Genomic DNA, 144,179 nt, shown 5'->3' on the forward strand with positions numbered 1-144,179 from the left:
CACACTGTAAAGCGCTTTGGGAAGTCATTGACTTGAAAAGCGCTATATAAATGCAGATAATTTCATTTTATTTCATGTTAGCGTGCTCTGTTTAGTTTTGCCTGGCCATGTTCCTCGGGAAGGAAATTAGCAGGTAAAACGAAAAGGAGATTCTTCTGGTTCTAATCTTGGTAGAAAATATTTAAAATTAGCCAAATTTTCTACCATATCAGATAACTTTGCTCAATGTACGTTTTTTATTCTATTACAAAATGAAGATAAATTGCCTTAAAACAATAATTAAAAAAATGACTTCAAAGAGTGAAACAATTTTTTTTTTTTTTTTTTGACAACAGATAAGGACACTTGTGAGAAACAACACCCTTTCACCAAAAAAATATTTAATTAAAAACGATTCACAATTTAAAATCATCTTTCCCCAAAAAGTGACAGGTAGTTTTTGAAAAAGCAGTCGGTATAAATATAAAAACTTCCTGCAGCTGTAAACATTAGATAACTGAGGCCAAAAGGCTTACAAAGGATCACTCGCGTTACAAATAAAAACAAATTGTAAACAATTACGTTGAACGCATACAAACTATTGCATAGATATTTTTTTATCAATACAAGGTAAACATCGTTTTCCTGCAGCAGAAGACATAGAAGCTTCCCTTGTCAAAATGTCGCGGCACGAATAAATTAGTATTTCTTTGGTAGTAAAACTGTATTGAGTAACCGAAAAGTGACTTTAACATGCAAAACTAAGAAAGTAATAACATAGCAGCAGAAACATAAAAGGCAAACTCCTACCCGTATGCAAGGCGTGTTCAGTGCATGCAGACCTTAAGATCTCGAAGTCAACCTCACAGAGATACAATTATTTTTTTCTATCATGTGCAAAAAAATAAATTTTAGATTAGTGAGGCTTTCTTTGGCTTATTTGGTCATCATGTATCAAGCATGCAGCTCACCATGAAAGTAATAGTCTACCCAATGAGCGTCTTCATGAAGGCGGGTTTACTGAAAGGCCAGTTGTACTGATTAGGGACAGGTCCGTTGACGTTGCACTCGAAGAAGGAGAACATGGGAAACCAAATTCGAGCTCTGCGGCTCTGCTGATAGGCGCGGGTGTTAGCCAAGGTGTGGTAATAAAGAAAAAGGCGAGTGGTGATGTAGAAGGCGATGAAAACGTCAATGGAGTAGTGCTCGTGCGCCGCCAGGATGAAAAAAATCCCAAAGAGGTTCAACACCCAGGAGATGGTGTGAATTAAATTCCAAGTTCGTGGAGTGTCTGCCAAAGGGGGAGAGGAGAAAAGGCGAGGAGATTATCACAAAGTTTTAAACATCTCAATGTTTTTACAGCCACGGTGAAAATGGGTATTTTCAAAGCCTTGCTTCGTGTGAATATTATCGTACGTGAGGGAAAACTTTTAGCGCAATGTTTTGAGTCAGTCCCAAATGCGCAATCTGGCTGAATGTAAACAGTCACTGTCACACAACATATGTTATTCTAACACTGCAAATAGTCTCCCCCTCCCCAATCCTATTGATATTGATTGGATGTTTCAATCCAGGCCGTATGGAGTCTTCTCTGTTTGTTGATTTACCATGGTATGATAAATTGCACCAAAGCAAAAAAATGTTACAAAAAAAGAATCAATTCTAGAGCGGAGTCACCAAGTATGTGCTCACGGGCACCAGGCAGCCCCTGACTACCGAGTAGCTTAAGGACCGGTTCTAAAACTAGCTCCCTGGTCATAGTGATTTTCTAAGATTTGTAACTGGCAAGAGAAATCATGGACATGATCAGTTCCTTTCATCCATCCATCCATCCATTATGTGGACCGCTTATCCCCAGTAGGGTGGCAGGGGTGCTGGAGCCCATCCCAGCCATTTTCGGGCAGTAGGCAAGGGACACCCTGAACTGGTTGCCAGCCAGTCGCAGGGCACACAGGGACAGACGACTCACTCGCTCATTCACACCTCGGGACAATTTGGACCGGCCAATTAACCTGACATGCATGTTTTTGGGAATGTGGGAGGAAACTGGATTGCCCGGAGGAAACCCACACAAGCAGGGGGAGGACATGCAAACTCCACACAGGAGGTTCGATCTCATGACCTCAGAACTGTGCCGCACACGCGCCAACCGCTGCGTCACCGTGCTGCCCTTGATTTTCCATAGTATGGTAAATTGCACCATAGCAATAAAATGTTACAAAAAAGAAAACATTCTAGAGCGGAGTCACCAAGTGTGTGCTTGCGAACCAGTTCTAAAAATAGCTCCCTGGTCATAAGTCATAGTGATTTTCTAGGCAATCAGATTTGTAACTGGCAAGAGAAATCATGGACATGATCAGATCCTTTCAATACATTGTGAATTCTTACAAAGTGCATTTTAAAATTAGCCTGAAATTTATGTATGTGCCGGATAAATCGAAAATAATGTGCATTTTTTTATATACAGGAGCTTCGAGCCCGGGACATGGCATTGAGAGCTCCGAAATCATAACTATTAAACAACCATTGATATAGATGACATACAATAAAGCATTCAATTACCTGCATTATCACCCCATTTTTACTCACAGTACCAGAGACAAATGTTAGAAAGTAAAGAAAACAGAAAGTTGTCCAGAAAGATACAAATAAATGCAAAAAATCACAACAAGGGAAACGACTCATTGGTGTATCTGATTTTATGTTGGTATTATGTTCATAGTTTACGTTGTCAATAAATAATTTTAAACAGTGCCACACTTTTTAAACAACTTTTGTCACACACAGTGCTGAGTTTTATACATTTTATACCAATTGTTAATCAAAATTTAGGGGTGCGGATCATACACGAGTTTGTTATATACAATAAATAACTCAAAGTCCTTATGCAAATCAGCTGTTTTAGTAGTTGGCTGAGCTTACTTAAGCCTTCTTCTAATAATAATAATAATAATTTCCTTTGTATTGTCATTCTTTGTAACAACGTACACAGAACGAAATGATTACAACCTAGCAATAACAGAGTAAATGTCACGGTTGCCATGGCGCCCAATTGGCCCTGCCCGTGTGGCGCCAGCTGCGGCTCATTAACAGATTAAGCTCAGCGCTCTAGTTTGTCCTTTGTCAGTCCGTCAACGAACCTCTGCCCCGCAAGACGTGGGTTCTGACTCGGTCCGGTTTTCCTGTTGATATTTCCTGTCCGGTATTGTTCCTGTTTATTTTGTCCTGTTGAATATCGGTTTCCTGTTTTGTTCCCTTCTCTTTTTGTCCTGTTTATTATTCTCTCCAGTTTTCGTTCCCGTCTAGTTTGTCCTGTTTATTTCGATATCCTGTTTCATTATCAATCCCGTCTATCCCGTCCTGTCCGGTATCGACACCTTCTGTCCGATATCTGCTCAGGCAATTAGAATCGATCTCGTTCGGTCTCTGGCTTCCTGTCTTTCCACGCCAGACCGCTGCCTAACATGCAGGACTCCCCATTTCCCGCAAAATAAAAGGCTTGTGTGAACGTCACGCGTGTGGGTCCTAATCCTTTTCTGGTTCTTGACAGTAAAAAAAATGATGTTATGTTTAGAATGCATATCCATTTGGTATCCTTATATGCTAGAAATTAACAAGAAAGTAGCTTTCAGCTTCGATAAAGTTGGCGAACCCTGTTCTAAATGATGTTACTAAAGTCCCTAAATAAATTTAAATACAGATGCTTGGAATAACAAGCTCATGGGCAGTGATTTTGACACCAATTAAGCGGGTTGAATATATTTTCACAAGTTGCCGGCTGGCCGGCCTTTAATTGCCGATCATCTACTACTCTTTAAAAATTCAAAGAGACAGTTATTAAAGATTCATGTCTTGCGAGCAAATAATTTCCAGATGGACTAACACAAGCGTGTCACGTAATAACATACACATGCTAGTTTTCATGAATTCAATTGCTTTAATAAATACTGATTTGATCTCTTTCATATTAACTAGAGTCAAACTATTCATTCTTCAAGTCTGTCTTAAACCAAACACTAACAGAAATAAACAAAACCAGACTTCCTGGTGGAATGAAATATAATGAAATGACCAAATTCTTGTCTTGAACCACGACACACATTTTTTATAAAGTAGAGCTTCAAAATGTGGACATCTAATAATTATTCTGTTATGTTTCTCATCGTATTTGCTGATTACCTTTGCACTTTATATAAGAAAGTGGTTTTAACAGTTCCCACAATTCAGCTTTTGCAATAAAAGATCCTGGTCTGCTCCAGCAACACAAGGACAAGTCAGGGCAATAATGATGAAACACATCCTGTCAAAAGTCAAGCCTTGAAAATAACTAAATGTCAGTACAACAACAATTTCCTCACACTTTTTCCTGCCTATTTTGTGCCGTGAATCACATACCTGTAAATTGAAGTTTGGGTCCATTCAGGGACATTGTGTATTATTTGACCACTAGATGTCGCTATATTGAGTCCTGCAACTGAAAATGGGTTCCTCTAGGTCAGGCTTGTTTTTTGTAAAATAAAAACAAAGTTTTCAGTTTACGAGTATTTTAAAAAATTGCACACTTATATGGTAGATAATTTACTCATGCTTATTATCCAAATCAATACTGTTTTTAATGAAGTTATTAACCAGTAGGACGCGCTAGATAATACACACTTTCCCTTTGAAGACCACAAATGCTACAGAGACTTTTTTTTATTTAAAAAAAAAAAAAGAAAAAAAAGAATGTCTGGGTTGAAATAAAGCAGGATAAAGAAAAAATGGTTTAAAAACAGGAAAAAAATTAAAATAAATAAGTTATAAGATAAGTACAGAAAAAAAAATATGTTTCACTAACAGATTATTTCACCCATTTAGATTATTTTTCTTATTTTATCACATTGTCAACATGTCTTTGTAGTAAAATGAGAACAAATTATGGAAGATTGCAGATAATTTAGCTCATTTTACACTTTCTTTTCATATTTTGCTTAAAATAGTTGATACAATCTCATTATATATATATATATATATATATAATATATATATATATATATATATATATATATATACACACACACCGGAGCCATATCCCCCTAGTGCACAGGTGTGAAACAGGCGGCCCGCGGGCCAGATCAGGCCCGCTAAGGGATTGAATCCGGCCCATGAGAGAACACTCAGAGAAGCGCAAGAGAAAAACAAGCTGCAGGTTGAAATATGTAAACTTGATGTTGCCAAAGCCAGGTGCCTCTCACAAAGACACTGTACTTGTATTTCTCTCTCTCTCTCTCTCTCTCTCTCTCTCTCTTTCTTAACCTCTTTTGCTCTAACTTCCTTTTTTCCTTTTCTCTTTCTCTCTTCATACCCTTCACGCTTTCTTTTCTCTCTTCTGTCTTTCTATTTCTCTTTGGATTTCTTTCTTCCTCTCCCTTTCTTTTCCCCCTCTCTCACGACTTGTTATCTTTTGTTTCTCACGCTCTTTTTTTTCTTTCTTTGTCCCGCCCTCCCTCCTTTTCCCTCCTTCCTTCTTTATATCTCTTTTTCTTTCTCTTTAATCTACTAGTCCGGCCCCTGACAGAATGTTTGTTCTATCGTGTGGCCCCCCGAGTTAAAATGAGTTTGACACCCCTGACCTAGTGGGAGGTGGCTAGAGTCAAGAACACATTCACATTTTTGACTCTTGCTGGGAGATTGATACAGGGGAGGGGATTCCCAGCCCCCTCACTTAACCCAACTGATGTGTTACAATATCTCATTGGTAGTCATTAGGTTACCGAACCCCCCTATTCCAAGCCTTATGCTGAACGATAAGCAGGGAGGCAATAGGTACCAATTTTTTGTAAGTCTTAAATATAACCCAGCCGAGGCTCGAACCAGCAGCCTTCCAGTCTCGGGGCGGGTGCCCTACCTTCAAAATTATTCAAAATAAGAAACATTATTTTCTTGTTGATATAATTTGACTCAAAAAATGATCGAGTAAATCATTCTACTAGATATTTCCCTTAATTTTCTAACTGGACTTTTTGCAGTCTAGCTCGTTTAAAATGACATAAATGAAAATCTTAAATCAACTTTATTTTGCGTTAATTGCACTGTCATTCAAAAATCAAAAGTCAGCTTTATTGTCAATTCTAGAGCAAAAACAGAATTTAAATTGCGTTTCTCTCAGCCCTCAGTATCTAGAAGATTAAAAAAAACACTATGCTAGGACACACTACACTAAGACACACAAGTAGACAGTAGGACAGATAAATAGACAGTGCACACATAAGTCATAAAGTGCATAGTGGTACCTTGTAAACAAAAAGTTCTGAGTTGTGTCAGAGTTATGTGGAAGAAAAAAAAGAAAACTAACATGCTCCTACTAAACTCTTGCTCGGTTTCCCCTATTTATAAAACAGGATTCTACTGTGCACTCAATGCACACTGTCAAGTCTGGAAAGGAATGCACTGATGCAATTTTCGGGAAAAGCAAGAAACCTATGAGCAGTTTGACAGTTTACTGTCCTGACTTGACGTCAAGAAACAGCCTCAATGTAGAAAAAAAAAAAGAAAAACACCCCCTGCTTTCTCTCTCACTCAGTCTTACATAAATTTCAATATTTAGTTAGCATTGCCTCATATGGTTACAAAAACTCCCCCCACGGAAAACGCCTCTCAATCCACAGCGGAGTAAATAAAAACCTGCAGCCATATTTGCTTAATCAGTGCAAATACCCAGAATTTCCCATACCATAGGAAGATTCTGGTGGGCCATTACGGTTTAATTGGTCCCAGAGTCTCAGAAACTGATTTAGTTAAAAAAAATATTATAATTTTTTAGATACCATATTTAATGGCGTGAATGAGCACCCTTGTATGAGCGCAGTTTTTTTCAATTAGAAATCAGTAGAAAATAATGTCCTTGTTTTCCTAAGCTTTGCTGTTGGATGCAACAAGAATTGAACCCCGGTCGCCCAAGTGAGAGCACTTGGCCCTAACCACCATTGGTATGGATGAACGATGAAAAGGAAGTCAATTTTATCTTATTATCATGCTATTTTCAGTCACAGTTTTACATGTTCCAATAAAAATGGATTTTCCACTTACAATGATTAGAATAGAATAGTAGGATAAATTAGAAGGGCACACATTGACCATGGATGAAGCTTTTTGATTTTGCTCTTCACCAGATGAATAAGTTTGAAATTAAAAAGTACAAAATTTTCTTCCGAATGACAATGCTCCCGGACCCTCCTAGACAGTCCACCCACCAGGGTCTCACAACTTTTTTAATGTGAAACACTGAATACCCTAAATATTAGGGCTTCAAAATTAACTGAACTCTAATCGATATTGCGATGTGATTTAGTGCGATTGTGTGATCACAAGACACTGTGTTTTTTAATTCCATATTTGTGGATTGTTTGGCCAGCCAAGATTGTCACAGTTCAGGTTTAAAAGGCTCCGGACAATTAGAGGCAAGTTTTAACGAAACCAACCCCAATAAAGGTGAGGCAAGGTTTGCAAGCAGTGTGTGTAGTGTTGCGACTCTTGTATTTTTATCATCGCAGAGACCTTGCTGAAGTTTTCGTGACACAATGCTAGCGTGCAGCTAGGCAGCCTCTCTTTAAATCGCTTTCGTACTCTGAAAGGAGAAGCCCTCTAATGTCGTCATACTTTTGTATATTGACAATAAAGACAATTTATTCAACTCATATTCTATTTTTTTTTGTAAATCTCTTGTTATTTTGTCTCTCGAGGTAAGTTTGCATGTCAATACTGTAGAGATACTCAACGACGAGCTACAGAAACCCCCCTTTTTCTTCCTGCTACAGGAACTTCTCCCCCTTTGCATTCCATCTGCAGACTCAAGTGCCACACCCCACTCCTACACGACAACTCTTTTGTTTCAACTGGTTGGTTCACCATCTTGTTGATTGGATAACTGGAGCTGACTAACGTAGTTTTCCATTGAAATGAGAATAATCTGTGTGTTTTTGTGTCATGATAGGCCAATGTTTGATAGTTCATGGTTATAAAATGTTTAGTTTAGCATGTTTATCGCCGGGCGTACCCATGCACTTTTCTTTAGAATTCGCATCAAAATTGCAATACAGGTCTGAAAAATCTTGATTACTTTTTTTTCTTCAAAAATTGTCCAGCCCCACTAAATTTATTCCACTCACATTCGGTCACAAAAAAGTTGAGCAATGTAATGACGACCGTGTGTCCGCTGAACATGTAATCACCGCACGTTTGGACTCCGGTCAGGGTCATGCCGAATCCAACCCAGATTGTCAGCGCCCTTTGGATTTTTTCCACGGAGTCGCCGTACATCTGGTGGGGGAAAAAAGAAAAGCATGGTAAGCGGTGACTCACAGCAGAAATAGCAATTATTGATAAAACAGCACACAAGCTTCCTAATTTGAGCTGACAGGATGGGCGAAGATAATTCTCACCTTGCTAGAGCACTTGAGGTGATGACCCGGTACTGAGAGCGAGGTGACAAACATTGTGCAGCAGCGGAGCAAAAACACAGTTCCCATTAGGGAACACAGCCGCCTAATGAGAATGGACCTAAATAGAACAAAAAAAAATTGGGTGGAAAGGAGAAAACAGATTGTTTAATTTTAGCTCTGCAAAGCAATGATTGTATAGTACATTTTGTTTTGAAGCAAAATGAAGTGAGAACAAGAGATGTGTTGAAGATGAATTTTCTTTTTAGTTTTGCCCCGTTCCCAATGTATACGGAACCCATTTTCTCTAGAGTTATGTATTCATATTTACCAAAAAACATATATATTTGTTATAGCAGGGGTCTCCAACATGGTGACCTTCGCCCCCAAAAGAAAACCTGAGTAGTCTGCAGACTGGTTCAGAAAATATATCATGGATCATTGTGATTTTTTTAGGGACATTTTTAGGACGCCCAAATGTAATATCACCCAGAGTGACTCAGTCAAAAATTTAGATGTCATATTTGACCCCGATCAGTCCTTTCAAACACACGTTAAGAATATTACTAGAACAGCTTTCTTCCATCTTCGCAACATTGCTAAAATTCTCCCTATGCTGTCTCAGTCGGATGCGGGGATTATAATTCACGCGTTTGTTACTTCCCGTCTCGATTACTGTAATGCACTACTCTCCGGTCTCCCAAAGTCCAAAATCAAGAGCCTTCAGCTGGTACAAAATGCTGCAGCGAGGCTTTTAACTAAGACAAGAAAGTTTGATCACATTACCCCGATTTTAGCTGACCTGCAATTGGCTCCCTGTTAGCTTAAGATGTGATTTTAAGGTTCTGTTGGTAGTATACAAAATCATGCATGGACTTGCTCCCTCATATCTTTCAGATTTAATTTCCCCCTATGTTCCGGTCCGGAGCCTTCGCTCTGAAAATGCTGGTCTACTACAGCCAAGAAGAGAACCGCAGGTTCGAGAGCGTTCTCCATTCGGACCCCGGTGCTGTCTTCCCCCTGAGATTTGATCTGCAACCTCAGTGGAAATGTTTAAATCTAAACATAAAACACACTTCTATTCTATAGCATATGAATAACCTATATATTATGTTGACAATATCTGTGTATTATTTGCCCTCATGTAAGTTTTAGATCAGGGGATGGTGTCATAATAGTCTGTGGTTTGCAAAAATCTGTGGTCTGTGCAGCCCTTTGAGACTCTTTGTGATTCAGGGCTATACAAATAAACATGACTTGACTTGACATTTGACATCTAGATGGCATGATGTTTTGTGGTTGAATTAGCCCTATTTTAACATTTAACAATTACAACCCGGTAATAGCAAAATATTAACATACAATCAACATAGTAGTAAGATGTAATTTAAGAAATGCTTATTCAACTCTTCCCACCAGTCTGTGTTGTAGAAATTATACCACAGGGATTCTATTGATCCTACTATCATTATGAATTGAAACGCTCAGGTATTATTTTTGTCTTTCTGTCCTTCAACACTGCAGTCTATAATCCTTAGTCTGTAAGGCTTAAAGGCAAACATGGTGTGTTAGAATAGTCCCCAAAGGAAAAAAACAAAAAAAGAGAAAACCATTTTGAATATTCAATTTTTCTTGTCTACACAGAAGTCCATATTTTGACTTTTGAAGCGTACAGCCACAGATTTGTTTGGATTATAGCTCTAATCTGATTTATAAAAAAGGATTATGTCACAAAAATTGAGGGAACGCTCTGTACAATAAATCTGATAGTGTTTATTGCGTTACAGATTAATTTCCTGCTTGTGTTTTTCCTGAAAATACAAGGGAAGAGAACGTATGAATAGTTTTAATGACACTATTTTAAAGATATTTTTTTCTAGATTGCTAAACAAAAATTGACTGATTAACTAATAATGTCTTGCTTTTGTGATTGCGGTGTAGCATTAACTTTTTCTTATTTTCTGCAATCTTGGGACAGAGGCGTTAAATTCCACCCTCACATCTTACGCCTTGTTTAAAGATTTAAAGAATGTGTGACCGCCCCCCCTAAAAACAATTTCAGATCAGCACTGGCAACATCAGGAAGCACTGTTGCACAGAGGAGGCAATATCTTGCTTGGCTAGGTTTTGTGTATGAGGTGGAAGCCAAAAGATGCTTCTTGGTGGCTCCGGCGTGCCAACTTTGCGGAGCTTTTGTGGTGAGGATGTAGGCATTCGATTTCTAAATCCAGATAAGACATTAGCCTGTTTGGTCTCAAAAGAAGCATTCCCCACACATCCTAGGAAGCCCATCACTCAAATTCTAGTGTTTTGTCCTTCAATCGATGACAGACTGATATCTAACAAACAAATACAAATGGGCCGCCCCATCAATTTCCCACGTGTTAGAACAATGCTTATTTTTCAGTCGAAATAAAGGATTATGAAGGTCACAAAATCCATATGGGAGCAGTACTGTTGTCACTCTATATAATCCAACAGTGTGTAATTATTCATGCTATCCAATTGTTTCTGTTGATTTATTGATCTAATTTTTGGGAGCAGTGCAGCAGTGGTTCTCAACTAGTTTGACTTCAGGATCCACCAACGCACCCTAATTACAACCCGCAACCCAAAACAAGAAAACAGTTCGACCTTCAAATGCATTGGATGAATCAATGGGGCAGTTAAAGCCAGAGAAAGTAGAAGATATTCACATACCTTTTTTTTTAAAAGACCAGAAAAAACAAAATGACTTCAAGTAATAATATGCACTTGAAATTCAAAATGCTTCACTTCTATGTCTTCAATATAATAGGATCCATATCTCATATATTCTCAGCTGAATCTGTGTTTGGCCATGCCCAACATGCATAAACAATATTCATCTGTCTTTTTTGGTGGTGTGAAATGTGTGGATGTCAACCTTTTGCAGAGATTTATCGCCTTTTACTGCTAAGGTGTTTAAATGACACTAAGTTATTTGCTTCTTTACTTAACATTCTTTTGCCTAAGCAAAGGTCATATTTTAATATGGAAAGACAAAATTAAAAAACAAACAAATAAAAAGCAGCATGTATTTGTCTTTGATGAATAAATCTGCTTTATAAGTCAAGACAAAAGCCTTTACATTGGCTCAGATTTAAAATTGGCCCGATCCTGTTTTGTCTTTCTTGCTAATAGGTTAAATCGTTGTTTTACAGCACAAAATGATTGAATTACATGTGTTTTTAGCACGACAGGAATGACGATTTTCTATGGTTTCATAATCTAATCACTGGGAGCCTTAAGGGGCTTACCAAAATATTAAAAACTGATAACATTTCAAATGAATATAGCAAAGTGGTACCTGTGTTTATGAAGAAGCAGAATCAATGCTAGCATGTAGCACAGGATAAGGCCACAGGCTTCAGCCATTGCAAAAGCCCAAGGGATTCTTGGAACACTGTCGAGTGAAAATATACCACAGTCAGCATGCCGATTAGATAAGGACAAGGTGTACTTGAACTATAGCTGGAATTTTGATACCTGTCTAAAAATATGTCAGGAAGTGGTGGATAAGTCCTCATATCAGGCACGCGTTCATGTACGATGACCATGACAAAGGAAGTAAAGCCAAACACTAAAAAGACATAAATGATGCTCAAGATGGTCTTCCACACTTCTGGGTCCAGTCTTCTGGCCATCTGCTGCTGACATCTTTCGTTGAAGTGTATGTGACAAGGCAATACTTCAGATCCCCATTCGGATTGGGTGCCATTTCTCTGTCGGAGCTCAGTCCCATTCCCGGAAAAGTACCCCCCGTTGCAGCGCCTGTCACCTCGTTCGCAGTTCCACTCAGCTGCCGAAGGAAGTCCCATCGGGAGGTTGTCTCCAGCTTGGAAGCCGAGCTCCTTCAGGTAGGTTTGGTTTTGCCTCTGGAGTTGACGGAGGGATATGGCAAGTCGTTTTATGTCCCCCAGCACCCTGAGGCTCAGAGGAGGTCCTCGTAGGTCGGCCTCAGTCAGAGCAAGAAGACTGGGTCCGTCCAGGCGGTGATCAGCACAAAGGAGATCCACATAGTCCGGGAATCCTTCTGCCTGCAGCCACTGCGCCACTTCCTTGCAGCTCCAAGAACTCACATTGCTCTCTGATGCCATGCCCCTGCATAGACACGGCCATTTAACAACATAACAATGGCTAGGACTAGGACTGCAAAAATTAGTCGACCAAAAAACGATAATAGAAGTAGTCAACAATGAATTTAATTGTTGACTTATGTCACCAAACACATTTTTCTAACAGGGAAAGGCATCTTACATGGACATAATCTGCTGAGTGTCACTTATGCGCTATAGCGTCTATGTCTCGAGTGGTAACATACAAAAAATGACAGCGTCAACATCAAGTATGTGTATCAAAACTTCTCAAGTTAGGGAGTATTTTACCCTGGATACGGCAAATAAAAAGACTTGCGTATCATGGCAGTATCTCAGTGATGCAGCAACATCAAAGAGAAAGCACTTCTGACAGGTGAACAAAACAGAGTCTCACTCGCCTCGCTGGGTAAGATTCAACTAAAATTTGAGAAAATATGGTTTGTAAGACATGCATTGTATATTTTTACTCATATATTTCACTATGAAAGAGAGTTTGAGCCTTGTGCCTGACTAATAAACCTGACTAAACGTCAGTTGTTCAAACCGTTTGATTTTGACTCTTGAGAATTGTTTGTTTTGTTCTAGACTTTGCAGTTGAACACTGAATGTTCTGCTAATGAACCGTTCTTGGTTTACAAGGATAAATCAATAAATAAATGGAAATGTATCTGAAATTATATAGCGCTTTTCAAGTCAATGAAGACCTCCCAAAGCGCTTTACAATGTGTTTCACACTTTTCCCTTTTACACACTAACTAACCGATAGTAGCATCAGCCATGCAAGGCACAGTGTCTTGTCGATTGACACTTCGACATATAACACTGAGGAGCCGGGAACTGAACCTACGACCTCTTGATCCCATGAAGAGCGCTCCACCTGCTGAGCTAATGTTGACGGGATTTTAATTTATTATTTATTTGCCTGTATCTAAAAATTGGAGGTTTGTTCATGGATTTATATCTCTACTGACGAGCACTGCCTAAGTGTTTTTTTTGTGCGATTCCGCAATATGTTCAATAAAAGATGTATCTTTCAATTGGAACTGTTTTCTTGAGTTTATCACCATTTGCCACATAGTTAGATCAATTTCATATAAGAAATACATAAGAAAAAAATACTGTAGTCGTTAGTTGCAGCCCTAGTTTCAACAGAAACTTTCATGGCAGGAGGGAGGCTACACTGGCAGATCAAAGCTTCCTGTAGCATTCTTGCATCATTGTCTCTTGAAAGAAATGACAAGTTTATTATATCAATGAAATGAACTGAACTGACTGAGCAGATACTCAGTGGTACTAAATGATGCAAATTATTTAAGGTCAAGATGTCTTAAGGAATAAGCATCATTACTAAATGCTACAGCCATCTGCAGTATTCTGATGACTATGTGATACTTAAGTTTATAGATCTAAAGCTCTTATTTTTTGTACAACCCAGAAAAACAAGCAAACCCGACTTCATTAATACTGCAGTAAGATGTTTCCTTTTTTTCCTAGTGATATGTACGAATCTAAAAAATAAACTGTCCTTGGCCTTTAACCTACAGATTAGATGACAAAATCCAACCCGTTGAGCTCCTCCCTTCAACTCAAAGGTCAACAAGACCTGATCTCTGCATGCTGACGGGCAGCGGTGTACAAAAAGTCAATACACTTAACAGTATACTTTGTCATGCTCTTTAAGTGTTTGCATGTGAGATAGATTCATTTTTTTTTAAAGTAATTTTTTTTCTGTCTTTCATCAGAGAACAGAAAAAAAGAAAAAAGACCCAGTCCACTTTAATACATTGCATTGGTACCTCTACCTACAAATGTCTATACATACAAAATTGCATCTCGTTACAAAGGCGTTTCAGGATACAAAGTCAAAAATACAATACAGTACGTGGTGCCATTCTTCGCTCCAGTATTACATGACAACTCGGTGCGTATTCATGAATCCCAACATGCTCTTTGTGTCCCCTTCCCGCTCTGAAAATACTACCGTATGGTACTGCTACAAAGCGCTACCATTCACAATGGAACCCACGAAAGACATGCAGAAAACTGGACAAGAAGAAAGGAAGAGGAAAATAATTTTCTGGCCATCGAAACAGAGAGACAGGGTTGGGTAGGGTTACTTTAACTTGATTACTTTCAATTACTTTTGGATTACTCCAATACCAAATATGCTAATAAAAGACAAAAGAAACTAAATATGAATACAATTATGACTCACAACACGTGGTAAGCTTTCTCTCCTGGCTTTGATCTCTTTGATCTCCGGCAAAACTAACATATTATGTTATTCCATCAGCCCAAATTAAAGACATTTTGGCAGTTTCAGAATTTGTGGAAAGGAATCACCCAGAAAAAGTGTTGACTGGTCAGGCTATCACTCATCAACAATTTGTCAAAAGCCAGACAAAGCAGACGTCATTGGATCAGATCATTGGAAATAAAAAAATAAAAAATTAAATTAAAAAAAACACAAGGCAAAAAACACTGATGAGTACCCGTAAACAAAGAGGCCTTGGAAAAAAGTAAATTAATACTTTTTATTATTTCCTTTATTCTGTTTTTGTTCTTACATTACGTGCTTCTCGTTTTATGTTTACTGTGCGGTAATTTAAATCTGGCTCAGGAGGTAGAGTGCTCGTCTTGGGATCAAGAGATCTCAGTTCGAATCCCGGCTCCTCCGTGTTACATGTCGAAGTGTCCTTGGGTAAGACACTGAACCCCTAATACCCCCAATATGCAGGTTAGCGCCTTACATGGCTGCACGGCCGCTATTGGGAAATGTGAAGCACACTGTAAAGCGCTTTGGGAAGTCTTGACTTGAAAAGCGCTATATAAATGCAGATCATTTCATTTCATATTTAATTCATGTTCTGATACACTCTTATGAAATATCATACTTTTGGGGCTTGGAACGGATTTACAATCAAAAGGTGTCCCTACTTACGATTGTTTTTGGTTACAAAGCAGTGTCTGAAACTCATGACAAACAGTTAACGGACACCAGGGCAGACAACTTTAAAAAGCTGCCTGCCCAGCCATAAAGTTGCCTGCCCCATTTTTCACAACTTAAAACACAATAAGACGACTCATCGCAAAAAAAAAAAAAAAACATTGTTGCAAAGTATGAAGGATTGATAACAAGAATATATAACAGAACAACACTTGTGCGGCACAGTTCTAAGGTCTCGGGAACCTCCTGTGTGGGTTGAAATCCAGCTACCGGACTTCCTGTGCAGAGTTTGTATGTTCTCCCCGTGCTTGCGTGGGTTTCCTCCGGGCACTCCGGTTTCCTCCCACATTCCAAAGACATGCATTTCAGGTGGATTTGCCGGTCCAAATGGTCCCTAGGTGTGAATGAGCGGGCGAGTTGTCTGTCCCTGTGTGCCCTGCGATTGGCTGGCAACCAGTTCAGGGTGTCCCCTGCCCACTGCCTGATGATTGCTGGGATGGGCTCCAGCACCCCCGTGACCCTACTGAGGATAAGCGGTGCAGCTAATGAGAGGAGATGAGATGTTTTTATGTATAATATATATATAAATAAAATGGAAAAACAGTCTTAATTTTTAAATGAAATTCAGTTGGAAAGATAATGATCACGAAAAGAAAAATCAGGTGTTTTACAATTATTTTGACACTAATTCTGGATTTTCAAGACGTCTGTCTTTCAATTTCTTGAAGATAAAAATCTGCATCAGGAGTTATGTCACATGAAGCAATCAGCTGAAAAGCAACAGCCGCCAACAGGAACTCCCAAAAGACTGGATTGATTAAATGGATTAGAAATAATTAAAGAGTGGTCAATTTGAATTTCTAATAAACAAGAACTGAAAACTCGTTTGATACAGCTTCTATCTAATTAAATAGATTGACCCACACGATTCTGTACTAAATACCGCCTAGACATAATTTTTATTTGATTTAATTCATCGAATTTGTTCCAATGCACCTCCCCAAAGTCGTCATTTCATCATCTTTAAAAAAAACGTTTGACTTTTCAACCAAAAGAAGACATCTTATGGATGAAACTGACTTTTTATATATATTTTTATTGTATTTTCAACCAGTTTTTGCTGGGCAGGTAAAACTTAAAAGTTCTAGCTTTCACGTAGAAACCTCGTAATACAGCGACCCCGCTTTATGAGATGTACACTTTACAATATGGAAGGTTTTTGAGCCCTCTTTACGGTATTTTCCTTACAATATAATATCAACCACGACGAAAGAAAACATAAAAATTCAAACTTTGTGGTGTCCGTGCATATGTAGAGTTACGTCTCTAAGACGCATGTCTGCCATTGGTCGATGTTAGATGAAAGGCTAGCCTGTTATTGGTTTGCATCACGCTGTCATGAAAATGACGATATTATATTAACTGAATTACCTCCCACCATGTCTTTCTTCATTCAGTTCAGAATCTTATGTGCGTCTTATAGACTTTGCGAGTCGTCGATACAATACTGTACTTCTGTACTGTATTTGTAAACTATGGGTCGAAAGCTTCCAGCAGTAGCGCTAAGGAAGAAGCAAAAACATGATAACCGTGGAAACGAAGCTTGCGATGCTCAAGGAAAACAAAGAAAGCACATGAATTACTACGCTAATCCACACGTTCGAGAGCATTCTCTTATTATCTATACAGTATTTCATGTTGAGGATGTCTGTACAGCCCTATGAGACTTCTTGTGATTAAGGGCTATACAAAAAAGCTGACTTGACATGCTAAATAGCATGGCAGTAACCAATCAACGATCAGGACTTTTATTTAATATAAGGAGGCGTTTAAAGCAAATAAATCTTCTTTGGGCATGACAAACCGTGCAAGCGGTAGTTTTAAAATCAGTTTCATTAAAATCCTCCCACCTCTGCATCCACCCGCAACTCCACTCGACCAGCTTAAGTCACGTGACAGCAAGAGTAAATAAAATATCACGTTCCTTCCACATGTATATTTCAGTTATTTGATATACACGTTTTATAACACATAAGTAGTACTTGCTATGCACAGTTTCGTTATTTTATTATCTGGGGTACCCGGGTTTTAGAACGCAATAGCTCCGGTTCGATCCCCGTAACACGATAACTTATTTTTGCGATCCTCACCTTTAACGGATTGTCGTACCCCGGGGATGTACTGTAGTTAAAAACACTGTTTTCTTAAGCAAAATGCAGACGTCCCCAATTGAACTTAACGGTTTAACTTAGTGTGAACAGGAAAGCCTCAAAAATGTCTGCGGAGACACTTAGCTGCCCTGAGGGATGGGCTGCTTGCTTGCGTCAAGTCAGCTTGTTGACTCACACAAGACATGGTGAGACTCATTTGCACAATAAGACCCTTTCACATTGTAAAACAATTATACACAGAAAATATATTAAATTGAAAGAAGCCTGAGGACGTACAAATAAATAGAGGGAAACCCAGGACAGAGTTCAGTGATATAGTAACAAGCACAGTGTGTGAAACTACACGAAAGAAGACGTCAGGTTGAATTTATAGAAATGAAAATAAAATATATTATGTATTTTTTAGTAAAACAATGCAATGGTATTTTCATTTCTTACCAAAAAGCTGATGTCAGAGCGGGCAGAAGGTGGAATGGGTGAGGAGTCTTCCTCTCGCATTGCAAGAGTGTTTCATGCTTTCACAGGCAACTACAAAACAGGAAGTGAAATTAATCAACGACAGTGGACAAGAGCGGCCACAAGACCTTTTTGAAGATCGAATTCTGAGCGCACTGCCACCTTTTGGCTGAAGGTAGGAAATGGAATTCCTCTATCAATCGTATAAAATATTTTTTAAGTTAAATTATTATAGTCCCATATATGATGACCCAAAATAAATAAAACAAACGAGTGAGAAAACAGACAAATAAATTTATACTGACAAGTTATTAAATGAATAGTTTTACGGTTCACGGATCGATTAACTGCCTGGCTGGACCGCTTTCTCCACTGTTGATGGTTTCTGGTCTTTTTTTGGGTCGTGGCAAATTTGGCTCCAGTCCATTCCTCAGACCTGTTTCCTGTTGGTATTTCCTGTCCAGTATTGTTCCAGTTTATTTTGTCCTGTTTAATATCGGTTTCCAGTTCCGTTCCCGTCTATTTTTGTCCTGTTAATTATTCTCTCAAGTTTTCGTTCCCATCTAGTTTGACCTGTTTAATTTCGATATCCTGTTTCAATATCAATCCTGTCTGTCCCGTCCTGTCCGGAATCGACCCCATCTGTCCAATATCTTGGCGGACGATTAGTATCGATCTCTGGCTTCCTGTCTTTCCACGCCAGACCGCTGCCTAACGTGCATGACTCCCCATTTCCCGTAAAATAAAGGCTTGTGTGAGAAACGGCAGGCGATTGGGTCCTGATCCTGTTCCGGTTCCTGACATATTCAAACACTTCCAAAAAGACTTAATCAGTCTCGACATACACAGTTTCTGGATTTATATGCACAAAATTAAATCAGCTTTACATTTTGGCAAAAGGAAACTGTAGATGAAAATCAAGTGCAACTGTGCAAATAGGAATTAATTTTCACTATGTATAACTATGACATCAATTAAATTACACAGTGCCTCAAATCATAATGATACCAACCATCTGTTTGTCATCATCTATGAAAACCGAAACAGCCTGCTTACTAACAAACATATGGACAACCAAACAAATATAACTCTCACAAATTTGTCCTACTTAATCAAACTTTTCCATCTGGATTAAAATGAACTTTTCAAAGCGTTCTCAGTCCTGCTTAAAAAGAGCGGTCATTAAAGTGACTGAGAAACAGTCTTCCCTCTGCCAACATCCCCATCTGCCTTCATCAGTGAAATTGTGTGAAAGTGTGTTCTTCCTTGTAAAAATGTCTCTGTTGTTATGAGCAATAAAATGCAACAACAAAGACTCCCAAAAGGATAACGTGAGAACAGTTGGCACAGAGGTTGATCACCTGACCACACAAGACTCTGGAGGAGCTGGCAGAATATTTAGATGCAGCTTCTTGCTTCCGTCGCCATGGAGACAAAGTGTGGCTCAACTTGTACCCAGGAGACATGCAAGTACGTTAATAACACTGGATGAAGAATAACTCAATATGGCTCAAGTGTGGACTGATCTGTTACTTGTTTAATTCAATTTGTGAGCTGCCTGGGTTGTTGTGCATAAATAACTCCGGAATTTGTTTAAAAACACATATAGAATGTTGCTCGTTTTTATAAACCCGAAAAAAAAAAAATCCAGTACATTTTATCCACCCATCCATCCATCTATCCATTATCTGCACCGCTTATCCTCAGTAGGGTCGCGGGGGGTGCTGGAGCCCATCCCAGCTATCTTCGGGCAGTGGGCATGGGACACCCTGAACTGGTTGCCAGCCAGTCACAGGGACAGACAATTCGCTTGCTCATTCACACCTAGGGACAATTTGGACCGGCCAATTAACCTGACATGCATGCTTTTGGCAAAACCCACACAAGCACGGGGAGAACATGCAAACTCCACACAGGAAGGTTTGATCTCATGACCTCAGAACTGTGTCGCACACGCGCTAACCACTGCGCCGCCATGCTGCCCCAGTTTATTTTACTTACCTCCAAAATGTTGTTGTATTGATCAAAATGACTCCAAGGCGTGGTCATGCGCCCACGATCCGGGTGCTCGCTGGACGCGGGAAGCAAGTCGCTCTTGCAATCAGATTGTGATCCGAATAAGGAAGTGGATCTTCCGTAGCGGGCGATGGCGGTGTCAGGGACGGAAACACAGGTCTATAGCCGGGACAGGAGAGCAAAACGTGGTCAGAGTCAGAGCAGGGAGAGCAGATGTGGTCGGGAACAAAAAAACAGATCGTAGCCGGAGACAGATAGGGAGATCAGGAACAGACAGGTGGAAAACGGGAGCAACAACGGGACAGGCGGGAGTCAGGGTCAAAAAAGGCTTACCTTGTATCAACAGAGCTTAGCAGACAGACTGACAACAGAAGAGTGAAAGGACTGGGATTAAATAGGAATTGGGAGCCAATCAGAATGCCCGCAGCGGCTGGCGCCAAATGAGCAGGCACAGGTGTTTCAAATCGGTAATCATGACAAATGAAATTGGTTTCTTGAAGAAAATAAACAAAATGTTCTGCTTTTGTTTTGAACCTAAAAAATAACGTATAAAAATTGCGTTGTATTGTACAAAACAGCTCCCGAAAACTTGGTCATTTCGTCATTAGCACCACAAAATGAGGGGGATTGGGTCATTTATTTTCTCTTTCCAGAAGTCAATCAATGATTGTGCACACTAATAATGGTGCATTAAAATGAATCACGACTGGCGTTGCACAAGTTTATGTTAGGGTCTAATTTAAACACACAGTGAATATCTGTGAATTATTCTTTACAGATTTAATTGGCTCACAAATGTGTCAATTATTACTTGACTTGGTTACCAATGGCTAAAGATATTCGAAGCCGAAGTAGGTCCCGACATTGTTTTCAACACAGGCCCTCATAGGTTTTCACAGGCTGCAAGGACTGCAAGAAAAAGCTAACAATTGGCCGAGAGTGGTGTCAACCAGAAGGTCAGAGGCTAACGGCCGTATTGGAAATCATCAGACGAGGCTGTTAATTTTCAAGTTGGAGTGATGGAGCGGAACGAACGGATTACAACAAGTAAATGTTTTACACGGTTGGATTCACTGGACGGTGCTGAATGTACCGACTCCATATTTGCGAGGAATTATATAAACAGCTGACTACAAGCGCACTTTTTGTGTTTCGGGTTAGGGTTAACCCTAACCCTTTATAGTTTTCGGGTATCTTGTTTCAGACTGATCGTGATGTTTTTGTGATGAGTACCGTAAATTCCGGATTATAAGCCGCTACTTTTTTCCCAACCGTTCAACCCTGCGGCTTATTCAGTGATGTGGCCAATTTAAATAATCTTTCTAACAGCCGCCAGCGGCGCTCGAGTACAAAAGGTAAAATTTAGACCGGTGGAATATATGCGCCAAGGAAGACTGCAACTTCTTAGCTTGTGCACAAATTAAATTAGTGTAGAAATATCCTCACCATGCAAATTGCAAAAGGAAAGGCACATGACGCAGCTTTCAAGCTTAATGCAAACGAGCAGTCCGATAAAGAAGGAAACAGTGCTACTGCACGTAAACTTTACTTTGCTAACGTGTTGCTAGAGTGTTTTTAAATAAGGGAGCGTGGGACAACGTCTATATGACATAGTCTCTTTCCCATACTGGGGAAGACGACTCTGATGACTTTAGTTATAAGGAGGAAGATGAGGACGGTTTACCGTGATTACTACATGTACGGTATGGTTTTTTAATAGAGCCGTTTACCGTGTTGCAAGCGTGTTGCTAGTCGTGTTTTGCTACCCTTCACAGGCTTTGGGCTGAAAGTTAGAATATTATTATTAAAGCTTTGAAAACTCTCTCGGTGTACCGTCTTTCTTTGTAAATATGTGTAACCATGTATAATATGTATTTGCAACTGTATATTTTTGTAATGTATTTATTTTAGAGACTTATTCTAATATGTTTTCCTCGGGCGAAAACAACGGGGGCTGACGGGAAGTGGAGTAAAGGGAGACGTGTTTGTGGATGCAGCGGACAATAGTGGATATATATTTTTCCCACCCTTACCTTTGGAAATATACTTTTTTTTTCCTTGGATTATTTTTAACGGGACCCGGACTCTGCAGGTCTGCATCAAACCTTAAGTACCGGTATCATTTTGCCGGCTGTGGTTTTTGGACTGTGTACTTTATATTTAGTTACAATTGTGGGACTCAGAGTCGGGTTTGGGTTAAATTTGTGATTGTGTTACATGCTTTAATGTGGGCGCATGCGGCTTATATACAGGTGCGCCTTGTGTAAGTACAAAAGCGGTTATCCTCTTAATATGTGGTGGGTGCGGCTTATAATCAGGTGTGCTCTATAGTCCGGTACATTTTAAAGTGATCTTCACATCTTGAATCCCAAGAGTTTAAGCTTTCCAATGATATGTGGCGTTTCACTCGTGACATAGTGTGTTTTAAGGATTAATGGAAAACAATATATTACACCATTAAAAAAACAATTCTGTATCGGGATATATTACTTTATTTAATAGTAGACAGGAACTTGCACAATTGAGTTGACCTCAGCGTGCCCAAGTTATCCTTTGAGCGTCACGCTACATCAAATAGCAACAGAGAGTCAGTGAGACAGCAGTGAGCTAATTTTGGACGTCCATCATGCAAGCAGCTGCTGGTGTCCTTCAGCAAGCACCGAACAGCTTTTGGCAGTGACAAGACACTCCACTTTCTCTCTCTCACACACATACATTAAGTAACACCGTGTTGCCGTCCTCGTGCCTGCAGGGAGATAATGTCAGGGCACAAGGAGCAACAGAACCTGGCACTCATTAAACAACTGGAAGTCATTCTGGATTCCTGCACATTGGAGCTCACTGCAGTGGATGAAGTCTGGCCAAACTTGTACATAGGAAACATGTGAGTGAGGATGCAGTTGTGCTGTTTTGTTCTGGTCGAGCGGCTATTTGAAACATTTGTATGATTCAGCTATGTAGGTGCTGCTGTTTTCATTAGCATAGGCTCTGGCCCAGTTCTTTAGTCCTAAATGCTCACTTTACTAGAAATAAGGACCAGGAGACTGCATATTCTCTGTTTACCATTTACTGAATGCCAGAAAAATTGAATACACAGCTGTGGAACCATTGTCAGCATGTTACAGAAGAAGTCTCTCTTATCTAAGATCGTTCCTAGTCTTATACCGTTCTACCTGCCCACCAACCTAAGGAGACAACTCAGCCTCACCACTGTGCCAATGTAAAACCCAACTGACTTTATTGGTTCAAACTCGATAATGTGTGCAAGAGTACTTTTAGCTAGTAAAACGCCAAGCAAGGACAGTCACAGAAACCGTAGTAGATCAGCTCAAATCTTCTTTATAATATTTGAAAGGCCTAATTGAGGAGATTCTTTAACAATATTACGGTGTATGATCCCTTACTAGTCTGAGCAGGATATTTTAAAAATAATTTTTATTGTTATTTTAGTATGAGTTGAGATGCAAAATCCATCTTTTTATCCATCCATGGGGCAACCATTTTAAAAATGCTCTCTAGTAATGATGACATCGATGTTGCCTAGAGATAAGCTGACAAGCAATCCAGATGTCAGAACCAGAACAGATGGTAGACCCAAACGTGTAACGTTTTACAACAAACTTTATTGCGGAAGCTGAGAAATCAGGTAAGGGAAAGCAAGCGCCAACAATACGGCGATCGCTGGGTAGGAGGTGCAGGAAGCTCACAGGATCGTAGCATGGTCGGAAGGCGGTAATGAGTTGAGTAGCGGGGACGGGTGATCGTAGCTTGTTCGATGGGCATAAACGAGTCGAATGGGCAAACACTGGTCGATTAACCGGGCGTGATTTTGGAGCGTGGTCGAAGGGAGGAAATTCAGGAAGCCGGAGACGATCGGGAATCCAGGGACAGACGAGCAGGACATAGGTAAGGACTGGACAGACGGGAGCCAGAGTCAAATAGTGCTTGCCTTGCATGTGCGGAGGTTCGCTGACGGACTGACAAGGACTGAATGGAAGCGTTGAGTTTAAATAGCAGGGGAACCAATCAGGCAACGAGCAACAGCTGCCGCCATACGAGCGGGCACAGGTGAGGGCAATGGGTAATCATGACACAAGGTTCACTTGCTTTCTGAAACAGAACCATAATTTTTTTTAAGTTCATATTTACATTCACATACATATTCACAGCAAGGGCTGCGTTATCATGTTAACGCACGAACCAAAAACATGAGAAAATGATTTACTGTTTAAGTTAACATTTAAAGGCAATCAAAGTGATTTTCCTACTCGTGGATTTGCACTTGTGAATATAAAATTTTGTTTTAATGATAATAAGATTGAAAATAAAAGTTTTTATTTATTGATATTTTTCAGAGTCATAAGTTCCAAGCAATATATCCTTCCAAAGTAGTTCTAATCTATTGTCAATCTTAGCTGTAAAATTACAGATTTTACAACAGAATATTTGAGCATAGGGCACAAAGTAAAGATGTTACAGTTTCATGATCCACCAAGGAAAAGGAACATATTTTTCTCGCACTTTCTTAACAAGTAGCAGCATGATGGGTTATTAGCTGCAGCCTTAGCAACTGTGATGTCATCATTACTCGACAACATTTTCAAAATGGCCACCCCCGGGAAAGGATTAGAAACCCACAGATTTGGCTTCTTAATACTTATTCAATTTACGGAATATCAATAACCATGCTGTGTTTAGAACAGTGGTTAGCACATAAAACATCTATCTGATAAAAAGTCCTTTGAGTTTATATTTGTTAGACTTATTCGGTTACCTAATTTTTGAGTCGTTGTCGATACCAATTGCACATACGGATGCCATTATTACATACATTTTCCTTCCTTCTGCAAAAAATGACTGATATTTCCAAAGATACAGCATCAAATCCCAACATAACTTATTTTTAGACATTATCGAGGCACAGTTTTCTCATATTCCTTGGAGTATCGTTAATATTCAAACCTTGCATAATAAAATACATTGACACGATCCATTATTTGATGAAATATTCCGTCAGCTACACTGACTTTGATTAGAAATGAACAAACAGAGGCGTGTTATATCTGAGAGCTTTTGGTTCACTGAAAGGGCAAGAAAAATCCATGCTACAGTATTTTTGTTGATCTAGGGATTTTCAATACCAGTTTTTTTCACAATAATACGGGTACAATTACTGATACTTAAGTATTGCGTTGTCACGGACAGATAGCAATGAAACAAGTACATTCACTGACTCACCTTTCAGCCTGAGTCTCAAATTCTTATTTTGTAGCTTTTAGCAAAAGGGCTACCAGAAGGTGACCTTTAACGCTATTATCGACCATTAGATTTTAAATAATAATTGCATATTTACTTATAGAAGGGGGCACCAACCTTCTGGCAGCAGAGAGCTCCTTTATGTTACTGGTTAGCACGAAGGGATACCAGTTTGTTTTTTTAAAGCAAGAATTCATAATGTTATTACTATTTTTTACGATCATATTATGTTGTAACTACGTTGTAATCGAACATAACATCATTGCCCTCTTTATGTATTTATTTCTGTATCTATTGTATTTTTATTTTTGAGAGTGTGTGCAACTGCACTTCAATATATATCTGTATTTTAGTGTTGATTCTCATTTACAACTAGTTAGAAGTGCTTCAAAGTGTTGTCAATATATTTCTTTCCCTTCTCTTTTTTTTAGGTCTCATTATTCAATATTATATTGAAATTATTGACAAAGATAAATAAAAAATAAACTAAAAAGATGAATAAAAGACACATGAAGTAGGACCCCGACAACCCAAGCGTTTAAGGTAGCCTTGACTGCAAATTATTAAAAGTGGGGTTATAATAGGCTCAGTAAACCACTAAAACATCACGCCAATTAGAATGCAAATTTCCTAAAAAGTTACAATGATTCATCCCTGGTAAGGTAATTTCAGAAATAGTCTCCAGGCTACTCATTGTCATTGTCAACTTTATTGTCAAATATGCTATATGCATAATATACAGCACAGATTAAATTACTTCCTATCACCCTGCGTGCAAACATACAATTAATAAGAAACAAATACAAATAACAACCAGCTAAAAAAAATATGCATATAAAAAAAGAAATGTATACAAAGTTTAGAATAGAAAGTGTACCACCGGTATGTATGTAAGTACAAGCCGGAGTCTAAATAGAGCAGTTGTGAATTGATTTGACAGAAGGCAGAGGATCTGAGAGTCATTTAGAGTCCTGACAGCCTGATGCAAGAAACTGTCCTTGAGCCTGCTGGTACTGGCTGAGAGACTCTTCAGTCTTTCCCCCTAAAAGCAGGTTAAAAGGAAATGTTCTTAGGGGGCTACCACTTTGGTGACCCCTGAATTAGAGAGTTAATAATCTCCTGTAATTAAAAAAAAATATATTTTTTTTCTAGAGCCGTAGCCCAAAATAAAAAGACCTTATCCAAGCTGGGCATCACTCACATCCTTAACGCAGCTCACGGGAAGCAAGGAAGCATCGGGGACCAACGTTTCTACGGCAACACCTGCGTTTACTTCGGCATCTCTGCTGAAGACTCAGACCACTTTGACCTCAGCGATTATTTTAAACCTGCAGCCGACTTCATCCATAAAGGCTTGAAGAACAATAAAGGTACCGTTATCTTGTTGGGTGTGTTACAGAAAAAGTAGTTAGTTACTGTTACTAGATAGTTCATTTTAAAAGTAATTCTGTTTCCCCCAGATTACTGACACCCAAAAGTAGCGTGTTACTCTGAGAGTAAATAGCTAGTTACAAACTTAAGTATACACTCGCATTTAAGCTGACGGCCTAAAACTGCTTCAAAATTGCCATATATCAAAAGAAATACAAGAAAACGTGTACGTCAACATGTGAAAGCGGAAAATACTTCGTATTTCTTGGCTTGTGCAATCTTGACAGCTTGCAAAACAAACACTTAGCAAAGACACTGTCAGGGCCAGAACAGACGGTAGATCAAAATGCGTTACATTTCACACCAAGCTTTATTGCGGGAGCGGAGAACTCAGGCGCGGGAAAACAAACGCCCGCGATTCGGTGATCGCTGGTCAGGAGAAGCAGGATACGGGAGATCGAGCGTGGTAGTTGGGCAGAAAAAAGTCGGGCAGCCGGGACGGGAGATCAGAGCGTGGTCAGTGGACAGAAACAAGTCGGGCAGCCGGGATGGGAGATCTTAGCGTGGTCGGAGGAAGGAATCAAGTCAGGTAGCCGGAGACGATCGGGAAACCAGGGGCAGACGAGTAGGATACAGGATAGGATGGGACCGGTGGGAGCCAGAGTTAAAAAGTGCTTGCCATGCATGTGCAGAGGTTTGCTGACGGACTGACAAAGAGTGAATGAGAGTGTTGAGTTTAAATAGGAGGGGAACCAATCAGGAAGGGCAATGGGCAATTCATGACAGAAACTCCATCTCCATTTTGTCTTTGGGCTTCAAACCACTTGAAGGTTTGCTCCTTCATTGCTGAGTTTGGCCCAAGTGTATTTAAAAATAATTTTACAAATAAAAAGTACCAATTACTTGAGGTTGAAATTTGTGAACTTTTCTTAGTAAGCAGTGGAGTACCATATCCAGGGTTGGGTAGGGTTACTTTAACTTGATTACTTTCATTTACTTTTGGATTACTCCAATACCAAATATGCTAATAAAAGACAAAAGAAACTAAATATGAATAAAATGATGACTCACAACACGTGGTAAGCTTTCTCTCCTGGCTTTGATCTCTTTGATCTCCGGCAAAACTAACAAAAAATGCGACAGAAACAAAATGAAAATAAATCCAAACAGCTTGCCGACATCATTTTTGCCGTTCCATGTATTCCGTTACTCCCCAAGCCTGCACAAAATTTAGTAATTTTATTCATATTTAGTTTCTTTTGTCTTTTATTAGCATATTTGGTATTGGAGTAATCCAAAAGTAAATGAAAGTAATCCAGTTAAAGTAACCCTACCCAACCCTGACCATATTGTAACAGCGTTTGAGGTACAAATTTTTATCAATAATGTGTTCCAACACTTGTTACCGAGACAAGTAATTTCATTCCAGGAACACTGGTTGTCTGTATTTATCTTGATTTTCTGACTTTGACTTTTCAGGAAAGGTTCTGGTGCATTGCATTATGGGTGTGAGCCGCTCAGCCACTCTGACTCTGGCCTATCTGATGCTGCGTCAGAGATTTTCACTCCACGACGCTCTGAGACACGTGGTCCAAAAACGGGCAATTTATCCCAATCGGAACTTCCTGATGCTCCTTCAGCAGTTGAGCGAACAGTTGACATTGAAAAGGAGGTTCTGTCCCATTCTGTGAAGGAATTCCTCTTTTTTTCTGCAAACAAACATGTATGGACAATACTTCCTGTTTTCCATATTTGTCTATCATTAAGTATAAACTTTTCTACATCATTATTATTTAACGTTTTATAAAGTTTTTTTTTTTACTAAATTAATGTATAATGAACACTGTGGTTTTTGTGTTTGTATTAATTACACACACAATCCTTACAAGTGCATTTTAACCGTATAAAAAATAGTCAAGTCATGTTTATTTGTATAGCCCTTAATCACAAATCTCAAAGGTCTGTGCAGACTACACACTATTATGACACTATCGCCTGATCTCAAACCTACATGAGGGCAAGGAAAAACTCAAAACCCTCAGCATGAGGAAATAAAGAAACATTGACAAGGGGCCGCACACAAGGAAATCCCCATTCCAGTATGACCGGGCTGCAATGGATGTTGCAAGGGCATCAAAAATAAATTCACAGACATAATCAACGTGAAATATATGTCATAGAATATCAGTGTGTTTTAAGCCTAGATTTAAACAGTTTCACTGAGGTTGCAGATCAAATCTCAGAGGGCAGAGCATTCCACGGCACTGGGGCTCGAATAGAGAACGCTCTTGAACTTAAGGATTTTTTCTTGGCTCTTGGGATCACTAGTAGACCAGCATTTTTCAAGCAAAGGCTTCAAGCAGGGGAATTATAAAGAGAAAAAATAACAATGACATTTGTACGGTTCATTTATAAATCATCTCCCAAGACATGGAAAAATAATTTCCTAATTACATTCAAGTGCTATACACATTTTATTAATACTTTATTTGTGGAGCATAAATGAAGCACTAAAATCAAACAGTTTTTAACTATATAAGGGAGAGACCATTTTGACAAGTTTTTCCACTTATATCAAACAGATGTGATATTTAGCTGAAAATTAACAGAGGTACGGGCTAAGATTGGTCCTAAAAAACCCAGCACAATCCTAACGGGGCCCGCAGGTATTAAAGCCCGAAACCAGCCATAGAATGACCGATTAACTTGATTTGACGGATCGAGTGCCGAGCATACCTGAGTTTTCATATTTTATTTGTGAGGACTGGAGTGGAGGAGGGATTACCTCTCAACTTTTTGATTTTTGAATTATCCACTCGTCAGTTTTCTTAGTTTCTTTTTCCTTTGTGGAGGATCCACGTGGCGCGTGCGCCAAAGTGGAATCCATTGCGCGGTTCCTCCACAAAGAAGAAGAAACAGATAAAAAAAATGAGAGCGAAGCCAGGACAGGCCTAGACCTGAACATGTCAAGAGACCGGACCAGATCGGAGGCGGGAGGCAGGAAGGGTGAACTCATTCGCGTTAACGATCAGTTACTTTTATTAAGGAAATAAAAGTCGTCCAACACTCAGGGACAAAAACCAAAACAGGCTTACAGGCAAACAGGAACTCAGACTAGGAATACTCACAAAACAGGCTTTTACTCAGAACGGGCAAGTACAGGTTTCCTCAAGTCAAACAGAACAGAATACTGCAAAGTAATGCAATGAACCTGCAACCGGCAAACCCCAAAACCCGCGCTTAAGAAGCACACACGCAAATTAGAAAATCTGCTACAGCCGGTGCCAAGGGGGCGGGGCCAGGCAGTCGCCACGGCGACCATGCTGGACATGACATCTTAGGCCCGAACTGACCCGAATATTGGGTCGGGCTCGGGCTTAAGAGCTTATCTTTAGCAAAGACAGCCAAAATTTGATCGTAATTATTAATTTTGGGGGTTGAGGTTCTGTTTAAAATAGTTGATTGTAAGATTGATCATATATTATAATATTATCATATATATATTTTTTAATGTATATAAACATTATTATACAATGTAATATCCTGGATTATAATAATAAAGTCAAAAACAATTATTATTTCAAATAATATTAATTGAAATAATTCAGTTCCGAGGTCGTGACATAAAACCTCCTGTGTCGAGTTTGCATGTTCTCCCCGTGCTTGCGTGGGTTTTCTCCGGGCTCTCCGGTTTCCTCCCACATTCCAAAAAACATGCATGTCAGGTTAATTGGCCGGTCCAAATTGTCCCTAGGTGTGAATGGGCGAGCGGGTTATCTGTCTCTGTGTGCTCTGCGATTGGCTGGCAACCAGTTCGGGGTGTGCCCTGCCCACTGCCCGAGGGTGGCTGGGATGGGCTCCAGCGCCCCCGCGACCCTGCTGACGATAAGCGGTGCAGATAATGGATGGATGGATGGCTTTCAGTGGATCAATATAATATAAATATTGTCCTCTATAGAAGTGTTTCCTGATTGATTCCCCGTCCTACTTAAATTCCGTCCTTTCACTTGCCTGGGTCAGTCCGTCAGCGAACCTTTGCTTCTACAAAGCAATCACTTCGACTCTGACTACCGTCGGTCCCACTTTTTGTACCCGTTTTCACCCGTCTGTTCCTGATTTCCCCATTTGTCTCCCGCCACGACCTATTTTTTGACCCCGACCAAGTTTTGCTCCCCCGTCCCGGCTTACGACTCGTTTTCTATCCCGATCCCGAACTACGCTACCATCTCCCACTCCGGAAGATCCACTTCTGCATTCAGAACACGCTCTGATCCCGTGAGCGGCGTGCTTCCCGCATCCAGCGAGCACCGGATTGCTGGCACTGCCTTTCCCATATATTTCAATAAACTTGTAAGTAAACGTTACGCGATTGGGTCTACCATTTGTGCTGGTTCTGACAAGTACTGGCAGGCCGTGTTAAAAATTAAAAGTTAATTCTGAACATTTCATAACTATCAATTTTACTTCAGGTCATATTTTGTCAAAATCATGTAGACGTTTTTGGAAAAATAATAATACGTAAAATGTTTTTATTTTCCTTAAGCATGTGGAGAAGACGAACTCTTGGTGCTTTTGTGGGTCCAGAACATTTTGTTGACATAAAGGCTTTTAGAGAAATTCAACAATGAGAAATTATATTCACGTAGGTTGGTAAAGCTTTTTATGTACGTGTGCAACATTATTGACACACAGGCAGACACAAGCAGGAAAGGGGTGGTGTGAATGTTTGTCCAATCAGAATGTAGAACATAATGCATGCTAAAAATCCGCAAAATATTGAAACCGCAAAAATTGAACCACGATACAGCGACGGATTACCGTAACTAGATTTAAAGAGTATCTTCTTAGAAAAAAATCAAAGCCCTACACTGAGCCAATTCTCAGATGTCTTTATATCCAGACACTGCACTGGCACACAGTGATTGCTAAAGTAAAGGTTGTGCCTCACATGATTGACATGCCCAGTGGGTCGTCTGGCTTTTAGCTGTAGCTCCCGGAGCTCTGTCACAGTGGGGGGGTGTTCATCTGCTGGATTCCTCAGAGATCGTCTCACCCAGAACACTCACATGCATGGAAATAAGACTATGCAGAAGCCTAGTTGTGCCTTAGTGATAAAACAGTAAAATATCATCCTAACAATACAGCAGTATGAAAAAGTGTGTGAACCTTTTGGAATTGTTCATATTTCTGCATTTTATGACCAAATGCGATCTGATCTAAGGTTTCTCTGCCTGCGACAGAGAAATAGATAAAGATAACGTCGCACTTGTGCTGTTAGGCACAGGCAAGAAAAGCTACTAGATTAGTTCTAAGTTTGATAAGTGGTGAAATGAATGGAGTAAACACCAGAGTCAATATTCATTTGAACCAAAGCCGGAAATTTGAGGAACGATGTACAAGACAATAAACAATGTTTAACATAAAGTACAGGAAAAGAACAGTCTCATTTGGTTTAAGGTGTTTGATTAGAAGTCATACGTTTGGTTAATCTTGGTTTATTAACACTTATTTCTATTTTAGACCAATTAATGTCGATAACCTATTATTAGTCACAAAATGTACATTCATGCACACTGATTTGGTTCTAGAATCCACCTAAATTTATTCAGTGTCAAAATTTAAAGTCACGCAATCATACACTTTGAATTTAAACAACAATTCAAATGAATGCAAAAATGTTCATCAAATAAGCACAGAAAGACAAGAAAATTCATGAAATAAGCAAAGAAAACCCAATTCTGGTGTTTTCCAATTCACTGATGTGCATGAGTCCAAAGTGAAGTTCAAAGGAATATTCCAATTCCTGCTGCAACTTTAATGCAACGCTCTTTGATGAATCAGAGCCAGGAGCCAAGAAGAGATCTGCAGGTTCGAGAGCATTCTCCATTCAGGCCATTGTGCTATGGAATGCTCTGCCCCCTGAGATTCGATCTGCAACCTCAGTGGAACTGTTAAAATCTAGACTTAAAAACACACTTATATTCTCAAGTTTATGAATGACCTATATTTCATGTTGACGATATATGTGTATTATTTGTTATTGCAACATCCGTTGCAGCCTGGTCATCCTGGAAGAAGGATTATCTCTTGTGTCCCTTCTCAAGGTTTCTTCGTTTTCCTCATGTTGAGGTTTTGAGGTTTTCCTTGCCCCCGTGTAGGTTCTAGAACAGGGATGGTGTAACAATAGTCTGTGGTTTGCAATAATCTGTGGTCAGTGCAGCCCTTTTAGACTCCTTGTGTATTAGGGCTATTCATAAAAACATGACATGACTTGACTTGACTATTGCCCAGGCATGTATACGACAGAGAAAATGTGAAAGATAGGAAAATGGTAAAAAAAAAAATTACCAAAAGAGCTAGAGCATAAACACAATGAGAGAAGGGGGAGGAAAAAGTAACTGAACCCTCTACCTAGGGAGACTCAAAGAGCAACTGAAACCAATTTTCACCAAACATTTTAATTCAAATGTGTGCTACTTTATGCAGAAACCTGACGAATCCCAAAAAGTTTAGATATTTTTTCATACAGTTAGTTCACAACACAAGATTCTCAATAACCAGTGGTGGGCTGCCAGGGCCTGCAAGGTCTTCTCTGCTCGCCAAAAAAATATCTGAATTATGAAATGAAATGAAATGAAATGATCTGCATTTATCTAGCGCTTTTCAAGTCAATGACTTCCCAAAGCGCTTTACAATGTGCTCCACATTTCCCAATAGCGGCCTTGCAGCCATGTAAGGCGCTAACCTGCTTATTGGGGGTATTAGGGGTTCAGTGTCTTACCCAAGGACACTTCAACATGTAACACGGACGAGCCGGGATTCGAACTGGGATCCCCTTGATCTCAAGACGAGCGCTCTACTTCCTGAGCTACTGCCACCCCGCCCCATCATTATGTGATGTTAAGTTTATTTTGTCCCTGGATACTTATCAAATAATTCCAAATTGTCTGTCAGCTTCTTTTTTTTATTATTTTTCCCCTAGTTGCACTGCTTCCAGGTGTGTACTTTCATAATTTCACATCAAATTTCACAAACTATCATTGGCTAGGCGTGATGATCCACCAAAGCGATTGCGCCAACAGCCATTAAAGTTGAAGAGACCGAGCTGATCAAGGATATATAATATTGAGTAATTTAGCGAAAGGTCGGGCAACTCCAAAGCGAGCAAACCTTTTGTAAGCAGGTAAAGGTTTTGTTCGCCACTTTCAGCCAAGAGGTAAGATCTTAAGCCCGAGCCTGACTCAATCGGAATCCCTGGGCTGGGTCGGGCCTAAAATGTCAATCATCAAGTTCAGGTCGGGCGGAGCTTGTCTCTCGATGACTATTTTTAATAATACACCCGTCATTTTTCTTCTATGTCTGTTTATACAGCCTTGTTTAACTTAGATTTTGTTAAAAGAGAAGTGGCGCGGGGCCCTTCACGGGTCCCCCCTCGTGTATTCTGCATGGCAGGCTCCCAAGCTGCGGACAGCAATTTCGGAGCCAGAGAACCGGGCGTGCGGCGTACATTACAATTACATCTCCTCCACCACAGTCCTCACAAATAAAATGGGAAATTTCACTTCCAAGAGCCATCACTATGTCACGGTTGCCATGGCGCCCGAGTGGCCCGGCCTGTGTGGCGCCAGCAGCTCGCTGACAGATTGGCTTCCTTTCTAATTAAGCTCAGTGCTCTCACTCACCCTTTGTCAGTCCGTCAACGAATCTCTGCACCCGCAAGACGTGGGTTTTGACTCTGGTTTCCTGCTTGTGATTCCTGTCCGATATTGTCCCCCGTCTATTTTGTCCTGTTTAATATCGATCTCCAGTTTTGTTTCCGTCTAGTTTGTCCTGTTTAATTTCGATATCTAGTTTTGATATCAATCCTGTCTGTCCCGTCCTGTCTGGTATCGACCCCATCTGTCCAATATCTGCTCGTGCAATTGGTATCAATCTCATCGGCCTCTGGCTTCCTGTCATTCCACGCCAGTGTCACGAACCAGGGCAGGAAACAGGAATAAGAACCCAATAGCGTAACATACTCACAGTTTATTAGGGAGAAGAGGAATGCCCGCACACTCGATCCCGGGATCAATGGTCGCGGAAGTGGATTGAAATCCGAACAAAAGAGTGGTCAAAATCAAACAGATCAGGCACAGGCAAATTTACAGAACTAGGCATTTCACACAGAGTTTAACAGGAGTTTCGCGGACGCTCTGACAACTAACGGCTCAAAGGACAGCGTTTAAGTACTCCCAGGAGGCAATCTATCAACGCGTTTCAGCCGGTGTCCATGGGCGGACCCAATTGGGCGCCGTGGCAACCGTGACAGAACCTGGCGCTACACAGCTGGGACCAATTGGGCGCCATGGCAACCGTGACAGCCAGACTGCTGCCTTACGTCTTCCGCCCGAATCACTGGCGTTTGGGTTAGCGTGCATGACTGCCCCATTTCCCGTCAAATAAAAGCTTGTGTAAGAAACGTCACGCATTTGGGTTCTCCTCCTGTTCCAGTTGACACACGAATTCAGACCGGAGCTGAGTGTCTATCATTAACAATGTCCTTGTGGAAATTGAGTTCAAAAGCATTGTGAATCCTTTTTTATCTTTCTGTGGGGGCGGACGTTTCATCAGTCGCTGTCCACCGGAGTTGATACCCAATTACTATGACAACAGTGTCCAAGTGTCATCGCTTTCCCTGAAATGTGTTAATGTCACACTAAAATCAGACAATAACCAGATTCTAGAAGACTGGCCTAATCCAGTGTGACAAGCTGCCTCAAGGGGAGAACAATGTGACATTATCCGACGAACTGATGAACTTTAACATTTGCTGACTCACTAAAGGTGCACAAGTGAGCTTTGTGATTACGTAAAGAATTTCATTGGGGAGCAGTGCTGTTCTCCGCACAGACAGACTGACATTTACCAGTAATGTAAATACAGTTTTTATGATCAAATAATGTGTGTTGGGTTTCGTATTTCATCTTTTTTATATTGACATCTGATATTTGATATAAGTGTTTGTTAAATGCGGGTTCAAGACTTTGAAAGGGCTACCTGTGTCACGACCAGAACGGAAATAGGACCCAGATGCGTAACGTTAATCACGAGTTTGTTGAGATATAAAGGAAAGGCAGCGCCCGCGATCCGGTGCTCGCAGGAAGCAAGCCGCTCACAGAATCGGAACGTGTTCCGAATGCGGAAGTGTATCTTCCAGAGCGGGAGATCGTAGTGTAGTAGATGGAAAAACAGGTCGTTAGCCGGGACGGGAGATCAGAACGTGGTCGGAGTCAAAAAACAGGTTGTAGCCGGAGACAAACGGGGAAATCAGAAACAGACGGGTGGAAAGCGGGTGAAAAACGGGACCGACGGGAGTCAGAGTCAAAAATGCTTGCCTTGTGAAAACAGAGGTTCGCTGACGGACTGACAAAGTGAGTCAGTGAGTGAAAGGACTGAGCTTAAGTAGGACGGGGAACCAATCAGGTAGTCAGCAGCAGCTGGCGCCAAACGAGTGGGCACAGGTGAAAGTAATCAGTCATAATGACAACCTGAGATTTAAAAATGTCTAACCATCCCAGCCATCTTTGGGGAGTGGGCAGGTTGCAGGGCACACAGAGACATACAACCATTCACATGCTCCTAGGGACAACTAGGACCTGCCAATTAACCTGTACTTTTTTATGTTTCTTATTTAAAATATGACAACAAATATCTAGAATACACTTGTATTTTAAAATATTTAGCATCAAATGTTTGCAGCGGGTACAAAATGCTGCAGCCAGGCATTTAACTAGAACAAGAAAGTTTGATTGTCGTGATTACCTAACTGGAGCCACCTGAGGTAATCAGCTGGCGTGCTGGATTGCGCTTACTGATTGGTGGAAGCTTTCTACTTAAGCTGTCAGCGTCCAGAGATGGACGTTTGAGTGTACTCCTCGTTTCCATGAGTGAGTCTCCAACATTCAAGGTACCCACGATCCCTTTGTCTATTCCAAGCCTGCTTCTCGTTGCCTGACCCTTTTCTGTTACAAGTTTACAATCTACTCTCCTGTCCCGGCCACCGACTTACCTGCTATGTTGCTCGTCACGCGTTTCACCACGGAGCTGCCATTCCGTCCAAAGAGGCTTTCTGCCACCAAGAGCCGACGTCTCAAGCTTGCTCCACCGACCCTTGTCCAAATAAACTATAAAACTGACGCTAATGGATCCGAGTGCTTGTTCTGGTCTCTGACATTGATCATGATTTTAGCTGCCCTTGACTGGTTTCCTGTCAGTATAAGATGTGATTTTGGTATTGTACAAAGGTTTGCATATCTATCACATTTAAGTACCCACAAGCCACCCCAAAAAAGTTCCTGCTTGGAGCTTCTGCTGGTCTAACATACTTTGATACTGATCTAACAGTGATTCCAAGAGCCAAGAAGAAATCCACAGGTTTGAGAGCATTCTCCATTAGGGCCCCTGTAATGTGGAATGCTCTGCCCACTGAGATTCGATCTGTAACCTCAGTGGAAGACTTTAAATCTATGCTTAAGACACACTCACAACCAATAGCTTATGAGTGAACGTTGCGCTCACAGTCTTATCTTCTTGTCTTTGATGTAGAAGGATGAGCTTGATTTTTGCACCTTGCATGCACTTTGAGCCATCGTACCAGCAGTTGGACCTGATGTATGCTAACATCGAGAACTCGTTGCATTGGTCAAGGTTGTGGGACAGAAAGCTGTCAACTGGAAATTATGTTATTACCAATAAAGTATTCAATGTCAATGGTGTCTGTGTATTGTCTGTTGATGCCCTTGCAACATCCATTGCAGCCTGGTCACTTGTGGCCCCTTCTCAAGTTTTCACCATTTTCCCCATCCTGAGGTTTTTTACTTTTTCCTTGCCTTGATGTAGGAGTCAGATCAGGGGATGTGGTCTGTGCAGCCCTTTGAGACTCTTTGTGATTAAGGGCTATACAAATAAACATGACTCGACTTGACTTGACGTTAATTAATAACATTCTGTCTGTATATGCAGCACTACAGTAGGTTAAGTGTGGGTTACTTCCGCAAATAGGTCCGAGTATCCCGGACTGTGACCTTTGTATATCGTCATTGTGTAAAAGTATATCAATGTGTGTCACCAACTTTTCAACCGGCAAACATTTGCGTGTCAAGATCATGTGGTGCCAAAGCAGGCAACAGCCTAAAAATATCACGTGAAACCAAAAGGAGCAGTTAGCGTATGTCCTCATGTCAAATGCAAAGGAATACAAGTCCTTCACACAATGACATGACTGGTAAGTTATCCATCTCGTCAATATTCTTCATGAACATTTAAAAGTTTGATATTTTTGGTGTTTTTAAATCGTTTTGTGTGTTCAGAATTGTATAGCATGGAGTAGGAGGCGTTCACAAGACACATAAGACTCGGAAATTGTAAATTCCCAATGATAATCAGGATAATACTATTACTGTTAAAAAATTATCATCTAATATGATTTAAATATACATAATTTCTTATGTGATGAATTTATTGATACGAGTCTTCCTCATGATAATAGTCTGTCGTGTTTGAATTTTATGGTGGTATGCGGTGTGAGCGTCATGTTATTAGATGTATTTTAGCGCTGTCAAAATTTAAAGCTTTAAAACTATTTTAACTCTTGAGTTAAAGCGTTGAAGCCTTTTGATTGTATGAGTGAAGGTGTTAAAAGCTGTGTAATTCTTTAAATATAAATATAAAACCTTTAATTTCCAAAGCTTTAGGATCAATGGAAGGTTTTAAGTCTAGAGTAAAATCTTTGAAGCTGCTTTAATTTATGGGTTATAACGTCAAAAATGTAAACAAAATGTAAACAAAAATTTCTCAATTAAAGCTTTAAAACGGCCCTCGTTTTTTATTAAAGGTTTAAAGGCTGCTTTAATAGTGTAAAACCTGCCAGATTTAAAATATCCCCAATACTTGCCAACTTTAAAACTTTATCTCCAAGGTTAAAAAGTTTAACTCTTAATTTAAAGCTTAAAAACTGCTATAATTTAAGAGTTAATGCGACACAGGCTGGGTAATACTTAAAAACACAATATACCTGTAGTTGAATATTTACTTCCTGAGTTAAAGCTTTAAAACTGCTTTAATTTCTGAGTTAAAGTCTTAAAAATCCGGTAGATTCAGATGTTTACTCCTGAGTTTTGTAATGACAAGAGTTAAAGCTCTCAAGCCCTAAAGCTTTAACTTTTGACCACCCTCTTTTTCATCGATGATCATACAGTAGGTGAACCATGTCATCGGGTGCGGTAAAATCAAGAGGAAAGAACCCCTACACGGCTGTTAAAGTGGACCCAGACAGCGACTACATTACCCCGGGTACTCTAGACCTGGAAAAGCTTTTCTGGTCTGGAACCAGCGTTCAATATGCACATGTTAACCAAGTCTGGCCCAATATCTTCATCGGGGATGAGTAAGTGAAAAGGGTGGGGGAATTGAAACTACCGTATTTTCCGCACCATAGGGCGCACCGGGTTATAGGGCGCACCCCCAAAAATAGTTTTTGGTCCTATATCTTCCATACATAAGGCGCACCGGATTATAGGGCGCTACAATGGGAACGTCGACAAAACAGTCAGATAGTTCAGTCAAACTTATTACCCCCTTAACATTCCGAAACCTTGCAAAGAAGAAAATACGTGTCGTAGACACGTGCGGATGCGGTGTCCGTACGATGTCACTCAAATGAATCGTTCCAAATATCATTTGGAAGGTTAAAGTCTTGGGATTCAAGAAATGCCAACCATTCCTTAGTTTCTATTTTCTTTTTCGCTCACAACTTTACTGTGCATATGACAATAAACATTTGGAATTGAGTTAATTTTAAAAAAAGACCCATCACAGAAACATCGATATCACTCTGAAACAAGATACTGGGAAAATATATAGCCGGAGTAGCTCACCGAAGTCGTTGTGTTCAATAATAATGTGCAACCATGGTCCTCTCATATCCGTGAGTGTAGTAAATCCAGGAGAGTAAAATATTTACAAATACAGAATGGTAAAACGTTTCCTCTATGCCGTAGACAACCAGACTTGCTGTTCACATTCATCTTTTTCGGCCAATTGCAGGCTTTGTTTTGCCCCTTTAGCCTATGCGAGCCTGTAAATGATAAAAAGGATCCGCCCCCTTTACCTCAGAATAACTTTAGCCAATAGTGATCGATTCAAATGATGATTGACACATTGGTTAGCCAATGAAACGCCGGTATATAAATCCCAGCATACACCGCGGACTACTTCGCGTTCGGGGGAAAATCTAGTCGGCGGTGTCTTGCATTAGTTGCAAGACTTTGCGACTTAATATTGATCCATATATAAGGCGCACTGTATTATAAGACACATGGTCAGCTTTTGAAAAAAATTAAGACTTTTAGGTGCGCCTTATAGTGCGGAAAATACGGTACTTTGTGTAGCGAATGTAGGGGTCAGTAAAATTTTACAGTGAATAATCGATTGACAATGGAACAAAATTGGGTGGTCAATAAATTATTTTAACCAAAACTTTATTGAGCAATTAAATTAAAGAGCCAAGTTTATTTCTTTCTAAACTCGTCTTGCCTTTTGGGAGCACCACATTTGTTTTTCAGAACGTTATATCAGTCTCATAATTTGAAGGATTGGCTACATAGCAATTTTTAAGAGAATTTTTTTTATTGTTTTTGACAGTTCAATATACTTTGATTAAGACACACACACTCTCGGCTTAATGGAGTTTTCTTTCACTAACCTACAGAATAAACTTGAATACCACACAAAGGAAGAGAACTAAATGAAACAGAACGATAGGATTAGGGATCTTGGCAGGGACTCAAAAACATATTACATTATCGATTTTGCAGTCCATGAGAATGATCGATTGCTCAGTCCAAAGGAAAAATGTATAGGTACACAGATGAACTATCAACTTATTTAGAGGACTTAAATTTTTCATAGCATGTCAGAAATTAAATATTACTTGCCTCTGCGCTGAAAACGGTTTGTTGAGATATTTTTCTTGGTTCACCTTTGAGGATAAAAAAGCACCTCGGCCTGCTCTGGTTTGTGGCTGCAAGAAGTCTCTAAACCGTCTGAAACTGGCATTCACCTTACAATTTCTCTTTCTGTTCGTTAAGTTTCTTTGATAACTTGGACAAGTTTGAGGCAGGTGGATAAGGTGACACAACGTTATAGTTACCATCCTGTCCAAAACTAGCATTCATCTTACAATCCCCATTTTTGTCCGTTAAGCATGCATATTGGAGACATGGCCCATGTACAACTTGGAAAAATTTCGGCAGGTGGATAAGGCGAGACAACATTATATTTACCGTCCGTGACTGACGTTCGTCCAACTGGAAGCTGTGGAAATGACCTTCATCTTACATTTGTGTTGACAACGGACAGGAAGACGGCCTTGGAGCGACCCGGCCTGAAGGAACTCGGCATAACGCATGTGTTGAATGCTGCGGAGGGAAAATTCAACAACGTGCTGACTGGCGCTGATTACTATAAAGACGTAGACATCCGATATTTTGGGGTAGAGGCCGATGACAAACCCACGTTCAACATCTCTCAGTTTTTCTGCCCGGCGACACAGTTCATCAGAGAGGCCCTGAAAGAAGCACAAAGTAAGTCGCCTGAGCAAAATCTAGACTCTGCCTTCTGTCCTTGATTCTCTTCATGGTCCAATTCCTTCCAGGTAGGGTGTTGGTGCACTGTGTGATGGGTCGCAGCAGGTCAGCCTCACTGGTCCTGGCCTACCTGATGATGGAGCAAGGCTTGACGGTGGTGGACGCCATTGAGCACGTGCGGCAGCGGCGTTGCGTCCTACCCAACCACGGCTTTCTTAAGCAGCTCAGAGCTCTTGACATCACGCTACAAGAGGAGAAGTTGAGGCTAAAACAGCAAAAGACACAAAAACAGTAGTCTAGATTGGGATCGTGTCTCGAAAGGGTTGGGGCGAATATTTGGTCTTTGTCTACAACCAACATTCTTGCACCAATTTCCAAGCTTACATCCAGATATTCTGCAATTTGATAACAAAACTACAGTAAAAACACAGAAACTCGAGAAAGAGTAATAGGCGGTAACATTTGAGTCAAGTTTAAGCAGTCCATATGCAAAGGCTGCCCTGCAAAGGGCAAATATTGTACTGTACCCCCAAATTAGATGTGTTTTTTTAAGTTAAGGGACCCCTGAATGCGTCCACTCTAGGAAATGAAGACGATGACTTTTTGTTAAACATCCAGGTTGCGAGACTACACTGGAATTAGGCAGTTCCGTTGAGGTTCTTACTCAGAAGATCATGGGCATAAATGAGGTACAGACAAAGTTGTTTGATTTACACGTGCAGTCAAAGTGGCTGACAATCACTTTTATACTACGAAGGAGGGCTATGACAAAAAAAACTTTAGAGGTAGCAGAAAAATCCTTATTTCACTCAAGGCCTTCTACTAACTGGAAATTAAAATACAATTTAGAACCCTGTAGAGACTGAATGACAACTGAATGGATATATCCATCCAATATCTGCACCGCTTATCTTCAGTAGGGTTGCAGGGGTGCTGGAGCCCATCCCAGCTGTTAACAGCATTAATTCTGCCTAAAAAAGTAAATGAGTTCTAAATGACTGAAAAACAAATAATAAAATAATGACTATAAAAATAAATCCAAGATCCTTACCCTGTTTTAAAATGTTTACATTAAGTTTAATGTTTTCTGCGATAATTAACACAATAAAACATGAAAACGCAAATTGAAATGACCAAAATATGCAGTTAAAATGTGAGATGTGTCATGACCACAACGGAATCAGGACCCAAATGCGTAACGGTAAACACAAGTTTATTGATAGAAAGAGAAGGGCAGCGCCCGCGATCCAATGCTCGCTGGACGCGGGAAGCAAGCCGCTCACACAATCGGTTCGTGTTCCGAATACGGAAGTGGATCTTCCGGAGCGGGAAATGGCGGTGTCGAGGATGGAAAAAAACGCTATAGCTGGGGCAAGAGCACAAAAACGTGGTCAGAATCAAAAACGGGTCGTTAAGCTTAGTCGGGCTCAAAAAACAGGTTGTAGATCAGGTACGGACGGGTGGAAAAAATGGGTACAAAAAGCGGGACCGACGGGAGTCAGAGTCAAAGTGCTTGCATTGTAGAAACAGAGGTTCGCTGATGGACTGACAAAAGGCGTGTGAAAGCAGTGGGCTTAAAAAGGACAGGGAACCAATCAGGTAGCCTGCAGCGGATGGCGCCAAACAAGCTGGAACAGGTGATCCTAATCACTCATCATGACAAGATGAGTACCAAATGCAGTGAATTGTCACAATAACGAGCCAATAGTCCTAAAATGTATCTTAAATCCATCCATCCATCCATTATCTGCACCGCTTATCCTCAGTAGGGTTGCGGGGGTGCTGGAGCCCATCCCAGCTATCTTCGGGCAGTGGACACCCTGAACTGGTTGCCAGCCAGTCGCAGGGCACACAGGGACAGACAATTTGCTCGCTTATTCATGCAAGAGGAAACCAGAATGCCCGGAGGAAACCCACGCAAGCACGGGGAGAACATGCAAACTCCACACAAGAGGTTCAATCTCAGAACTGTGCTGCACACGCGCTAACCACTGTGTCACCGTGCTGCCGTTTCTTGAATCTAATATTTGTATTCCATTATTAGAAAATATATTTTAAAAGATTTAACAGAGAAAAAAAAAACACTTCCAATTTTTGGATTCCATTTTATTTGTCCACATTAGACAAAATAGGACAGCAACTGGACAAAACGGTCATTTGAGGCTTCTTGTGAGAGTACACTTTGAGAAATCGGACTGAAAAGGATTGTAAAAGAAAAAAAAATCAAAAACAATAGTTACAAAATTAAAATAAAACACACGTTGTGCTTCATTCACAACAATTTGCCAGAATTGTATTCAAGTATTCAACAAAATCAAACACTGTCAAGTTAGCATAAAATCTTTTGTGGTTTTAATTGTGCTTTGACGTAAGGAAATTTGTGCAGGGGAAATAAACCATGACTGGCTATTCACACAATGCCTTTACCTTTTTTGCCATTCATTTGCACATTGATGAATAAAACAGTTCGAGTCTTTGGCAAAAGGCACTCATAATATGCACAATGTTGAACGGGCACATTCCCTTTGATGCTTATTTCGCACAATTTAAATTGCTTACAAAGTCATTTACCGAAATCAAATTACAATCAAATCCATTCAAGTCAAGTAGAACATATTAAAGAAAAGAAATCGAGAGAAAATTCACAACGTTGACATTGATGTTCTCAGTGTATTCATTACGAAATATGGACTAGTAGTCGCATATCTGCATTCCCTCTGAAATATTCATTACCAAATATGCTGAGTTTGCATTTTACAATTCTTTATAAACAGTTCCTGCAACCCAAGCAAAAGAAAGACACTCTGAAAACAATCTGGTAAAAAATGGGACCAACCCAACACGAGTGATTTGAACAGTTTTTCTGAGTCGTTTAACATAAAACGACCCACATTTTTGGGGTTGTTTACAAGACAAAAGTACAAGATGGACCAAATAGGGGGCGGTATAGGATCTGAGACCATTTGTCAGGCATAATTTCTTTTGTGTGTCCGTGTTTGTGCTTTTCAGTATAAAACTTAATGGGCCTTTGGCCATTTCTGTGTATTTTGGACTCCTAACTGACTCAAGTAGTCAGGAAACCAAAGAATATGTGTAACCAACAAAATACTTGGGTCAGTCTGGATCATTTTTGGGTCGACCAGAACAACAGGTCAATTTTTTTAAGTTGCCCATTTTGTGGTTTAGTATAAAATAAACCAATTTTACACAAAAATACTTTTTAGCAGATTTCTATTGTACAAAAAAAAACTATAACATTACGCAATTTCTGATAAACATCACAAGAAATCTGATTAAATCAACATAAGTATTGGGTCGGTCCAATTTCGACCCATATCTGGTTTACATTCGACCCAACTGTTTTCAGGGTGCATTTTCACCACATGGTAGCATAAAACTGACGGTTAAACCCCCCCCAAAAAAATCCCAATTGGAAGACAAAATACGGATAAAAAACTTCCGGCTGATTTCTCTTTTCATGAAATGAACCCCAACGACATCAAACAAAATCAGGCTTTTCAGGGAACGTGCATCCCGATCTCTTGATGACGACATTGGCTGCGTAGTGCGCAGCTCTCACGCATTGCTCCAGTGTTTTTCCTTGGACCAGCCCAGACAGGAAACCTGTAAGATGGAGATTGATCAGTATTAAAACCGGCATCAACACCAAGGATCGACCGATATGGGTTTTTCAGGGCCGATACGGATTATTAGTATTGAGGGGAGGCTGATATTTATTTGCTCTCACAGCCTAAAATTGTCGTAAGATATTTTTGATAATAAAAAAGGAAACAAAGAATACTTCTTAAAAATTCGAACAAAACTTTAATGGCTCTCTGAAGCCTTTCATAGTACATACATTAAAATTTAAACACAACCAACATGACATAAATAACATTAAAATAAAAAGTGCGTCGAAATTTTAACGGAGCTCATAAATTGAAAAGAGTGGACACTACTGTTTTAGAACCTGATTGATCAACTAATGTTATGGTAACAGCTAATCACTCAGCCTTCCACTTTAGAGGGCGTTTTATGCTCTCTCTCTCAATCACAAACACTTGCTTGGCAAACTAATGTTATGATAAGAGCTAATATATCAGTCTCTACCTGAACATGCTTCCCTAAACAGGTTTACTACACTTTCTCTTGATCACACACACACTTTTCAACCACGGACTTTTAAAAATCCCAATAGAGCCCCCTAGCTACTCTGTCAGTGTTCTCGTTTGCCCGCGTCCCTGCGTCCTAGACGCATCATTTTTGCTGGGGACGCATAGTGTCAAATCAACGTGCCTCCCTGGGACGCAACTTTTTTTGACACAAAATTGTCATTATTCCCCGATTACTTTTTTTATTAACAAAGATTTACCGCACTCCAAACTTTTCGTCAGGCAGATCCGCCATTGTTGTTATGGTCTTGCGCCGATCTCGGCAAACGAGATCTCGCTGCTTCGAGATTACGTCATTGTTGTGGCGGTTGTCGAGTGAAAGAGAAGTATGCCTCCGGAAAAACAGTTGGTATTAGGTGCAAATCAACAAAAAATTGGTAATTTCTTCAGTGTCACTAATAAGTCGAAACATAATACAGAAAGTGGTAACAACGGCAATAATTCTGGCACGAAAAAACGGCGGAGAAATTCTTCAGAAGATCGCGCAGGCAAGGGAAAACGTGTGTTGAAGCGAACTATTCGACGAAAGAAAATAAACAAAAGAATACTCCCATCAAGAAAAGGACTTTTCTGCAAAAATGGACTCAATTATCTTCCTGGTTACGCTATGAGGACCATGATAATGGAGGATACATGTTCTGTGACGCGTGCACCCAGCAACACAACAACACCAGCTTATTAAGGTGCATCTTACCAAACAATTGGACCTTGAGAAAGCATTACAACTGAGGTGGGACAGCAAACCACGAAGAATATATGAAATGAAAAAAGTGATGAAGTGATTAAAACTGCATGAATATATAGACTAATATTTCAGCAATATTATTTTGTATAATGTACAATATTTTTGAGAACTGAAAAACCTGAAGTGATAACTGCTTTGTAGAACCAATTAAGTGTGATGATTAAAATTGAATGAAAATAGATTTATATTATATATATTTGTTGCCGATTTACAATTTCAACCTCGATAACACTAAATTTTGGGGACCCATAGATCTCTGTCGGGACCCATAGATGTTTGGGCATGCGAGTGCCCGGGACCCATCACTTTTCAGAGGTAAAATGAACACTGCTCTGTGCTTCGTTATCGCTGGTTCACTCCTTCGCGGATTTTTAATTGAATCGTCCTTACGGTCATTGATATCGATGTATCGAGCATCGAATAGACAGCGACTGCGCAGAACAGATTAGGGAGGGCGCCCTGAGATAGGTGGCTGTGACAGTCACTGTGGGTGACTGTGATAGGCTGCTGCACGCTGTCAGTCAAAGAGCCGGGGCATACTCAATCCACATCTCCAAATAAAAATAAGTAATAAAAATAATATTAATAATAATACAATAATATACCAGCCGCTAGCTTTTACATTAAAAAGCAATTTGTCAATTGAATCGGACTCTAAGGAAAGTCAAAAGAACACAAAGAAATGCTGATCACCATCGAGTGCTGCGTGGATTGTTATTGTGTCTGTGAATCGTATAAGGCGTCTTCGGAAGGCAAGCAATACCCAGGCTGCAGGTCCGGTCTACTAATATGGCTATACTAAGTTCAGACACCAGTTTAGCGTGCAACCAGTCAGCCTCTCTGTGCTGTACCCACACAGGCGGTATGGTGAGTCCAAGTATTCTGGTTTTCGCGTAGGGATCAGGAGGTAACGAAGACCGGATCACACAGTGGTGGATAGATAGTGTGTGTCAAATAAAGTGGGGGCTCTTAGCTCATACCTCAAGCTGTGCGTACTTTTGTCAAATGTCCTCCATTTTTATTTTTATTTGGTATAATGACAATGAAATCTTTCATTTAACGGGACATTTCTTGAGTAAATATTGTGTAATTTATAACCTTATCTTCTTTGTTCCTTTATATTGTGTAAATAATAACCTTATCTTCTTTGTTCCTTTATCTTCTGTTTTCTTTTATCCTCACTGTTAAATGTGATACCGGAGTGCAACGCCCAATTTCGTTGTCACAATATGTTCAACCCATTTTGAAACAATGACAATAAAAGTATATTCTATTTTATTCTATTCTAAATATTTATTGTGTGTTATTATTTGTTGATCTAAAGTTGTTGGTTTGCTACAGTCGTAAAACTCTCAGTCGGTAATGATGTCATCTCAAGGTAAGTTTGCCCCTTGGAAGGCTTTATGAAAGTGACGCTACTTTGCGGATTTTGACTTTTCGCGGGTGGTCCTGGTCCCCATTAAACAGGAAAACAGAGGGATCTGTGTGTTATCATTGGCCTTGATTCACAGTCAGAGGTGCCACCGTTTACTCCGCTCTAACGTTCATCTTCCTGCTTCAGTGGCTCCGCCCATGGTCGCTTATCCAATCAGAAGGTGGGTAGCGTCCAACACAGAGAGAGGGAAGAGAGGCTCGGCTGAATCTGAGCCAAGATAGTCGACGCGTATAATAAATAAAATGCTGATACCCACATTAGTCAAATCACCAAATATCGGTGCCGATAATTAGTCTGCCTCTAGTAAACTGTCACAGTCTTGTACCACGGACGGACTGAAGAGATCTTTTCCTTCTCATGCCATGAGGCTCTTTAACTCCACCCGGCGGAGTAAAGGCCCACATTAAACCACACCCCCCACATTGAATATTATCGTATTTTTATTGCAGTGTGTATTCAGTGTAGCACTATCTAGATACTCTACATAACACGCTACATTGGGTATTTGTGTATTATTGTTTTGTTCTTCAGCGCAGGGATGCTGCTGGAAGTGTGAATTTCCCTGCGGGGATGAATAAAGTATCTATCTATCTATCTATCTATCTAAACACGCTGAAAAAAGAGAGGTCCACTTAAAAGGGTCCTCACCTCCGACAAAGGCGTCGCCAGCCCCATTCGTATCCACGAGGTCTTTGGGATCAATAGCAATCACCGGGAAGGTCTCAATTTTGTCACCTGCACAAAGACCGACACCTCAAACAAGATCTTGTCTTTATTTGAGGAAAAAGTAATTGAAATCTTACTGAGAGCCATCACGGTTTCCTCCTTCCCCTGAGTCAAGACGACAATCCTTTTTCTCTTGGTGTTGACTTTGGGCAGCGCTTGCACTTTCTTGGCAATTTCCTTAATGTCTTTGGTCTGCAAAACGGGACACGTTTTGAACAAAATGCAGGAAAGTGAAGCAGGGCTAACACAACAGGCGTGAGTTCACCTCAAATTCTTGCGTTTTAGCGAATGCAGTCGCCTCCTGTGGGACAGAATATACAAGCATCCAAATGAGTGAATCTTTGTTTTCGATCAGATTTAAAAAAAAAAGAAGGTGAAGCTCAAAAACATCTCGTTCAGGGAATTAATCTATTAATTTTCAATGAGTTAGAACACTTTACCATATTTTAAGTGCCTTGGATTATCTCCGAAATACAATTAAACAAATATTTGTGACCGTTTTAGAGGGCTAACAGTGTTATCCTTTAATTCTCACTCCACTTGTAGGCTAAGCAGCAAAAATGCTGCCAAAAAATACATTTAAAATAAATAATAATAATAGTTAACTACCAGCAGATCATTTTGATCATTTTAAGAATTATTTGTGAGATTTGGCTTCGTTTTCAACCTTTCCTAATATATATATCATATTTTTATTTTCCATAGCAAAATAAAAGAATTAAATATTAAAAGAATAGTCCCAATTTATTGCTTTTTAAACTTGGTTCTTCATGTAAAATAGGGGAAAACAAAAAACAAAATGAGCACAGTGTTGTCTTTACACCAACCGTTTTCCTTAAATGAATAAGTTACTGTGTTTAAAATGTAATATGAGGCTAAAACAAAGGTCATTGAGGAGTGCTCGACATGGATCGTTTGTGTTTATTTAAGCTTTAAGTTCAAAACTACAGCGAAATAATACTACTTCTGGGTTTTCTGCATCACTTCTGGTTGTGCAATCTGGTTGTTATCAGTAGTCTCCAAGGGTGGGTAGTAATGGAGTTCATTTACTTAGTTATATTTACTTGAGTAAGTTTAGGGAAAATTTGTACCTTTAGCAGTATTTTCAAATCCCTATACTTTTACTTTAGTGAAGAAAAAAACTGTACTTTTACTCCGTTACATTAAAGTCGTTACTTAATAGATCCCTCCATGTAAGTACGTGTCTGTCTGTCTCCGCTAAGGCGCATTTATTTTGAAGCAGAACTCTGCCAGGCGCCACCATCTTTAACCAATCAAACGTAGTGGCCTTGTCCTGGACCTTATTCAACTTCAGTAGGGGGAAAAGTCGTTTACGGATGCGATTGAAAATGTCGCTTAGCAATACAGACTATAAAAACACGGAAGAGGAAGAGCACCCCTGGCCACACATCAGAAGCATGATTCCCTTAAAAACGGTGCCAAACACCAGCTACAATATGCAATGTCTTCTTGGAGTTCATGGGCTAGCTTGTTGTTAATTTATTGATAATATTTGTATTTTATGGTTTATTTAAGCACTTGAATTTATGTTGATTATTTTAAAATACTTTTAAATTAAATGTATTTTTGTGTTGATTGGGTGGACTTTGAGAATTTGATAATATGGTTGGTTGTATTTGGATGACTAGTTTTACTTCTACTTGAGTAATATTATTCTGAAGTAACAGTACTTTTACTCGAGTAACATTTTTGGCTACTCTACCAACCTCTGGTAGTCTCACACAATGGCCAACAGGACATGCATGTCCAATCCATCACCATCCATGTTAAAGGATTAACAAGGCAATGCCATACGTATTGTGTCAGAATGAAAGCAAGTGGAGAAAAAATAAACGGTAAAAATCTAAATCTGGTTTCTTTAAATCGTAGGAGATCGCTAACACAGTGGAAGACATCTCATAATATCAAGAGAGTAAAGAGCTTAGATTGTTGGTTCCTATTTCATTTCTACATAAAAAAAAACAATTTTAAGATCCTGTTCTTTAGTTTCTTTACCGTCTCATTGCCGAAAAGTACGTCTACATATGGCAACATCTGCGCCAGTTGGTCCTTGAAGAACTGACAGATAAATGGCGCCGACAGGTTGAGGCAGAAGAGCTTGTTATTTTCTGAAGCATGCTTGGCCACTTTCAGCATCGACTCCACAGACACTGTCAGAAAGAAACCCTACAAAACCACAGTCAACATCAACTTCAATGCTTGTGAAAATATAACACAGCTATATTTTAAAAACAAGCAAGGACAAAATAATAATTACAAACAATGGATTGTTCATTATTATTCATCATCATATAATTATACATATTACACTCATTATAAATCTAATAAAAACGTTTTTTTGCACTAGCGCAAGCCCATTATCAGCCATTCTTATTTCAAAACCAAATTTAAAATATATGAAAAAAATCTACAGGCTATTTTAAGTCAGTGTGCATACATTTTTGGGACACTCTGTATATTAATCCATATATTATACAAATATATAAAACAGAAAAGTATGTGTAATTCAATAGCAATGAATTTGTCTCCGTTTACTGAAAAATGTATTTACTTGGTTCCAATTAACTATGCACTTGCGTAAAAGCAGTTACTGGTTTTATTCCTTTAATGGCAACATTGTTTATAATGTGATGACACGTTATATGTTAAACTCCTGCCATCTAATGGTAGATCATTCATTTTCTATTTAGAGGTTAAATAAATGGCAAAGTTTCTCATAAAAAAATCCCAAGTGAATCTGTCAAACTATGTTAGAATTAACTATTAATGGGGCACACTCTCCCTCTAGTGGTCATTAAGTATAACTGCGCAAATTCACAAAAATAATAGCGTTATTAATTATTATTGCACGTTATTTTTTATCAATTGTCTGTCTGGGCGTACCCTAATGTAAGTCATTACAGTTGCACAAAAAAAGGATGTTTTTAAGAGATACTTTAAGTAAAAAATGGGGAGATCATTGCTTTAATAATATCATTAATAACAAGCAGGCACATTAACTGTAATTTTTTAAAAATATATTTTAGGTCAGTTTTTTGGTGTTAAATCTTATACACACTATAAGTTCTCTAAATTGCATCTGAAAACGTTCAAGGCTCCCCTGGAAATAATAAATCAGTACTCACAGCAATATAATATACTTCAGCGCTTTCCACCAGCTTCCAGTTTTTTCCAAGATCCAAATGTTCTTCCTTCTTATAACAGTTTGCAGCGGCCAGGTTAGCTACCAGAGACCTTGAAAAGGAAAAACCTAGGTATATTATAAATATTTTGAGTGAAGAAAAATAGCTAGTGTGTGTTTAGACCTAACCGATTGACTCCAGTGATGCAGGCGGCGCACGAGCCGGTAGGCTCCTTGTCTTGCTCGTAATAATGAGCGTCAATGTGAGCTTCCTCGGCTTTCTTCTTGAGGATCTCACCAAACTTGTCTTTGCCAATGCATCCGAAGAAGGTCCCCACCTTGTGAGGCTCCTGGATCAGCCACTGCGCGATTTTTATAGAGTTCTGGGTGGCTCCACCGGCGTGGTACTCCGCTTTGAACTTGTTTACTAGCTCACCGAACCTGCATGCAGACATAAATAAGATCTTTAGGGGGTTCCTAAAAATTGTGTTTTAAGGGCTCACAATAGACTAGATCAGAGGGTACCAGGTAACCCCCAAAGAACAGCCGAGAAGGCCGCGACCAGATTCTAAAAAGAACTCAAAAGAATAGGTAAGATCGGGCTTAGAAAAATCCAGCCCCACCCAACCCAGGCCCACAAATATTAAATCCAGCCTGAGCCTAACCAATGACGAGATTTGCAGGACCGAGCTCGAAACAAGTTCAAAATTTCATATTTTATCTGTGAGGACTTGGGAGGAGAGGGTATTTATGAAAACAAATTGAGGGGTGTTTTTTGTTACAAAATTCAAATCAAAAGGGACTGTGTATGTCAGGACCAGAACGGAAACAGGACCCAATTGCGTTATGTTTCTCAGAAGTTTCATTAAAGGAAAGAGGAAGGGCTGCGCCCACGATCCGGTGTTCACTAGGCGCAGGGAGCGAGTCACTTTCGTACTCGGATTGTGATCTGAACACGGAAGTGGATCTTCCGTTGCGAGCGATGGTGGTGTCATAGTGTTAGGAAATATATAAGAAAACAGCACAACTGGCAAACTTATTCAATTAATTGACTGTTTTTTTAGAATCCCATTCAAATTCATAATCTCCTAAAACGTATTTTGTACTTAAATATGGATTCCATGTGTTTATAAAAACATGAGGTAATGGATCATCTCTTCAAACTTTCATTGAGAATAAAGTTTAAATTTTACCCTGCGTCAACTGCTTGTTTTTAAGAAGACAATGAACTCCAGTGACATAAAATCTGCATTACAACACAACACGTGTAGTGTAATGTATAAACTGCAATATCTCCCTGTTTTTTAACAATAAAAACATGACTAAAATTAACTTAAAACAAAAAGTGCATCGAAATTCAATCACAAAACACACACGCTTGATTGATCAACAAGTGTTACGATAAGAGCAAACATCAGTCTCCACCTGAACATGCTTCCATAAAACAAGTCAACTAAGCTTTTTACGCCATTTATCTATCACTCACAGGCTTTTCTACCACGGACTTAATATACTCCAAAATCTCGATATTATCAGCGGTCTAGATTCACAAGAATGTCGGGACTCGGGAGTTAGCAGAGCTGACATTGTTTACTCCGCTCTAACGTTATTCCTCTTACTTCAATGGCCCCGCCCCTGGTCGCTTATCCAATCGGAAAGTGCGAGGTGGGTAGCGTACCAGAAAGAGGGAGGTAAGAGAGGGGGAGATTAGCTCAGCTGTATCTGAGCCTAAATAATTGGCGTGTCGAATACATAAAAATTTCAATACCGATATCCGGCAAATTCTAAACATTATGCCGATAATCGGCCCTGTTAAATGGCTATTTCTTACAGTTGTTGTTCTGCAAAGGTTCAATAGAACTATGAGCAAGACTGCTATTACAATTTTCTGAGACAGAGCCAGATGTTGCAGCATGGAGCACTCTCTACTTGCTCAGCATGAAAAAAAAAGATAAAGTTACAGCTCAAGGGCAATCATTTACATACATCGATAGAGATTACTTAAGGCTCAGCCAAAAATCAAATATTTGCCAGGAATTCAAAGTCACGCCTTAACGTCTGGAAAAACGTTGGTCAGAAAGGCAACTTTACAATGAAATGCTTCTACACAAGTAAACCATTAATAATAATTAAAAAAAAAAAAAAAAAGGTAATTTAGTTATGAAACCTTACATTTATGTGTTAAGATTATGTGTTTCATTTTCTGATTTTAATTTAAAGCAATCTTTCTGTAGTTGTATTTTACAATATTATAATATTTTGAGGGTGAGCCTTATAGTCAAGTGCGCCTTACAGTCCGGAAAATACAGTAGTTATAGATTCTTTTGATGGTTTGAAATTGCTCCAATTCAATAATAGCGAACAACCACTACTTTTAAGTCTCTGTTGTATGGACATAAATATAAAAAGAGTAGAAACTTCCAGAGTGCAGCATTAAAGGGACAGTGTGTATTATGTGATCATAGATGTCGCTGTATTATGTTGTGCAACTGGAAACGAGTGCTAAAAAACACCAAGTGACCGAACCACCATTTTTTTCCGGAATATCTTTCTTCCTTTTGAAGATTTATGGTTTATGGGGGTACCAGTAGCAGCAAGATGGTGGACATTGATGTCAAGCTTCCTCAACTTTCAACTGTATCAACCTATTGAGTATTTTCTGAAAGAAGAGATCTGCAGGTTTGAGAGTATTCTCCATTCGGGCTCCAGGGCTGTAGAATGCTCTCCCCTCTGAGATTCGATCTGGAACTTCAGTGGAACTGTTTAAATCTAGGCTTAAAACACACTTCTATTCTATATCCTATGAATAACCTATATATTTAATGTTGACAATATCTGTGTATTATTTGTTATTGCAACATCCATTGCAGCCTGGTCATCCTAGAAGAAGGATTACCTCATGTGCGGTCCCTTCTCAAGGTTTCCCCATTTCCCTCATGTTGAGCTTTTTGAGTTGTTCCTTGCCCTCATGTAGGTTTTGGATCGGGGGATGGTGCCATAATAGACTGTAGTTTGCAATAATCTGTGGTCTATGCAGCCCTTTGAAATTCTTTATGATTAAGGGCTATACAAATAAACATAATTTGACTTAAGATTTTCTTTCATGAAAATATTATGTATCAATAAAAATCTACCCTGTTTTGGAGAATTTAAAACACAATGAAAATTCTTTAACCACGGATAGAAAAGATATAGATAGAGATCGATAGATAGATACTTTATTCATCCCCGTAGGGAAATTCACAATTTCAGCAGTATCCTTGTGTTGAAAAATAAAATAATAAAATAAAAGATATAGAATACAAAAATACCCAATATAACGGTTGATATAAAGTATTTGAATAATGCTACGGAAAATACGCACTGTAATAAGAATAGGGTATTATGCAAATGTAGGGGTGGGGTTTAATGTGGGCTTTTACTCCCCCGGGTGCAGTTAAAGAGCCTCATGGCATGAGGAAGAAATATTTGGGGTAGTATTAAACAAAATAAAGCTTTTTTAGTTTTTTGAGGTTCTAAATAATACACACAGTCCCGTCCCTTTAAAAAAGTGGGACAGTGTCGTTTTAAGCAGGTGAATCCTGCAAAACATTCACATAACATGTAATGCTGTTGTGTTGAAAATAGTTACCGTGACTTGAAAGGCATACAAGGTACTAATGACACCACATTGAAGGTTATTGACGCAGCACTTTTTTCTAATGCTAAAAATAACAGTTCTTGAATTCTGCGACATTTCCCAACAAATGTGACTGCACAGCAAAAAACTCCCTGACCCTTTTTTTTCCGACTCATCTCACAATGTTCAAAAACTCCATATATGGATATTTACAAATCATTATAATGTGCTTGGTAGATGATCATGTGAGTGAATCCCTCCTAACTAGTTTGAGTGCAAAACTTGAATCCCCTGCCTCTTGCCTTGTGGTTTTTGTCTCACAGGAACTGGGAGGTGAAAAGTCCAGCTCTGCTATTGGCTGTGCACCATCTGCCAGCCCTACTATTGCTGTTCTATAACTGAACTTAGTACAACGCTAGACTGTTTTGACCAAAGGAGGAGCAGTCCGAATGTTGATGTAACAGAGAGAGGCGAGCATGTGACGTGAAATAGTCAATGTTCTACAAGGGGGGGTTTAAGTGGGAGATACTCACATGGCTTTGTGCTTTTCCTCGGCTAGGATCTGGTCATTTGGTTTCAGTGCGTATCTGATGATTTAAAAAGCACAAAAATAGGCATGTTATGACCATTCGGTCGAAATAAATATGTTACAGTCCCCTCGCACAAGCAACAACAGCTATCATTTCTGGAAAATTGAATTAGATGCGAGTGCTCTGCTGTCCTCAATCTAATCCAGACGTTTACGCAAGGCTTTCCTTGCAAACTGGACTCTGAACTGGAAACCGTATGAGCCCTTTGTCCTGGTCACCCTATTGCAGTTTGGACACTGTTGGGTTGAAAAACTGCACAAATAGGTAAATAGAATATCTCTTGGTGCCAGTCAGTCCTTTGGAAATCGACGTTTATTCGGGCTATGATAAAATGTTATGACGGAAATAGATACAGAAATGACTCAAGTACCCTAGATTCTCAGAAAATATTGTGATCAAGTGCTTTGTAATTATAATTTTAACTTGTTTTTTAGCAAAATGACAAAATGGTGCATTTTGGTCACCGTAGTTTGTAATCTTCCTTGTGCTTTGTGACACTTGTTTTCGGCTGCATATATCCATATATCTAGAGGTCAAATATTGCAGTTTCCATTTAAGAACAATAATCCTTAAATACATAATAAAATCAATGAACATTTAAATTAAAAAAGTTATCATTTTACCCCCCAGAACCTTTTTTCCCCTTGTTTTACTACTTACAAAAGTAAAAATACATTAAATTAAGAGGACAAGTACTTAAAATTAGCACAATTATTTGGCTACTTTAATTTTCAGGTGCCCTGTTATCGGTAAACAATTGCAAATTCAGTCAAATTAAAAACAAACGTTAAAACGAGCTAAATTATCTGCTATTTTTCTGGTACAGTTTTGGTCAGGGTTTTCCCGTAATCGGATCAGGTCACACAGACACAAGAGATTAATAACTGAAACATTGAAAGTATATATTATACATGTATTTATGCTGTTTATGACAAAAGCTTCTGAAAATATGAGAATAATATGTTCCCAGATCAAACTAAGGCCTAGGTTTTAGAAGTTCATGTATTCCGAACATTTCTTCCCCTGTTAGCCTCCAAGAATCATCTAAGTAAACCACAGATTTCAAATAGGCGGCCAAATCAGGCCCGCTAAGGGATTGAATCCGGCCCGCGAGACAACACTCAGAGAAGCGCAAGAGAAAAACAAGGTGGAGGTTGAAATATGTCAACTTGATGTTGCCAAAGCCAGGTGCCTCTCACAAAGACACTGTACTTGTATTTATTTATTTCTCTCTTTCTCTCTTTCTTTTCCACCCCTTTTCTCCTACTCTGTCTCAGTCTCTTTCACTCTGTGTCTCACTTTTTCTCTTCCTTTGATGCTCTTTGTCTCTTTCTCTCTCTGTGTCTTTTAACCTCTTTTGCTCTAACTTCCTTTTTTCCTTTTCTCTCTTTCTCTCTTCATACCCTTCGCGCTTTCTTTTCTCTTTTCTCTCCTTCTGTCTTTCTATTTCTCTTTGGATTTTTTTCTTCCTCTCCCTTTCTTTCCCCCCCTCTCACGACTTTTTATCTTTTGTTTCTCACGATCTCTCCCTCTCTCTCTTTTTCTTTCTTTGTCCCGCCCTCTCTCCTTTTTCTTACTCTCTTATTTCTTTATCTTTCTTTTTCTTTCCCTTTAATCTACTAGTCTGGCCCCCGACAGAATGTTTGTTCTATCGTGTGGCCCCCGGGTTAAATGAGTTTGACACCCCTGAAGTAAACCCTAAATACTTATTCCTGATCATTTAAAATGCATTCAAAGAGTAGTTGAACATAAAAATACAGTAATAAGATAATAAAATGCAATTAAAGCCCTGCACTGGACTAGTAGGCCATAATCGGCAATATATGAAAATAAATGGCTTGCAATATTTCAGTTGATTTGTTCTAAATCCATAACGTATAATTACTTGTATTGCAGAAATTAAAGCCCTATAGGAAGATAAGCCAATTTTAATGTAATTTGTAGACCAACAAAAACACATTATTGACTGTTATTGAACTTACTTATCCAAGAAGTCTTTGTCCACGACAGCACAAATGTCCAGCAAGGGATTCCCCATCCCAAAGAGTAAATTAGATCTGCAACATAGGTGCAAAAAGAGGATTTACGTCACAAACAATATGGCAAAGTCGAGGCCCTATGGCCACATCCGGCCCCAGAGAAGGTTTACTTCAGCCCCTCCAATTATCCTGTTTCAATATAGGATCATACACCAGGAATTGCATTGTATGTCATTTATCCTTGCACTTTATTTTATAGTAAAGTAGTTTAGTCAATAATAAAAGAAGTGATTGCAGTCAAATTTCGCTTTAATATAGGCTATTAACTGTGCCTGAATAATACCGGCTTCTTTCATTCATCCATCTATTATCTTCCTGTAATCCGGGGTCGGGTTGCGGGGGAAGCAGCCTCAGTAAGGAAGCCAAGACCTCCCTATCCCCAACCACTCCATCGAGCTCATCTGACAGGATCCCGAGGCATTCCCAGGCCAGCCTAAGGAGGTAGTCTCTCCAGCGTTTGCTGGGTCATCCCCGGGCCTTCTGCCAGTGGGACATGCTTGAAACACCTCCCTAAGGAGGCGTCCAGGAGACATCCTCCTTAGATGTCCAAACCACCTCAACTGGCTTCTCTCGGATGACCGAGCTGCACACCCCATCTCTAAGGGAGAGCCCAGCCACCATGCAGGGGAAACTCATTTTGGGACGCTTGTATATGGGATATTGCTCTTTCGGTCATGACCCACAGTTGGTGAGGGTAGGAAAGTAGATTGACCAGGAAATGGAGAGCTTTGCCTTTCGGCTCAGCTCCTTCTTTACCACAGTGGACCCTTACGGGGTCTGCATGACAGCAGATGCTGCACCTATCAGTCTGTCGATCTCCCGTTCCATCCTTCTCTCTCTTTCATTTCATGTTCAAATAATGGAGATTTTTATAATGAAGTAAATTTGTCTTTTGTGCCTGTCAAAAAATTTAAGATTACAGACCGAGGCAAAAGAAAAAAGAAAATATAGCTTTTTTTTATCTAATCATATTGGAATATATGTTTTACCTTTACAGTAGGTTCAATTCGGGTCACAAGACTGTATGCGTCATTTTAAATGTTTCAACATTTGATCAGTCTGGCCCTCGGCTAGCTTTTTTAATTTTATTTTTTATTTGGCCTTTCCATCTGTTTAACTTTGACACCCCTATTTTAAGTCAACAAGAAGCTCTTCATTCTTAATTTTGCACAATGTTGATACTAATGTCATTAAACTATTGTTTAAAGAACATACAAATCAGGTCAGTCTACAAACACTACCTTGTTAATATTACCCATAATATATATATATATATATATATATATATATATATATATATATATATAAAATTGTATGTTACTTTTTTCTTTCAAGTCTTTTATTACATGTTTATCCTGGAGTACCACATTTAAACTTGTTCTAAACAATACACAATATTTTGTAATAAATGACGATAAAGACAATTCTATTATATACTATTGATAAATCATCAATTGGGTCAGATATACTGGAATTATTTCTCTTCCTATGACCACAACCAGGACTAAGAAAAAATGCAGGGGAAAAGAAGAGATTGTGCAGGCACTGTGCCGTAATTACCATAAAGAGGAAATGCTTTCAACCATGTGCATGATTGCATTAAGGCAGCACTACCAGGCTTGTTGTTCATTTCTCCAGGGCAATGCTGCAGTTGCATTTCATAAAAAAAGCAGACACGCAAAAAGAAAAATCAAAAGACCTCAGGCCATACTCTCACTTTTTTGTTATGCAAACCAGGAAAGGCTACAAATCCCTTGAAACCAGGATAAACATGTGAATGACCGTTTTTTCCTCAGGGCCAGCAGCACCCTTAACAAGAACGCAAGACAATGAAAAAAGATTTTACCCGTCAAATGTATATTAATATTTTATACATCGACTCTTACATTTTTCAAAATGTTGCTGCAATTGTGATTGCACTATTTTCTGATGCACTAACCAGCTTACAACTGTCTACCAGCACTGTGCTGTCAATATCTCCAATCGAACTATCCTTGATGTCAATTTTTTCATTAATGGTTTTTATTACAGGATTATCCTGCAGTGATGAATCTAATCTTGTAAACAATGCTCACTGCATTGTTATCAATGACAATAAAAAGAATTCTAATTCTAGCACCCCCTCCCAACAAACTTGGAAGAGGTTTTGTTAAAATATTTCTTCTGTCCAGTCCTTTGATACATTGTGATTAAGGGCTATACAAATAAATGTGACTTGACTTGAAAAGACTCATTAGTATAATTTGATGACCATGAATGTTTAAATCTAAGCTTAAAACACACTTCTATTACATAGCATATTAATAACCTTTATTTTATGTTGACAATATCTGTGTATTAGTTGCCCTCATGTAGGTTTTAGAACTGGGGATGCTGTCATAATAGTCTGTAGTTTGCAATAGTCTTTGCAGCCTTTTGAGACTCTTTGTGATAAAGGGCTATACAAATAAACATGACTTGACCTCAGAAATGTCACTAATTTATATCAATTTTAAATATTATATACTATGTGGATTCTTGATACACTAAAGATGATTAATATATATAATTAATTTCTTTGGGTATTGCATGTTATAGGAGACACAAGTGGTATAAATTGCAGGAGTAAACTGTCTCCCCCCCACTTTTGTGGGGTAGAGTTCTTTTTTTATTGTTTTGATCCCAAATATGCCTTTCCTGCAAGAAAAAAGGGGATAGGAAATTAAAAGCTTAATCCCTTTGGGCACATGTTTATGTATTAAATCATTTTATTTACACTCAGTCACACCTAGATGTACACATACAACAAGAGAATATATGAGCATAGTCTTGTCCTTTTTGTAACTACACCTTTGATTGTATCCTAGTTTTAAACTAATTTTTCAGCATTGTACACTAATGTTGCAACATGAATGTCATTGGCGTTTATATAAATGGCATTTCAATGCAATAAGTGTATCCATCTTCAGACTTTACAGATACTGCATTACCTTCCAAATTTTCCCTTTATATAAAACGACCTTCCAAAGACTGCATCATATTGCTTTTTAAGACCCCTGCATAAAGAGAAGTCATGCGGCTCCTTTGTACAAAAGCACACAGATAATAACCCGCACATAGGCAGTTTTTAGACTCTCAGGTCACTGCACAACATCCACAAGCACGGAAAACCTGACACACGAGCAATTTTATGATTTTCCAATAACAAAAACCTATAATTTCAAAGAAAACACACCAAATTGCACACCTCGTTTTGGTAATTTGAGCAATTTTTCAAAACAATGGAGATTAAAGCATGCTTGTTTATTACACACTCTCACTAGTTTGCCACATAACACATCTCCACTCTGCAAGTCAGATGTCATCTGAGCAGCCAATTACTCGGGCATTAAAATAATCCTCTTACTTACCTTAATGCAGACATCTCTCCCTCTCTGTCTTTTGCCTTTTCTGCCTCGATGGGTGCTAGACACCTGTTGTGCAAGCTAAAGGAGCAAAAATGTCCCAAACAACTCAATTTCTGCAACAAATTTTTGCAGATCTATGAGCTCCTCCGCCCTCTCTTTCTAACTGGTGGGCATCCAAAGGAGGGAGGGCCACAACCGTAGCATTCCCTCAAGCTATTGGCTCAATGGTCTGTTGCAAAAGACACTTAAATCGTAGTGATGTGCATGCAGATAAGAGCTTCAAAGAAACTGGATTAGGCATGAAAAATCGCGGTGCGTTCAAGTGCAAGCGAGGGAACCAGGTTTGCAAAACAGTGCTTTAGCAAGGCAAAGCCATGTGGTTAAGGTGCCAAGGGTTAGCCAGTCCAGATGTCCCCTGCACAAACCTGGCCCCAAGACAACAATTCATTGACGCTATGTGAAGTATTTATTTCTTCATAATGACATTCACCTTGCTCTGGCAAAGGAATAGCAGAGAACAATTTGAAATAACCTTTCGTACAGACGATTGTGTTTTGATTTTAGTACATTGTAAAGATTGCATTGAACAATTGAATTAAAGTTGCACACAAATGTGACCCATTTCCCCCTCGTGCACATTCAAGTTTTACAATTTCCGACGGCAAGCGAAGCCCACGTATTGTTAGTTTAAACACATTTATAAACCGAAATCTCCCCCACGCCACAGAGATTACAGTCACCTTAATTTCACGGGAGATTTTGTGGCAACAGAGTCCGAGTTCTCTTGCGAGGACATTTTAAGTTTCTTCGCTTTAGGTTCTTCGGAGGAGGCCATCGTTGCTCAAGCAATGCACGTTTCGTTCACTTTAATGCGGCCGTGATAATTTGCGCGGCGGGGTTAAGAAATGTTATGTACCCTTCATGTAGACTCGCAGGTAAGTGAGGCGGATACGATAGCGCCAATCCCAACTTTCCAAACTAGAACAGTTTATAAAGTAATAATAACACATAAAGAATAATAATACCATTAACAGGGTTGGGTAGGGTTACTTTAACTGTATTGCTTTCAATGACTTTTGGATTACTCCAAATTCCAAATATGCTAATAAAAGACAAAAGAAACTAAATATGAATAAAATTACTACATTTTGTGAAGGCTTGGGGAGTAATAGAATACATGGAACGGCAAAAATGATGTTGGCAAGCTGTTTGGATTTGTTTTCATTTTGTTTCTGTCGCATTTTATGTTAGTTTTGCCGGAGATCAAAGAGATCAAAGACAGGAGAGAAAGCCTATCACGTGTTGTGAGTCATCATTTTATTCATATTTAGTTTCTTTTGTCTTTTATTAGCATATTTGGTATTGGAGTAATCCAAAATTAATTGAAAGTAACCCAGTTAAAGTAACCCTACCCAACACTGACCATTAATAATAATGATGCAAATCATTATGATAATAATAATCACGGATCACTGATGCCTTAATTGCCTGGGTTGTTAGAGCACCACCAAGGACGCAACTCTGGACAGTTTGAGATTCTTTGAATGAAAACAAATGTATTCTGGTTAAATGTATGTTTTATTTATTTCACAGGAGTATCAGTAATGTTATTTACAAAAACAACAACAATCTTAATATTAATGATAACCGGACAATTTTTCTAAAATTAACTTCTTCTCAACAAACATTGTTGTGTTTCTATGTCATAAAGAGAAAGTCAAATTAAAACTCATGAATTTATATGTAAACGTTGCATAGTTTTTAACACTATTTTATAGAACAATGCATCATTAATAACAAACTTGACACAAAACAGTCAAACAACAATACAAAATTAACACATTTCAAGGGAGCAGAAAGAATGATCTGCAGAAACACAGAGGGAAATAACAAAAAAATAAAGAAATATTCAAGTCATGTTTATTCGTATAGCACTTAATCACAAAGAGTGTCAAAGGACTGCACAGACCACAGATTATTGCAAACTACAGACTAGTATTACACCATCCCCTGATCTAAAACCTAAATGAGGGCAAGGAAAAACTCAAAAACTCAACATGAGGAAAATGAAGAAACCTTGAGAAGGGACCGCACATGAGGTAACCCCCCTTCCAGGATGACCAAAGGATGTTGCAATAACAAATAAAACACAGATTTTGTCAACATAAAATATAGGTTATTCATATACTATAGAATAGAAGTGTGTTTTAAGCTTAGATTTAAACATTTACACTGAGGTTGCAGATCGAATCTCAGAGGGGAAGCGCATTCCACAGCACTGGGGCCCGAATGGATCCTTAGTCATAGTATATATTACTAGCATGTAGGAGAATGTTTAGCAAAATAAAAATACAAATATTAAATTAAACACTCCAAAGTAAAAACAGGGAAATTGCCCAAACTCCTTAAGACGTGATTTACTTCTTTTTGACCTTGTTTCAACATTTACATTTTTTTGAATTGCCCAAACTGATAATCTACCCCAAAATTATGTAATAACTGTATTTGGCCAAATAATTTGAGTTTTCTCACACATAGTCTACGTGACGAAAATCCTGCAAGACTAAAGTGAGGGTATAATATTTTCTTGGCAACAAAAGAACAGCAGACTTTAAAAGTGCCTGAAAAAAATATTCAAACACAAGCCACAAACACACTCATAATTACTGATATTAATATTGGTTTGAATTAAAAAAAAAGGTATCTATAATAATATTTATTTTAATCCATTCTAAATGTATAAATTAAAACTGCCTGTTCGTTTCTTTTGATCAGGCACCTCTTCGGTGTTTCTTGTGTGGTGGCAACATTCTCACAGCTTGTCGACCCAAACTACAGTCAGCAGGTAAAAGTTGAACTATTACTATCGAACTATTTCACTAAAAACGATCAAAATTTTCAATTTGTGTATTTAATGGTGGAAAACGTTGCACGTTGTTGCTTATCTTGTATATGCATTCCTGAAGAAAAAAAACATAAGTAGCGAATTCGGGAACTGATAGGAGGAAACTCGGTTGAGTGCAGAGTGAGCTTTTCAGATTTGACATTTTCAGACGTCATTGATTTAAATAAACACGGGAAATAAAAATAATTATTTTGCATGAAGAGTAACGGCGTGCATGGTTGTTCTCCTACTATATTGAGAATAACGGTTTCCTTATTGTTTCAGCTGAAATGATCCACAGTTTGTTCCTCATCAATTTCACTGGAGACATCTTCCTGGAGAAACACTGGAAGAGTGTTATCCACCGCAGCGTGTGCGATTACTTTTTTGAAGCCAAGGAGAAAGCTCTAGAACCCGAGAATGTCCCACCCATCCTGCAGACCCCGCACCATTATCTCATAAATATCTACAGAGGGAAGCTGTTTTTCCTCGCTGTCATCCAAACTGAAGTGCCTCCACTCTTTGTCATTGAATTCCTGCACAGGGTTGCAGACACACTGCAGGTAAGTCACTAAAGGACTGTTTTAAAAATGAGAATATTGAGATAAATGTATTTATTCTTTGCAGTGCTATTTGAAAAAGAACAAAAATATCATACATCCCTGATTCATTAGAAATCAGCTGAAATATTTGACGTCTTTTATTGTTTTAGTAATGCTGATTTTGGCAAACACTTAAATATCCCATCTCAAAATATTGTAATATCATATTAAATTTATAAAAGGCTTGCAATGTTATAGTTGATTTGTGATAAATACATTTTTTTTCTCTTTATTGCGTGACAGAAATGCATCACAATATTCAAATTTTCCAAGACAGTCCTGTATACAAATAGCACTTTCACTTTTATGATTTCCAATTTCTGATTGGGTCCGTTTTGACCAAAATATCCTGTTTGTTGACATTTTTTTTATCTGTTCATCCAGAAGCAAGGTTACACTTGACTCGAAATCCCCAACTTCACTAAAGCATTGGAATAAAAACAGAAAAATAAATTAGAATTGTCTTTATTGATAACAATGTAGTGAACACTACGACAAGATTAGACGTGGCACTCTAGGTTAAACATTTAATAAGATACATAGAAAATAAAAAGTAAAGTAAAAATAATATTACCGTATTTTCCTCACTATAAGGCGCGCCTAAAAGCCTTTATTTTTTTCAAAAACTGACCATGCGCCTTATAATACAGTGCGCCTTATTTATGGATCAATATTAAGTCGCAAGGTCTCGCAACAAAGGCAAGCAGCCGCCGACTAGATTTTTCCTCGTAGGCGATGTGGTCCGCGGTGTATGCTGGGATACATATGCCGGCGTTTCATTTCCCAGCCAATGTGTAAATCATCATTTGAATCGATCACTATTGGCTAAAGTTATTCGGAGGTAAAGGGGGCGGATCCTTTTTATAATTTACAGGCTCGCATAGGCTAAAGGGGCGAAACAAAGCCTGCAATTGGCCGAAAAAGATGAATGTGAATAGCAAGTTTGGTTGTCTACGGCATAGAGGAAACATGTTTTACCATTCTGTATTTGTAAATATTTTACTCTCCTGGATTTACTACACTCACGGATATAAGAGGACCATGGTTGCACATTATTATTGAATGCAACGACTTCGGCGAGCTACTCCGGCTATATATTTTCCCAGTATCTTGTTTCAGAGTGATCTAGATGTTTCTGTGATGGGTCTTTTTTTAAATTAAACTCAATTCCAAGTGTTTATTGTCATATGCACAGTAAAGTTGCGAGCGAAAAAGAAAATAGAAACTAAGGAATGGTTGGCATTTCTTGAATCCCAACACTTTAACCTTCCAAATGATATTTGGAACGATGCATTTGAGTGACATCGTACGGACACCGCATCCGCACGTGTCTACGACACATATTTGCTTCTTTGCAAGCTTTGGGAATGTTAAGGGGGTAATAAGTTTGACTGAATTATCTGACTGTTTTGTCGACGTTCCCATTGTAGCGCCTTATAATCCGGTGCGCCTTATGTATGGAAGATATAGGACCAAAAACTATTTTTTGGGGGTGCTCCCTATAACCCGGTGCGCCCTATAGTGCGGAAAATACGGTAGCTTTAATCAGCAAATGTTTACAAGATGGTGCTTAGCTTAAGTTGTAAGTGCATCAGAAAAAAAGCACAATGAAAAATAGTGCAATGTCATAAGCAGCAACATTTTTCTAAAATAAGAGTGGAGAAATAAATTATAAATACATACTTTTCTATTTATTGGCAAGACATTTTTTTTTCCTGGAAAAGAGGGCTTATCTTTGTCCCAATACCTCAACTATTTAATATTTTTCACATTAGTGTATTCAAGAAACAAAATAATAATAATTTTTGAAAATGAAACATTTATTGGAATAACTTCAAGTCATTCACAAGGGATATTAATGTAACAACATAAAGCTTGATATAAAATCAAATGTATAAACTGCAGTTTCTCATCATACTATATGATACAACAAAATACTTAGAGAAGTCTATTTGGATATATGAATACAACACAATTTTTTAATTTTTCGTCTCTTTTTTGCAACCCAAAGAATTAATAAGCAAAACAAGACATTATCTGCATCTGAATGAATGGAGAGGTGTTGTATAAGGAAAATTGTTATGTTTAGACTTGTTCTAAGGGTTGGGCTGGGCACCTGTATGATGCGGCAAGGGTAAACCAGTAAAAGCTGTCGGGTCTGCTGTTGAACAAAAGAGTGTGTTGTGTCACCCTGACACGAGTGACATGGCCGCTTTCTTGTGTCCCATTTCATCTGGAGAGACGAAAAGCATGACCAACATGGGTGCCGAGGTGCTTGACTTGTTTGGGTGTTTGGGCATTTGGGTTGGCCATGGTCCAAACATTTTTGTGTGTGTTTTTTGCTACCCTTTACCTTTTTTATTTTCTTTGTTTTTGTATCTGTTTGTCTTGCTGTCGATCACCCCTTTCAAGGGATATGACCAGGGTATGTAGATAGATAGATATATAGATAGATAGATTAAAGCTGCCAGTGTAGCTAAACTTTTTTGTCCTTTTTGCCTTCAAAAGCTTCGATCCTGATGATGATCGTAGGCGTCCTCAAAAGGGGTTAGCCAACTTAGCATCTCTGCCTTGGAGTAGAATTTCCACAGCTCTCTACTTAGCTCCTCCGCCGGACCGCCATTTTTCTCAGCCATCGCATCGAAATCCACATTCCCATGCTGACAAGTACTACTCCAATGAGCGTGAATCAATAGCTGATAGACATCCTCTGTGTCCTTGACATGCCAGACACAAACCAGGCCAGGAATTTCAACAGTCTAATACTTATCCTGACAATGCAACAGGATTATTTTGGAGAATGTTCCGAAGCGGTGATCAAAGACAACCTGGTGACGGTGTACGAGATCCTGGAAGAGATGCTGGACAATGGATTTCCGTTGGCGACCGAATCCAACGTCCTCAAGGAAATGATCAGGCCTCCTACCATCCTCCGATCTGTCGTCAATACTCTCACAGGTAAACAGACGATAATTTGTAGGTTTTAGATCAGGGAATGGTGTAACGGTAGTCCGTAAAAGGCTTTGAGACTTCTTGAGATTAAGAGCAATATAAAAACACATGACTTAACTGACTTGATATGTTTATTTACCTAGATATGCATTTCACAATGTATAAGGTGTGGTTATGTCCTTAGGGGGGAGCAATCTTGGAGACACGCTCCCTACGGGTCAGTTGTCCAGCATCCCGTGGAGGCGGGCTGGTGTTAAATACACCAATAATGAAGCCTACTTTGATGTCATTGAGGAAATAGATGCCATTTTGGACAAATCAGGTTTGACACCTATTATTCTCATCTGAATTCAATGATATGAAATTAGTGTAGTGGGTAAATAATTAGGAATCTATTTATAAAATATAAATAATTTCGTTTTTTAGTATGCAATTATTTTTAGGGTCATTTACAGTACTCTGAAATGTTATAATTAGCCTAATACTGTAATAATATTTGCTATGTACCCAATTAAGAAATGCAACAAAAGCAGATTTTGAGTATTGGTTCAACAAAGTAATGTCATTAAAAAAAATCTAGCACTTGTGGGGATTTTTCTCACTGATGACTAGCCCTTTTTTTTCCTGAAGACTGATTCTTTAAATCCTTTCAAAAACATTTTTTCTCAGCAAAATCATTCTACATTTGTGCACTGTTGTAAGCTACATTTTGATTCAATTGCATACCTTAAATTAAAGGTCTTATATTTGTTGCATCTCATGATCAGGTTCTACAGTGTTTGCGGAGATTCAAGGCGTGATTGAAGCCTGCGTCAGGCTCACCGGGATGCCTGACCTCACGCTGTCCTTCATGGTGAGCTTTTAGGTTGTACAAGTTATAGAACAACAGCATTTAGTACTATTTGTTTTTAATTTAAAAGGAATAGTGGGTAATAATATACAGTATGCCCTTGAAGTCCTATCTTTTGTCAGTTTATTCATGAGACACAATAGAGTGGGGTCAAATTGGTCTGTCTGCACATGTTGCTGCAGCATGCATGTTTTCATTCCATACTTCGATGTTTTTTCAAGAATCCCCGCCTCCTGGACGACGTCAGCTTTCACCCGTGTGTACGCTTCAAGCGCTGGGAATCAGAACGGGTCCTCTCTTTCATCCCGCCAGATGGCAATTTTACCCTCATGACCTATCATGTCAGCTCCCAAAAGTAAGCGCAGACGACAGTGCTGTCAGTGGTACCTCTACGTACGAGACTAATTCATTCCAGGATCTCAAATTGCTTGTGTGAAAATCAAGTCGAGTAATGTTTATTTGTATAGCCATTAATCACAAAGAGTCTCAAATGGTTGCACAGACCATAGATTATTGCAAACCACAGGCTATTATTACACCATCCCCTGATCTAAACCCTAAATGAGGGCAAGGAAAAACTCAAAAACCTCAATTTGAGGAAAATGAAGAAACCTTGAGAAGGGGCCGCACATGAGGTAATCCAACTTCCAGAATGACCAGGTAGCAATGGATGTTGCATTAACAAATAATACACGGATATTTTTAACATAAAATATAGGTTTTTCATATTCTATAGAATAGAAGTGTGTTTTAAGCCTAGATTTAAACAGTTCCACTAAGGCTGCATATCAAATCTCGGCAGGAAGAGCATTCCACAGCAACGGGGCCCGGATGGAGAACGCTCTCGAACCTGCAGATCTCTTCTTGGCTCTTGGGATCACTAGTAGACCAGCATTTTCTGATACTGAAGAATCAAAAACTAATTACAGTAAAATTCTTCTCAAGCTTTCAACCCTGCGGCTTATGCAATGATGCGGCTAATTTATGCCTTTTTCTTCTAAAGACTGCCAGGGGCACCCGAGCAGTAAAACGGACAGACCCTTATCATTGAAAACGTGTCAGTCCAAAGGGGGAGGGCTAACTACCATTTTGGGAATAATTTACGAGTCTCTTTACATGTAAATGGAAATAATGTGGCAAAATGAACTGATTACAAGAAGCAATTTCCAATGAAGCAGGCATGTTTAAGGCAGATTCATATTTATCTGTCGGTATTATCGTGTGATTTGGGGTAAATATTTTACACGGTTGGATTCTATGGATTGTCCTTGATGTAACAAAGCCATTTTCGCAAACATTCAAAGAAGTTAAAGACAGCCAGGGGGCCTAATGGTGAGTTACGTAGGCTTTATAGTTTTTTCAGACTGATCGTAACGTTTCTCTGACGGGTATATTTTGAAATTGATTTTGAATTCCAAGAGTTTAAGCTTAAAGTTTAAATACAAGCACTTATTTGTTTATCAAAAGTCTGGCACCCATCTACGGGCCGTCGGAACGTTTAGGGGTTAAGGTACCATATAACATCAAAACTCTTCCTGTGTACTGTCTTTCTTTGTGAATATCTCATGTTTAATGTGGGCACATGCGGTAAATAGTCAGGTGCTGCTTATGTGTGTACAAAATGTTTTTTCCTTTAAAAATGTACTGGATGCGGCTTATCATCAGATGCGCCTTATAGTCTGAATTCTACGGTAATCTGTTTCAGCTTCCCAAAAGCATCCAAATGAACCCTAAATAGCTATAAAACACAATTTCCTGATCACTTAAAACACATTCAAAGCGTAATTGGACATGGAAATACATAACTTGGATTTTCTCTCATATGTTAAGCAGGATTTCTCTTCCGAATACATCTTGATTATCAAAATTCTAGTGTTTAGAGGTGCTCTTACATCGAGGTATGAACGACCATTTTTTTTTCTGCAGTATGGTGGCCATCCCGGTGTACGTGAAGCAGAACATCAGCTTCATGGAGACGGGCTCCTGCGGCCGTCTGGACATCACCATCGGGCCCAAGCAGACCATGGGCAAGACTGTGGAGGGCCTGCTGGTCACCATCCACATGCCAAAAACCATTCTCAGCGCCAATCTCACCGCCACACAAGGCAATTACACGTACGACCTTGCCACCAAGGTGGGTGCAGTCATGGAATTTTAGTTCTCGCGAGTAATCTAGGATTGAGGAGAACACGTGTGTTACGTAGGTTTTGGTTTGGGATGTGGGCAAGCTGAACCCACAGAAGCTCCCCAACCTGCGAGGCAGCCTGATTGTGCAGTCGGGGGTTCCAAAACCTGAAGATAACCCGTCGCTCAACATCGACATGAAGATTCAGCAGCTGGCCATATCAGGTCATAATTCCATTTCATTGTATTTCAAATTGAACATTAAGTAAATAGTGAAAGTATAAATTTGAATTACTTAAAGCTAGTAGTGATTATCACACAATACCTATTAACTAGTTGATGATGGCATTTACCTCATTCACTGCCATCCCAGTCAACTACCAAGCTAACTACCTAGGTGGAAAATAGAAGATTGACGTCAAAATCTGTCAATGGCACCGAATTTTAAATGTGTCTTTGACGTCTGTAACATTTCTGAAATAGTAAAATGGAGGGTAGGGATCCAAACTATAAATTTGAATTATGTAAAGATTTAGCTACCAATAGCTACTATCTAGTTGATTTTGGCATTTATCTTATTCACTACCAGCCTAGTAACCTAACAAGTTAACTGGAAAATAGAAGATTGGTCTTCTAAATCAGTCCATGGCACTGATTTTTACATTCATCTTTGACATCTGTAACAATTCCTGATTATTGTAATTGAGATTAAAAATTTAATTGAATTACTACAACCTACCGATTATCAAACAATAGCTACGAACAAGTTCATTATGGTATTCAATTCATCCAGTGACTGCCCAGTTATCCACCAAGTTAACTATTTAAGTGAAACAAGGAGGATCGACTTGTAATTCCGTTAATGGCACTGAATTTAAAATGAATCCTTGATTTCTGTCAACGTCATTTGTATTGAAAGAGTTAATGAAGTTAGTTACACACTAACAAGTCCATTGTGGCATTTAACTCATTCACTGCCGACCCAGTTGAGTAATCGCCAGGCTACTTAAGTGGAATGTAGCGGAATGACGTCTAATTCTGTCAATGACACTAATTTCAAATATAATTTTTGATGTATGTAACTTGTATTGGTAGTGAATGACTGATGGAATATAGTTACAAGCTAACTAGTTCATTGTGTTATTTAACTCATTCACGGCCTGGCCATATAACTCATTGCAGGCCTACTTAAGTGAAAAATGGACGTTTGATGATTAAATTTGTCTATGGGCTTGAATTTAAAATAGATCTTAAATATCTGTAACCATCTTTGGTAGTGAGTGAGTTAAGGAAGTTGGTTACAAGCCAACAAATCAATTGTTGTAACTTTCTCAACCCTAGCTAGCTCAGTTAATTAATCTGTCAGTGGCACAAAAATTAATCTCTGATGTCTGCAACATTTCGTGAATAGTGAAATCAAGGGTAGGAATTTAGAAGATACATTTGAATTATTAGATGCTATTACTGATTTTCATTAGCTCTTTACTAGTACATTGTTGCTGGAAGTTAGTTACAAGCTAGTTCTTTATGGGATATAACTCATTCACTACCTATTTATGTGGAAAATAGGGGTTTGATGTCGAAATCCTTTAATGGCTCTGAATTTAAAATGGATTTTCGATGTCTGTAGTAAATCACTTATTAAAATAAGTTGCAAGCTAACTAATGTAGTCCATTGTGCTATTTAACTCATTTACTGCCATACCAGTTAACTCATTGGTAGACTAGTTAAGCAGAAAATACAGGATTGACACCTTAATACGTCAATGGCACTGAATTTAAAATCTGTAGTGAATCTCTTATTTAATTTAGTTACAAGCTAACTAGTTCATTGTATTATTTAACTAATGTACTGCCATCCCAGTTAACTCATTGCTAGCCTGGTTAAGTAGAAAATACAGGATTGACGTTTAAGTTGATCTTTGACGTCTACAACTGTCATTCGTTGTGAATGAGTTAGTTCCAAGCTAGTAGGATTCTTCTCAGGAAATACAAATATTTGCTTAAAACTGATTTAAAACAAGTTATTCTAGCTTCAAAGATGCACAATTTCTTTAAACAAATGTGTGTTGGGTGAGTTTGATGATTTTATGTTTTCCTGGCAGGCCTGAAGGTGAACCGCTTGGACATGTACGGTGAGAAGTACAAACCCTTCAAAGGAGTAAAATATCTTACTAAAGCTGGGAAGTTCCAAGTGAGGACCTAAATCGATAGTTACTCCACAATCACGCTCTAAATCGGTCCAAACCTCAGCGGTATTAACAAATGAATTTGCGTTCCAACCGTTATTTATTAAATCTGTTTTATGGCATTAGAGGCTCTGTATATATCAAGCGGCGAATGTGTCGCCTCGTAAGGGAAGGCTTCAAATTGATAATCACCAGTTTTGTTTTGGTAAAGGGAATATATTGCTTTAAAAACGGGTATTCGGCCCATACAATCATTATGAAAATATAGCTCACATGTTGCCTTTGTGCGTGTCAGTTTTTTGATACTTTTATGGTACACAATGTTTTTGCACACCTGTAATGTGGCCTTCTAATGTGTTGACTTCAGGTCTTAAAAACAATCTCTTTCTTAGATATGGTATAGTGCCGGAAGATAATTGTATTATCGGTGATAGGCTGTGTGGAACATCTACTTGGAAACATGCACAACTCTTTATGTGTCCTTGAACGCAACTTTCTTTCGTAGCCTCGCATTTGCACAACGAGCATTTCTATATGTCAAAAAAGTGACACTGTGAGTCTTAAGTGCACAAAATATCTTATAATAAACTTTTGAGAGTATAAAATGAATCCAGCTTGTTTTTGTCTTCTTTCACGCTAGACCAACTTGTTTTTTTTTTTTTCAGAATCTAAATTGTGAAAACTAAACCAGAATTATACACATTTTTTTGACTTTCAGAGCTCTTAAAGAGGAAAGTACACAAATATTGCGAGCAGCTCTGTCAAGTATGCTCTGATACTACCAGAAATGGGAAAAGACGATTTCAGAATATGATATTTGCAAATTCTCTAATTTGCAACACCAGTAAAAAAATCCTCAATTAAGATTAATGGAGTAACGTGTTCTTTTTGAAAGGAAACAGCAATAAAGAGAAAATACAAATTTATTATGTTGTGTGCGCTGATATGCCAAGAAGCATTACTTTCTCAACAAGAAAGGTAAAAATTCTCAACGTACCACGAATACATTTGTGGCATGAGTAAATGCCCCAGTTAACGCAAGATGAATGCAATACAAACGCTCACCTACTTACGACCATTTGAAAAGCGGTAGATCCGAAGGCTTTTTTCAGGATGTCGAAAAATATCCGGACATTGCTGTAAGTTAGATTTTGTATTGTGTGCACCTTCATCTGAGTAAAGGACATTACTGTAGTGCTTCTTTCCGGCGTGTGGTGGCGCTGTCAGTGCGCACCCAGCATCTACCCCGAAGAAGAATCCAGCTTCCTCTTCCTGGTTCGGGTTTACGATATTGTATCTTCAGCGCACCAAAAACTTTGACATTTTTATTGTTTAATATCTCGTGCATCCATTCAATTTGGTTGGTGTGAAGTGTAAAGAAGAGGCGAGCCGTTTCATTTGAAATGAAAGTGGAATAAGAAAGCTTGATGCGGTTGAGAATGAAATGGTCGGATTGCTTTTTTTCGGCCACTTTGTACCACAAAGGAGGAAGTCTCTTAACTCTTGAAGCCCATCTTCCAAGTTAAACTTACCTTTATTAATCTTTGTTGAGCATATTATTTTATGAAACGTTTATTTTTTTAGCACAATCAATACAGGTTACTTATACAAGCATTTAACATACTTATATACACCTTAAACATACAAAATATAGCACTGAAGCAATTTACTAACAAATTCAACTTAGGAATGATCGTTCGTTCGTAGGTCAGTGTCTGTAATGTGTCCATTTAAAAATAAGAGGACTCATCACAAATATTGTACGATTATTGCAAGTATCTTGAAATATGGCGTATTTAAAAATATAGAAGTCTTAATTGTCATTGATTACAACATAGTGGACACAGTTTATAACAAAATTAGACGTGACACTAATGTAAACTTCAAATATAAAAAGAAAAAAATAACCTTTAAATAGGATAGGTAATATTTGCAGGGTAGTGTTTATAGACTGGGGTATTTTATTTGTGCACTAATGTAAAAAGGATTTCATTTGACGATTGAAGATGTCCACTTTTGGGAATAATTCCAAACCTAATAGTTAAATAAGTATTACAATTACCGCTTTGTTAATAATTTCATGTCACAGAGTGAAAGCAAAAAAGGACAAATTGCAAGTATGTTGTCTTTTCATTCATAATCAGGGTCTTTATTCTTTCAAGGCACAAACAGCGCATTTGTTTGCATGGCCATTAACTATCAGGATACATTCAGGGTGCGTGGGACATATGATGCACGTACATTTCCATGACGTCACGTACGCTCACCCTGTCGTTCCTAGCTAGCGGCTGCTACATGCTCACTACATTCTGTCTCTTTAATGGCGTGCTTGTTTTCTGTTCACACACACAGTGATTCTCCATTTCAAAGTTACATTTGCCCAGCAATCATACAAAACACAGTGAAAAAACAAAGTTAACGGCAAAACAAGCTTAAAAGAAATCGAGAGTGGCGCTAGTCGCATGTATTTTTGCCACTACTTCAAATACATGTCGACCCTAAAACAGTTCAACTGTTAAGGAAAATCAAATTACAAGAAAAGACTTGGAAAAAAACAAATTAAAGCATTGTGTTTGTGTATAAGTGTTGTTTAACTGTAATCCCTCGTTTTTCGCGGTTAACAAGGACCTGAAAACCCCGCAATATGCCAAAATCCTCAAAGTAGCTACTCCTCATTTTGAACTAAGCTCTTCAGCCCTCGCTCACAGCAATAGTCGACTGAGCATAATGGATTGTGGCCGCCTGGGTGCTGTTCATTTTAGGCGGAAAGAACCAAAAAGAGCCCTCATGCATGACGTAAATTTGCTCTCTCAGCTATAATAGACTGAGGATGATAGATCACGCCTAAACTAGTGCAGTTCATTTTAGGCAAGGCCCAGTGGCATGCTTCTGTGGACCAAACCGAATAAATAATGTGCCGGCCCTTGCTCTCAGCAATAGATGTATTTTATTTTATATAGATGGCCAGTGCAGCACACCTCCCGACAAATGTGCCTTCTCCCTGCAGCGATATAGAATGGGGGATAATGGATCACAACCACACGGGTGCTATTTATTTTAAAAGGAACTATAATAACAGCAAAAAAAACAAAACAAAAAAACGTCAGGTTCTACAAAGTGTGTTCTGCCGGTCCCTGGTTGCAGCAATATGGGATTGGGGATAATGGATCGCGGCCACATGAGTTCTGTTCACTTTTTGGACAGGATGGCAAGAAAGAGCTGCTTGGCCCGACAAAAACGCCTTCCTCCGCCCTTGGAATGCAGCCGATCAATGTTCCCTGTAAGCTTCCACGGGTCTGAGCAATCACTCAAAGTTGTGAGAATCAACAGTGAGCCACATCAATCCCAAGTGTTGCAACAGAATCAGTATCAAACATGTCCTAAGATCAAATCAAGTTACATTTTGCTGAATTTCCGGGAAAAATAGTTAGTTTTTCAAATTTTTAATGAATTGGCAAATTTAATATTGGAAATGGTTGCACGGCCCAACCACATCAGCTTTTTTTGAAACAACTATTACATAATCCTAACATTTTGTGGATTTATTTATTTGGATAAACAATACAGAACTGTATTAAATCACGCTTTTTTGTGGAAGTACAACGTTCACTTTATGTATTGTACTTGCAAATTATTTGAATGTAACACAAAAGCGATCAAAGAGACCCCAAAAATCCTGAATTTTTCCGCTTTTTTCTTCTTACCCTTAATTCTTCAATTCTTCTTTTGTTTCTTTTTCCCTCTGTTTTCCATCTTTTGATATCTAATTTCCTTTTTATTTTATTTGTTACTTCCCTGTTTTTTCTTTTCTTTTTTCTTTTTTATTTATGCATCTATGTCTTTTTTTTGCTTTACTTTTCCTGTTTTAAGTCCTTTTTTTTCTCCATAACGTTACATGATAATTGGTGATATATAGATGGAGAAAACAAAAACAATCTGAAGAGCCGTTTGGGAGTCAGAGCGGCTCATTTAGAGAGCTGAGCCGAAAGAGCCACTTCTCTAAAAAAGACTGAAACTCACGTAGGTAAGAAAGGTCGCTTAGCTTTTAGTCTACCTGTGCAGGCGACAGTTAAAGTATGCCAGAATTGTCTCTATATTTTTATGCCTTGGTGATAAAAAATGAATGAATACAATAATAGCATTTTTTTAAAAAAGCAGTCTCCTTCATTCCCCCCTGTCGCCTCTTTAGTCTCCCCTCACTATTGGCGCAAGAACTTGAGCTCACATGCATGGTTTCTTTCATTTACTCCATCTCGTGCTGACATTGATGGATTAGATTAGATAAATTTTCTTGTCGGCTGAGAAAGTCTAGCCAGTGCGCAATTGCTCATGCCCGCAGGTTAGAGGATAAATTGTATGTGTTTGAAGATAATGTGTCACAGCCGTACGAGTGCAGTTCACTTTTTGGTGGACAGGACAGCCCAAAAAAATGCTGTCAGGCCCGTCAAAAATGCGATTTGCTGGCCCTCTTTCGCAGAAATATGCGATCTAGGATAATGGATCACGGCCGTACGAGAGCAGTTCAATTTTTGGTTGACAGAACAGCAAAAATGAGCCAGCAGACTCGACAAATATTTACTTTGCTGACCCACTTTCGCAGCAATATGAGATCTAGGATTATGGATTTGGCTGTACGAGTGCATTTCACTTTTTGGTGGACAGAACGGATAAAATGAACTGCTGGGCCCGTCAAATATACGCTTTGCTGGCCCACTATTGTAGCAATAAAAGATCTAGGATTATGGATTTGGCCGTACGAGTGCATTTCACTTTTTGGTGGACAGAACGGATAAAATGAACTGCTGTGCCTGACAAATATGCCCTTTGCTGGCCCACTATCCCAGCAATATGAGATCTAGGATTATGGATCCTGGCCGTACGAGTGCAGTTCACTGTTTGGTGGACATAACGGCAAAAATGAGCCAAGACGCTCGACAAACATGCGCTTTGCTCACCCAGTTTCTCAGACATGGGCAATCAAGGATTATGGAACGCGGCGGTATGAGTACAGTTCACTTTTTGGTGGACAGAAATGCAAAACTGAGCCACCAGGCCCGACTAAAATGCAAAGTAGCGGGGGATTATAGCATATAGTAGTAATGGAAAATGCAAAGTAGCGGGGGATTACAGCATATAGTAGTAATGGAAAATGTAGCTTCTGGTTTTGAAATAAAATAAAAACAAAATAAGCAGCCAAAATAACTTCACATTTAAATAGGGATGGACATTCCGATTCCATTTTAATTTGAAATATGTTAGCAAAGTAATAAAGACCGAACCAATGACTAACAACTAGGGACGCACGATAATTCTCGGGCAGATAGTTACCGGCACGACATCGGCAAAATATTGCAAAAATAAAATGAGAATTAATCACTTGCATTAATCGCAAATTTAATTATGATTGACAGCTCTTAGAGCATTGGATTAAGGTTGACAGTTGACAGATGCAGATACTATCCAAAAGAATCTTTTAAGTTATTACTTTTATGATGCCAAAAATATGTACATATAGTGTAATTTTTATAGGGTTTGCCATCACTGGTATCATTTATATGTAATAGGAATTGATTCATTAAGTCAAGCGCTAGTATCGCAAACTCTAGATTTTGGAGACATGTTTACTAGAGCTGTACAATATCATTGTAATTGTAAACAAAAATAACACATTCAATATTTTTATGTGTTTTTATTATTTTTTTATTTGTTAATAAAGCATCAACCGATTTTTTGGTATCAGTCTGTCGAGGCAGGATTTGATCCCTTATCTGTATGAGTTGGAAAAAGAGTGACAGAAAAAGATATCAGTATCTTGGTAGCGCTCTATAGAGGCAGGATTTTATCGATTGTTGTCAGAAAAGAAACAGTTATTGCACATTCCTGCTTAAAACCAAAAACAGAATACACGATTGAAAATCGAATTTTTAAAAAAAAAATATTTTTTTATTATCAATTATCGGTATCGGTCCATAGATAAGGGCTTTTATTGGTTCTCAGTGGGAAAAAATAGTCATCGTGCATCCCTGCTTAAACCCAAAAAATATTCTACAGTTAAAAAAACTCAAACAAAAAGTTACCGGATTTCAGTATCGCTCGGTTATCGGTATCAGTTGGTTGAGGCATGATTTTATCTGTATCGGTAGGAAAAACAGATATCATGCATCCCTGCTTAAAACCAATGAAATGTTCCACAATTAAAAAAGTGAAAGAAAAGGTTACCGGATTTCGGTATTGCTCGGTTATCTGTATCATTTTTTTTGAGGCAGAAATATGATCGGTATCAGTAGGAAAAAACAGATATTATGCATCCCTGCTTAAAACCAACAAAATGTTCCACAATTAAAAAAGTGAAACAAGAAGTTACCGGATTTCGCTATCGCTCTGTTATCGGTATCAGTTCTTTGAGGCAGAATTTAATCGGTATTAGTAGGAAAAAAAACAGATATCATGCATCCCTGCTTAAAACCAAACAAATATCCCATGATTAAAAAAAGTGAAACAAAGAGTTACCGGATTTCAGTATCGCTCAGTGTTCGGTATCAGTTTTCTGAGGCAGGATTATATTGGTATCCGTAGGAAAAAACAGATATCATGCATCCCTGCTTAAAACCAACAAAATATTCCACAATTAAAAATCGGAAATAAAACGTTACCGGATTTCGGTACAGCTCGGTTATTGGTATCAGTTTTTTGAGGCATGATTTGATCGGTATCCGTAGGAAAAAACAGATATCATGCATCCCTGCTTAAAACCAACGAATGTTCCACAATTAAAAAAGTGAAAGAAAAAGCTACCGGATTTCGGTATCGCTCGGTTATCGGTATCAGTTTTTTGAGTCAGGATTTTATTGGTATCACTAGGAAAAAAACAGATATCATGCATCCCTGCTTAAAACCAAACAAATATTCCATGATTAAAAAAAGTGAAACAAACCGTTACCGGATATCTGTATAGCTCGGTTATCGGTATCAGTTTTTTGAGTCATGATTTTATCTGTATCAGTAGGAAAAAAGTGATATCATGCATCCCTGCTTAAAACCCCAAAAATATTCCACGGTTAAAAAAAGCGAAACAAACCGTTACCGGATTTTGGTATCGCTTGGTTATCGGTGTCGGTTTTTAGAGGCAGAATTGTATCAGTATCCGTAGGAAAAAAGAAAGATCTTGCATCTCTGCTTAAATCAACAAAATATTCCACAATTAAAAAAGTGAATCAAACCGTTACCGAATCTCGTTATCGCTTGGTTATCGGTATCAGTTTTTTGAGGCTGATTTAATCGGTATCAGTAGGAAAAAACAGATATCATGCATCCCTGCTTCAAAACGACAATGAGTTATCCAAAAAGTTATTGGTAATCGGTATCGCTCTCTAGAGGCAGTATTTTAATCCCTTACCGGTATCGTTAGGCCAAAACACTTATCACCTATCCTGCATTCACGCTCAAAAAAGATTCCCCATGAAAAATGATCCAAATGACAAATAAGCAAAATCACTCATTTCATCTATGAGCACCTTAGAATTAAGAAGACTCCGGAGTTCAAGTATAAGCCCAAAGTAGGTGATACCACGATACCGATACTTCAATTGGGAGCGAAAATTGTCAACATAAACACGAGCCGTTTCAAGCCTCTCACACCAAATACTAAAACCTATAATATCAAGTGCGGAGGACCGATCCCGCTGTATATAGAAATAAATTCAAACCTACAAATATATGTCTTATAAATAAATAACAGTACTGTATACTTAAATATATGACATTGAATACATTTGTCATTTATTTATTTTTGTATTTATTTTTTCAATGTATTTTATTGTGTATTTTGTCTTATATTTTGTTATTTATTCATTTTGTTGAGTATTTTGTAGGGTATTTTGTCATTTGTGTCACGACCAGAACAGAATTAGGGCCCAGATGATTAACGTTAACCACAAGTTTATTGAGAGAAAGAGGAAGGGCAGCGGGAAGCAAGCCGCTCACAGAATCGGATCGTGTTCCGAATGCGGAAGTGTCGAAGACTGAAAAAACAGGTCGATAGCCGGGACAGAAGACCAAAACGTTGTCGGGATAAAAAACGGCTTGTAAACCGGGACGGGAGAGCAAAACATGGTCGGGGTCAAAAAAACACGTCATAGCCGGAGACAAACGGGGAAATCAGGAACGGACGGGTGGAAAACGGTTGCAAAAAGCGGGACCGACGGGAGTCAGAGTCAAAATGCTTGCCTTGTAGAAACAGAAGTTCACTGACGGACTGACAACAGGCGAGTAAAAGGACTGAGCTTAAGTAGGACGGGGAACCAATCAGAAAGCCCGCAGCGGCTGGCGCCAAACGAGCGGGCACAGGTGAAACTAATGAGTCATAACTATTTTATATTTGGTCACATATTTGGTCGTGTATTTTGTGATTTATTTGGTGCATATTTTGTCATATATTTAGTGCATTTTATAGTATATTTTATTTGTCAAATATTTTGTCGCGAATTTCGTAGTGTATTTACTTGTGTATTTTGTTGTTTATTGCGGGATTTATTTTGTCAAATATTTGTGAATTATGTTGCAGTGTATTTTGTAGTGTATTTGGTCATTTATTTGTCATATATTTTGTTGATTAGTCTGTTATGTATTTTGTCTTGTATTTTGTTGCATATTTGGTTGTGCATTTTCTGGGTATTTTGTTGTGTTTTCATGATAAATTTTGTTGTAAATTTTGTCACGTATTTTGTAGTGTATTTTATAGTGTATTTTGTCATTTATTTGTCAAATATATTGTTGTATATATTGTTGTGTATTTTGTCATGTATTTTGTTGTTTATTTGTTGCGGTATTTATTTTGTCAAATATTTTGTTAATATATATATATATTTTTTATACGTGTATATATAGGATGTTGTTTTGTATTTTGTAGTGTATTTTGCAGTGTATTTTGTAGCATATTTTGTCATGTATTTTTTTGTGCATTTTATAGTGTACTGTATGTTTTCCTTTTTTTAATTGTATGTTTTGTATATTTTGCTGTGTATTTTGTCATTTATTTCTGTGTATTTTATAGGGTACTGTATTCAATTAGTCTTTGTATATTTTGCTGTATATTTTGCTGTGTATTTGATCTTATATTTTGTTGTATCTAGTTTGTCAAGTATTTTAAAATTATTTTCTTGTGTGTTTTGTCATGCATTTTGTCGAGAATTTTGTTGCTTATTTTGTAGTGTATTTTGTCTTGTATTTTGTTTTTGTTTGTTGCGGTATTTGTTTTGTCAAAACTTTGTGAACTATTTTGTCGTGTATTTTATCGAGGATGTTGTTGCGTATTTTGTAGTGTATTTTGCAGTGTATTTTGTTGCGTATTTTGTAGTGTATTTTGTCATGTATTTTTCATATATTTTGACATGTATTCTGTTGTGTATTTTGTTGTGTCTTTTGTATTTTAATTTGTAGTGTATTTTGTTATGTATTTTTTATACATTTTGTAGTGTATTTTATTGTGTATTTTTTGTGCATTTTGTAGTTTAATTTGTAGTGTATTTTTTCATGTATTTTTCATATATTTTATCGTGTATTTTCTTGTGTATTTTGTTGTGCATTTTTTAGTTTATTTTTGTCGTGTATTTTGTCAAGAATGTTGTTGTGTATTTTGTCGTGTATTTTGCAGTGTATTTTGTCGTGTTTTTTGTCATCTTTTTTCTCATATATAGTGTCTCAAGTACATGTTATTTAAATGAGGGGGCGTGTCATTTCTCCATCTAAAGAAACGAAAAAAGAAAGACATTGTGCGAAAAAGCTCGGAGAATTTGACCCGCTCCTTCGTTCGAATAACATATTGTTATGATGAAATACACAAAAAAATACACAACATAATAAATGGCATAATAAATCACAAAATAAAGACAAATGAAATACCGAAGTAAATAAATGGCAAAATGGATAGATATATGAATAAATTACATCAAATTACATCTATTCATATATTTAGGTGATATCAGCTTTTTTTATTGTGTTTTTTTATTTATTTGGCATATATCTGGGTGTTTCTCTATTTATACATTTATTTCTACATACGGCAGGATCAGTCCAGCATTATCAAGGAACAATACTGTGTTAAACACAAAAAGTCCCATCACAATAGTGTTGCCCTTTTAGAAAATAGAAAAACATTTCCATGCAAAAAATAGATAGCTACCAGCAATCAACATACCAAAAATATATTTTAAGAAAAACCCTTCCCTTGGGTCTGCTCAAAAAAGAGACAGGAAGAGCTTTAAACGAAGCACATCTACAGTGGATGATGGAGAATCATCTACGTCTATGTTGCTACTTTTTTAAAAATCTTTTCAATCCTACTCTTTATAGTGTACGTCGCTCACTGGTACCAGGGTGTTTTGCGCACCCAGCGGAGGGTGAACCCGGCATCTGTACGGATTTTGATGGAGGCGGCCTCGGCTTCTCGGACTGTCTCCTTTACCGACTGCATCAAGTTCTGGGCGTTGTGGACGAGCATCTCTGTGGCCTGCAAAACAGAAGGAATTAGTTAAATGTAATGGTTTTGAGCGTCTGAAATGATAATTTAAAAATTAATACGTTATTCTTGTTTACAATAATCATTTCTACTCAATAAAAATTATGTGAGTTTCTCATTTTTGCCAACTCATGAAGCAAAACAATCTAAAAAGGAATCGAAGATGAACTGGTGTATGCGCCTTAGCCACTCGGGAGCAGTATAACGTGCAGGAGATTGAATTTGTTACACTCTGCCGTAACCTACTGGTTGGAGTCATTACTACAGCTTCAGTGAGCTCATTCATTATTCGCGTGCAAGTATGTGCATTTCCAAGACGCTCTCAAATAAACTTCTTTTTTTTTTTCATTTTTGTCGGCGTTTCGACTCTACTTGAAGCATGGCGTTTTCTGTGTATTGCATTACCCATTGCAGCCTGGTCATCTTGGAAGGGGGATTACAAGGTTTATTTATTCTCCTCATGTTTAGGTTCTTGATTTTTCCTTGCCCTTATCAGTGTATGAAATTCATGACAAAAAGTTGCCAGCCCCATTTTTCCCAACTTGAAACACAATAAGACGACTGACTAATCACAAAAAAAAACATTGTTGCTAAGTATTAAGGATTGTTAATCAGAATATATAAGAGAACATCACTTTACAATTAAGTTTATTATAAATCTACTTATAACATTCATTGCATGTATATGACATCGCTGTTTTCCATCTGCCATCTGTATATACCTGTATTTACTCATCTTCATTTATGCAATGTTTGCATTGCGTCGTATGCTACAACCCACATGAACTCCTCTTTCCACGATACTTTTAATGTACGTTGACGTTTTGTACCGTCATCAATTTGGTTAGCTTCTTTTGAATCTTGCTTGTGGGGCTGAGGTTTTGGCTTGATTCCTAACCACCTATCCGTTTTTCTCGTATTCTCTGTGCGTCTAATTTGGAAAATGATATGCAAATGCACGACCTTATAACACTTGGGAAAGTCCAGAATCACGAAGTTATCCGATGCAGGCTTCTGATTGGCTGCCGAATATGCAAATTGCCAAACGAACCAAAATTCCAAAATTTCCAAACCGAACGAAGATTTCGAAATCGGAATAAAGCAAACGTTTGATTTAAAAAAAAAAAAAAAACGTTTTTTTTTTTTCTTGAAAAAGTTGTCGGCCACTGGGGCGGAGCCGTTTTATAAGTTGTACGCCTGACGTAAAAGATGCACGCCACGGGCGTCCGGGCAGACGCTATTTCAGATACTGCCCTCATGTAGGTTTTAGAACAGGGAATAGTGTAATAATAGTCTGTAACAGTCTGTGCAGCCCTTTGAGACTCTTTCCGATTAAGGGCGTCACAAATAAGCTTGACTTGACTTAAATAGCAGCAACAGAATGCAAATTGATTCACCAGATCCAGCCATAGAACATGCATCGGAAGATCTAAATTGATATATGATGAAGCAACACCTAAATCATTTGCTCAGGTTAACGAATTTTACCTGCTCCGACTCCTCTTCGCTAATATTTGTTCTCCCCAACATGGTTGCCTTCACAGTGGAGAGGATCTTCAACTGAGTGCTGATGGTGGGGATACGTTCACAAACCTTGGGGGAAAAAATGAATTACGGTATTTACTTTTGTTGCTTTACCTTTAGTGATTTATTTCCTATTGCTGCTATTGGAGGTATTCTCCACAGCTACATAGATACATAAAGTAGGCCACCGGGATACGGCAACCCCACCTTACAACATTTTCACTTTTCAGCATGGTTAAGAATTATTTTCCAGCTCCTCTTTATGACATTTTCACCACTGTACCATATCAAGAACTTACTGTGAACAAAACTTGCGGTGTTCTTATGAATACCGAGTTATGTCTCTAAGGAGCTTGTCGGCTATGATGTCATATAAGACGCTGGTCTGTTATTGGCCTCCGTCCCAGGATCTTGACAATACCGATATGCTATGGCTTAACTACCTCCCACAATGCCTTAATCTTTCTTCACTTAGTTCAGACTCTCGTGTGTTTCAGAAAGACTTTATGAGTCATCTATACAATACTTTGGTTTTGTACAGTATTTATTTTCTATGGGTACGAAGGCTTGCAGTGATGCTATAGGGAGAGGCAAACACTTGATAACCATGTAAACGAAAATTGAGGTTATCAAGAAAAAACGAAGAAGGCTAAGACTCAGTTTAAAAATAAGGAGGCAATGAAAAGTTCTAAGGCCATGACAATCCTCGCAAGTGGAAGTTTTTAAATTAGTTTTATTTTGATTTAACCATCGCCAATCACCAACAAAATTGAACTTGAATGAATGAATGAATGAATGAATGAAAATTTTATTTCGAACATAAAAATAAAAACAGGACAAAAACAATGAGTCAACAACGAAATAATGTCCCACAAAATGTTCGAAAAGGGGTAGTCAGAAGCAGATGCTTATTTTTCCTACCCCTTTATCTTCCCTATTAAATACATTTTATAGATAGCTCCCTCTTGTGTACAATACAACAAAATCTCATGGATATACTTATTACATAGGTCAGATATCAATAATTATAAGTTACAATAATCACATATTTTATACACTAATCTTCGCAATACCCATCCCTCAACGTCATAATGCGCATAATGTCACTGCGGCACCAGTGATAATATCAATAAAAATAAACACAATATTTATAACAGTTCTGATGTGATAATAGCACAATAACAACAAGTTAGCCATGGTTTGAAGTGCAGTATTTCCAGTCTCCCTCATATCCCATTTTCTTCATCTCTGTATTTCGCCAGTAATGCTTTTTTGTATTTAAATTTGAACACATGGATATTTGGACATTGTTTGATTTCATTTTGCAAATTATTCCAAAGTCTGACTCCACACACAGACACACACATACTTCTCCTGGTGGTTCTCACCTTTGGGATTTTGAATTCACCACAGCCCCTCAAGTTATAATTTCCCTCTTTCCGAGTGAATAATCTTTGTATGTTTTCTGGCACTATGTTTTTGTTGACTTTAAATAACAGTTGTGAAGTGAAAAATTTTATTAAATCATCCAGTTTCAATAAATTGGACTGCATGAATAAAATATTGGTATGATCCCGATATCCTACCCTGTGTATGGTTCTTATTGCACGTTTTTGAAGGATAAAAAGGGGCTGTAGTGAACTTTTGTAATTATTTCCCCAGACTTCTGCACCATATGTTAAATATGGCAGAACGAGAGAACAATATAATAAATACAATGCATTATAATGTAAAAGAACTTTGGTTTTATTAATTATTGAAATGCTTTTAGATACCTTTGTTTGTATGTGTCTGATGTGTGTTTTCCAACTTAGTTTATTGTCTATTATGACCCCTAAAAACTTAATTTCTGATACAATGTCTATTGTGACACCATCCATTTTTACTTCTAAATTTTGATTTGCCTTACGATTACCAAAGAATATTACTTTGGTTTTATTTAAATTTAAAGATAATTTATTTATATCCATCCATACTTTTAGGTTAATTAGTTCACGATTAATACAGGTTACCAAATCCATATAGTTATCATTTGAATAGAAAATGTTAGTGTCATCTGCAAATACTACTATTTTCAATAGTTTTGAAACATTAAAAATATCGTTAATATATAAATTAAATAGCTTTGGTCCCAGGATAGAACCCTGTGGTACTCCACAACAGATGTCCAAATATTCAGATGAAAACTCTCCCATTTTTACATATTGCTTCCTCCCCGTCAAATAACTTTGAATCCATTTCAAAGCCACTCCCCTGATGCCATATCTTTCCAGTTTTTTTAATAGTATATTATGATTAATGGTATCAAATGCTTTTTTTAAGTCAATAAATACCCCGACTGCGTATCTCTTCTTTTCTATACTGTGGGTGATTTCTTCTACTGCATCAATAATTGCCATTGTTGCTGATCTGTTTGCTCTAAAACCATATTGACTTTCATTAATCAATTTATGTTTATCTACAAATTGTTCCAGTCTATTATTGTAAAGTCTCTCTAATATTTTAGAGAACTGAGGAAGCAGAGATACCGGTCTATAGTTTGTAAAAATGTGCTTGTTCCCATTTTTGTATATTGGTATAACTTTTGCTATTTTCATTTGATTTGGAAATGTGCCTGTTAGAAATGATAGATTACAGATGTAGGTCAATGGTTTCACAATGCTGTTTATAATTTGCTTAATTAGTACCATATCGATGTCAAAACAATCCATAGACGTTTTGTTTTTACAGTTGTTAACCACGTCTAAGATTTCTGATTCCGTAACCCCAGATAAAAACATGGTCTTGGAGTTCATTTTTATTAGTGACTCAAATTGTTTACCACTGCACTCTGGGATATTTGCAGCGAGCTCTGGTCCAACATTTACAAAATAACTATTGAAATTCTCCACAACTTGATTTAAATTATAATTTTCACTGTTCTTATCAATAAAATAGTTTGGATATGCATTGCTTACATTCTTTCCTTTTATTATACTATTTAATATATCCCAAATACCTTTGATATTACTTTTGTTATGATGTAATAAATTGGTATAGTATAATTTCTTGCTTGCTCTTAATATTCCTGTCAATTTGTTTTTATACGTTTTATACCGGGTTTCGGCTTCCTTAGTTCTTAGTTTAATAAATTTTCTATATAAGTAGTTTTTTTTCTTACAAGCATTATGTAAACCCTTAGTTATCCATGGATGATTTACAGATTTATTCTTAATATTAATTTGTCTCATTGGGCAATTTTTGTTGTACTTGTTGGTGAATATTTCCAAAAATATGTCAAACGCACCATCCACATCATCTGTACCATATATAGCATTCCAGTTTTGTTTAACTAAGTCATCATACAGTGATATAATAGTCGCTTCAGTTCTAACTCGTTTGTAAACATAATCCTTAATTGATTCTTGTCTAGTAACCTTTTCATCATATACTGTAAATACTGGTAGGTGATCAGAAATATCACAAACCAGTAACCCGCTGACATTTGTAAATTCCATATTATTTGTAAATATATTGTCAATGAGTGTTGCACTGTGTGAAGTGAGTCTACTAGGCCTTAATATAGTTGGGTACAAACTCATACTGTACATCATATTAATATAGTCATCAATGTTTTTATGGTTGTTTGGATTCATTAGATCGATGTTGAAATCTCCACAAATGAATAGTGTTTTGGCGCTTATTGTTGAATATGTTTTTTCAGCCCAGTTTGTGAAGGTTTCCAGATTTGAGCCCGGTGTTCTATACACACAACTGACTATGATATTTTTCCTTTTTTCATTTATAATTTCTATTGTAATACATTCAAGTAAATCGTCAATGACAAATGACATGTTTTGTAATATTTTCGATTTTAATCTTTTGTGCACATATATAGCTACTCCACCTCCTATTTTGTTAGTTCTATTTACATAGTTCAGATTATATTTATTTAATTCAAAATTGACACCCCTTCCCTCACTGAACCACGTTTCAGAAACTGCAATAACACTAAACGGGTTCTCAAATTGTTGTAAGTACTCAGTGATGTCATCAAAATTTGTGTACATACTTCTACTGTTAAAGTGTATTATTGAGAATTTGTCTTCAGATTTAACAAAGGTATTGTATTCATTTCCAGTATAATATTTGCAATTGTCTGAGCTAGCTGATATGAATTTGTGGTCAGGATCGAAGTCATCTAATCTTGAATTATTGGAGTCAGTGTGATTAACAATGCTCAGTTCCGGTAAATCATGGCCTAATATTTTATGATGGATTTTTTTATTGTGATCTGTAATAAGGGTGTCCATATTGTCAGTCCAGGATGCCATTGTTACACTTCAGGCAAATCTGTCCAGCTCCTGCATTTCTCGAACCCATAATATTTTTGCTTGTTCCGGAGTGCCGTTTAACTTTATGTATACTCTGCAGTTTGAAGTCCATGTTCCTTGTATTTTGTTCGTTTTCCTCAAAAATCGAGCCTGTCTTGCAATGTCAGAGTTTTTTTTGCTTAAGTGTTCATTTAAATAAACATTAGTCCCTTTTAGTTTTTTTCCTTGCTTAAGGATTTCATGTTTCCGTTTTCTGTTAACAAACCTTACGATGGTCGCCTTGGGTCGGTTGTCACCTCTTGTTAATGGGTGGCATGCTTCTATGTCCTCAGCATTGATGGATATGCCTTTTTTACTCATAAAAGCAATGACCTGTTGCTCAGCTGAATCCTCATCAGCATCTGTTGCAATATTTGTATTTGCCACAGCCTTGGCATAGGTCCGAGGTTTGATGTCCAAACCGGTGATAATGATGTCGTTTATCCTGGTATACTGTTCCAGATCTGCTACGCGTCCTTCTAGTGCAATAATCCTCTTTTCTTTCTCCATGTTTTCGTTTTTTAGGTCTTTGATTTCTGCCATTAAACTCAAAATTGTGTCTTGTTGTCTGGTGACGATATCCATTTTATCCATTAAAAAGCCGAGTGACTTTTTAATTTCCTCGAGTTCTTTATCTCTGCTCGGCATCTTGAAAATTTCACGTTCCTCTTACGGCACCGTCCGCTGGTCGCATCACCCAATCGCCCTCTGAGTCTCAAGTTGTTATTTTCGCCGGACTTAGTTTGCCCGACTGTTGGTCGCTATACAAGTAGCGCCGCCATGTTTGCCAGCGTCAACAATGGCCGATCTTTAACGTTGTGGCGACACGCTTTTGGCGTTATGGCGACTCGCTCTTGACGAAGCACACTCAAACGAGCGAAGAGACGATTCGGCGCCGCAGAGTCAACCAAAAGCCGAACGGTCGACGAGCAGGAAAGAAAGCGGCTGCGGGGAGTGAAGGCGAGTCACGTCCCAGCCGAAGCTAGCTTGACTGCCGCTTCCCCGCACGGAGCCGACGTCGCCGATACAATCTGAAACTTTCCAACAGTTCAAGCTGAAAAATCTCAGTCCAGAATTCGTGAATTCTGGTATAGCTGGAATCTGAATCGCGACGACGTGGGAGACACACCAAAAATGAGCTGCTAATTGAAATATGTCACTTGATGTTGCCAAAGCCAGGCGCCTCTCCAACTTAATATCATTATGGTGTTGCCGTCTGTAGCACAGAATACATGCTCAATTTCTCCTGATGTAGCTATTCTCCCTACTGTATACACTCACATCCAAGCAAATTTTCCAACTATAAATTAAAATACATTAATCAGGGAATCAGCTAATATGTACATATTTGGTTGGGTATCACCAGTAGCAAATGGTAGGCAGTGCATGGGGAGGGAGGTAAGGCTTAAAACAAAAGCCAATGGTAAATTAATGAGGCAAACGTGAGCACAACATTTACAGTAGAGGGATACGGAATTTGGTCCTTTTTTGTAAAATTATTTTTGCAATTGCACCATGTATGGAGAAAAAAAATGTACCCAGAAATGGATAAGGAGATCTTGAAGTAGTTTGACACCCAGAGACAAAATTGATATGGAGTGTCTCGGCATATTGTTGGTTTCGCAAGCCCTCAAGATTGCACAAGAGATGAAAGATTCTCTACTTCCACAGGTTGGTGTACACATTTTTTTCATTATGTGGCTAATTTAAGGCAGTTTAAGGGGGTTGTAACCAGACGGTTACTTTCAGATTAATGTATTACATTTGAGTGTCAGTAATTTGGGGATAATTGAAGTAACTAGTAACTGTAACTAATTACTTTTTTTCAGTCACACCCCCAAGACCGCTTATTTTAAACTGTTTAGTTATCTTAAAGCAGGGGTCTCCAACCATTTTCAAGCTGAGAGCTACTTTTTATAGTAATTAGTGCAAAGGGCACACAGTTTGATTTGCATTCCTAAAATAGTAAATGAGCTAAATAACTTGCTCAATAGCTAAAGAGTAGCTTGTTAGTTAGCTAAAAAAGTACAGGTAGAAAATTAAAAGGGAGCCAGATAGCTTGGTAAAAGAGTGAAAAGCCAACTCAATGGCCAGATAGGGAAGAAAAGCTAGCTAGCAACCTAAAAAGGAGGCCAAAATTTAGCTTTATAACTGTTAGCTAGACAGCATGCACATTTTTAAAAAGCTAGCTTACATACAGAAGCTTATGAATAACCTTCATTTCATATTGACAATATCTTCTGTATGTATTGTTTGTTGATGCTACATACGTTGCAACCTGGTTATCCTTTTGATTTTATTTTTATATTGTACTTAAATTATTTTTTATTCTATTTTCAATTGCATTGTTTGTTCATGCAACATCCATTGCAGCCTGGTGATCCTAGAAGGGGAATTACCTCATATGCGGCCCCTTCTCAAGGTTTCTTTATTCACTTCATGTTGAGGTTTTGAGTTTTCCCTTGCCCTCATGTAGGTTTTAGATCAGGGTATGGTGTAATGATAGTCTGTAGTCTGCAATAATCTGTGCTCTGTGCAGCCCTTTGAAACTCCTTGTGATTAAGGGCGTTTTGACTTGACTTGACATTACTACTGGGCAAGACACTGAACCCCTAATGCTCCTGATAAGCATGTAGTTGCCTCGCATGGCTGACGCCAGTATCCTGTATCTAAATGTATGTGTGAATGGGTGAGTGTGAAGCACATTGAAAAGCACTTCGGGAAGTCTTCAGTGACTTGAAAAGCGCTACATAAATGCAGACCATTTACGATCCGATTTGCAACCTCAGTGGAAATGTTTGGGTCTAGGCTTAAAACTCACTTCTACTCCATAGCATATGAATAACCTACTCTTCTCGTCGGCTGAAAAAATAGTCTGTGTAATATAGTGTAATAATCTGTGAAGCCCTTTGAGACTCTTCGTGATTTAGGGCTATACAAATAAAAATGACTTGACTTGACTTGACATTTCTATCCCCCGCTATACAGCAATTCCCCTCAAAATGGATTCCTGTCGTATCCCAGTGGTCTACTGTATTTTTCTTTATCTGATTCCTTTCGGGAACTTCTGGTCAAAACTAACCTGCAGCAGGTTGGTCCTGATGCGTCGGTCCGTGCACTGTTTAGCCACCTCCTTGGCGAGTCTGGTCACTTCGTCCGATGCTTTTGCGATATCTTTGGCGCATTGGATCAAAGCTCTCTTGTTGCCGCTCCCGCCTCGAACCAACCTCGACATCTCGGCCATCAGTAAAGCCATCCGCTTGGCAGCCGCGATGATGTCATTGCCCTGAAACCAGGATGGGAGCGAGCGGAAAAAGATGAACAGAAAAATATATTTCATGGGCGAATGGGATGGACAAAACCGTTATTGACCAAAAGTATTGGGACACAACTATCCATCTATCCATCCATTATCTGCAACGCTTATTCTCAGTAAGTCGGGGGGGGGGGGGGGTCCTGGAGCCCATCCCAGGTATCTTCAGGCAGTGGGCAGGGAACACACTGAACTGGTTGCCAACCAGTCGCAGGGCACAGAAAGACAAACCACTTACTCGCTCATTCACACTTAGGGACAATTTGGACTGGCTAATTAACCCTACATGCATGTTTTTGGAATGTGGGAGGAGACCTGAGTGCCCAGAGGAAACCCACGCAGGAACGGGGAGAACATGCAAACTCCACACAGGAAAGCTCGTAGCTAGATTTGATCCCATGACCTCAGAACTGTGTCACAGACGCGCTTAGGGACACAACTAATCTTTGTAAATTGTAGCCGCCAGGCTATACTTGCCCAAGACACACCACAGGATGTGGTGCCCAACCCAGGCGATTAAGGGATCCGTGAACACAAATGGATTAGGATTTTACTTTTAGACCAGTTTGCTGGTTTCACTGAACCAGAAATCCCTTCAAAAATAAAATTTTCAAGTATCTATTGTCAGTTACTGTCACTTGTCCCAATACTTTTGGCTATGAATCACAGGAGGTGTCCAAGAATAATTCTGTTAATACAAATGGAGTGTTAAAGTCGTGAAAATGTCAGCCAATGCTAATGAAAAGCATCCTTTTAGTACAGAAGTGCCCAAACTTTTTGTCTTTGAGGACCACACACTCAGGATACAAGGGCCAATTTATATATATATATATATATATATATATATATATATATATATATATATTTAGATTTGTTTGTTTTTACCTCAAAGACTTTTAATTTAATTAAGCAATTACTAATGATCTAAACATACAATAACCCAATTGCCGTATTTTACAGACTATAAGGCGCACCTATTTATATGGCCCGCCTTTAAGAATAATCATTTGCAAACCACATCCTTTATATAAGGCGCACTGGAATATAAGGCGCATGAAATTAAAACTACTGTAAAAGCTAGGGTGGCATTGAAAAAAAAAACGGATTTCACAGAACATAAATTGAAAATCTGATCCTAATCCTAAAATGTATTGTTTCATTCATAAATGATTAACAGTACCCCGTAGCTATTTTGCAATGACATACCAATTTTATTTAGAATATTTTACAGTCTTTAAGGTACTCCAGATCATAAGGAACACTTTTGAATTAGTTTTTAGTTCAAAACCAGGCGGAAATATTTGTTGATCTGGACAGGGATGTACTTGCCCAGGACACACCACAGGAAATAGTGCCCCTACGACCCTACGGTAATTAATGAATCAAGAATTGTATTTAGAAAATAATCCATTTAAATAATACAACCAATTAATTAATCCATCAATTGAGTATTCAAACAGTCAATCGAAAAATTTATTTAATTTTAGACTAATTCATCATTTTGTTATTAATTTTGCAATTCATTCATCGATTGTGCAACATTTTATCATTACTAGGGTTGCAAGGTAATTTCACAATTAAACAATCGATGTATAAATTAACTATTCAAGTCTTTAGTGTCACAGTTGCTATGGCGCCCAATTGGCCCGACCGTGTGGCACCAGTTGCGGCTTGTTGACAGATTGGCTTTCCTTCTATTGAAGTTCAGTGTTCTCACTCTCCGTTTGTCAGTCCGTCAACGAACCTCTGCCCCGCAAGACGTGGGTTCTGACTCGGTCCTGTTGCCTGTTGGTATTTCCTCTCCGGTATTGTTCCCGTTTATTTTGTCCTGTTTATTATTCTCTCCAGTTTTCGTTTCCGTCTAGTTTGTCCTGTTTAATTTCGATATCCTGTTTCCATATCAATCCTGTCTGTTCCGTCCTGTCCGGTATCGACCCCATCTGTCCGATATCTGCTCAGGCAATTGGTGTCGATCTCGTCGGTCTATGGCTTCCTGTCTCTCCACGCCAAACCGCTGCCTAAGGTGCATGACTCCTCATTTCCCGCAAAATAAAAGCTTGTGTGAGAACGTCACGCATTTGGGTCCTGATCCCGTTTCGGTTCATGACACTTGGAGCCGAATAGTTAGGTTTAAAAAATACCCTCTATAATGAATGGACCAATTAATTCAACTGATAATATTTATTAATTAATAAATAATGCATAAAAGAAAAACACGGTTCTTAAAAATAATTTTACAATTGTATTCAAATTGTGCCATTTTATTTTAGGAATTTGATACTTTCAAAAGTCTAAATAATTAATATTTGTCTTTACATATTAAAAAAAATATGTAGAGTGTATTTCTCTTCATATATTTATATTATTAGCTGCAAACTTCATTTTTAATACATTCTGCGGGCCACAAATGGCCCGAAGGCCACAGTTTGGACATATCTGTTTCAGTATGTTACATGCAGTGGACAAACACAGGACATGGTTGTGATATTATTTCCATGCCGACCCATATTAGTAACTCGGGTTGCAACAACACGACATCATCCAGACATCTTTGGGAAACTCTCATCCTCAGCATCACACGTTGACGTGGCAACAGCCTGACTCCTTCTCAAAATGGGAGCGAAGTCCGAGTCGGTCCAAGCCAATTCCGTCAACCCTTTAGCCAACTTTTTTAGCCACAGTTGTTGGGGAGGGGGTTGCCATGGTAACGCCATTCCGTTTGAGTCAGGCTTGTGTTTGTTTATCGCATGCGTGTGTGGAAAGAAGTGGCGGGGGTGATGGAATCCAGCGGCGAGAAACGAAAAAAGGCACTGGTGACTCATGTCAGACCTTGCTGGACCATTTTCGCGCCTCCTGGTGGAGAGCTTGCGCGGCTGCCAGCATGGGTTGATTGACAGGCTGGTTGGAGGGCATCAGCAGCAGCTCGGGTTCAAAGTCATCCTCACCGTCAGTAAAATCATCCTCGTCTTCTACTACTGGAGCCTATCGCGGCCGAGGGGGCAAAGGCCGGGGGACACAAGGAAGGGATGGCGGGAGGGAGGGAAGGAGGCGTTTAGTACACCAGGAAAAGCAGTAGATGGAAGAAAAGAGGATTTTATGGAGGGGTAAAAAGCAACATAGAGGACAGGGGAAATGAAAGGCGAGCCGGGGAAAACTTAAAAAATAAAAGCTGTGACAGTGAGGTCGCCCTTGTCTCGAATTATCTACAAACCGTCGGCCAATCACAGGGCACATAGAGACAAACATGCATTGACAAGCATTCAAAACAATAAACAAGTTGAAACCTCTTGGTCTAGGAAAACTTAAACCCTGAACCTCTTGACTTGAAACCGTAATAACATTTTGCTGCTTAGCATTTGAACATGTACTAGGAATGGATGAGTGTCAATATACAGTATTGGTATTAAAGTATTGGTAGCAGCTACTATCATCTTCTCCTAAGGAATTGTCTAGTAAAGGCCCGTTTGTGAACACCCTTTTTCCAGTTTTCTGGAATAAAAAAGGAAATACTGTAGACCCCTGGGATACGGTCTTTGAGCAAACAACTGGGCTAGTTATGTCTCTAAGATGCTTGTCTTTTATTGGTATTTGTCATATAAATTGCTGATCTGCAAATGGTTTGCGTCACAGCATAATTAAATGCTCGTATGCCATTGGCGGAACTGCCTCCCATAATGCCTTTTTCCATTCAGTTCAGAATCCTGTGTGCTTCATGTCTTGTTAGTTGGCGAAACACTACTGTGTTTGGTGTACTGTATTCTTTTAATATGGGTGACAAATTCTGCAGTGATGCTAAAGTGAGAAGCAAAAACATGATTATCATGTAAACAAAGCTTGTGACAAACACGAAGAAGAACACAAATAGCTATCCTCGCTACAACAAAGTCTTCTACAGGCGTGACCATCCTAGAAGGAAGTTTTTATTTTAGCCCACCGTCTCCTCCCCATTCCTCCACAGTATCCACCTGCTACTCCACTTGACCAGCTCAAGACATGTCACACCGAAAGTAAATAATATACATTTTTTTCGTATGCTTTATATATATATTTTTTAATCATGTGCACATGTATTACTCATAAGTAGTACTCACTATACATTATTTTTTCATTTCAATATTTTCACTTGGAGAACTTGAGGTTTGGAACTGAGTGTTTATTATTCTGTTTTCAGTACTAGACACCGCAAAAGAAAATTGCATAAGATGCCAGTTCCTTATTTTTACTATTATACTTAACTGTTGTTCGTTGTTTTGACTATTATGCACTGTTTACATTATTGTAAATATTGGCCAACTGTGTTGCTGCTGTCTGATTTCCACACACTTGAGGGTGGATCTGTTATTGTAACCTAAGAGATTAAAATAAAAGAAAAGGCTTGTGTTGGGATTTTTAAAAAAGATTGGAATTTCTTATCTGACATTTAGATCTTCTGTTTTCCTTGCGAGTTCAAAATCCATTGATGTATTCTCTCCTTATTTCGAGTGTCTACTAAACTATAAATTTAACACCACCCCAAATGTTGTATCCCAGGGTCTATCGTACTCCATCTGAGTGGACGTCAAGAATATTTGTGGACGTACCTTGCTGGACCACTTTCGTGCCTCGTCGTGCAGTTGTTTGGCGGCCACCATCATGGGCTCGCTCACGACTTCTCCGGCCTTCTGTTCCGGGAACTCGTCATCCTTTTCTTCCGGGGGAGGGGGCCGAGGGGGCGGTACCTCACCTTCTGGCAGGGGGGGCTTGGGCGGAGCTTGCTCGTCATTTACCTGGAAAAATTGAGATTGTTAGGGTCTGGTGCGCCTCCTTACCCCAGGTGGTGCCAAGCAGGTTTGGATATGGGCAACACAAGCTCAGCGCTCCCTTGTGCAATGAGGCGCACCAGACCCTATCACAAACCCTTTATGTTAGGGTCTGGTGTGCAGGGTTAGGGTCTGGTGTGCATCCTTACACCAGCACAAGGAAGTATGCAAACTATGGAGACTCAAAATGAGTAGAAAGATGATGCGGTTTGGTCACTTTGAGTGTCCGTAGTTTAAATTCTTCCTTGTACATTTTAGCAATCGTTATCGATTGCACTACACAATACAGTGTCCTTTTGATGTTTACTTTTGTAAAATATATACTGGTACTATCATTTGATGGAATGCCCCTTCTTTATAAGAATAATGGTAAACCACCTCAATCTTCCCTTATAAATTCCAACAGCCACTGTGTATATAGCTCATTTATGCCTGGATTATTTGGTAGTAAAACTTTCCAAGAAACTGCCCATCTCCAGCTCTGTTTTCTCCGACCTCTCCTCTTGTAACTCAAATATAAACGAACAAAGGAAGCAAAAATTGCTATTTCTATACACAGCCTAGCCAGTGTATAGAAATAGGGATTTTTGACGTCCATAGCTGTCAAATACAGAGAATGTTTTAATTGTAGTTTCTTCTTTTAATCCCTTTTTAGGATGACTCATAGGCATGGGGTTTGAGAGTAAATGAGCTGAAGAGGTTTAAAGTCTTTGAAACTCGATGTTTGTGTAGTATTTGTGGAGTGATATGACTGGATAGGTTAAGGAATAAGGAAGGAAGAAAAACTGGTGTGGTGAGAGCTTGCTGAGAGGTTTGATGAAAATGTTCTGAGATGGTTTGGACATATGGAAAGAATGGATGAAGGCAGTTTGACTAAGAGTATGTAGTGCAGAAGTTGAGGAAAATATAATGAGAGGAAAGCCTTAATATGTTAGGATGAATGTGCTGAAACACGCTCTGGAGGTGAGGTTGGTTAATTTGATGGATGCAAGAGTGTGTGCTAGGGATAGATGTGAATGGCAAAGGATAGTTAAGAATGACTGATGAAGACGCAGCTCGAACTGGCTATTCTGGGCTCCCGGGTGGCCTGCTGGGACCAGCGCCGGGGCCAAGTTGTGATTGATATTATGCTGCGGTGGGGGTAAACCAGTGTATGCTGTTGGGCCTCTCTGCTGATATAGGGTTTCATGTCATAGCAATTCACCCCTTGTTGTGCTGTGTTCCTTGTGTTTGGTGTCAGGTTGGGAAGAGTAAAGTGGGATGAATGTTTGGTGAATGCGAGTATGCTCTTGACTCTAGCCATCTCCCACTAGGGGAAAATGGCTTTGGTATATGGATAGATAGATAGACCCCTGTTTCCCTTCCCTTTTCCAAATTTCCCACAGATAGGGTGTTAATAATAGGGTTTACTTGAAGCTGATCCAGGTCAGGTGGGGGAGGGGGGAAGTCCAGTTCTTGAGGTTGAAAAGCCTCCCTGACTTTTCCCACAGCGGCCAGAATCCTCAGACAGGAATCCAAATAAGCTTTCTGCAACCCTGTGGAAAGTTCAGAGGTAATCCTGCCATCGTAGAATAAGTACAGTAATCACGGTTTATTTTTTGCTGTTTTAATCATGTTGGCTAAACAGTCGCCCTGCCCCTTTTCTGCCTGTGTCTGCCTGTGCATCAATAATGTTGCGGTTGTACACGAACGTAAAGTAACTTGACCAACCTCGGCACAAATATTTTTCAATGCTGAGTTTCTCGAAAAGCCATCATGTCAACAAAATGCTCCGGACCTACAAAAGCACCAAAAGACAGAGGAAGATGCTTTCTATTGCCAGCAAAGTTGGACCTCTACATATGCTAAAGGAAGGTAAAAGCATTTCCATGCCGCATTTATGTTTTCCAGTAATGTCCTCATAATGGCAATAAAACATCATCTAAAATAAAGTGAAGAGTTTTGAAAAATGATTACAAATCTATATTAATTTTGAATACGGCTTGCCAAATAAAATTGGCAAGAATCTAATATTGTCACATTCATAACATAATTCACTTTTTTGGGCCAAATTGACATTTTTTCCAAATGAGGTTCACGTGTGAGCACGTGGGTCAACCAATCATATAATAGATAACCAATCAATCGTGCAATATGGTAGCAAAATTATAATTTGTCAGTACAGAAATTATTTGTAAAAAAAGTTTATAAAGTATAGTGCTTTTATCTGTTGTTTGTAATGTTCTTTTCATGCCATATTTTTGTTTTCCAATCGTCCACATGATGATGACAAAATATCATCTGATGTAAAGTGGATCGTGTTTTGAATCAATTTTAAGTTGACAGTACTGACATTATTTGTAAACCTTATTTATAAAATTTGACTATTGAAAATACAGTACTTTTATCTGTTACGCAAATGCTTGAGCCTGTAAAGTGGGTTTGTACTTTGGCCTCAATGTATAATAGAGTACAGTGGTACCTCTACTGACGAATTTAATTAGTTCCGGGAGTAGCTTGGTCGCCTGCAAACTTCGTAAGTAGAGACACATTTTGTATGTAAATGCTCTAATCCGTCCCAAGCTCCGCAAAAGTACAGTATAATTTTTTGGGGTTTAATAAATCACGAAAGAGCATTGAAGCAAATTAGATGACCGCACAATGAACATAAAACGATAATGTCAAAAATGAAGAAAAAAAGGAAATAGTACAAATATTCATTTACCTTTGGGCCTCACATTTCTAGAAAAACTGATCCAATGGTGTCTGCTTTTGCCGGCTTTTAACAATCCGTCAGAAATGCGCGAGGCAGACGTAGCGTTAGCCCTCTTTTCCCCAGGTGATTCCTTTCCACAAATTCCAAGACTTCCTTGAAACCCTCCTCGTCCTCGTCTCTGAACTTTGACAGTGACACGAAGGGCATGCTGGGAGCACGAATGCGCACTTGGTTGTCAGGCAGGTTTGAAGCGATAGCCAGTTTGTTTACGTTCCGGGAACTCTGGGAGCGGCGAATAGCAGCGCGTACTGTACTGTATTTTGGACTTCGTAACTAGAGGTAATATTTTCCTGTTCAGGTTCTTTGTAACCTGGAACTTTCGTATGTAGAGTCATTCATAAGTAGAGATACCACTCTATTTAATAGATAAATAAATAAAGGTTTCTACCTCGCGGATTCTGACTATCGCGGGATATTTTTGGAACGCGACTCCTGCGAAAAACGAAACATTACGGTATTCCTTGCTTCTACCTTTATCTTGTATGTTTCCAGCCACAGCTTTGGCGTCCAAGACCATTGGGGAGATGGTGTGCGACAGGGCGTCCGAAGCATGTTTAACCAACTCCCTGAATCTAGGATCTTCCGAGTTCTCCACTTCCCTCTTGGCCACCAGCAGGACCCGATTGGCTCGCCTAGCGATGCTCGTCGCCCCGGCAACAAGCATTTGAGGCTGAATGTTTGCCATGGCAACCCTGCATTTATCGATGTCTTTTTTGATGGCTTCTTCGGAAGCGTCCAGGAGCGATTTGGTGTCTATGGCCTCGTCCACCAGTCCTGGACACACAATCAGAAAGTTTAGTCCAGGGGTCTGGAACCAATGGCTAGCAAGCCATATATGGTTCTTTTTATGAGTACATCTGGCTCAGAGAAAAAAACGGAACATAAGCAATTATATACTACATTTTTACACGCAATGCCAAATGTAACGCGTGCGAATATTTCACTTTAAACTTGTCTCCCTTGATCTTTATCTCATCTGTGGAGGTTGTCAGCAGTATCAAGTTCCTAGGGGTGCACATCACAAACAAACTCACCTGGTCCGTGAACATTGCATCTCTGGTTAAGAGGGCACAGCAGCGCCTGTACTTCCTGCGGAGGATGAGGAGAGCCCACCTGCCCCCACCATCCCTCATCACATTCTACAGGGGCACCATAGAGAGTATCCTGACCAGCTGTATCTCTGTGTGGTGTGGAGGCTGCAGCGCTACCGACTGGGGTAGTGTGAGGAGGGTAACGAGGACAGCGGAGAAAATAATCGGGACTACACTTCCCTCCATTCAGGACATTGGCCAGAAGCGCTGCTTATCCCATGCTAAGAACATTACCGGGGACCCCTCTCACCCCCATCATGGACTATTCACTCTGCTAGCCTCTGGGAAGAGGTACTGCAGTGTGCGGTGCAGGACCACCAGGCTCCGCAATAGTCTAGTCCCCCTGGCCATTAGACTGTTAAATGGTCAATCTAACATATAGTTAACTTAAATCTAAACGGCTGCTAATTTGACTTTTGCACTAGTGGCAGTTTTTTTATAGCTTGCCACTCCTTGCACATTTGATCTCTGCACTATTGTTACTTACAGTGTTATTACTTACAGTGTTATTGTTTACAATATAATGGTACTGTGTACCTGACTTGTTAACCTGACTGCCCATCTTGCACATCTGGTTAGCGTCTCTTCTTGCACTATCGGCACTATGGTAAATAACACAATACAGCTTTATTTATATCTGTACACTGAAGGACACTGAGGGAAACTGTGGGAGTCAGATCCATCGACATTTCGTTCTGTATACACGTGTACTAGAATGACAATAAAGTAGATCTGAATCTGAATCTGAATCTGAATCTCATTAGCCGTACCGCTTATCCTCAGTAGGGTCGCGGGGGGACTGGAGCCCATCCCAGCAATCATCGGGCAGTGTGTTTTTCATAAATAATGGTTTCATAACAATGTGCAGGTAAAGTTTATATGTAAAAATGTCACAAAATACTGCAAACAAGGATAGTGACGTATTTACCTTCGGTGCAGACGGCGTTGGGCAGACAGAAGTGCACTGTATATAGCTTACCTCACCCTTACCGCTCACCCAATCAAATTGCTCTGTGTGCGTGGCTGGCCTTTTAGGGGTGTTTACAGTTTGTTCAGTACGTTTTTATCATTCATTTTCTCAAGAGTGAACCTTAATGTTTTTTATTTTTTTGTTTTTTGGGGGGATTTTTTTCCTGATTTTTAGTCATTATTCAACTAAGTCCCTAATGCTGAGCGCCAAGCAGGGAGGCAACTGGTACCAATATTGTAAGTCCCTACACTAAGGCTACCAAGCTGATGAACCTGTGAACGCGATCTTTTTGTGTGATCCTTTGACTGTAAATTGTGGTTAAGACTGTGCCCTTTTTATACTGGACCAAACTGTTCCTAGTACGAGTGCTACGTCAGCTACGCGCACAACAGACACACCTCCACGCTCGTCGGATTTGAAAGCTATATATAAGATTTGCATCCATACATTTTTATCTCCAAGGCATTTTAACTCATGAAAAGAGCCTTTTATGGCTCGCGAGCCTTAAGTTCCTTTAAATGGAAGCTCATTAAACAATCTATGTTCACGGTTGGGAAGCTTTATGATGAAAACATTCAGAACAAACTGTGAACGGCCAAAAATTCTAGGCAAGTACTCAGAGCATTTTGATTGGGTGAGCGGCAGGAATGGGAGGGTAAATACACACAGTGCGCACACTGCTTTTTCCCCTTGCCCAGTGCCATCTGCCCCGGATGTAAATATGTCGGTATCCTTGTTTTCAGTATTTTGTGACATTTTTGTAAAAGAACTTTGCTCGCACCTTGTCTTGAAACCATTATTTAGAACAAAAATGACAGTAAAACTGAGCCTTAACAAATAAGTAATTGCAGGAGGGAGACATATTTTGAATAGTATATTTATATTGATATAGGAGACAAGCTTTGACATTATTATTTCTTAGATTTTTATCAATCATAAAATGTCACACAGTGAAATAAAATGTGCTTGAAAAATTAGCTTTTGTCTGGACAGCATTTTTAGCAGTTTTGTCGAGTTTAACTCAAAATATATGGTATGCCTCCCTCAGAAACAGTACAGTACAGTCTGTAGTATCCTTTAACTATAACTATGTATTTCCAATTTTAACCACTGTACTTTCTGGTCAACTGTATTTTAACCTGACAAATTCTATGGAAAATTCCAATTAAAATATCTCACCCGTGAGTTTCTCTATGTTGTCGATCCACTGGTTCTTCATGGTGTCAAAGTGCTCGTACGCCGCTTTGCTGCCAGGGTTCTTCAACAATATGCGGGCAGCAGAAGTTACCTAGACCGGGGTGGATTTATCAATAGGCGAAAAACAGGCAATCTTTTTTTCAGGAGACCCCATAATCCCAACCTGGGGGACTGTAGGATGACAAAAATATGTATTTTGAATCATTCTTCCAGTTGATTGTAAGCTCCATGGTAGACCCCCGAAATATAGCGCCACAGTCCTACCATATTTTCACTCTACATTGCGGGATAAGGTGTTAATCAGCCATTCTATACGCCATTTTTCCCCACTATACAATATCAACAAAAAATTATTCCGCCTACTCTACTCTACTGCTACTCTAGATACATACAGACGACCTGTCCTTATGGCAATTTAATTTTTTCCGACCCCTTTTTACGGCTTTTTCCCATTATAACACATCAACAAATTATTTTGTGTGGCCAAAAATGGTTAAATTCAAATTTTGCGGTGTTCGTGCATATGACGAGTTATTTCTCCAAGATGCCTGTCTGCCATTGGTTAACGTCATATAAGATGCTGATCCGCTATTGGTTCATGTCATGGCATCATTCCAATATGCTGTTGGTTGAACTACCTCCCACAATGCCATTATCTCGTTTTATTTGGTTAAGAATCTCGTGTGCTTCGCAAAGACTTGTGAGTTGCAATACTTAATTCATTCGCTATGGATCCGAATTATAGCAATCATGCAAAAGGGAGGAGCAAGTAGATAATAATGATGGAAACAAAGCCAGCAATCATTAAGAAATCTGAAAAAGGCTCACAGATGACTAACCAAGGTTGCCTGGCTGTAAACAGTCAACAATCGAGACAGTTATTAAGACAATTAACGAGTGTCCCTTCCTCTGCATCCACCCAGTAACTTCATGTACCAGTTTAGGTCACGTCACACTCAAGGTCAATTAAATTTTGTTTTTCTTTAAGACCTTTATTTACATGTAAAATAATACGCACTGTCCTTTCAATGTTTACACAAATTATCCCTTATATTTGTAGTCTACATGGTCTGTCTAGCTGTGAGTAAATAGTAAATGCTGTGTTTTGTTTTTAAGGTTTATTATTGCTTAATGATGAACCGATTATTAATATGGGGTCTCCTGTATGTAACACTTCCACATTTAACTTGGTTTCAAATTGAACCAAATCCAGATGTGCCAACAAATGGACAAGAACCTGCGGCGTGAGTTCCCGGGCGTGTTTAACAGTAGCGTGAATCCCCTCTACTGTGCTCTTATTCGCCGTCCCCACAGCGGCCGCCTTCTCAGCCGTGGCCCCCAAACGCCCTGCATGGGCCTCAAAATTCCCTGCACGCTCCTCAAAAACCTGCAACCAAAAAAATTTGAGCCTCAAATATGTTTATCCGCGGTAATTCTCACCATTTTACCAATTCTCACCTCTTCCCTGTTGGGGGTGTCCGGTGGTGCGGTTGCAGACACGGCTAGCAATTTAATCGGCGTTGTGGTATCGCTGAACACATCAGATACTTCCTGGGTCATCACTTCTTGCATTTTGTGCCTAAGGTCCTGAAACGAGAACAAGGTTTATGACTTGTGTCCACTAGGGGACGCTCTTCATCAGTGCACTCTATCAGATGACAAGCATGCCTCCTACAGTAGACTGAAATAGTGTAGCCTCATTTGATCTGTTTACATTCCGAGGCTGGAACACTTGAAGATTTTTTTAAATTTTGTTTTCTAAACAGATCAGATTTATTTATTTAAAGCTCAGGTTAAGCCTAAGGGTTACGTAGAGTTGGCAACTCAAAATGTCGAAAGAGCCATATTGGACACCAAGAAAAACATATTTGGAGCCGTTTTTTGATTAAAAACTTTGTGTAAACCTTATAAGGAAGGCAACAGATTCCGTATGAATCAAATCAAATTGAATTACTTTTATTGTCCCAAATGTGTAATGTTTCACACAATGCTTTATTAAGGGATCGGGGATGTCAGGGAAAGAGGAAGAAGAAAGTGATCTGGTCCTCGCTGGGCAGTAGGAGCGGGAAGCCCTCGCAAACAAAGTGGGATCGATACAGGAAACGGAATTAGGCAGAATACTGGTAGCCGGGACAGGAGAACGGAGCTTGGATCGGGGATGGATACATGAAACAGAGCCAGGATACGGGTGGCCAGGACAGGAGAATAGAGCTTGGATCGGGGATCGATACAGGAAGCAGAATCAGGATACGGGTAGCAGGGACAGGAGAACAGAGCTTAGATCGGGGATTGATACAGGAAACACAATCAGGATACGGGTAGCCGGGACAGGAGAACGGAGCTTGGATTGGGGATCGATACAGGAAAAAGAATCAGGATACGGGTAGCCGGGACAGGAGAACGGAGCTTGGATCGGGGATCGATACAGAAAACAGAATCAGGATACGGGTAGCCGGGACAGGAGAACGGAGCTTGGATCGGGGATGGATACATGAAACAGAGCCAGGATACGGGTGGCCAGGACAGGAGAATAGAGCTTGGATCGGGGATCGATACAGGAAGCAGAATCAGGATACGGGTAGCAGGGACAGGAGAACAGAGCTTGGATCGGTGATCGATACAGGAAACAGAATAAGGATACGAGTAGCCAGGACAGGACAACAGAGCTTGGATCGGGATCAAAACAGGAGCCAGAGTCAAAAGTGCTTTGCTTGTGCGCGCTGAGGTTCGCAGATGGACTGACCCAGAGTGAACGAGAATGACGTGCTTAAATAGAAGGAGGACTAATTAGGGAACGAGTGGCTGAAAGGGTGAGCGCATGACACATTGTTAGTACTGTTTGTGTCATGTTTCTTTTCCGACAGAAACCATATATTTTTCCATTATCAAACGTTTTTGAAAAAGCCAGGAAACCACTAATGATTGCCAATAACCCGCATGCAGCTCCAGAACCACTTCTTGCTGACTTCCAGGCTAAAGTAAAATACACAATATCAAAATTTTCTACAATAATCCCTCGCTATATCTCGATTCACCTTTCACAGTCTTGTTACCTCACATATTTTCATGATAGATTGTGTTCTGAATTCTGATTGGCTAATTCCCTAAAAGAGGAGGTAGTGTTAAAAATTACATGTTTATTGGTGCAGTAAAAGGTTGTTTTATTTTTTCTTAAATGCCTGGGCATTTAAAAAGGGTATGTTTGTCGGTTGTAATTGTAACCCAAAAAATCGCCGAATGGAGGTTTCGTTTTGGAGCGTAACCCCCACGATCAAAGAAGGCTCACTGTATAATTTAATATCTTTAATGTTTTATTTAATGCCACATTTAAAGTCCCTTTACGGCAACCACTAGGTGACGTTAGTGTGACATTGTAGGAAACGACAGGTTTCTTGTCAAATTGCGAGGCGAATTGTATGTTTAAGGTACATCTATTAAAAATATACATGAACATAACTGCATTTTATTCCCTCTTCAATGCCCCCTAATACTACTATGGCGTTAACATTTTTGGTTTCTATTTATCTATATTGCCGGCATATCCCAAATTATTGTTTGTACCCTGTTTTAATTTGTTTGTCTTAAAAGGCACAACGTGTATTATTTAGTGCCGCCAATAGGTACAAAAAACCCCCCAAAACTTAATTCATTAAAAAAATAAAAACACCAATCAGCCATTTTTCCCCTTCCTGGACTGGCCCCTATGCAGAATCGTTTAATTCATTTTGAATTTTATTTTATTTTAAAGTCTTTCAACTAGAAACCCTGAAAATCAAAAAAGGGCAGTGTTGATAACTACCATATTTTCGAGCACTTAAATTTTGATTAAAGCCCGGTTTGGATTTTTATTTCATTTTCCCTCAGCTCAAAATTTATGGGTGACCCAGGTTGCAGCAGTGAGAGTGCTGAAATACTAACCACTGGACCAACAGTGATATAGTTAATATATCCTGGAACGGGGATTACCTCATGTACTCAAGGTTTCTTAATTTTCCTCATGTTGCGGTTTTTGAGTTTTTCCTTGCCCTCATGTAGGTTCTAGATCAGGGAATGGTGTAATAATAGCCTGTAGTTTGCAATAATCTGTGGTCTATGAAGTCCTTTGAGACTCCTTATGATTAAGGGCGTCACTAATAAACATGACTTGACTTAATATAGATGACATATAAAAGGGCATTAGACTGTATCTCATAACACTGTTTATAGTAACGGTACCCAAGACGAATGCTATTTTTTTTGTGCATTTAACATATTACAATGACAATAAATTATATTATATTCTTTGTACTGCACGTGACAAACGTTGTACATTATGTGTGGCTATGATTAAAAAGATTTATTGACAATGTAAACCAAGAACACAGTACCTACATAAAATGTACAATGTATTTATTTGATGTCCTTCTAAGTACGATTCATCATCAGATACACAAATGAGTCGTTTCCCTCATAATGCTCTTTGCGTTTAATTATATATTTTTGTTTTCCTTCATACTCTAACATTTGTTTCTGGTACAGACTAATAAAATAAAACCTTTTCATGTGTGGACTAGTGGTTTGGATTCAACGCTCACGCTGCTGCGACCTGAGTTAGATTCCCCTTGCTGTCAATTTTATGAGATTGGGGTCCATGATATCAACTGATTGATCAATCATTGCACAAATATGGTAATACATAGCTGTAAAACCTCACTTATAACGTGCACCTAAACTTTGAGTTCTTTATTTTTGGATAAAATAAAATGTGTGTTACACGTAAATAAATACAGTACCTTCAGGCTGTCGTGTAGCTGCCCGGCAGTGGCCCGAGCGTGGGGGGCCTCAGCTTCCCCCCTACCAGCCATCTCTGCCAAGGATGTCATAAGAGCCTCGGTTCGGTCGCAGCGTCCCATCATGTCTTGGCGGTAGGGCCCCAAAAGGCCCCCTGCCAGTCGCCTGCCTTCTCCAACCATCCCTCGGATTGCCGCCTGACCTGAGGACACCAAAACGGTCAGAGGTTGACTCCCGAATCACGTTTCAATACCTCTTGTCAGATTGCCTTTGAATATAAACAAAGATTGAGGGAGGAGATGAAGCAAAGGGAATATAAAGTAGTTGAACAATGATTTGATTGAAAAAGAAATTGCACAAAAAACTGGAAAAATATGTATGAATTGTTAAAAGTGGTGTGGGTAACTTCAAAATTTTCTACTGGCTGAAATCATCATTGCAGCTCATATTGTTGCGCGTACAAGTATGTGTAATTCTTAAATGCCCCTGAATAAACTCTTCCCTTTTTCTTTTCGGAGTGTTAGGTTGGCATTTGGACTGTATTTGAAACAGTCTTCTTCCTAATTTCAGAATTTTCATCCTGGAATAGAAGAAAACCACAACCACTCTGTCACCCCCAACCCACCGCCTCCTTCCTTTTAGCACATCGTGGCCAAAACACCGAAAATAAAAGTAGGATAAAAGCAGATAGGTGAGAAGAAAATATATAAAGGCTCTTTGAACTCAGTTGGGTATTGTTAATACATACTTAACAGAGAACATTTTTAATTTTAAACTTTTTAAGCACACATCCAACTACACACCCCAGCTCTGACAAAATAAACTGTACTCAAGCTGTAATTTTTTTTTTGCATCATATTAGAAGGGCTAGTGGTAACAAGGCCATAGTTTGAAAATCACTGTTCTTAAGTCATGGCTATTCAAAGCAGGGGTCGGTCACGGTTGCCATGGCGCCCAATTGGCCCCGCCCAGGTGGCGCCAGCAGCGGCTCGTTGACAGATTGGCTTTCCGTCTATTTAAGCTCAGTGCTCTCACTCTTCCTTTGTCAGTCCATCAACGAACCTCTGCCCTGCTAGACGTGGGTTTCGACTCGGTCCTATTTCCTGTAGGGATTTCCTGTCCGGTATGGCTCCCGTTTATTTTGTCCTGTTTAATTTCGGTTTCCAGTTTCGTTCCCGTCTAGTTTGTCCTGTTTAATTTCGATACCCTGTTTTGATATCTATCCTGTCTGTACATGTAGTGTACATGCACATACTTGCATGTGCATCATGACAGATGCTGCAATGGTGACACAAGCCACCAGATGGCGGCCACAAGTAAAAATTCCAACCATGATCAATCCCCCTATTTTTTTTTAATTAGCCCTAAAAGCTATATATTTAAATCAGCAGTGTCCAAATATATAAGGCAGATGTTTTATTGGTTTACTATGCCAATTTTAATCCTATTTCTAATCATTAAAACGTGGTAACAACATAAAAACAACACAGTAATAACATGATAGGTTATTATTTTAGTTATGCATATCAACCTGGTTGCCCTTCGAGCTAATAAGTACCTAAAAAGTAGCTTTAAGCTTCAAAAATTTCGGTGACCCCTGATTTAAAGACTCCTGGTGAGTCACCAGCAAAATGTAAGTAGAAAACCGTACCTGTGTCCCACTCTAGTCTCTCACACTCTGTTCCAAAAGAGGCAGCATGGTAGAGAAATTAAAAAAACAGTTAAATTCAACATTTAATATTTAACTGTCGGAAAAACTTGAGTAGGTAGTTGCTCAGCTACTTTGAAACAAGTTGCTAACCAAAACAGCACACAAAGATGTAACAACCCTTGTCTTTGGGGTTCAAATTCTATCTTGTGTTGTTTAAGATTCCAACAAAAATGTTATGTGAGAACATAATTAATTCACCCCGAAAAATTGTAGAAAAACAAATATAAGTACGTTTTTGGATACCTACTGACCTACACCTCTGTCATCCACTCCTGGGTTGGCGACCCATCTTAGGGCTTGTTCCATTTTTCCCTCAAGAGTGACTGCAGGCTTGGCGGGCCTCATGTTGGCCACAGCTCGGTTGGTTTTGGCCTGCAGGGTCAGCAGGGCAGCCCCGATTTGCTTGGCCAAGGCACGGGCTTCCGGACTGTCACCTTTACCTCTGAAAACACAAAAAATGTTAGCTGATGTTCAGCTGGAAGAGAATTATAAAGGAATATAAAAGGGAATAGCAGAAAAAAAACAGACTATACAGTACACCGGATTATAAGATGCACCTATTAGGTTTCCGAATGAAAAAAAGCTTTTGAACACAAAGAAAATGCGCTGGACTATAAGCTGCAGGTAAACTAAATGCAATAGGATCTAAATATGGAACACAGGTTTTTGCCACATGCTTTGAATTTTATTTCCAAAAATTGACTGTAACATTGCAGTAACACAGCAACAACATTGCGTTAACAAAGCATTAGCAGGGCACTAAAAACAGTTTTGTAAAAAATGCCAATTTGATGTTGTTTGTGTAGTTTGAGCTCCCTCTGGTGGTGGGTTTGGTTGAGGATTTACTTTTATAACAGGAATGTTTTCAGCCACCAATTAATGTTTCTGTTTCTGTGTCAATGGACAAAGGGAGTTACTTGTAATACTGAAGTATTACATGTAAATGTAAGTGATATATCTTGTGTAAGGTAATGTTGCTGGGGCTATTTTTCTGGTTGATCAAAAAATTGGCAGCAACATCATAAAAGGCGCATGGTTCAAAACCGGAGAAAAAAAATAGCAGCTTATAGTTCATGATATTTAAATCCCTTTCACCAGTAATAAGTAAAAAAGTATAAGGGCCCAACTCTGACTAACCCAGTTAGAAGATTAACCTTTACGGATAATACCACCGATGTTTATGCCACTTTATGAAGTCAGCATTCAATGTACTATGAATCTAATCAAATAAACACAATTGTGAAGTTTGTGGTCAATTTTATGCTAACATGTCTCAAACCATGTCATTGGACATGTTTGTGTCGTGTTTCCTTATATGGTATTTCTATTCCAAATTTAGAGAAAGAGTGATTCATGTTGTCATGAGTCACTTCAAGAAACAAGAAGTTCATTATTTTTGAAAAAAAGTGGCAAAACATCAGTTTGCTATTTCCTTACTGTTGAACCAACCCATTAGCTCTTCAAGAAGTTTATGCGTTTTAGCAACCTTATTGTAGGATGGCTGCCTATTGTTGTTAGGCAACAACATAACTTCCATGCGGGTAAAATGGGCCAGGTATTGGTGGCACAAGGATGCATTCTTAACCTAGGAATAGACGGTCTTAGAATTAGTCAAGAAAAGACTGTAAGAGTGTAAGTACAGTGTTTCTCAACCTTTTTAAGTTAAAACACAAAAAGTAGTTGAACATGTTTAAAAATTGATTCCCAGCACAAGTTTCATGTTTTTTAAAGGATAAAGATTTCTGGTATGGGGCAGGACGGTGGCACAGTGGTTAGCGCGTGTGCGGCACAGTTCTGAGATCAAAACTTTCCTGTGTGGAGTTTTTTTCTCCCTGTGCTTGCGTGGGTTTTCCTCCGGGCATCCCGGTTTCCTCCCACATTCCAAAAACATGCATGTCAGGTTAATTGGCCGGTCCAAATTGTCCCTAGGTGTGAATGAGCGAACAAAATGTCTGTCCGTGTGTGTCCTGCGACTGGCTGGCAACCAGTTCTGCGTGTCCCCTGTCCACCGCCCGAAATTGGGATGGGCTTCACACCCCCGCGACCCTACTGAGGATAAGCGGTGCAGATAATGGATGGATGCATTTCTGGTATGACGTTTTTATTCTCATTTGTGGTTACTGTGGTTTAGGAAGTAATACAGTGTAGGGTGAATCATTTCCTAGAAATACATCAACACCCCTTTCCACCTACAGAAAGAACCTCGAAAAACTCACATTTTGTCCTCCAAGATGACCTTTTTCTTTTTTATTAGACTCGCCAAGCCCCCTGATAAACTAACCTAACCTCGACGGACAGAACCACACCCACCTACCGACTCCGTCTCTACGCCCATCTCCCCACACTAGTTTACCCACAACGCCGTCTCCATGCCAGTATCGCCACGCCGGAGAAGGAAAGCTTCAAAAAGTGTCCAGGAGATGACCAACTTTTACAGATTTATAATAAAGACTCAAATCACCAAAGTGTTAGCTTGTAATCAAACGATTATCAATTTGTCTTTGTGTGCTGTGTCATGATTCATACTTGAGTATTTTAGTTAATAATTTTGCTGTAATTTTCAATTTCACTATAGTTTTTAGCTATTCTTCAAGTTTCATTCTATTTTTATATGCTGTTTTGGATTAAAGTGGAGCTTGGACGCTATTCTTGACTCGGCACTTAATTTTGAGAGAAGTTTAGCTACTGATTAATTGTGCACCACACACACACACACACACACACACACACACATATATACATACATATATATATATATGGAAGAGAGTATTGATATTGAACGATGGCATGCTTTTTTTGCAAAGATAAAATCCGGAAATTTACTGTGGCATGCTACACAAGCGCTATTGGCACACCATCATAGCCCGGCGCACCATGTGAAAATACTGTGTGGGTAAAATAAACATACTGTCTGCGAAGCTCCATAAGTCTGGATGTGAGGCCTACAATCTCACTTATGGACCGTAAGATGTCATCCCTGTCTTTGGGGTCCTCGCACAGGTCAGCAATGCGTTTGGCTTCCGTGAGTAAAGCTCTGATGTTCTCCTCACCTTCCGGACCCCCGTTTGGATCAGCCAACCAGGCCTGAATAAAATACAAAAGGTCACGACTGCACAAGTGTTTCATCTTTTTTATGTTGTGTTTTTTTTTCAAGAGACCTGCGCAGCATCCAGTCTCCTAGCGATGGCTTGCTTGGCATTGATAAGGGCTTCCAGTCTACGAGCGGCGTTGTCCACTTTGCCAAATAGTAAATCTAAGCCCTGGGAACATTGGCTTGCTCTCTGTACACACGCCTGGGTCAGACCCTGGCCTCTAACATAGAGAAACACAAAAATAAGAAGACAAACATACATGTAAATAGTTGCACTTTCTTTATAGAAGTGGCAGCTCTTGTACAAAGGATGCACTACTGTTCAAAAGATTGGTGTCTCAAATTTTCTGTGAAAAAGTCACACTTTTATTAATCAAATGAGTTGTTCAATGTTTGTGTTCTTTTGTCCATATTAATTTATTTTCTTGGTCAAACTTAAATATTGCATTGTCTTTGCCACTCTGACTTAAAGGCCAGCTCCTCGGAATCGCTTCTCCAAAGTAGATGTTGACACTTGCGGAGCAAAACAGTCCAGGGGGTGGCTCGCTTTGGAATGGATGAAACAAGGGCGTCCCCTTTTGAAAAGTTCCAGAACATGCCAATTCACCGTGCACCATAATGAAATTTTATAACATGAAGTTTTGAATGTATATAAAACATCCTAGGATACGTATTGAAAAATTTATTTTCTCGCCATACGTAGTTATTGGAGGGGCATTCTCAAGTACAGAACAGTACGCAAATTTCTCACTTCTTTGGCTTTCTAACACGTTTAGCAACTTCAAACACCGTCATATGATCCTTGTGGTTTCAGATATGAGACCACGCCCAAAGCGGCATGATCTGGTCAAGAGTCCCTGGTCCAAATAAAAAGAGGAGCTGATCGACAACAATCCCCCTTTTTTTGGTCACCTGTCTGGCTGGCACGTTGGTTGTCGGCCACGTGGCGCAGCCGTGCGGGCCTGCACTGAGGCCCTTAGTTCAGCTCGTGGGCCGTATGTTGCGACCATATGGAGCTCTAGACAAAATCTCTCCGCAACAACAAGGAAGAGGACGGTTTCAGATTTAACACCATGTTTGCTGTTTCTTGGGAATAAGCGTTTTTTTCTGTACAAGGGAATCTCCCCAAATCGACAAGCATAATAGCGGGAAACTCTCTGTGCTATTAACTTTTTGCGGTCAAAAACCCCCATAATTTTTGGCACCCTCCCCTCCTCCTTTTTTCTATCATTAATTCTCTGTGTTAATAAATTGTGTGTAAGCTATTTCAATCGGCCTGGTTCATTGAATCCATTTTCTTGAGATTAGTAATTCCTGGGGCGGCAGTAGCTCAGGAGGTAGAGCGCTCGTCTTGGGATCAAGGGATCCCAGTTCAAATCCCGGCTCGTCCGTGTTACATGTCGTAGTGTCCTTTGGTAAGACACTGAACCCCTAATACCCCCAATAAGCAGGTTAGCGCCTTACATGGCTGCAAGGCCGCTATTGGGAAATGTGGAGCACATTGTAAAGCTCTTTGGGAAGTAATTGACTTGAAAAGCGCTATATAAATGCAGATCATTTCATTTTCATTTCATTTAATTTCATGTCAGAACTCAAATAACTAAAAGTAATAACATGATTTAATTTTGATCAGTGTAGGAAATTCTAGCATCCATCAAAAAAAAAAAAAAGATTAATGGTGGAGCACAAGCAACACCTACAGGTAAATTTGTTTACTTATTGCAGTAAAGAATAATTAGTTTCAATCCTAACAATTTCCAAAATTAAGGCTAGAAAAATCCCTACACATTGGTACTTTGAGCAAGTAATATTTAACAAAACCGTTAGTTAAGGACCTGTAAGGCTTCTTTTTCTCAAATGAAAGACTTTAATCTACATGCCCTCTTACTTTGTTGTGAATCCCACTTATTTTCTACTCTGGTTAAAGTATATTAGTGCTGCTCTCAAAGGTTTTGGCAATTTGTTGCATAGAATAGCCTCCATTTTGTAGAACAACAATAGACTGTAGAGTTTAACTTGATTTTTTTTCATTTTCAATCCATTATGAAAGTTTAATCACACACACACACATGTGATGCTCCAGATACTAGACTAGATCAAAGGAAGGTCATTTTCATAGTTTCTCCAACCAGCGATACTGTTTTCAGCTGGGCTAACAGAATTGTTTACAGTAAGAGGTTTCTAATTATCCATTAGCGTTCCAATGCAGTTAGCAAACACAATGTACTGTTAGATCACTGGAGTGGCGGTCTATACACTCACATAGATATTACAATTAAAAAACACACATTTGCAAAATAAAACAATGATTTACCACATGAACAATGTATGGGTTGTATGTCTAATTAGTTTAATGTGATCTTCATTAAAAAAAAAAAAAACATTGAATATCCTTAAAAAATAAGATGATTTTTAAGCGACTCCAAACTTTTGAACAGGAGTGTAGATTTTAGGGATGCAGGATAATTACTACACAATATAAAGCAGAATTGTAATGGTTATTGGTATTGGTAGGAAAGACAGCGTGCATCCCTGACAGATCTGTTTTAGTATTTTCTAAATACCTGACTCGAAGTTCCGCGATCTGGTCGGTTATTTGCCCAAGAGCTTTGTGTGTCGCCAAAATATCCTTCCTCTCCTTCCCTGCGCAAAGTTCTGCCACCTTTCCTGCCTCATCCAGAATCACACGAAGGGCAATTTCACCCGGCTCTCCTGGTGGGGACAATATTTCACAAGATTTTTTTGTGAAAAATCCATGTCGACCCCTTAAATATGTACCTGGCTGTCCATAAGGGTCCTTCAGCCAATTCTTGGCCTGGATCATCTTCGATTCCATTAAGGCCAACGATCTCTTCATTGCTTCCATATCCTATTCAATTATGGAAATGAAAGAAATGATACATGTCCATTGTTAATTTGGATAATCTTTAAAAAACATAACCATTGTAGAAACTTTGATATAATTTGTCTAATGCCAGAAAAACCCTTTTTCTGACTTTCAGAATTTGTGGAGAACTTTACTTTTCAATAACAAATGGCAAAGATAGTTATGTTTAGATGGTTTAAACCTGTTTAAAACTTCTTCAGATTGTTATTAATTTTGAATTTTGACAATGAACTGTTTAACTCCTTGCTTTTATTATTATTATTTTTTTTATATATATGTATTTCTTTGTTTTTTGTCACATTGCCCTCACCTGTGCCCGCTCGTTTGGCGCCAGCTGCTGCTCATTGCCTGATTGGCTCCCACCCTCCTATTTAAGCTCAGTGCTCCCATTTACTCCTTGTCAGTTCGTCAGCAAACCTCTGCACTTGGAAGATTTGCATTTTGACTCTGTCCGGCATCCTGCTTGTGTATCCAGTATCCATACCGTCTGTCCCGTCCTGTCCGGTATCAATCCCGTCTGTCCCGTCCTGTCCGGTATCTGCTCGTGTAGCCTGTATCTGGTATTGATCCTGTCTGTCCTGTCCGGTTTTGATCTCTTCTGCCCTAACGTCCTGTTTTCCCGTGCCTGACTTCTCTGTATCATTTCTTCTGCCCAGCGATCTCCGAATCGGTGGCGTTTGTGCTCCCGCGCATGACTGCCCCGTTTCCGTAAAATAAAGCTTGTGTGAAAACGTTAAGCGTTTGGGTCCACCGTCTGTTTGGGTTCTGACAGTAAGTACTCCAGTCGCTCCTGGTCAGTCCGTACTGTCAGAATCCGAACAGACAGTGGACCCAGGCACGAGCAGGATACCGGACAGGACAGGACAGACGGGATCGATACCGGATAATGGATACACGAGCAAGATACCAGACAGGATGGGACAGACGGGATCGATACTGGATACACGAGCAGGATACCAGACAGAGTCAAAATGCAAGTCTTCCAAGTGCAGAGATTCGCTGACAGACTGACAAGGAGTGAATGGGAGCACTGAGTTTAAATAAGAGTGGAGCCAATCAGGCAACGAGCAGCAGCTGGCGTCAATCGAGCGGGCCCAGGTGAGGGCAATTGGTAACTGTGAAAGTTTGTTGTTTATTTTTAATTTCTGCATTTTTTATTTTATTCGTCGACTTATTTATTTATTTAATTGTGTATTTTTTGTGTGCATTCATTTATAGATTTAATTCTTATAAATGTACTTATTTATTTTATTTTCCTGTGGTGTGTGTTGGGCAAATACAGCCTGGTGGCACCCATTCCTCTCCATGCCAACATATGTTTCCACCCGGTCTCGAGCCAGCGACCTTTCGCGCGTTAGACGAATGTGATAAACACTGCACTACGGAAACGCCAGTCTGTATTCATTTATTTGTATGTACTTATCTGTTATCTATCACATATTTATGTATTCTTTATTGTTCATTCAAACACATTTATTTCTTGACATTTTTAAATACATGTTCGTAACTTCCAATTTTTTTCTGTTTGTGCATTTATCTCTTTTATTTGAGGAAAGGATTGGGGAATTTTTTTTATTAGTTAAAACAAACTGCAAAGGAAAACATGTCAGTTTAAGATTTTTGAAGTAGATATTTCTGAAAAACGTTTTTTAATTTTTGTTAAATTGTGTGATTATTTGGAGCATTTGGAATTTTAGTATTTAATTAATTGCACAAAAATAAAAACAAGACTAAATAGGTGAAAATTTAAGAACTTATCCTTAAAGTATATGATTTCTCAAAAAAAAAAGTCAATTAAAAAATGCATTTGATAAACTCTGCGTTTTCTTACTCTCATCAAAGTTACGCACACCTTTCCAGAATAAAAACAGGTTTCTAAAATATCTAGGTCATATTTATCTTCAACCAGATCTTACACAAATATTGTAGTGTTTTACAAAAAAAAAAAACTATTTTTAGTTATCGGTAAATCAGTTTCATGAATGACTTTACTCTCGTGGGTGCATAACAAGCCTTTTTATAGATAAAAATAGAGCAAAAAAAAAGGCTCATTGTAGGACTCCAGATTGGGAAGCAATAGCAGGATATTGCTGGTATTTGGTAACTAATGTAAAATGATATATTTTTTTATGATAAAAAGTTGCTATGGTTACTCCATCTTAACAAAATGCATTATAAAATCAATAATCACCCCAAAAAATCTATACCATGAATAACAACCAGACAAATCAACCGATCATCATCACTCTTATAATAATACTTCAACAGCAGTTGTTAATACACAACATGCTATCAGAAAACTCAATATCAGGTCCTAAAATGCCACTTCTTTTTCCTGACTAGAAAAGGAAAAATATTTAATTTTTCAGTTCACAGAATTATAAGATACTTGAATGGAACTGTTTTATAGATCAGTGTTTTTCAGCCAGTGTTCTGTATGATCGTGGCTACTATGCCACAGCAAATTGACGATTTTTATCTTTGCAAAGAAGTATGCCATCTTTTAGTATCTTTGCTTTCTTCCCATGATTGCCCGAGTAAATGTAACATTCATCCGTATCATATTTGTTCTTATTTACTGATTATCCACAATCAAGCAGTAGTTTAACTTCTCTCTGTGCTGAATCAAGATAAGCGGCCAAGCCCCACTTTTATCCAAAACACCAAAAAATTCAATTCTTCCTACAGCACCAATTATCTACTTATGAGGTAGAACAGTATATCAAATAACTTGTTTTATTTGTTAAAGCTGTTTTAGGTGCCAATGCAAACAATAAGATTAGTGAACGCCTTGCACACAATTTCACTGATTTTAACTATTATCTTATTTCACTAATAAAAAACAGAAAAGGTTACAACGTAGTAAAAATGTTTTGATCATTTGTGCTCATTTTAAGTACTATTTGTGTAATGTTTCAAGATAAAATATCAAGAAAAACCTCAAAAGCAGGTTAAAACATAATAAAAGAATAAAAACATAATAAAATAATATAAATGATAAATAATCAAATGACAAATAATAATGAAAAATAAATAAAAATAAGAAATAATTATAATGAAATAATATACAATAAATATAGTACTAAAAGACATAATAAAGACATAGACTGGGTGGAAACATGTTCGCCTGGAGAGGGATGGGCACCACCAGGCTATACTTGCCCAAGACACACCACAGGAAATGGTTCCCCTTACGACCCATGTGGCTAAGGGATAAAAAATAAATAAGTAAATTTATAAAAGTTAAATATATTGATAAACGCAGAAAAAAATGAATACTTTGATGAATAAGTAAATAAAAAAATAAAATAATAATAAATACACAAATGAAAAAAAAATACATAAACAACAAGCAAAGAAATAAATATACAAACCCAAAAAAATAAGGAAGAAGACAAACAGGTCAGTGTTAAAATTCGGAACCAGCCAACCAACCAATTAACCAACCATAACTTGAAAATCAGGTTAATAATGTCGTATAATCTCAAATTACTGCAAAATTATTCACCAAAATTAATACCCTGTACCACAATGTGACCACAAATGATAAAAAAAACGTAATACTGTCAATTAAGGTAGTATGAAAAGTTTTAGTTTGGATATTCAAACATTTCCGTTTAACGATGTTCCTCGAGATTTGTTTTAATGAAATATGCTTTAGCTCTAAAAAGGTTGAGAAACACTGCTATAGGTCATGTATTAAGTATGCGTCTGAAGATTATATAATCCAGGACCACCAGAAAGGGGAGGTGGTAATTGAGATTAGTCAAAGTATGCTACTAGCTACCACTCAGACAAACAAAGACAGATCATTGTACGTACTGTGTGTTGAAACATGCAGAGTGACTGGTAGAACAAAGTGAGTTTATCTTATCATCTGTGATGTTCTAACAATGAGTCAAGTCATTTTCACGTAGATCTTGTCGGACATGTACTACATGAGGTGTAGAGGAAATTTCCTGTATATCAATAAATAGTTAGGGAAAGTTATTGAGCCAAACCCAGTAAAAATATGTTACCGTGCTTCTCTGTTTTTCAAATACAGTACTGGAATGGCTCCGTATTTGGACAAATCAATAGTAGACCCCAAAATTCAAGGAATTCTTGCTTCGATATATAACCGAATAATCAGAACTTGGATATAAATATGTCAATCAAGTCCTCTACCACAAAAAGTACATTGTACCAACTGCACCACAATGTATTCCTGGTTTTTCGCTAGTCTACAATTTCTCACAAAATTGTCTGGTTCCCTGTTAAGTAAATCGTTAAATGCTTGTTAATCTGTTTATGGACCGTAAAAACTGCTATCATTTCTTTCTTTCTGTGGATGCCAGGGTTGTTTGTTATTTTGACTATTATTGCGCACAGTTGTTTGATATTTGATATTTATTTGATATTACCCTACGATACCAAACTGTATGTAACATCCAATATGCCGACATTTCTTGGGTAAATTTTGTATAAATTATAACTATAACCTTATCCTCCTTGTTTTATAACCTTATCTTCTCTGTTCCTTTATCTTCTTGGGTTTTTTACCTCACTGTGAATGTGTGAAACTGGAGTGTCATGCCCAATTTCGTTGTCACAATATGTTAACCCATTTTGTAACAATGACAATAAAGGTATATTCTAGTGTATTCTATTCTATTCTATTCTATTTCACTTATGTTCCTTTTTTCTGACGAGTACGCGCTGTTTACATCATTGTCACTGCTGGCCAATAATATTGCTATTTTTTTTTATTTCCACAACCCTTTTTGTAACCTCGTAGATTTAATAAAAGGAAAGGGCTCAGGGTAGGGCTTCCAGAACAGGGGGGATTTTTTTTTTATCCAAGATTCAGGCTTTCTCCCCCTTCTCCTAGCAACTTCACATTTCATTTATGTCTTCTCTCCAAGTTTTGAGTGTCTACTAAACATTAAACAAATCACTGCCTTTTCTTGTTGTCTATTGTTCTGTTTTTTTTTTACTCATCTTTGACCCATTTTTATCAAGCAGTATTCTTTTTATGTGCACAGAGGATCTGGGAGAAATATTTTTTCAGTCTTTTTTAATGTTTAGTTATTCCAAATAAAGCTAATCTTGACTTTGATCTCAATCCAATAGAAGCAAATTGCTTCATTTTATTCAAATTTCATGAAAAAAAAGATGTACAGCCAACATGGCATGTAAAATGAGAAAACTGGAATATGGAAACAGAGGACGTAACCACCTTCTGTGCATACTCCCCGGTTCCATGCCAATATTTTGTTGTATGTCAGAAGCGGGATCTATCCTTTTATCATAATAATGGATTCCTTGAGTTGGCTTTTGACACATAATCATAGGGTTTGTGCTAAACTACTCTTATATCTGCAAAATAAATATGATCAGGTCCTCTACCAAGAAAATCACATCGCACCATCTGCACCACAAATTAGCCCTGGTTTTATCAATTCTAATCTTTATCACCAAATGGGCTGGTGCCCTCACTATAAGAATCAAAATGTAATCAATACTTTTATATTTTGTTCTGCGATCACACAAACAAATGCACATCAAACAATACAGGTACAGTAGTGATGAGTTTATATATATATATATATATATATATATATATATATATATATATATATATAGCGAATAAATTAAGTATTTGAACACCCTGCTATTTTACTATTTCACCCACTTAGAAATCATGGAGGGGTCTGAAATTTTCATCGTGTATGCGTGTCTACTGTGAGAGAGATAAACAAAGAAGAAAAATCCAGAAATTACAATGCATTATTTTTCAACAATTTATTTGTAAGATACAGCTGCAAATAACTTTTTGAACACCTGTGAATTCTGACCCCGCATCGGGCTTAGGGGGTGTTTTTCTGCACATGGGACAGGACAAGTGCACTGTATTAAAGAGAGGTTGACTGGGGTCGTGAATTGTGAGATTTTGGGGAGCTACCTCTTTCCCTCAGTCAGAGCATTGAAGATGGGTCGTGGCTGGTTCTTCAAACACCACAACGACCTCAAGCACACAGCCAGGAGTGGCTCCGTAAGAAGCATATCAAGGGTCTAGCATGGCGCAGCCAGTCTTCAGACCTGAACCCAATCGAAAATCCTTGGAGGGAGCTCAAACTCCGTGTTTCTCAGCGACACCCAAGCTACCTGACTGATCTAGAGAAAATCTGTGTGGACGAGTGGGCCAAGATCACTACTGCACTGTGTGTCAACGTGGTGAAAAACTACAGGAAATGTTTGACCTCTGTAGCATACAAAGGTTACTGTACCAAATATAAACATGAATTTTCTCAGGTGTTCAAAACCTTATTTGCGGCTATATTACCAAATAAATCGTTAAAAAAAGCATGCAGTGTGATTTCTGGATTTTTCTTTTTAGTTTATCTCTATCACAGTGGACATGCATCTACCATGAAAATTTCAGACCCCTTCATGATTTCTAAGAGGGAGATATAGCAAAATAGCAGGGTGTTCAAATACTTCTTTTCTTCACTATATATATATATATACATATATATATATATATATATCGTGTATATATACAGAACATCATCACATCAGCTGAGTGAAACACGTGACACACAAGGTCAATCCGTTCCATTTACACTAAAATGTGTTAAAAGTGGCACACACACGTGCACTGGAGACTGAGGATGGGGAGAGAAGCAGGCTTACCTTCTACAAGTAGGGAAAATAATGGAGAAGGTAGGTGCAGAAAGAAAAAGAAGAGGGGGTTACACCAACAAGCAAAAAGAAAAAGTGAATCACAAAAGGTAAAGAGATGCTCTACACTGTTTAGCTGTATGTGAAAGAGATTTTGTGTGCGGGAGAGATTTTGCTTTTCGCACTCTAAAAGTGCAATTTAATGCATTTAAAATGGAAAACCTGGCCTGGAGTTTACCTTGTTGGCCCAAGCGTCCTCGTCCCACGTAGTGAGCTGTAACACTCGGATGATTTCGCCGATTTCGCCCGTCATCTTCTCAAAAGTGAAGCGGCGGTTTCTCTCAGCTTCTTCCACACCGGCGCCGCGACCACTCTTGGTGGCCACGAAAATTTTGATAGCTGAAGACAGAGATAAGCAATCAATATATGAAACGTATCGGAAATTAGTAGCGATGTCAGTTAATGTTCAACATCAGTAACATCAGTGTAGAACACAGTGCACATCCACTGACGGGGCGTCAGTAGCTCAGGAGGTAAAGCGCTCAGCTTGGGATCAAGAGGTCATTGGTTGGATTCCCGGCTCCTTCGTGTTATAAATCGTAGTGTCCTTGGGCAAGACACTGAATCCTAATAAGCAGGTTGTTGCCTTGCATGGCTCACGCTGCTATCAGTGTGTGTCACGGTTGCCATGGCGCCCAATTGGCCCTGCCCGTGTGGCGCCAGCTGCGGCTCATTGACAGATTGGCTTTCTGTCTTTTTAAGCTCAGTGCTCTCATTTTTCCTTTTTCAGTCCGTCAACGAACCTCTGCCCCGCAAGACATGGGTTCTGACTCGGTCCTGTTTTCCTGTTTGTATTTCCAGTCTGGTATTGTTCCCGTTTTTTTTTTTGTCCAGTTTAATATCGATTTCCAGTTTCATTCCGATCTATTTTCTGTCCTGTTTATTATTCTCTCCAGTTTTCGTTCCCATCTTGTTTGTCCTGTTTATTTCGATATCCTGTTTCATTATCAATCCTGTATGTCCCGTCCTGTCAACCCCATCTGTCTGATATCTACCCAGGCAATTGGCTTCCTATCATTTCACGCTAGACTGCTGCCTAACATGCATGACTCCCCATTTCCCGTAAAATAAAAGGTTTGTGTGAGAACGTCACGCGTTTGGGTCCTGATCCTGTTCTGGTTCATGACAGTGTTTTTTTTTTGGTTTGAACAAATTTATTGACACTAAAAACAGAAAACAATCATGACAATCTCAACAGCAATTAAGCACATTCACAATATTATATTCCAATATTACGTTTTTAACAGCAAACACAAAGTGAGGTTTGAACAAACCTTCTCAAAAATCAAACATATTCACAATTTCATTATATAACATCTTTGTTAGTGTCAATAGATCCGTCCAGGCCAAAGTCGATTGTCCTCGGTCTGAACAAATCCACCGACACCAACAGCAGCAAAACACAGCCATCAAGCATATTCACAATTTTTTTATATTTGACAATATGACGTGACGATATGACGTTTTAACATTTTTTCCTGACATTTTCAACATCAATTAAACAATTTCAGAGTTATTTTCTTTTAACAGTAGTTAACCAGCGTGTAAAAGGCAATACTATTGTGCAAGGGCATAGCTCTGCCATCCCACCCTCCCAAGCAGCATTCTTCCAGTCCTCTGTGTGGGTCCTTTCCCTTCTGCGTGGGTCCTCTCCCTTCTGGGTTCCACAACCCAGGCCGTTGCTGCCGGGACTCCCACAGTGTAGCTCCGGCTCCCCCCTCCGGGTGGGTGCAGACGAGTCTTCTTTATGGCTGCGTCCTAGGCCCGCCGCTCGCAGATTGTATGGTATCTGCAGCCATTTGGAGCACAGCCACGGGGGGGATCTGCCTGCACCTCCATACCAGCAGTGTGTGTGAATGGGTAAGTGTGAAGAACATTGCAATCGCTTTGGGAGGCCTTCATTCACGTGAAATATATTAACACAGCCCATTTATATTTATTACGCCCAAAATTGGGGGACATTTTTTCCAGGTTCAATAAGCATGCTTGAGAACATGTGGAGATGTAGATGTTGTCCACATGCATATATTTTGGCTTTGCCCAATAATTCACTGGGAAAAATGATGGTTTGCTTTAAAGAAAATATTGGGATATGGAATACATGAAACATTCAAGGTGCTCTATTTAAGCCATTTTACAGAAGAAATATTTCAGAGAAAGGCATATCTTGGGGCTCTACTGTAATCAGATGAAAAGAAAATCATGTCCCAATATTTTTGCATTTACCAGCTAATGTTATCCAGAGACAACAGACGAAACTTGCTTATGTGCTTGTAGACAATCTTAAGATACAACACAACTAATGACTGTAATGACCAGCGTCGCTATGACAACCATGCAATAGGCTCAGTGACCTGTACTCGCTTGCTTTTTTTGCTTTGGTCAGCCTCTTGCAATTTTGCTGTGGATTGAAACACACATTTACCTGAAATGAGAACAGGAAGCAGCTCTTTGATGGTATTCATAGAGTTGATCAGCATCTGTCTGTGCTCTTGGTGTGTCAATTCTAGTTGTCTCTCCTCGATCATTTTCGACATCTTGGTCATCCCTGAGCAAAAGGAACAATTGGGCGATTGAGTCGCGGGTAATGAGATAAATATGAGAGTGTTTAACAATTTCATAATAACATAGAATTAAATAGTTAATGCTAAATTGATTCTGTTTTTAATCTTGAACACCTGCGAAGGAGATTGTATATGATGCCAGTTTGTTATTTTGACCATCACTGTTGTTCATTGTTTTGACTGTTAACCACTGCTCACATCATTCTCGGTATCGGCCAATCATTTTGCTGTTCTTTGAATCCCACACCTTTAGGCCAGATGTGCTTTTGTAAACTCGTTGGTTGTTTGAAACCCTTAACCACTACAGTGGTAGGGGTCTGTCTTGGGCAATTACAGCCTGGTGGCACCCAACCCTCTTTGGGTCAATATGTTTCCAACCGGTCACGGACCCGGGACCTTTTGTGCTACCCACTGCACTATGGAAACACTTTTGTAAAGTAGGTGAAAAATAAAAAGAAAGGGCTTTTATAACCGGTTGGAATTTCGTATCCAAGGTTTGGGCTCTGCTCTGCTCTCCTTGCAAGTTCAAAAACTATTGATGTCTTCTCTCCTTGTTTTAATTGGCTACTAAACTATAAACGTATAAGTTAAGTATTATTTACTATCATTAATATTAGGATAAGCATTGATTACATTGCTGAGAATTTCGTTTTTAGTGATTATTAAATAATGATAATAATAGCATAATTTTTATTTTAAGAACCTACTCAGACACTAAAAGTCGCTCTATTAAAAATAAAGAATCTTTTAAATCTGGGGTCTCGAACCTTTTCGAAAATATGAGCTTCTTTTTAGTTATTGATTAGCGTGAACGGCTTTCACTTCGAAATTCATTTTTAAATTAACAAACTTGTTCTTGATGTGTTGTTATTTCATTACTATCATGTTATTACTGAGTTTCAATTGTACGGTTAAAATAGGCTCAGTCAACCACTAAAACATCTGCCTTAAGGGCAATGAGTTTTTTATACTCTCTCATCTCTCATTAGCTGCACCGCTTATCCTCAGTAGGGTCGCGGGGGTGCTGGAGCCCATCCCAGCAATCATTGGGCAGTAGGCAGGGGACACCCTGAACTGGTTGCCAGCCAATTGCAGGGCACACAGGGACGGACAACTCGCTTGCTCATTCACACCTAGGGACAATTTGGACCGGCCAATCCACCTGAAATGCATGTCTTTGGAATGTAGGAGGAAACCGGAGTGCCCGGAGAAAACCCACGCAAGCACGGGGAGAACATACAAACTCCGCACAGGAAGTCCGGTAGCTGGATTTGAACCCACACAGGAGGTTCCCAAGACCTTAGAACTGTGCAGCGCACACGCTAACCACTGTGCCGCCATGCTGCCCTATTTTATACTTACTAATTAAAAAAAGAAAGTTTTTGAATTGATCATGTATTTAAAGACACTGAATTTGTTCATTAGTTCGCATGTCTGTGAGAAATTGAATTTCCTAGAAAAAACAAAATGACCCAATACTGGTGAGCTACTTGGTAATCGTTTTAAGAGATACACAGGAGTTCTGAAGGAGCTACCTGGGCCCTACAAGTACCAAGTTGGTGACCCCTGTTTTGAAACCCAAATAAATTCAATAGAGTTAAACTTATTGAGAGTGCAATTTCGTGCAGATCCAAATTAGGACAGTTTGCCCTTTTTTCATTTGCAAAAGCATCGCTAAACAGTTCTTGCAGACCTGGTCCCAGGTTTTTAGTGTAGGTCACAAGGTCCTCCATCGTCTCCACGACTTCAGATACCGTCAAATACTCCATAATCCCTTTGCACACACGGATTATCTTTCGCACCTAGAACACAAAAAGTAGAATCACAGAAGGGCCTCCATTGAAGGAAAAATCAAGTTTATTTTTAATTTATGTTCCTCAAGTGGCCCCTGTCCATGGCTGAAGTCTTGTGACGTCTGTCTTGAGACTAGAAGATGTAAGTTAAAACTAGCACAAAAGCACAATAACGTTCTTAATGTGATTCCACTTAAAGGGTTGGAGAAGCCTCAAATATCCGGCATTATGTCATCTGATCCAACTGATTAAATCTAACCGGTACCTCCAGCTAGTAAACTGCTTGAAGGTCTGAGATCAGTTCCTTCCCCCTGTGTGGTGCGGGGCTATAAAAAGCTTTATTTCCCTGAAAGATATCCACACACCTCGGCCTCGTCGAACGTAAGCAGCAGGTCGGACGTGCCCGACAAAATCCCTCTGGATCCGTCGATGAGGTAATCCCGAGCCGGGACTGAGTAAGGGTCCGTCTTCAGCATCTGAGCCGCCTGGACCAGTTTAGATGACGAGTTCTCCACCCTGCACACCAGAATGCATCTTTTGTAGTTTTTTGTCTTATATTATGAACACAAAACACGGTTTAGTAAGTATAATAACTTAAGATTTAGCATCTTTTGAGGGAGGGATGATAACTATGCATGGATTTTACAGAACTTCTCAGGTTGATTAAGTGCTTGAAAGAAGTTAAGGGGCCTCCTACTTCTTCAGGCTCCCGCTGGTCAGGGTATCGATGGCCGCTAGTTCATCTATATTTAGTCAGGTTCACATTACACATCCCCCGTTCTAAGGCCTGTGGGTGAGATTTATGACGTGCATATTTGTGTTGTTATACCTTTAAGATATAAAATTTGCACTTTAATCATTGAAAAATGATATGAACATTTTCGAATTAATTTGAAACATGTGACTTAATTTGAAAAACCTAATTTTAATCGATATTGTTGCTGTCATATTAAAATACTTTATCTTTGTTTTTATCTGTTCATGATCTAGATCATTCCTCAATGGTTTATAAAAAATATTTTCAGAGTAATTGTTTTCTAAATCTTTCAATACTAAATGTATAATTGTTTTCACATAAAAACATCTCGCGGCAGTTTTTTCATCCTCTGGAAAAACATCACCATATGACAGTGACCAAATGATGAATGGTATTAAATTTATAAAGCGCTTTTACATTGGTTTGCCTCTGGTGTTCTGGATACTCTTACCTGGTCAAATTTTGCTAGCATACAATATCTGCTGCAATTGAGATACCTACTCTTCTTAGAAAGTGCAGAATACATGCAATTTTCCTTTTTCTCATGAAGACAGGAGAACTTTAAACATCATCATCAATACAGCCCAGAAAATAATCGGCTGTTTTCTGTCCAGTCCTGAGGACATTGCCAGCTCTGCTCCTGGACCAGATCCGACAACATTATGAAGGACTCTTCTAGACCTGGCCACCATCTTTTTAGTTTGCTACGGGTCCCTTAAGACAAACAGGCTTACACACCTAGGGCCATCACCATCTTAAACAGGTCCACAAAACAGTGAATAATGTTTCTTGCCTATGTAAAGGAAATTGTATTTTCATATTTTATTATTTTATTGTAATTTTTGCACAATTTTGTTGCTAATGTCATTGCAGGATTTTCATTGCATTATTTTTATGATGCACTTAAAATTTAGGCACTACCTTATCAATAGTTCCTATCTATTCTAATGTTATTCTTTTAATCTGATTTTTTTTTCCCCTAAATTATTTTATTATATGTTTATCATGGAGTGTCCCGTCTAATATCATTCAGAACAATGTACATCATAGCTTATGACAATAAATATAATTTGATTCTATTCAACTAGGTTTTAGTTCTAGAAAATATTTTTTTCCCCCTACAAATCAGCTAGCGGCTAATGTCAGTTCTCTGTTGCCGAAGCTAACCGCTAAGTCAAGCTGTCACAGCGGGAAACCTAGTCGCTAATGGGCTAGCGGCCGCCTTAACGGCTAGTGCCAGGGCCTTGTAGCACAAGCTAGTCGGGCTCCAGCAGGAAAGCTAGCCGCTAACGCTTGTTTGTGCTGGACTGCAATATTGAAACGTGTCACTGAATATACAGCCATTGTTGTATGATTTAAATATTTATAACCGCGTTATTATTTCTGTCGTTTATAAATTGTTTATTTCTTTAGCTGCACTTGTAAGGTTTTTCCATTTTTTCAGTTTTGTTTTACATTGCAGTTGGATGAGGCTTGGTAGATCAGTTCCTGTTAGAATCAGTTGAAAAAATGCACTCTCAATTTCATTTTCACTCAGGGACATACCTTCTAGTATGAAAGTAATGGTCCACCAATTTGACTGAACACTCAGGTATCCCACAGCCATTGTTTTGTAGCCCATTTGTGCTCGTAAAATTCTGTAATAACGTTAACTGTAAACAAACTCCACATCTCAGGTTTGATCTTGTTGGTCTCATAACCCGAAGGTGCAGTGGAATAAAGGCCCTTCCTTCTTCAAACTCCAGGACACTAAATTCGAGTTAGTCTCATGTCACGGTTACATAGCTTAGTCTGGCCTTTTCGTCCCATCTGCCCTTTTGGACCTCTGAAAGCATGCTGAGAGACAACAAACAGCCTCTCAGCTGGATGAATGCTCGATGGCGGAGAAGTCACCCGTGGGCCGGTTTGGACAGAAGTTGAGAGATGGTTCTTTGTTGCGGCTAGGCACTGCACCATATTTCCTAACATTAAACTGAGGGGAATCCTTGTCCAAATTTTCAAAACAAGAAAGTCCTCTGCTCTGGGATAAAATGAATTAATTCCATCGGGAAGAGTCAATGGTAAACAAGCTTACTTGATGAATGCGGGTGGCATGTCTCTTTTTAGGACCTGGTCCTCGGTGGTTTGGACTGTTTCTTTGCCAACCTGAAACACAACGACAGGCAATTACATATGGACAGCCTTTATATATTCGCATTAGCATTTTATTTTTATGTTTTGAGTCTTTTATTATATGGTTGTCCTGGAGTGACACGCCTGATCTTATTGTAAACTATGTTGGAATCAGGGTTACTTTAAATTGATTACTTTCAATTACTTTTGGATTACTCCAATACCAAATATGCTAATAAAAGACAAAAGAAACTAAATATGAATAAAATTACTACATTTTGTGCAGACTTGGGGAGTAACGGAATACATGGATGGGCAAAAATGATGTTGGCAAGCTGTTTGGATTTATTTTCATTTTGTTTCTGTCGCATTTTATCTTAGTTTTGCCGGAGATCAAAGAGATCAAAGCCAGGAGAGAAAGCTCACCACGTGTTGTGAGTCATAATTTTATTCATATTTAGTTTCTTTTGTCTTTTATTAGCATATTTGGTATTGGAGTAATCCAAAAGTAATTGAAAGTAATCAAGTTAAAGTAACCCTACCCAACCCTGGTTGGAATCAATAAAAACCTATTCTATTCTATTCTATTCTATTCTATTCTATTCTATTCTATTATTTTCTCTATTATAACATAACATGTAAAAGAAAGTCACCTATGCTTTTTATTTAAATCTCTTAACAACAGATATAAAAAAAAATCTTCAATAAACAAGCACATAGTGACTCTATAAATATTGTTTCATAGAAGTATTTGACTTGTAAAATTTAACATGAAACTAACTTAATACTGCAATTCAGCTCATTGTGCTGCTGTAATTGAGTCATTTTTAACTCATTGGCTGTCATGGATTGCTAAAAATGAGGGAGATTAATTTTAGCTTAGCTGCCAATGTGAGCTCAATGTCAACCTAGTTAAACTGCCATTATCAGCTTTTGACATAGGAGATTAATTCTAGCAAGGGTGCCATTGACTGCTTTGGACGTCAAATGTCCATTCTTGCCAGGCTACCATAAACGACTATAGAGGTCAAAGATTTATTCAAGCCAAGTCGGCATAGTCTATTATAGGTATCCAAGATCAATTGTAGCAAAATTGGCAGTGAATGAGTTAAACGAGCCTGAATGTGAAGAATCTTGTCTTGTCTTGTATTTTGGTTTAATGTTGCATTTCAACTCATTGCGCTGCTTTTTGTTTTTTCCACGTCCCCCATTTTAGTCATGTCAATTTATTCACTGCAAAAGATGTTAAATAGTAATTCTAGATAAGTGAACATTGTCAGCTATTGACGTATAGCTAGGCTGCATTTGACTTCTATGTACGTCGAACGCCCAAGTTTGTTAGGCTGCCACAAAAGTCTGCAGATGTCAAAGATTCATTCTTGCCAGGCCTCTATAGTCAAGTCAAGTCATATCTATTTGTATAGCCCTTTATCTCAAAAAGTCAGAGGACAACAACAGAAATAACTTAAAATGGAGAGTGTTTTTGAAAAATAAGAATAAATCATTTCAAAGCATTTTGCGATAATTAAGAATATTTTGACATGTTTTAATAACAGGTATAGTCGACAAAGATCCATTTTAGGAAAGATGACAGTAGATAAGTTTATTGAGCATAAACATACATGTTAGCATGTGGTGATTCTGTCTGTCTGTCTGTCTGTCTGTCTGTATATCTATCTACCTTGGTCAAATCCCTCAAGAGGGGTGACCGACAGCAAGACAAACACATACAATAACAAAGAAAATAAAAAGGGAAAAAAATAGCAAAAAACACACACAAACATTTTTGGACCATGGCCAACCTAAATGCCCAAACACCCAAACAGGTTAGGCACTTTGGCATCTAAGTTGGTCATGCTTTTCGCCCCTCCAGATGAAACGGGACACAAGAAAGCGGCCATGTCACTCGGGTCAGGGTGACACAACACACTCTTTTGTTCAACAGCAGGGCCCGAGAGCTTTCACTGGTTTACCCTTGCCGCATCATACAGGTGCCCTGCCCATCCCTTAGAACGCGTCCAAACATCCTACTATCCTTTTAACAACACTTCTCCACTCATTCCGATCACCAACAAGAGCTCTAGCTTCCACTATATTTAGACCTGTTTCCTGCAGTGCACTCAAACTGAGTATAGTAAAGCCCACTGCCACCATAAAATTAAACACTAAGGAAAGTTCTAGCTTATTTTTACCTCCAACACACAAACAGACTGAACGTCTTCGATAACACACTTCTAGGAGATGACATCAATATCCCAATGCTGCATTGATGAACTTCAGTTAATAGACTTACTGTGGGTCCTGGAGAGTCACAGGAAGATGCATTCTTAGCAATAAACAGCCATCTATTATCTAACGAAACTATTGAAGATTCCTTGATGGATACAGGAATGAAGCATTGCGAGTATAGCCAGCGAGCCCTGCCTGATGAAACTCCAGACAAAGAGCCTGCTTGAGTGCTAGCATTTCCTTCATCATTTGCATTCTTTTGTATCAATTATTCACTGTAATCTTTTGCATATTTAACTTTAAATCCAGTCAACCTCTGAATTGTCCAAAATGTGAAATCTAATATGTGTTGAGAAGGTGTGAAGACAAATTGAAGGTGGAAAATGTCCCCCTGAGCACCTTTATAATCATTTAATGAGATAATGATTGTTTGAATTTGTCTAAAGCAGTCTGGGGGTCATTTCTTGAAATCAAATATTTGCCCCATTCACTCACAAGGAGAAAAATACAGGGAGAAAATAGCTGTTAACACATGTAGTAGGTGAAAATGGAATATCATTGCACCTTTTTATGGTTATCAGGTTCTGCTCATCTGGGAAGACTTCCAACAAGATTTGTGAGTATGCCGCAGGGTTTTAACCAGAATAGGGGACTTGAAACCAATGTTCCCTCTAATTTTCCACGGGTCTGAGCGTTCACACAAAGTCTGTGAGCAACGCTTGAAACAACAGTGAGCAACCATAATCCAAAGTGTGGCAAGATAATTAATTATCAAACATGTCCAAAACTTGACATCAAGTTACATTTTGCTGAGTTTCCGGCAACGCAAAATTATTTTTCTCTTTTGAATGAATTGACTCATGTACTATTGCAAAGGTTGTACGGCCTACAAACGTCGTTTGTTCTTACAATTCTTTCACAAGATATCCATTTCTTTTTATTTCCTGATATATTTTGTCGCATAATGTTAACATTTTGGGGGGCTTATTTAGTCGGTTGTAAGATACAGAACTGTACTTACCGGTAATCACATTTTTTAGTGGAAGTACAATGTTGGCAACAAGATTTACTTGATATAATTGAAAATTATTTGAATGCAACACAAACTTTTTCTTCTTTTTTCCGTATTTTTTTCTAATTTTTTGTTACTTTTTTCTTTTTGTTCTCTATTTACTTTTTTCCCTACATTTATTTCTTTTCTTTTCCTTCTTTTTTTCTCTTCCTTTTGTTTCTTTTTTTCTAAGCTTTTCACTACTTTTTCATTTTGGTATTTTTTATCTTTTTTGTTCTATTCCCCCCTTCCTTTAAGTCATGTTGTGCATAATTTTACCTAATATTTGGTCATGTTGGGATCAGAGAAGCAAAAACAACCTGAAGAGCCGTTTAGGACCCGAAAGAGCAGGTTCCTTTTAGTGAGCCGAGCCGAAGAAGCCTGTTCTCTACTAACTTTACTCAACTTCGTTCTACTTTGACTCGACTTCAAAATACCACATTTAGGACACGTCAGGGGAACCCGTGTATTTTTACCTTCTTGCACTGTAACTTTGACTTAAGTCGCTTCTTAATTAGTAATTTTGAGCCCTCATTTTTGTTCGCTGGCTAGATTTTCTTGTGCGCTGAGAATGTGCGAGCAGTGCGCAATTTAAGTTTAAAGGGAACACTGCTTGTAACTACTGTACTGACTTAATCCGTTCCTTTAACAAAACAAAGAAGAAAAAAAGCCATTGATTTCTTCTTTGTTGGAAACAAGCATCTCCTTTGCTATAAACTAACATTGTCTGCTTCTTTGCCATAAACGATTTTCTTCTATGACGAAGAATTATCGTATTTTGCATTGTACGTCTTATATACGTCACAGGTTTCCGAGCACTTAATAAAAGTAGAGGCTTATTCTGTATTTGGAGGGAAAAATGATATCCCAGATCCTAGGCACAGACTCATACGTTTTTGTAATCTTAATTGTGAAGAGTTCTATCCCATATTTGGAGTAATTTGTCACGTCCATAACAAAAGGTAGAGCCAATCGCGTTTCTCACAAGTTTATTGAGACAGAGAGAGGAAGATCCGGTGCTTGCTAGACGCGGGAAGCAAGTCGCTCTCGCACTCGGATTGTGATCCGAATACGGAAGTGGATCTTCCGTAGCGAGCGGTGGCGGTGTCAGGGAAAACAGGTCGGTAGCAAAAATGTGGTCGGGGTCGGAAACGAGTCGTAAGCCAGTACTGGAAAGTAGACGTAGTCGGGATCAAAAATGTGTCGTAAGCCAGGACGGGAGAGCAGACATGGTCGGGATCAAAGCAGGTCGTAGCCGGAGACAAACAGGAACAAAAACGAGACAGGCTGGAGTCAGGGACAAAAAAGTCTTGCCTTGTATCAACAGAGGTTTGCAGTCGGACTGACAAAAGGAAAGTGAAAGGACCGGGCTTAAAAAGAGACAGGGAGCAGATGCAGCTGGCGCCAAATGAGCGGGCACAGGTGATTCCAATCGGTATTCATGCATTTTTTTGTTGTGCTGTAACTCCTGACATTATCTGGCCCCTGACAATACTAAAAATAAAAATAGCTGCTTATTTCTTCTATGTTATAAACTATAAACTAGCAATGCCAGCTTCTTTGCTAAAACTAGCTTCTTTTTCTTGTATGCTTCTTTTGTATAAAGAAACGTTTCCTCTGCAGTCCTCTGCACTTATAAACTCCTTCCTTTGTTATTCATTTTTCTCTTTTTTGGTGTGTATTTGACATTCTGGGATATTAGGTGGGAAGAAATGGTGTTTTTGTCTTTTTTAATAGCTTATTAAATGTTTTTTACAGAGCACTTTGAATTGCATCTAAAAGGTGATATAAAAATAAATTTTGATTTGAGAAAAAGTGGTATCTTGAAGCTAAATAATTGAACTCATACACTTTGACATTAAAGTGCCAGGAAATACAGCACTTAAGTTCTGTGGCTTAATATACAAAAACATGTAAAATAAATTTCCTTTAAAAAAAAAAAAATCTCAATTATTTCTGTCACTCCCCACCCTCAGAAGAGGAAATCCCCCCACCAAAATAATTTATACCCTGCTTTGATCGACTTATCTTTTATGTGATAACATAATATTGGTGGTGATAAATTAATGATTGCCCGATGTTGGTGGTACACGACACCTCCGTTCATTCTAAATCTTTGCCCTTTTTCAGCACGTTTCTGCACAAAAAAATCTCAAGCGTCTTATCACCGTGATTGGGGTGCAACGTCTTGAAGTGACAGCATAATTTATTTGGCTTCATGCTGTCCACTGCCAACAGTTTTAACATAGCAAGCAATCCGGTCTTTCCTAGTCCCCACCTCTGTTGTCGCAGTGAAGCTAAGCGCTATGTATGCGTCGTCAGACTTCCTTGTCTTAGCTTTTAAGGACTTTTCTTTTGTCTTTACCCTGTCTTCTTCTCTGGGTTAAATATTTTTCCATGGGGCCACTTGAGGATTTGCTCCACTTTTTATTGAAACTTAAAACTAAATGCTTATACGCTGTGCTATATGAACACCGCAAATTGTCAAGTCATTTTTATTTGTACAGCCCTTAATCACAAGGAGTCTCAAAGGGCTGCACGGACCACAGACTTTGCAAACTACAGACTATTATTACACCATGCCCTGATCTAAAACCGACACGAGGGCAAGGAAAAACTCAAAAAACCCTACATGAGGAAAAGAAAGTGAAGGCTAAATATAAATAAAACACAATAAGAGTGCCACTTCTCCCTGCTGTTGTGGAGCTGCAATTGCACTTAATTCTTTGCGGAACAAAAAAAAGTTCCCCAAGGGCAAGCGCTCCCTCGCACCCTTTACGAAGCCTCACGCACCCCCAGGGGGTGCGCCCCACTATTTGAAAACCACTGACTTAATGTCAACAAACAAGCTTGTGTTCTGCTCTAATTAACACACTACAGAACAGGATTTTGGCGAAAACGGCGTAAAAGGTTCTCCAGGGTCATCCAGGGAACCACATCCCAAACAGAAGCAGGTGACTCTTTTACTCACTTCCCACCGGGTCTCACTTCTCAACAGTAAATCTATTTATTCCTACCGCCCCCTACCCTCAGACATACTCAGGAATGAGATCGACATCTCCTCCTCAAAGAGCTTAAACTTCCAAGAGAGCCTCCGTCGCAACTCCAGCTAGCTAGCATTCTTTTCTTCTCAAGACTGATCTTGAATAGTTGAATCGTCAGCCTACACCCGTGAAAACTCTCCAACAGATTGACGCTATCTTATTTTCATCTAGAAGAATCTCGGCGACCTACTTTTTATATGCACGGCTAACCCTGCTGAGGTTGACAACCGTATCAGTGTGCAGAAGAGACTCGTTTACATCTTTGCAGCTAAAATAAAAGTCCGGCAAAACTGATGGCGCCCATCGTGATCAATTACCGTATTTTCCAGACTATAAAGCCCACCTAAAAAACTAAAAACTACAAAATGGTCAGGAATTTGAAAGCTCGCCTTATATTCCAATGCGCCATATATATGGGAGACATGGTGGATACAATTGGAAATGCATAGTTGCAATTAAATTATATTGCATAGGGTAACAGTTCTGCCTTTGAGAAACATAGAGAGGTTTATGAGTACCCTCTTGTGGTTAACATACTATTTGTTTTTTGCTCAAAGTAAACAAAATGAAGTGCCAAATTTGAACGGCATCTTTAGATTACTCATTGCAAATCCTCTTTTCGTTGATTTGGACAATGACTGTCCGTAAGTATAAAACATTGTGATCAGAGTTAAGATCTTAAGCCCAACCTGACCCTTATTTCAGTCCGTGTCGGGCCTAAAATATCAATCATTACGTTCGGGTCAGGGCCTGGCTTCTTTCTCACTGCCTATTTTTTTATTACCCACTTGTCATTGTTCTTCCGTGCCTCCCTGCCTCTTTCTCTTTTAAAGAGCCACGCTCGATTCTTAAGGACAAACTGCCACTGTCCCGTCAAAAAGACGGATGGCCTTAAAAATTTCCCGTAAACTCTTTAAAAAATCCATCAATGTTGGAAAACTGTCAGCTAATGTAACAGTTGCAGACACAAAATTATAAAAGATAAAAATTTATACAGCCTGGTTCAATTTAGATTTCCATAAAAAACACAGGTTCTAAAATGTTATCTTAAATCACCACTCCTCCTCTCGAGTCCTCACAAATATAATGTAACATTTTTGGGTTTGTTTTGAGCTCCGTCCTGCAAATCAAGTTAATTGGTCAGGCTTGGGTTGAGTCGGGCTTCAATACCCGCAAGCCTGGGTCAGGTCGGGCTGAATTTTTTGATTATGATTGTGATTATCTATAAACATTTTGTACAAAATTACGTATTCTTGTTTGAATTGTTAAAGGATACTGGATATGGTAACTGTTTTGTCTTTGAGAAACATATAGAGTGGTCTTCGAGTGCCCTGGTTAACATGTTGTTTGTTGCTCAAATTAATTTTAGCTGTGAAACCAGATGTTATAATGTTAATTTTTGTTCTATGAACAAAATTATTTGAATTTAAATGTATTTATTTATTTGTTATGCAACCCTAGCTCTTACTGTTGTTTCAAATCCATGCGCCTTAAAGTCCAGAGCGCCTTATATGTGAAGCACATATCCCAAAAGATTATTTTAGGGGTGTGCCTTATAGTGCAGAAAATACGGTAAGTTTCACTACCCGTCAACCGACAAGCTGCTGTTTCTGCTCTATTAGCTAGCATTTGTTTTTAATTCTGCTCTGTGCAATTAACTGGGACCATCAGAAGATGAAAACGAGTCCCGGATGTTCAATCCTTAATTACTGCACATCTGATAAGAAGAGCTTGCTGGATCTGGTTCTTATCCGACCAACAAACACATCACGGATGCCCAAAGCTGCTATTAGATTCTCTCTGTGCACTGTCCGAATTGATCTAGTGCTTAGGGCAAGCAGAAGAGACTAAGATGCAATAATCGGACATCATAGGCTCCAAACTATACATTATTTATTAGAGCAGTGGAGGGGAATCTTTGTTCTATCAGTGGACATTTTAGTTTATAAATAACCTTTATTAGGAATTAAAATATTACTTTTAAATGGAAACTGAGTAATATTTGACCACTAGAGGACTCTATAATGCAGGGGTGTCAAACCCATTTTAAATTGGGGGCCACACAATAGAACAAATATAATCTCGGGGGCCGGACTAGTTGATCAGAGAGAAAGAAAGCGAGAAAGAAATAAGAGAAACAGAGGGAGAGAAAAAGACAGAAGGTGGGACAAAGAAAGAGAGAAAGAGAGAGAGAGAGAGAGAGAGAGAGAGAGAGAAAAGAGAGGGGGATGGAAGAGAGAGAAAGAAAGAAATACAAAGAGAAATAAAAGTGAGAGAGAGAGGGGGAAAAAGATAGAGAGAAGGGGAGGAAGAGAGAAGGAGAGAGCAGGAGAGAGAGAGATAGAGACTCAAAGAAAGAAAAAGAGAGACAGAATGAAAGAGAGAGACAGAGTGAAAGAGAGAGAACAAACATTCTCTCGAGAAGAGAAAGAAAGCGAGAAAGAAATAAGAGAAACAGAGGGGGAGAAAAATAGATAGATACAGACAAAGAAAGAAAGAAAGGGAGAAAGAGAGAGAGAGAGAGAGAGAGAGAGAGAGAGAGAGAGAGAGAGAGAGAGAGAGAGAAAGAGAGAGAGAGAAAGAGAAAAGAGAGAGTGTGAGAGAGAGGGGGGAAGAGAGAGAGAAATAAATCCAAAGAGAGAGAAACTGAGAGAGAGAGAGGGGGGGGGGGAAGAAAGACAGAAGGGGAGAAAGACAGGGGGAGAGTAAGAGAGAGAGAGAGAGAAAGGGGAAAAGGAAAATAGGAAGAGAGAGCAAAAGAAGGTAAAAAGACACAAAGAGAGTAAGAGACAAAGACAAATCAATAGCCGGAGCGGGGTATCAGAGTGTGGTTGGTGGTCAAAAACGGGTCGTTTTTCTGAGCAGGAGATCAGAGCGTGGTCAAATGGACAAAATGGGTCGATAGCCGGAGCAAGAGATCAGAGCGTGGTCGGTGGTCAAAAATGGGTCAATAGCCAGAGACGAACGGGAAATCAGGAACAAACGAGTAGTATACGGATGAAGACGGGAGCCAGAGTCAAAGTGCTTGCCTTGCATATGCAGAGGTTTGCTGACGGACTGACTGGAGTACTGGGTATAAATAGGAGGGGAATCAATCAGGCAACGAGCAGCAGCTGGCTCCAAACGAGCGGGCACAGGTGAGTACATCGAATAATCATAACAAAGATTTCATTGCTGAACTGTAACAGAGGCTAAATCTTCCTAGTCAGATTTGACTCTTTGCCAACTTGTCCCTTTATAGGCCAAAGCGAAAGCAAAGCGCCTGACATCTGTACTGTCTCTCGAGTCATGTCTCTTGACTCTTGACTATTGATTTTGCCAGCCTGTGCACACAAACAAAGAAAGCCACTGTGTCATCTCACTTTAAATTAAAGATGACCAATGTGTGTGTACGTCTAATCAATCTTCCGCCCCACAAACTCCATTGAACACTCATACGATTAGCCAGAAGGGCAAAGTTGACGATTGCGTGCTCCACATTGACTTTATTTGAATTTGGTGCAAAGATCAAACACTATAAAGTAGGAGTCACACCAAATTGCTGCCCATGAGCACGAGGTAGCCCACTAAGTACACCTGGTGATATGGTAACTCGCTGATCATTGCGATTTTCTAAGAAATTCGATCTCCGAACTTGATGTTCAAGTGGTTTCCTAGATCCTATTTTACCCAACTTCGAATAGAGACAACCTTGTAATAACAGGGTAATTACATTATAATTACATTACAAATCGTTATGTTAAAAATGCCTATCAAACTGGTAGCCCGCAGAATACCTGATTAGCCCCCGGACCGGTTCCGCAAATAGCTCATCAGTTACAGTTCATTGTGATTTTCTAGGGAGTTTGATCTCTAACGGCCAAGATTCTTTAGTGGTTTTTAACCACACTTCTTATAATTACAACCTGGTAAAAACATAGTAATAACCTAATAATAACGTGCTAAGTTGTTTTTTTAAAAACGCATTTCAAAGTGGTAGCCCTTCGAACTCCTGAGAAGCTGACGCACTGGTTCTGAAAATAGATCATCACTGACAGGTCTTTGTGATTTTCTAGGAAATGTGGTTTCTAAATGGCAATTTTATTTTCAATATATTTTTATTTTTTCCACTGATTAACCAAGAAATGGTCAAATTCATCTGTGTCGGTAGTTCGCAGCATATTCCAATTTTTTCTCTTTTTGTATGCAGGCAAATCTATTTCACAGTGTATTTCGTTTATTGAAACGGTTTAATAATGAACCGAGAAAAAAAAAAAGAAAATAAATTAAAAATAGTACAAATCTGCTGATTTTTTATTTCTTTATTTAACAAAAAAAATCACATGGTAGTGATTTTTTGATTCCACTGGCAAATCATTTGTCGATCATTATTTGTATTGTTTTAAAACAAAAGAAAAATACAGGAAAACATGAAAAATACCTTAAAAATATGATAAAATCCAAACTGTATAATCTGTATTTGTCGCGTCCAGAGCAAAGGGTAGACCCAATCGCGTAACGTTTCTCACAGGTTTATTGAGATAGAGAGAGGAAGATCCGGTGCTCGCTAGACGCGGGAAGCAAGTCATTCTCGCACTCGGATTGTGATCCGAATACGGAAGTGGATCTTCCGTGGCGAGCTATGGCGGTGTCAGGGACGGAAAGACAGGTAGGTAGCCGGGACAGGGAGAGCACAAGCGTGGTCGGGGTCGGAAACGGGTCGTAAGCCGGGACGGGAGAGCAGACATAGTCGGGATCAAAACAGGTCGTAGCCGAAGACAAACAGGAGCAAAAACGAGACAGGCAGGTGTCAGGGTCGAAAAAGGCTTGCCTATTAAAAACAGAGGTTCGCAGACGGACTGACAAAAGAAGAGTGACAGGACCGGGCTTAAAAAGGGACAGGGAGCCAATCAGATAGCCCGCAGCGGCTGGCGCCAAATGAGCAGGCACAGGTGATTCCAATCTGTATTCATGACAGTTTTACTTCATGAGCAATGGTGACCACAAATCAGAAAAAAGTAATACTTTCCATTTGGGCAACATGATAATACAAATGCCGGGATTTTTTTAATGGACTTCATGCTGGAAAAAAGTGTGCCTTGGATCAAATTAGGTTGAGTAGTTAACTGAGCCAATTTTTACCCTACTTTTAATAATTGCAACCTGGTAATAACGTAGTAATAACACAGTAGCACATTGTACTAACATGATAACTTGTTATTTTGAAAATAATATCAAACTGGCAGTCCATCAAGTAGCCCGCAGACCGGTTCTGAGAATAGCAGTGGGTCATTGTGATTTTCTGGGTATTTATTTCTGGTATGAAAATTACGGTAGTTGATTTGATCAGTGTCCTTAAATATGTGATCAATTCTTCCAAAATTCTTTATGAAATTATCCTTTAATCTACATAACTACATACATAACCTTGTATAAGGCAGATGTTTTAGCGGTTGTCAGCGCCTGTTTTAACCTTGGCACTGATTATTACAAATAAGTATTAACATAGTAATAACATAGTAATACCATGATCCCTTGTTTTTTTTGTTCAAGAAAAGCATTTTAAACTGATTAGCCTGTGGACCTGTTCCGAATACAGCTTACCAATGATGAGTCATAGTGATTTTCTAAGAAATTGAATTTCTTACTGGCACGAGAGATTATTGAAATGATCAGTGTGATCAATTTTTCTCTTTTTTTTTCAAAATTAGCCTATAAATTAGAGAGGCAGATGTTTCAGAGGTTGACTAAGCACATTTTAACTTTAATTCTAATGATCACAAACTGGTAATAACAAAGTAATTCCATGTTAATTTGTTATTTTAGAATTGCATATAAAAAATTGTAGCCCTTTCACACCGATCAGTAACAAAAAAGTAGCTTCATGAAGGTTCGTGAACCTTGCCATAAACACGTTTTGATTGCTCCAAAAGCGCCTGCCAGCGATTATGCCTCATAAAACCGTTGCAAAAGAAATTTGACTTGAGTATTAGAATGAACTCACATGGACTCACCCGCACAAGGTTGCTGACTGCAGCCTGCACCGCCTGCACAGGCACCGACAAGTCCGGGATGGCTTTCCCGTCCACCTCGCCCTCTTCGTGCATGATGACCAGGTGAGAGATCTGCTGGGCCACCGGCTCCAGGATACTCTCGATGGTCTTGGTGTGAAACACCGGCATGGTGATCCACTTTTACCACAGTCTCTCCAACACACAGGCGCAGAAAAAAGGTGACCACTCGCGGGAGGAGCACCCACCAGGTCGGCTCTAATCTGCAAAACTGGACCCGAGAGTCTTCGGTGGGTCCTACCCTATAGTCTTGGGCGGAAAGGAATCGTCTCCCTCCGCCCAATCAGGGCCAAGACGCGGTCAGTGCTATGGAGGAGGCTCGGTAGGGGGTGCGCGCTCACGCTGCACGCGCATGCACGAGCGCCGCACGGTGCAAGTGACAGCTCTTGCAAAATGACGTCATGCACGCATGCCAATGTGTGCACAAAAAATGAAAGGGTTAAATTGGTGAGAAGAGGTGGGGTTTCCTCGCTTGTGTGAGGAGGTTGAGTGCAGCGCCTCCAATGGGAACAATGTGGCACTACAGTCACTATGGAATAAAAATGAGTGAGTTATTTTTTTTGTGTCCTGCAGCACAAGTTACACAGGACTGTCTCACAAAATGACAATACTCTGATAAAGTTATTTTTTGTAATGAAAAAAAAAATAAAAAAATATATGTGAATAAGGACCCAAGGACCCAAATGCAGGGAAGCCGGAATGGAGGCAGGTGTTCCCAATGAAGCATTGCATTCATTACCAAAAAAACAGAAGCAAGCAAAACAAACAAGGTCTGAAGGAAAATAGCAAGTGTCTAAGCCAGAAACAAAAAACAAACCTGACATGTTGACAGGAGACAAGATGTCATGTCCTGCACGGTTGTCATGGCGCCCATCTGGCCCCGCCCCTTGACACCGGCTGAGACGCATTGGACTGATTGCTTTTGGAGTACTTTAACGCTCCTTTTGGGACTGCCCGTTGCCAGACCATTGATTTACCTCGTTGAAGACCTGTTCATGCCTGTTTGATCTGAGTAATGCCTAGTTTATAATTTTGATTGCCTTTAAACCTGTTTTGTTTTGTTTTGGGTCCGTTTGTGTGTTGGACAACCTTTATTTCCTAATTAAAGTGACAGATCGTCAACGCATATGAGTTCCGACTTCCTACTTCCTGGTCCGTTTCGTGACACACTCTAAGTAATAGTCAATTGGGGATAATGTTTGCAACCGCTCATTTCATTTTAGGCGGGCCAAAATGGCACGTCACAGGACAAATGATTTGCCTGCTGCTTCCTGTACACAGCAATAAATGATTGGGAAGAATGGATTTTGGCCAAACAAGTTTGCTTCATTTTCAGGCGCAAATAAAAGTAAAAAAAGGCGCCACCATTCCTGGCAATAGCTAGTCATGCCAGTCACCGCTTACATCAATATAAGATCAGGGATAATGGATCACAGTTACACAAGTGCAGTTGACTTTTTGGAGGACAGAACACCAAAAGAGAGATGCCACGTCAGACAAAAACGCTCACTTGCAGAATTTTGTGATCCGGGATAAAGCTCCCAAGCCCGATGAATGTGTGTTCTGCCCGTCCTTGCTTGCCGCAATATGCGATCAGGGATAACAGATTGCAGCCGCATCAGTGCCGGTCAATTTTGGATGGACAGGATGGCAAAAAAGAGATGCCATGCATTGCAAAAGTGTGCTTTGCCGATCCCCGCTTACAGCAATATGCGATCGGAGATAATGAATTGGCACCGCACATACCTAATTGGTATAATGGCGGCGCCCTCTGGCTGCGGCTGCACCGACTCGCTACAACGGGTCAGGTGTATGGACATTTCGTTCTGTGTACATTGTTACAAAGAATGACAATACAAAGGAAATTATTATTATTATTATTATTAGCGCAGTTCACTTTTTGGTAAAAAAAACAAAACGGAAAAGAGCTGCCAGGCTTGACAAAATATTCGCTCTGCCGGCCCCAGACCCTATAATTTTGAGATCAGGGATAATGGATCGCGGATTATTTATCAATACACTGAGGCCACGAAGCGTGGTGAAGCAAGGGATTGCAATAATAAAATA

At 39.0% G+C, this 144,179-nt stretch overlaps 6 protein-coding genes across 10 annotated transcripts; 3 read left to right on the plus strand and 3 right to left on the minus strand.

Moving 5' to 3' along the window:
* Positions 1–375: 375 nt before the first annotated feature.
* Positions 376–20,261, minus strand: LOC148354194 (sphingomyelin synthase-related protein 1-like). Of its 2 annotated transcripts, XM_088351855.1 has the most exons (7): positions 20,090–20,261; positions 18,071–18,160; positions 11,904–12,518; positions 11,725–11,820; positions 8,400–8,517; positions 8,127–8,277; positions 376–1,270 (listed from the first exon to the last, which is right to left on the minus strand). In XM_088351855.1, exons 3-7 carry the CDS (start codon positions 12,512–12,514, stop codon positions 966–968), a joined length of 1,281 nt encoding a protein of 426 aa, XP_088207981.1. In that variant the 5' UTR covers positions 12,515–12,518; positions 18,071–18,160; positions 20,090–20,261; the 3' UTR covers positions 376–965. The 2 variants fall into 2 exon arrangements, with proteins under 2 accessions (XP_088207981.1, XP_088207980.1); XM_088351854.1 differs by lacking the exon at positions 20,090–20,261 and having other exon boundaries at positions 18,071–18,197.
* A 2,578-nt stretch (positions 20,262–22,839) lies between these two features.
* LOC148354195 (dual specificity protein phosphatase 13A-like) lies at positions 22,840–28,497 on the plus strand. Its single transcript, XM_088351859.1, has 3 exons — positions 22,840–22,988; positions 26,513–26,730; positions 28,211–28,497. Exons 1-3 carry the CDS (start codon positions 22,864–22,866, stop codon positions 28,420–28,422), a joined length of 555 nt encoding a protein of 184 aa, XP_088207985.1. The 5' UTR covers positions 22,840–22,863; the 3' UTR covers positions 28,423–28,497.
* A 10,482-nt stretch (positions 28,498–38,979) lies between these two features.
* LOC148354196 (dual specificity phosphatase 29-like) lies at positions 38,980–41,887 on the plus strand. Its single transcript, XM_088351858.1, has 3 exons — positions 38,980–39,158; positions 41,132–41,355; positions 41,427–41,887. Exons 1-3 carry the CDS (start codon positions 38,980–38,982, stop codon positions 41,651–41,653), a joined length of 630 nt encoding a protein of 209 aa, XP_088207984.1. The 3' UTR covers positions 41,654–41,887.
* Positions 41,888–43,447: 1,560 nt separating this feature from the next.
* Positions 43,448–62,116, minus strand: LOC148354197 (adenosine kinase-like). 2 transcript variants are annotated; one of them, XM_088351856.1, is made up of 10 exons: positions 61,953–62,116; positions 57,770–57,844; positions 55,731–55,784; positions 51,768–52,019; positions 51,583–51,691; positions 50,453–50,623; positions 48,702–48,737; positions 48,514–48,628; positions 48,359–48,445; positions 43,448–44,982 (listed from the first exon to the last, which is right to left on the minus strand). In XM_088351856.1, the coding sequence occupies exons 1-10, from the start codon at positions 62,045–62,047 to the stop codon at positions 44,858–44,860; spliced, it is 1,119 nt and encodes a 372-aa protein (XP_088207982.1). In that variant the 5' UTR covers positions 62,048–62,116; the 3' UTR covers positions 43,448–44,857. The 2 variants fall into 2 exon arrangements, with proteins under 2 accessions (XP_088207982.1, XP_088207983.1); XM_088351857.1 differs by lacking the exon at positions 61,953–62,116 and adding an exon at positions 61,216–61,419.
* LOC148354198 (AP-3 complex subunit mu-1) lies at positions 61,932–73,422 on the plus strand. 2 transcript variants are annotated; one of them, XM_088351852.1, is made up of 10 exons: positions 61,932–62,147; positions 63,988–64,057; positions 64,382–64,659; positions 67,485–67,656; positions 67,835–67,972; positions 68,418–68,503; positions 68,722–68,855; positions 70,427–70,634; positions 70,705–70,849; positions 72,730–73,422. In XM_088351852.1, exons 1-10 carry the CDS (start codon positions 62,118–62,120, stop codon positions 72,828–72,830), a joined length of 1,362 nt encoding a protein of 453 aa, XP_088207978.1. In that variant the 5' UTR covers positions 61,932–62,117; the 3' UTR covers positions 72,831–73,422. The 2 variants fall into 2 exon arrangements, with proteins under 2 accessions (XP_088207978.1, XP_088207979.1); XM_088351853.1 differs by lacking the exons at positions 61,932–62,147; positions 63,988–64,057 and adding an exon at positions 64,069–64,237.
* Positions 73,423–78,056: 4,634 nt separating this feature from the next.
* Positions 78,057–142,313, minus strand: LOC148354199 (vinculin-like). Of its 2 annotated transcripts, XM_088351314.1 has the most exons (24): positions 142,056–142,313; positions 129,701–129,771; positions 127,235–127,385; positions 126,770–126,878; positions 124,938–125,060; positions 122,691–122,851; positions 115,681–115,771; positions 115,467–115,614; positions 112,970–113,123; positions 112,720–112,895; positions 111,298–111,396; positions 110,063–110,253; positions 109,752–109,778; positions 108,103–108,302; positions 104,789–104,917; positions 104,568–104,717; positions 103,313–103,421; positions 100,544–100,846; positions 98,728–98,852; positions 97,099–97,284; positions 95,348–95,500; positions 92,288–92,491; positions 84,818–84,922; positions 78,057–83,320 (listed from the first exon to the last, which is right to left on the minus strand). In XM_088351314.1, exons 1-24 carry the CDS (start codon positions 142,221–142,223, stop codon positions 83,174–83,176), a joined length of 3,480 nt encoding a protein of 1,159 aa, XP_088207440.1. In that variant the 5' UTR covers positions 142,224–142,313; the 3' UTR covers positions 78,057–83,173. The 2 variants fall into 2 exon arrangements, with proteins under 2 accessions (XP_088207440.1, XP_088207441.1); XM_088351315.1 differs by lacking the exon at positions 109,752–109,778.
* Between the last annotated feature and the right edge of the window lie 1,866 nt (positions 142,314–144,179).

Source organism: Urocampus carinirostris, chromosome 13, assembly GCF_059441175.1.
Source record: "Urocampus carinirostris isolate Australia breed hairy pipefish chromosome 13, RoL_Ucar_1.0, whole genome shotgun sequence".
Taxonomy (NCBI): Eukaryota; Metazoa; Chordata; class Actinopteri; order Syngnathiformes; family Syngnathidae; genus Urocampus; species Urocampus carinirostris.

Excerpts from the sequence above, each read along its gene's own strand:
- LOC148354194 (XM_088351855.1), bottom strand. The coding sequence starts at position 12,514 with ATGGCATCAGAGAGCAATGTGAGTTCTTGGAGCTGCAAGGAAGTGGCG. Across the intron at positions 8,518-11,724 it reads CTGCTTCTTCATAAACACAG|GTCCATTCTCATTAGGCGGC; the intron begins GTACCACTTTGC and ends TGTTCTATTTAG. Across the intron at positions 8,278-8,399 it reads ACCTCAAGTGCTCTAGCAAG|ATGTACGGCGACTCCGTGGA; the intron begins GTGAGAATTATC and ends TTCCCCCACCAG.
- LOC148354195 (XM_088351859.1), top strand. The coding sequence starts at position 22,864 with ATGTCAGGGCACAAGGAGCAACAGAACCTGGCACTCATTAAACAACTG. Across the intron at positions 22,989-26,512 it reads AACTTGTACATAGGAAACAT|AGCCGTAGCCCAAAATAAAA; the intron begins GTGAGTGAGGAT and ends TTTTTTTTCTAG. Across the intron at positions 26,731-28,210 it reads AGGCTTGAAGAACAATAAAG|GAAAGGTTCTGGTGCATTGC; the intron begins GTACCGTTATCT and ends TTGACTTTTCAG.
- LOC148354199 (XM_088351314.1), bottom strand. The coding sequence starts at position 142,223 with ATGCCGGTGTTTCACACCAAGACCATCGAGAGTATCCTGGAGCCGGTG. Across the intron at positions 127,386-129,700 it reads ATGCCACCCGCATTCATCAA|GGTGGAGAACTCGTCATCTA; the intron begins GTAAGCTTGTTT and ends TCTGGTGTGCAG. Across the intron at positions 84,923-92,287 it reads TCAGGACCAACCTGCTGCAG|GTTTGTGAACGTATCCCCAC; the intron begins GTTAGTTTTGAC and ends TTTTCCCCCAAG.
- LOC148354197 (XM_088351856.1), bottom strand. The coding sequence starts at position 62,047 with ATGGCCTCCTCCGAAGAACCTAAAGCGAAGAAACTTAAAATGTCCTCG. Across the intron at positions 51,692-51,767 it reads TGCATCACTGGAGTCAATCG|GTCTCTGGTAGCTAACCTGG; the intron begins GTTAGGTCTAAA and ends TTCCTTTTCAAG. Across the intron at positions 48,738-50,452 it reads TACTTTTCGGCAATGAGACG|GAGGCGACTGCATTCGCTAA; the intron begins GTAAAGAAACTA and ends TCTGTCCCACAG.
- LOC148354198 (XM_088351852.1), top strand. The coding sequence starts at position 62,118 with ATGTTATGTACCCTTCATGTAGACTCGCAG. Across the intron at positions 67,657-67,834 it reads TGTCGTCAATACTCTCACAG|GGGGGAGCAATCTTGGAGAC; the intron begins GTAAACAGACGA and ends TTATGTCCTTAG. Across the intron at positions 68,504-68,721 it reads ACCTCACGCTGTCCTTCATG|AATCCCCGCCTCCTGGACGA; the intron begins GTGAGCTTTTAG and ends TGTTTTTTCAAG.
- LOC148354196 (XM_088351858.1), top strand. The coding sequence starts at position 38,980 with ATGTCATCGGGTGCGGTAAAATCAAGAGGAAAGAACCCCTACACGGCT. Across the intron at positions 39,159-41,131 it reads AATATCTTCATCGGGGATGA|GAAGACGGCCTTGGAGCGAC; the intron begins GTAAGTGAAAAG and ends GACAACGGACAG. Across the intron at positions 41,356-41,426 it reads GGCCCTGAAAGAAGCACAAA|GTAGGGTGTTGGTGCACTGT; the intron begins GTAAGTCGCCTG and ends AATTCCTTCCAG.